The following is a 144179-nucleotide window of genomic DNA, read 5'->3' as shown; positions in this document are numbered from 1 at the left end:
ACATCCCAGTGAGCACACAGACCCTGGAAAAGCTTGGCAGAGACAGAAGAAAGGTCATTCTGGAGGGGATGTGGTTCTGCCAGTGCCTCAGGTCACCTTTAGGGATTTCTGTCCTTGAACCTTTTGCATGCTCATGACCCTTCCTAGCATCTCCTGGCTGGGCTGAGCTTGAGTGCATGGTTTACAAATCTCCTCTTGTGGGAAATAGAGCCATCTGAAAGCCCTCCCATTCTGAGCCTAGAATGTGAAAACCTCTCCTCACATCATCCAGAGCCCACAGAATACCACACAGGGCCAGCCTCTCTGTCAAGCTCCATAGCACCTTTAGTTCTGTTGTTCATTCAGGGGATCCCTTGCCTCCATATTAAAAGGGAATTTTTTCTTCCTGACACCACTTTCATCTCATAGACTCAGAGCTCTTACTTATAATGTTGATAAACAATTTTATCAACTTTTGCTACATGTATTTCAAAACAATACAGTGGATTGTATTCAAGGTAAGTCAATTAGTTCCATTAAGTTCTGAGACTGGGTAGCACAGAGACCCACACATAGTGTTAGTATAGACAAGACCGAGAAACAACTCACAGCAAAAATTACTTCTTTTCCATTTACCCCAGAAAGCTCCATTAGGTGAATCTAGAATTAAAACAGAGTAGAAAACCAGTGGTGGTTTTGTACCATATCTTTTCACTAAAGAGGACAAGGGCATTCTATACTCAAAGCTCCTAGACTCTAGCTTCAATTATTTTCATCAATAAAATACTTGGCAAGTACTCTTCAAAAATGAAAAAAATCCAAAAAATAATTAAACAACAAAATCTCAATGACTCCTGGAATAAAGTCATTGGGGTACAGTCCAAGTTCAGTGCAATAAAGGGAAATATTTGCCAATTTCAGAAGGTTTTAGTGATATGAGCCACTTGCCAAAAGAGCTTCCACCAGTCTACAGGCCTTGTGATCACTCTGTCAAAATTGAAGTTCCCCCTACCCTCAAATTTATCTCTTGTCCCAGTACATAACACCTCACTCTCAGCCTTCTTCCCACTCCAGAATGTTCTGAGTGGGTTTTACCACCATCACTTTGATCTCTGCCTTTAGATGTTCCTTCAGGCTGTCTGGTGGATAGGTTGGGGTTTGTCTGTTTGGGGAAAGTTGATTCTCTTTGGTGAAGTCATCATGATGGTCTCATTGGTGACTATTGTGAAATCATGATGGAGCTCCCTTGGTAGGAAGAGAAAATGGACTCAGCTCTTGTGAAGTACTGTGCCCATTGTAGTGGTTTGGTTTTATTTGGTTTTGTTTTTGTTTGCTTGGTTGATTTATTTTTCATTTTCCTCTTTTGTTACTTTTTTGCCTATTTGTTAGAGAGAGAGAGAGAGAGAGAGAGAGAGAGAGAGAGAGAGAGATGGAGAGAGAGACAGAGACAGAGACAGAAAGACAGGGAGAGATGGAGAGACAGAGAGAGATGGAGAGAGAGACAGAGACAGAGACAAAAGAGAAATTGGATGGTTGGAGAGGATCCAGGAGGAGATGGGGGAAGGGAAACCATGATCAGAATATATTGTATGATTTTCAGTAAGTCACTAAGTGCTTTGGTTTTTAACATAAAATAACAACAAAGAAACAAACTATCCTTCCTAGTTCTGCCCACACCCCCAGACTGTGCATCTTCATGCATTCTTGATGTGTCCTTTGGCAGAAGAAACTGGTGGTACAGGGAAACATAAAACCACAACATCTCAGATTCATGCGTTCTTCCCTCATAATGTTAACACACCCCAATGATTTTAGATTATAAACACCTCATATGAAGGGAAAGCCTGATTTCCTACATTGCTGCAGGAATGCCCAAATGTCCACACAAAATTTGTAAATGTAGCTCTGACTGATTCTCAGTGTCACCTAGAACAAGTGCATTGTCTTTATTCATTGACTTTTCCCATCCAGTTACTTTGCTAATAATGAGATACTAAAATTCAACCTTCAATGCTTTCCAATCCTTGCTACATTCCACTCAAAATATGTAACCCCATTTATCTGCTTTGTGCGTCTAAAAGGATTTTAGGATTACCACTTCACATTTTGTCATAATTTAGTAGACATAATTGTTTAGTGTTCTTATTCCCCAAACCAATCATTTATGTTAATTAATAAAATCGCAATTAGTAGGAAATTCAGAATCCAAAGTTTGATGTGCACGTGGAAGTAATTCATGCAGTGTACGGCAACATCAAATAAATGTTAAACAAATAGCCAAATTTCTCATTATTGCCCCATGATTATACACAGTTGGGTGTGGGACCCCAGCTGTCTCTGACTCTGGTTGTTCTCCATATTTTCCCACCTGCCAGCAGCAGCCTTTGTCTAAGTCTCTTCAGTGTGGAGAAGCAGCTGAATACAGCAGTGTGAGAAGTCCTGGATTCCTAAGCTGTGGTTCAAGTTTTGTCGGCATCCTAGCAATCATGTTTCTGAATGAGGAAGGACCATGTTCCCTGGGGAATGGGTTCCTTAGCTCCACTTGACTCCCTTCTGTTCTGTGTGCTTTTTTCAGCCCATAGGTTGCCCAATCAGTGAATGACCTGAGAGTTCTGCTCCTTACTTCAGTGATCACAAAGACCATTCAGCTAGAAACAGCCAGGACAGAAGTAAGCCAGATGCCCTGTCCCTTTGCCCATTTAATTCTGAAGTGCCCCAGTGTCTCCATTGCTTTCATGAGCATCAGCAAGTTCTTGTAACTCAGTCCCAGAAACAGAGTGAGATATACAAAGGGAAGCCTCTTCAGGGTTACCTACCTGAGCCTGTGTGCTTTGACACCCAGTCACTTCCAGCTGAGTTCTCAGGATCCCTAACAGCTTAACTCTGGCTTCTCCCAGTCTGACCTTTCATGCCTTCTTGTGAACTTCTAACTGTCCCCAGCCCTTCCTTCTGTTCTCACTGCACAAGAAGTGGTGCTTACAGTCTGTGGACATGTGAGTGTGCCTGAACTTTCTATATCAGAAACTCCCTCCCCCTTCAAAAAAAAAAAAGAAACTCCCAGTAACTTCAGCAAAATCACTAATAGGACCAGTTTCAAGAGTCTGAGGATTGGGGTAATGAGTTGCAACACCCATCAGCTCCATGTAATGCCCAAGTTCATGTTCTTGAAATTTAGTTGTTTAGGAGTTGAGCAGAAAACAGTAACAAGCTGGGGGAATCCATTAAGATGAGAGAAAGGTTTTCTGAAAGACCTGTCTTCCTTCTAAGTATTTAATGAACTACCTTAATTACTAATGATATTACAAGTCATAGTAATATTGATGAATAAAACATTTCACAATGTACAGTAAAGGATGATAATAGTAATCATGACCTGTCATTTTTGATATATTACTTTATTATAGGCTTATACATTACTGAACACACTATTGTATTGTATAATTAATTGTAACAATTGGCCATTTTATAGTATTTTTGGTACCCTGTAATTCATACTTTTTTTTCAGTAACCCTTCAGCATTTGTGGGGAAAAGGCTGCACACAATATTTCAGCACTCATTAGTTAATTGTGTAGAGCCTTCCTCATCTTTTCTAACCTTATTCTAGATCACTAGACTTCTCTAACAGTGGATGGATGTGTCCAGAGAATTACTGGACACTTCTAGAAAAGTAATAGATGAGGAAAGGAACAAACAGAAAACTTTCAACACACCAGGAGTGACTTCGACCATCATGAACTCTAGATACAGTCATCAAGACAGGTGTCCCTGTGGCTTTCATGCCCTTGGGTGGACACTTTTTAGAAGGTGACTTTGACATAGAAGAGCCAGCTGCGGCAACCATACAGTCATATTCTGTAAACTTCTTTCCTTCTTTCCTTGGAGTCAACCAGAAGAAACCTAGGGAGACAGTGTGAGCCACTCTCACAACAGAGGGTTGTAATGTGGTGATTCCCTACAGGCTTCACAGCAGGGTGAAACAAATTAAACAACAACAATAACAACAACAGCAGCAGCAGCGGCAGCAGCAGCAACAACAACATCAACAACAACAACAACAATAACAAAACGATTCAGGAAGGGACAAGACTGAAACTCAGCTCAGCCCCATTTTGTTGTTTATGGTGCTAGACCAAGTTTTCTAGATTCTGGCCCTGATTGTATCCCTTTAGCCATATATAAGCACAGCACAGTTTCGGAGAAAAAGTATTCAAATAGCAAAGAACTCAGTCCCAAGTGCACAACAATTTAGTGTTACATTGAGATCCTTCATAAAGTACACCTGACTTTTTCACAAGAATGTGTACTGTTGACTCAGAGACACTACACTGCCCAATATTTAGGCTCTAGGGAGCTTGTTTTAGGAAAACACAATGCCTGGGGGTGTCAGCATTGGCCTGGCCCTAAGATAGCATAGATATCCCTTAGGTTGTGTTAAAGGACAAGTAACATCACTCATGAAGGTGGATTTTATGGTCTAAAAGCAGTGCTCAGGATTTTCGGTAAAACTCTGAGATAAGAAAAAAGAATTCTAGGAGACGTGAGCAGAGCCTGTCTCATCAAAGAGCAAAGGATCCCCAGGTTGTAAACCTACATCATTTCTGGCACTCCCTGAAGTACAGCTACTCATCTGATTACAGCGGAAATGTAAGCCTCCTGTTTAACTATCCTGGCTTCTCCAGTGCTCATCAGTGTGCACAAGGCCTTTGTTCCTTTACAGCTGTGAATTCTACAATTCCTCAATGAACTCTTCTGCTGAAGACACAGCTAAGATGTGGTATTTCATTGTCTGGAAGTTTCCTTTGTTCTCAAGGCAGAACAGCACAGAGAGAAAGGCCTGCTTGAGGTCTGAAGAAGACTGGCTTTTCTTAGAAGACCATCCTGAACTTCTGAAGCAGGAGCTATGGGAACAACTGCTGCCTTTAAGTGGGGTATATTCTACTAGCTGGGTTGCCTTGTGTGGCCTCAGTGGGTGAGGTAGCCTCACAGAGACTTAAAGTGCCAGGACGGGAGGGCATCCAAAGGGTCCCCACACACTCAGTGAAGAAGGGGAAGGAAGATAGAAGAAGAGTTGTGGGAAGGGGTGTCAATGAGCGTGCTGAGGGTACCTGGAAGAGAATGCGGGACAAGAGACACGAAGAAGGATACCAAGACAAGAGTCTGATCAAGGCGACAATTTTATTTTTCCCAAGGCTGAATTTATACAATAAATTCAGTAGCAGAGGGAGGGGGGAAGTGCGCAATTTTACACAGACCAAGGACACAGTATTCTTGTGGTCAGCTGATGTCAACTGGATGTTGGTTTTTCAGAAAGGTTACAGGTCATCACATTGGGCATCTTGACATCAGATGTATTTCTCAGCAAGGTCAGAACTTTATCATATCATTATTCATCCTGACCACCAGATTTGTATTAGTCTTCTGCAGCTGCCTGGGAGTTTTCCATGAACCCAGTCATACTTAGCTCTAATCATAATAACATCAATAATGGAGGGTTTCAAGGGTATCGCCCCAACAAAAGGGGGTGACCAGGAGAAGGGCAGTGAGCAGGATGTAAAGTGAATAAGTAAAAAAAAATCAGGTGTGTCTTCTTTTCTAGGATGCCTATTGTCACTGTTCCTTTCATATCATGCACTGTTCCCTGATCACTGTCCCGGAACCTGATGAATTAGTGCGGTGCAGCTGCTCTCCTGAGCTTTGACCATGGTGAAGTATAGCCTCTTCAGGGCAAGCACACCCACTTTCATCTGCAGGAAAATTTACTAATAGATTAGTTAAACCTGTCTACTAGACATCCCCTCACTGGTCTATTCTTCATTTCCATGCTCTGACGATTAGAAGTGAATATAAAGACATTTAGTACAGGGGACAATGCTTATTAGAGTATTGTGACAAAGTCCTACACACTAGACATAGGAGTGGTGTTTTTGCCGAGTTATCCCATACCTTCTCCACCCATCCATTCTCAGGCTCAATCTCTCCTCTTCTGTCAAACATAGGATATTTGAGCTTTATTTGGAAAGGTGAGTTCTGCAATTTGAGCAAAAAGCTACTCTCCCCAATCTGAATTTAGTTCTATCCTACCATTACATTCTTGGTGGTCTCCAGAGTCTGAGCCCTGCTCTTTAACCTTAAGATGAAAAACTATCACTAACCCACTGTGATCAGTCATCCAGGACCTTTGTTTTTTAAATATCACAACACCTTTGCAAATGCTCTGGTCCTCTGCCCACATCCTCTGGGAAATGCCTCTTCAGAGTTTGCATTCATTTAGATGCCATTTTCTCTTCTCTTTCCCAAGCCAACATGAGCGATTTCTATTGGTTAACTACTTTCTTTTTGTTTAATTTTTTTCCACTATAGGCATCTGCTGCTCTTTCTGACTAATTGTTAGGCTTTCTAATTTTGATCCTTACTTTCCCCTCCTAAGTATAGGCATGAAGAGTTACCTGCCTTAATTCTATCTCAAAATAATTCTCCTGGTGTCTTGACCTTCTTCATTTAATGATGATCGCTCTTATACCATGTCAGAACAGAAGTCAAAAACTAAGTTTTAACTTGTCTCTATTACTCTGAAACTAAGTTTCAGTATTTCATCTGTTTCTGCTACTCTTCTACCATCCAGACTTGCATATTACTGCTTCCCTCACCCACAAGGCTATTCATTTAGTTTTATTAAAGCCTCAACTTCTCAATTTATCAGTCAAACTACTGTTTATCTATCCCTTAAGGTATTGACAGTTTGAACCAAAAATTTCTTTGGTCTTTTGATGTACAATCTTGTGTAGCCCAGGCTGGCCTCTAACTCACTATGTAACAGCACTGGCCTTGTGCTGAGATTTTAGGCATACATGGCGATCTCTACCAATTTTTGGTAGTTATTTATCTACATGTAAATATGATGTATACATGATCATTCTTGTCATTCCCATCAACTACCTTCCAGCTCAAGTCTTCATCAGTTTATTCTTCATTCTTCACACGTGTCTTACCAAAGGATGTACACACACTCACAGTGTCCCTGATTTTACCTATCCATCTCACTACACTGAATGATTTAATAATGTTCTCTATTACCTATCACCCACCAATTGGCAAACACAACTGAGCAACAACTGTGCTAGTGAATGTACTCATGAATCAGATGATAGACGTCTTTTCATAAAGATTTATGTCTTTGAATAACCCATTATTGTTGAGGGTACAAAATATTTCTACATAGAAAATTTGTCATATATATGTGAGAAATACAGACAGACAAACACAAACACATGCAGAGAGAGAGAGAGAGAGAGAGAGAGAGAGAGAGAGAGAGAGAGAAGGAGGGAGGGAGGGAGGGAGAGAAAGAGAGAGAGAAAGAGAGAGAGAGAAAGAGAGAGAGAGAGAGAGAGAGAGAGAGAGAGAGGGAGAGAGAGAGGGAGAGAGGGAGAGAGAGAGAGAGAGACACACGATGGCTATATATCAGGTACAACTATAGCTATGGAGAATTCTAAAAGGAATCCAAACCACACCGTTTTTGTTTTATGTATTACTTTTTGTGTTTTTTACTAGTATTTTTGGCATTTTATATGGTTTTTGTATGATGTGTATGTGTACACAACTTGCTGTCCTCTGCCTGTGTCTGTGAGAAGAGGGCATTGGATCCCCTGGAACTTGAGTTCGGATTGCTGTGAGTTACAATGTGGTGCTGGGAACTGAAACGAAGGCCAGTCCAAGAGCAACAAGTACTCTGAACTTCTGAGTCAGCTCTCCAGCCCCATTTGTTATGTTTTTAATGTTTCTTTTTTTTTCTTGGCAACACATAATTCACTCAGCTGGAATTTATTATTCATATTATTTATGTGGAATATTGCTAAGTGTCTTATGATTTATTATCAACAACTTAGAAAAAATGCAGACAAGCCTGGAAGAGAAATAGCGGTGCCACTCAGATCGTTGTTTACACTTTAACTATTATTCAATATTAAGCTCTCACCTGTTCATTCTTTTTTTTCCCCATCTTTATTAAATGGGTATTTCTTATTTATACTTCAAATGTTATTCCCTTTCCTGGTTTCCTGTCCATCAGCCCCCTAACCCCTCTCCCCATCCCCTTCTATATGGGTGTTCTCCTCCCCATCCTCCCCCCCCATTACCACTCCCCACAACAATCTCCTGCACTGTAGGTCTAACCTTGGCACGACCAAAGGCTTCCCCTTCCACTGGTGCTCTTACTAGGCTGTTCATTGCTACCTATGAGGTTGGAGTCCAGGGTCAGTCCATGTATAGTCTTTGGGTAGTGGCTTAGTCCCTGGAAGCTCTGGTTGGTTGGCATTGTTGTTCATATGGGGTCTCGATCCACTTCAGCTCTTTCAGTGCTTTCTCTGATTCCTTCAACGGGGGTCCCATTCTCAGTTCAGTGGTTTGCTGCTGGGATTCTTGATATAGCTATATTAAAGCTAACTTAAGGTAATAACTTAAATCTACAGAAATAGCTGGAGGCTTATGGTTTTGGTAGGTTGTTGGCTTCTGAACAAGTCAATACCTGCAGATGTACACTGGATGCTTGGGATTATGCAAATAATTTAAACCATGCTATGGCAAATTGACACAGGTTCTAGTCTTATTCTATAATGAATAATCTATATTGACACATACTTAGAATCAATTTATCTAAGAATTTACTGATGATTATTTCTCTTTGGGAAAATTACCCTGATGGCAGAGTCTTTGCATTTTGCTTTTTTTTTCTCCCCCCCCCCTAATCTTTATTCAATTGGGTATTTCTTATTTACATTTCAAATGTTATTCCCTTTCCCGGTTTCCAGGCCAACATCTCCCTAACCCCTCCATCACCCCTTATTTATAAGTGTTCCCCTCCCCATCCTTCCCCCTTTACCGCCCTCCCCCAACAATCCTGTTCACTGGGGGTACAGCCTTGACAGGGCCAAGGGCTTCCCCTTCCACTGGTGCTCTTACTAGGCTATTCATGGCTACCTATGAGGTTGGAGCCCAGGGTCAGTCTATGTATATAGTCTTTGGGTAGTGGCTTAGTCCCTGAAAGCTCTGGTTGATTGGGATTGTTGTTCATATGGGGTCTCAAGCCCATTCAAGCTTTCAGTACTTTCTCTGATTCCTTCAACGGGGGTCCAGTTCTCAGTTCAGTGGTTTAATGATAGCATTTGTCTATGTATTTGCAGTATTCTGGCTGTGTCTCTCAAGAGAGATCTACATCCGGTTCCTGTCGGCCTGCACTTCTTTGTTTCATCCATCTTATCTAGTTTGGTGGCTGTATATGTATGAGCCACATGTGGGGCAGGCTCTCAATGGGTGTTTCTTCGGCCTCTGTTCTAAACTTTGCCTCCCTATTCCCTCCCAACGGTATTCTTGTTCCCCTTTTAAAGAAGGAGTGAAGCATTTGCATTTTGGTCATCCTTCTTGAGTTTCATGTGTTCTGTGCATCTAGGATAATTCAAGCATTTGGGCTAATAGCCACTTATCAATGAGTGCATACCATGTGTATTTTTCTGTGATTGGGTTAGCTCACTCAGGATGATATTTTCCAGTTCCATCCATTTGCCTATGAATTTCATAAAGTCATTGTTTTTGATAGCTGAGTAATATTCCATTGTGTAGATGTACCACATTTTCTGTATCCATTCCTCTGTTGAAGGGCATCTGGGTTCTTTCCAGCTTCTGGCTATTATAAATAAGACTGCTATGAACATAGTGGAGCATGTGTCTTTGTTATATGTTGGAGCATCTTTTGGGTATGTGCCCAAGAGAGGTATAGCTGGATCCTCAGGCAGTTCAATGTCCAATTTTCTGAGGAACCTCCAGACTGATTTCCAGAATGGTTGTACCAGTCTGCAATCCTACCAACAATGGAGGAGTGTTCCTCTTTCTCCACATCCTCGCCAGCATCTGCTGTCCCCTGAGTTTTTGATCTTAGCCATTCTCACTGGTGTGAGGTGAAATTTCAGGGTTGTTTTGATTTCCATTTCCCTTATGACTAAAGATGTTGGACATTTCTTTAGGTGTTTCTCAGCCATTCGGCATTCCTCGGCTGTGAATTCTTTGTTTAGCTCTGAACCCCATTTTTAATAGGGTTATTTGTCTCCCTGCAGTCTTTGTATATTTTGGATATAAGCCCTCTATCTGTTCTAGGATTGGTAAAGATCTTTCCCCAATCTGTTGGTTGCTGTTTTGCCCTAACTAAAATGTCCTTTGCCTTACAGAGGCTTTGCAGTTTTGTGAGTTCCCATTTGTTGATTCTTGATCTTAGAGCATAAGCCATTGGTGTTTTGTTCAGGAAATTTTCTCCAGTGCCCATGTGTTCGATTGCCTCCCCACTTTTTCTTCTATTAGTTTAAGTGTATCTGGTTTGATGTGGAGGTCCTTGATCCACTTGGACTTAAGCTTTGTACAGGGTGATAAGCATGGATCAATCTGCATTCTTCTACATGCTGACCTCCAGTTGAACCAGCACCATTGGCTGAAAATTCGGTCTTTTTTCCATTCATTGGATGTTTTTGGCTCCTTTGTCAAAATCAAGTTACCATAGGTGTGCGGGTTCATTTCTGGGTCTTCAATTCTATTCCACTGGTCTATCTGTCTGTCTCTGTACCAATACCATGCAGTTTTATTACTATTGCTCTGTAATACTGCTTGAGTTCAGGGATAGTGATTCCCCCGGAAGTCCTTTCATTGTCGAGGATAGTTTTAGCTGTCCCAGGTTTTTTGTTATTCCAGATGAATTTGCAAATTGTTCTGTATAACTCTCTAAAGAATTATATTAGTATCCAAAATATACAAAGAACTCAAGAAGTTAGACCGCAGGGAAACAAATAACCCTATTAAAAAATGGGGTTCAGAGCTAAACAAAGAATTCACAGCTGAGGAATGCCGAATGGCTGAGAAACACCTAAAGAAATGTCCAACATCTTTAGTCATAAGGGAAATGGAAATCAAAACAACCCTGAGATTTCACCTCACACCAGTGAGAATGGCTAAGATCAAAAACTAGTCTATGGGGGGAGGGCGGCAATGGTGGGAGGGTTGGGAGGGGAACACCCATAAGGAAGGGGAGGGGGGAGGGGGATGTTTGCCCGGAAACCGGGAAAGGGAATAACACTCGAAATGTATATAAGAAATACTCAAGTTAATAAAAAAAAAAAAACTCAGGGGACAGCAGATGCTGGCGAGGATGTGGAGAAAGAGGAACACTCCTCCATTGTTGGTGGGATTGCATACTGGTACAACCATTCTGGAAATCAGTCTGGAGGATCCTCAGAAAATTGGACATTGAACTGCCTGAGGATCCAGCTATACCTCTCTTGGGCATATACCCAAAAGATGCCCCAACATATAAAAAAAGACACGTGCTCCACTATGTTCATTGCAGCCTTATTTATAATAGCCAGAAGCTGGAAAGAACCCAGATGCCCTTCAACAGAGGAATGGATACAGAAAATGTGGTACATCTACACAATGGAATATTACTCAGCTATCAAAAACGACTTTATGAAATTCGTAGGCAAATGGTTGGAACTGGAAAATATCATCCTGAGTGAGCTAACCCAATCACAGAAAGACATACATGGTATGTACTCATTGATAAGTGGCTATTAGCCCAAATGCTTGAATTACCCTAGATGCCTAGAACAAATGAAACTCAAGACGGATGATCAAAATGTGAATGCTTCACTCCTTCTTTAAAAGGGGAACAAGAATACCCTTGGCAGGGAACAGAGAGGCAAAGATTAAAACAGAGACTGAAGGAACACCCATTCAGAGCCTGCCCCACATGTGGCCCATACATATACAGCCACCCAATTAGACAAGATGGATGAAGCAAAGAAGTGCAGACTGACAGGAGCCGGATGTAGATCGCTCCTGAGAGACACAGCCAGAATACAGCAAATACAGAGGCGAATGCCAGCAGCAAACCACTGAACTGAGAATAGGACCCCCGTTGAAGGAATCAGAGAAAGAACTGGAAGAGCTTGAAGGGGCTCGAGACCCCATATGTACAACAATGCCAAGCAACCAGAGCTTCCAGGGACTAAGCCACTACCTAAAGACTATACATGGACTGACCCTGGACTCTGACCTCATAGGTAGCAATGAATATCCTAGTAAGAGCACCAGTGGAAGGGGAAGCCCTGGGTCCTGCTAAGACTGAACCCACAGTGAACTAGTCTATGGGGGGAGGGCGGCAATGGGGGGAGGGTTGGGAGGGGAACACCCATAAGGAAGGGGAGGGGGGAGGGGGATGTTTGCCCGGAAACCGGGAAAGGGAATAACACTCGAAATGTATATAAGAAATACTCAAGTTAATAAAAAAAAAAAGAAATACTCAAGTTAATAAAAAAAATGAATTGTATTAGTATTTTGATGGGGATTGCATTGAATCTGTAGATCGCTTTTGGTAAAATGGCCATTTTTACTATATTAATCCTGCCAATCCATGAGCATGGGAGATGTTTCCATCTTCTAAAATCTTCTTCAATTTCTTTCTTCAGAGGCTTGAAGTTCTTACCATACATATCTTTCACTTGCTTGGTTAAAGTCACATTCAGGTATTTTGTATTAATTGGGACTAATATGCAGGGTATTATTTCCCTAAATTCTTTGTTGGCTGGTTTCTCTTTTGAGTAGAGGAAGGCAACTGATTTATTTGAGTTAATTTTATACCAGGCCACTTTGCTGAATGCGTTTATCAGGTTTATTAGTTCTCTGGTGGAATTTTGAGGTCACTTAAATATACAATCATATCATCTGCAAATAGTGATATTTTGACTTCTTCCTTTCCAATCTGTATCCCTTCTATCTCCTTTCGATGTCTGATTGCTCTGGTTAGGATTTCAAGAACTATACTGAGTAAGTAGGGAGAGAGTGCACAGCCCTGTCTAGTCCCTGATGTTAGTGGGATTGCTTCAAGTTTCTCTCCATTTAGTTTAATGTTAGCTACTGGTTTGCTGTATACGGCTTTTTACTATCCTTATGTATGGGCCTTGAATTCCTGTTCTTTCCAGGACTTTTAATGCTTTTCACCAGAAAGGCAATGTAAACATTCAACTGGAACGCAATGTAAACTTCAAAGCCAACCTTTAGTTTTTTATTTTCACAAGTTAGGCCTCATATCTAAAACATTCAGAAATCTCTTGAAAGAATGGCACTACTCGGAACCAAGAGTTTAATCATGTGAGCCTATAAATGAGATTACAGCTTCAATACACAGTAATAAGTGATTTTTAGGTCATATGTAATACATACACATATGTGTATGTGTAATCTCTAAAATCTCCATATCAACACTATACATATCCTATGTATATAGAGATGCATTAAATTCATATAAATATACATATGAATATAGATGTATGAATTTGTGTGTGTACATTGAATAATCATGTATTCTGATTCAATCATTTCTCTTATAATTTTTCACTATATCAATTAAAATATACCATATGTTATTATATGATGAGCATGTACAGAGTGATTAAAATTGGTTGCTACCATTAGTACTTTAACACACCTGTTGTCTTACATACTTTATGTGTCTGTCATGAGCAAGCTAAACCTACTTATTTAACAAAAGGCTCAAATAAGATGTGAACCTCACTCTTCACTCTTTGGAGACCTCACTTCACTAACACAGGTTTTCTTTTCAATTTGCCTTCAAAACTTCTTTGCTAATGCATTGCCCCTTGTACATCCAATGAATGGAAGATGTTAAAGTATTGATCTAGTAATTGCTTGACTTATATATTTTCGGTATGTCTGATATCTGCAGCAGAATCCAGTGCAATGCAGTATTAACTTCCAGGGAAGTGATTGCATACACACACACACACCAACACACACACACACACACACACACACACACACACACATCAAAATTAGACTATTTCTCCTAGGTATACATTTTCTGGAACATTTTTTCCTTGGTGTTCTAGTAGTAGTAGTTGTTGAAGTGGCATGGAGGGTGCCATCCCTGTCACAGCAGGATTTGATTTGATGGTAGCACTACAAGAACCTGTGAAATGAATCAAAATGTTATTGAGTCACCCGGTATAGTCAGCACTTCCATTTCCTTACCCTATAGTGTCACTGTTACTAATGTCTACACTGTCTATTAAGTTAAATCAAACATCACACGGAGTGGTGTCTGGGCCACTTTTTGGATCATGAGGTGTTGCAAACCTGGGACACTCTTTCTGTGGCAACTGAGCTGCATCTTGGAGCATTAGTATTTTGTATGGAAGGGTTTCTTGAACCAGAGTGTCACAGAGAATGACAGTGGCATTCTTCCAAATTAGTCTGCTCCTGCTGACGCAGCACATACAACTTAACATGGTGACCTTGAATGAAGTTCTGCACAAATGTCAGGGTCCCAGAATGGCAGAAGCATCATGACACATGGAAATATATTCTGTCTTTCTCAATCAAGGGACATAAGGCAGCAGTAGAATGAAGAAGATGTACATACTTAAGATGTGCATATGCCTAACCCACTGCTTTTGTGGGTTAACACACAAGAGGGCAGCAGGGATAGAATTCCTTAGCTCTACGGAGCAGTGGCTGGGTTACACTAGCTTCTTATACGAACTCTGAAGCAGCTTATCCAACATACTGTGCTCAAGGTCTACTTCCTGGCCATTTATCTCCTTCTACTTATTGTTCTCCTCCTACATATTTGAATTTCTTCTTCTTTTGTGACCTTCTTCCTTGTCCTTGTTCAAGAGCATTTGCAGCCTTGTGTTAAGACAATGGCCATGTGTGCACATACTGAAAGTTTCTGAGAAACAACATCCCAACCAACTCTATGAACAGAGTTTAAACAGGAGAATAGGGGCTAGAAAGGGAGAATTAGAGTGGAGGGAATGGGGCTGGATTTGATTAAAGTACATTATACACAGGTAGGGCATTCTCAAATAACAGCAACAAAAGATTACCATGTGAAAGAAACCAGTACACAGAAAAGGACTCTAAGCTCTTCTTCACTTGGGTTTCATCTAAGGAAGACAGCATGCTTGGTAAGTTTGTGGGGTAGTGAGTCCACCAGACACACACACACAAAAGGCCGGGTATGCAACTCAAGAAGAAGGAAGGCCAAAATGTAGATGCTTCATTCCTTATTAGAATGGGGAACAAAATACTCACAGGAGGTAAAGGGTGGGAGGGATACGGGAGGAAGATAGAAAGGGGATGGGAAAAAAAGGGGGGGGGAGGATCAGGTATGAGAGGAGACAGGGATGATATAAAGGTCTTGAATTTGAACAGTGTTGTGTTGCAATGGGGGATGGGGAACACAGAGTAGCCACCAGCAAGTCCCAGATGCCAGGAAAGCAAGAGGCTCCCAGGGCCCTACTGGGATGAAATAACTGAAATGCCCCAAAAAAGGGGAGGGAGAACCTATAGATATTAGACAAGGCCCCTGGTTGGAAGATGTGGCCACCCATTATCCTTAAAATTTTAATCCAGAATTGCTCCTTTCTAAAGGAAACACAGGGACAAAGAATAGAGCAGAGACTGAAGGAAAGGCCATCCAGAGACTGCTCCACCTGGCGATCCATCCCATATGCAGCCATCAAATCCAGTCACTATTGCTGATACCAAGAAGTGCTTGCTGATAGTAGCCTGATATGAATGTCTCCTGAGAAGCTTGGCCAGAGCCCTACTGATACAGATGAGGATGCTTGCAGCTAACCATCTGACTGAGCATGGGGACCCCAATGGAGAAGTTAGAGAAAGAACTAAAGGAGCTGAAGGGGTTTGCAACCCCATAGGAAGAACAAACATATCAACCATCCAGATGCCCCAGAGCTACCAGGGAGTAAACCATCAACAAACGAGTACACATGGAAAAACCCATGGCTCCAGCATCATAGGTAGCAGAGGATGGCATTGTCTGCCATTAATAGGAGGAGAAGCCCTTGGCCCTGTGAAGGCTAGGTTCCCCAGTGTAGGGGAATGCTAAGGCTGTGATGTGGAAGTGGGTGACTGGGATGGAGAGTGTCCTCATAGAAGCAGGGAGAGGGGAATGGGATAGGAAGTAACCAGGAGAAAGGATAAAATTTGAAATCTATATACAGAAAATATCCAATAAAAAACCCTGCTTCATTCTGCCGCTGGATGCCCTTCAGGCCCTCTCTGCAGCTCACTAGTCCACTTCTGCACTTAGGAATGCTTTTGTTTTTTGATAAACTGTCTTTATTTCTAACATGTGTACCTGGTACAGTGTATGGAAGGGGTGACCTCTGAACTTGGAGAGGTGGCTTTGCACTCCTAAATATGTTTTCCCAAACTTTCTAGGCTTTTGCAGTCTTTCTGTCCATCTTCCCTCTGACTGGAGAAAAAGGTCTTTTCAGTTTGTCCCATTTTGTTTGGTGTGGTTTGGTTTCCCTCCCTCAAACCGTCCTAAAAGTGTCCTTGACCTTTCTTACTAGTCTGGCTTTAAACCCTGTTATTAATGAAATAAGGGAACCCAGAGAGAACCTCAGTTTTCCTGCTCATCCAGCCTCTTAAGATGTAGCAAGAGGACAAGGCTAAGCAGTTGATGGTCTTTATTGAATAGGGTAAGATACAACGGTGTGTCCTTGTAAGCTGGTAAATTTGTATGACTGATTACAGAACAATTGAGACCTGCTAAGGTCCTAATAAGAACTGCTACTCACCTCACTGGAGTTGCAACAGGAAGCCTTACATCCAAATGCAGAGACGGACACAGCAATGCAGAATTCTAGCAAATTGAGAACTAACATCAAAGCATCCAAAGCCTAAAAACAGATTCATTCCAAGGAATGTAAAGAATGAAGATTACAAGTTTGAAATATGCCCTCCTACCCATGACTACCATGCCAAAGAGGGAAAGCCCTGGCCAGGGGTTTGGAAATGAAGCTTTTGATACAGCCCAAAACTAAACAAGTTCTTGGTCTCCTGATTGTCATGAAGTTTCTCACTCATTTTTAACTATTAAAAATTACCAGAGACCCCTAACTCCAAGACCCCTAACTCTGTGCTAGACAATCCACATGAAGAAAATAATAATATTTTATATTTGAATAAAATAGTCTTTCAGGATATCCCCCCCCAAGGATAGGGTTAACCTGGTTACAGTGAGAACAGAGGTTGTTTATTAGATAATATAGGAAGAATATCCTGGCCTGTGCAGGCTGGCCAAGTTATTATGACATCTTTACTCATAGAAGTAAGATCTGAAGAATCCTAGTCTAGGGGACTGAGGATGCTTCAGTGTCTGCCTAGAAAATAGAAGGCAGAATGAGGAGTCAAAGAATATGGACAGAAGGCGGAAACACAAAAGCCAAGGATGTTGATTTTCCCTACTCACAGAAAGACAACAGCCCTGCCAACAGTTGATTTTATACAGTGAGACTCATTCTGAACTTCCGTCATCATGTAATAAGATATATTTGGATTATGCACTATTTTGGTAGTGATTGTCACAACTGTGGTAAATCACTGGAGAGTTGTGCACCATACTCCTTATGTACAAAGCATTTGGCTTTGTCTGGATCTTCCCCAAGCCTCAGGATCAAAATGGAAGACCAATGGTGGCACATTTGTTGTGAATTCTGCCTTGACCTGGTATCTAAAGTTGGCAGGTTTGAATATTTTCAGTGATCAGAGATGGTCCCCCTCCTGTGCATTACTCCATTGATCAGGAGCTTGGCACATGACAGATACTGATTCAGTGGCCATGAGAATATTTGCATTGGTTGTTTCCATCCTTGCTCGTGTGTCACCAGATCACTTAGTCTCTGTGTGCAGACCTTGTGACAGGCATGAGTAGAGAACAGCAAGATAGCAATCTTACATAACATATAGTTTAATTTGCATAAACAAGTACAGGGTAGGCCTAGTAGCTCACAACTATATTCCCAACTTTAAGAAGAGAGGGTGGTTTTAACCCAAGGGTAGCCTGGGCTACATAGTAACACTCCAATCTTCCTAAATATCAGTCACACATACTGAAAACAGCATCAAAGACAAAACAAAGCAAGGGTAGATTTTTCAATGTAAGTGGCAGGTGTATATGTGTTTATAATACACTACTTTAAACTGTAGGAACTGTTATTTTTCTTGATCATTTTGACTGATCATTGGCAATTCCTTGTGACTTGTTCTGGTCATTTGGGGTAGCATTCTCTCAATCTGTTCTTTTTTTTCTTTTCTTTTTTTTTTCGGAGCTGGGGACCGAACCCAGGGCCTTGCACTTGCTAAGCAAACGCTCTACCACTGAGCTAAATCCCCTACCCCAATCTGCTCTTTCTTACAACAAGCTTACTCCTTTAAACCTGTCTTGCAAATTTTATAAGCTATACAATCAATCTTTTTCTCACAAGAGGATTGACACCTCCCACCATTAGGAACTTGATTTTATTTTGGATCCTTCTGGGGCAGCAACTGAAGGTTGGACATGACATATGGGTCCCTATGGCGGAGAAGTAGCCACATTAGTGATTTTCTTTGTACTTATTTACAGACAGAAGAGAAATAATGACATGTCACCTGATCCTCAAAATATTGTCCTACATCCCTACTATTTCAATATCCCAAATTGATTTATTTTCACGTTCTTTTTTCTTTTTTCCCAAAAATTTATTTTTACTTTACATCCCAATCACAGCCCCCTCCTGCCTCTCTTCCCAGTCCATCCCTACAAATCTTTCTCTCCATTGCCATCCCTCTTCTCCTTAAAGATGGGGAGCACCGTGTTTCGATACCATCCCTAAAATTGATTTTATGATCAGAGTGTTTACTGTTGCTTTTGCAAGAGTCAGTGAGCCCTTGCCTCTACCATGACATCCTACCAGCAGAGTGAATGCTTACCCTGGCTATTGGATGATTATTAATGAAGGGACCATGTGTACTCAAAACCACACTGATGATACCCATTATACTTGCAGCTGCAGCCACCACAGAGCTGATAGTGTTGAGACTTAGACTGCTGATGACCTAGAAAGGAATGGGGCTCAATTATCAATTTTTTTTTGGTTCTTTTTTTTCCGGAGCTGGGGACCGAACCCAGGGCCTTGCGCTTCCTAGGTAAGCGCTCTACCACTGAGCTAAATCCCCAGCCCCGGGGCTCAATTATCAATGGCATTCTTTGTATAGCTCCATCAACATTTGAAATATATCATGACATTATTAATGCATTTCATCCTCTTCTTGCCAAAACTAGTCTCTGTGTCTTTCCTTATAGTAGCTTTACTTCTAATCCCTTGCCAAAATATAAAAGATAATAACTGTTCTTCCTAAGACTAAATGATGATTCTCAAGGACACAAGATGCTCTTCAAATTTGCTAGTAAAATTTTCAAAGTCTTTGACACGTTGTCTGGAGAGCCTGTCTGTCAGTTTCCACCACACTGTGCTGCAAATGCCTAACTGTCCTTGTGTAGATGCTGATGGCCATGTCCCTCTTGCATATTTCCTCCTATACTGCAGATGTAGCCCCACAATCCCCTATGCATGGTTCATTTAAATAAACTTTATTTTGAGAAGTAAAACGACTCAGCAAACTGGAACTGAGCTACGTGTTAGTGGTCAGAGTTGGTGAAAGATGCTAAGGAGACAGACAGGGTTTAGCCTGGGTTTCAAAGGTCACCTTGATCATGCTACACAAGTTGATGTCTACGTGTTGCAGGAAGTGAAATTCAAATGCAGTTTTTATAGAATGAAACAATGGTTGAACTCTTGGTTTTTGCCCTTATCAGCTTTATGATGGACATATTGTAAATGTCTCTTCAGGCCATTTATTATTTCATGATTACAAATGATTTCTCTGCCTATACATGCAGTATGCACATGCCTGATACCCACATAAGCCAGAAGGGTGCTTCAGATCCCATGGCATTGTTATGCATGTCTGTGATTCACCATGTGGGTGCTTGGAAAGAAATCAGTGTCCCCTGTAAGAATAACAAGTGCTCTTAACCTCTCACTATCTCTCTGGCCCTATAGTTTTTCTTAAATCTATTATTTTGGATACATCTGAAGAAGGCATTTTAACATGTCAATCAATGCTTCACTTATTAATGCCACCGCAAATATTTGGGTATCAGTATTATGTGCTGTATCTGAAGCTTCATGGCACATCTGTGTAAACCCCACCTGACATTTCTTCCCTGAATTCACTGTACTAGCACCAGGTTTCTCCCAGCAACTGCCCAACTGCCCTGATATGATATCTATCAAACATGATGCTACTTATTATGAACCAGTAGCTCAGCTACACTTTTGAAAGTCAGGTCCTTCTAAACTCATAGCCATGGCTTTAGGAAGATAGAGTCAACCCCTTTACATCTTAGCAGAATGCACAGTTGATGAAATTGCTCCCCTTTGATAGCCAAATAAACCAAAATACATACCAGGCTCTTTGTCGTTTTCACTCCTGCTGCAATTGACAGGGATCCGGAGATAATGAACTGGTCAGGAGGGGAAATATCCAGGTTAAAAATCTTTAAACATTTGTTATAAATTATAGCATTCTAACCCTTTCTTCTGAAGCAACTGGGTCTACTAAAGTGACCGACTGTCCAAAAAGTAGCAGCTTTCTATGTCACCCACTTTCCTCATACCCACAAGAGCAGAGAGGAAAAGTAAAATGAGATAATAGGAGAAACATCAAGGTTTTTTTTATTAGATTACTTCATTTGTTTATTTTGCATGTTTGAGGTAAGGTCTTGTTATGTAGTTCTGGTTGACTTAGAGCTTGCTACATAAACCAGGCCAGGCTTGTGCTTGGAGTGGCTATCCTGTTTATGCCTCCTGAGTGATGGGATCATACACAGAAGCCATCAAACGTGTCTCAAAATTATAGTAATATTTTCTCTATGCTTTGAGTAGGGAGGAATAAGCCATGGTCCCTCTTTGCTGTACTTGCCCCCGTAAAGATCTGTGACTGGAATGATCATTTCTCTAATTACACTGACAAAGCTGTCTGCAGTTTCTTACTCTGGAGATGGTTGTTTAATATTTAGGACATTTTGAGATTATATTTCACAGTCTTGAAAAGAAACTGAAGACTTCTAAAAATTTAAATTATTAGGTCCTTTCACATACTTCTTATTAAGGTTTTTAAAAACTTATTCAACTCTCATCAATACTTTCAAGAGAAACGAAGGTTAAAACACTCCAGTCTATATAACAAGATTTTACCAGCATGGCACCAAACTAAAGAAGTTAGCCCAACTAAAACAGAAAAGAAACTATCCTTGTTGAAATACATATTGGAAGCTCAAAATAAAATATGGTAAGAAATTAAATTATATATTAGATGATGAGTAGAGTAATGTAGCTCATTTGAGTCTGTCTATTTGGCCATTATTTTCAATTTAATCAAAATGACAGCTCTCAATTTGATTGAATTTACCTCTTTAGACTATTCAGCTAAATATGTGGATGTCTGGATTTGCTTTCCAAAGGTTAATTTAGGAGATTTAAGGATTGTCATTAGGACCACATTATTGCAACAAAAATCAAGGTATAAATGAGCTCTTTGTTCTTCTCTGCTCTCTTCCCCTCCGTCCCTGTCTCTTCTCTCCCCACACCCCCTTCTACCCACGTGCCCATGGCCGGCCTCCTTTACTTCTCCTCTTTTCTACTCTTCTTCTCTCATTAAACCTCTCCATGTGGAACCAAAAAAAAAGTTATAAATGAGAACTTAGGGGTTGGATGTTAGTCTATTGCTTCCCTTGCAGACCCGAAACCTTGAATTGGATCTTCCATCATGAGCTATGGGAGTTGGTTTCCAAGATGTTATTGAGTAGGCAATAAAATTGAATCAGAAAGCCACAGTGAGGAGATAAATGAGATTTTGAGTTCTTGTTCATGGACTGAATACATCTTGAGAAAATTAACCTTCCTTCTTCTCATTTTATTTTTCATTTATATAGTGAAATAAAGGCAAATTCTCAGAAGTTGTAGTGATTGGTAGAGGTGGAACATTACATACAAAAACATTTAGTTATGTGCCCAGATTATAGTGCAATGTAAGCTATTAGTGGTATTATTGGTGGTATTATCATCATCATCATTATCACCATTGGTATTGTTATTGATATATAAAGTATCATTAAACTTTGAAATATATGGCAGTCTGAGGCATTCTTCAAATCTTAAACACCTGTTGCAAAATAAGAAGGGAAAATTAAGGTACCAGGTCTACCAAATAACCAAATTTTCTCATTCTCCAGTTCATCAATAAATGGAAACCTTGTAACACTTGAATAAGACTCTAAAGTGTAAAATAACCAATAATCAAGGTTATGCATTTTGTTTTCTACTTGTCAGTTCATAACATATAGGTAAGCAAATACACAATTTTTATACTTAATTGACACTCTGAACTTTAAAAACCAAATTCTCTCAAGTTTTATTATAGAGGAGAGTTTTTTAACTTTCAAAATTCTTCAAATTTTTTATTAGTTATTTTATTAAAAATTGAAACTGAATGTATCTACAGTTATCCAATTTATTTATTTGAGATTTGATTTGCCAGATGCTTTTAATCACCTGCTCAGCTTTGTCCCCTCTTCTTTACCAACAACACCCTGGTTTCATTCATTCTTTCATGGGCTTCAGAATTTCGTGGTCCCTTGCTAGCTCGAGAAGCAAATTTCAATTTCCCCAGGTTAATGACAGAAAGCCAGTCATTCTTGGTTTAAGGATATAGTTGTAAAAATGTTATGAGCAGTAAAACAGGTAGGTTGGAAGTCATACTGCTCTTTCTAACAAACCCTAGGATTGATTAGCCATGATCTTCTGAGGAAATCAATTGTGTCAAAGTTTAAGTAACTCCTGAAGGAGTATTTGAGTACATGCTGTCCCAATATATCTTAAGTGACATATTAAATAAACGGTCTACCTATCTTTATGAATGAAATGGGAGATTGCAACAAGAACAAGGAAATACTGAATCAGGCTTAAATATGCTGTTCTCAAACTTGTAGACTACTTAAAAAATTGAGAGATCTCACCCAAAGTTAGTATAATCACAACAGGGTATTATTACTTCCAGATACATAAGACTATATTTTACTTACCATTATTGGTCCCCAAACTGGGCTCAGTAAGGCCACTGAAATGAGTGGTTCAGAAACTGTATTTGTCATCATTATTATTCCTAAGCTGAGGTTTATGAGAGCAATCATAATTTGTACCACCTAGAAACAGAAAATAAAAACATCATCACCACAAAAATGATGCCCATGCTGAGTACTATCAGCCACTAAGTTACCTCCACCAACTCCTTTCATAATTCACGGATAAATTTGAATCATTATTCTTTTGTCCATTGTCTTCATATATGGATGAGATGTACTAACTTATAAATCATCCCTTGGAATCGCTCTCTGTCTCACTCTGTCTCTGTCTCTCTGTCTCTTTCTCCCTCTCACACACACATGCACACACAGATTTCAGTAATTTCAATCTTAGTGAGAATTTGTCAAGTTCTTTCCAGAGATGTTTTGATGATTCCCATGATGCACCTCTACCTCTGTTGTTGTCCTTTGTCACATGCTCACATAGGAATTATGAATTAGGAAAAAATTATACCAGCAATAAACAATTTTGGAAAATGAATTTAGATGCACAATGAAGGAAATATGAAGAGCACACGTGATCATTTTTGGGAGTTTGGAATATGAGGAAGGAATGTGTACACGGTGATCCAAAATAAGGGAATTTGAGTATATCTGCCCCATAATAAAGACTCAGTGAAAATGAAAACAGCATGTGAAGATGTGTGAGAGGAAAGAAGAGCAGTCTGTGGTGGGAATGAATGGGACTATACGGAAAGATTGCAAAAGAAACACATAGTTAGCATTGTACATTTGTGTCTATGTAACAATAATACTTAAAGAAAAGGAAGGCACAAATTTGAAGGGGAGGAGACAGCTTGAGAGGGTTGGTGGAAGGAAATGAAAGAGGGAAAGTATGTAACAATGTTTTAATTATTTTTTAAGATGGAAAAGGACAGAGCTAATACAAGTTAGTCTTCTACACGTTTCACCCAGCAAGGTCAGAATTCAATCCAAAGGAAAAAATAAAACTAGATTAAAATTCATTAGAATTCAAAACAGGGAATGAATGGAAAAAAGCTTTCAAAACCTAAGGCTTGTTTTTTTAAACCAATTAAATCAATTACTTGTTAGCCAAGCTAACAGAAGACAAATGGTTAACACTTCCAGGAACCATTCAGGAGATAGGATACGTGTGAAACCCCAGGGAAGAGGCCATGATAACATAGAGAACGCAGAGAGTTCCTTAAGAATACCATGCACCAAACCTCAGAAAAGAAATAGCCACTTATGTCATGAGATAGAATAATTTGAGCTGTGCAGTGGTGGTGAAAGCCTTTAATCCCAGCACCCGGAAGGCAGAGGCAGGCAGAGTCTGTGAATACAAGGCAGCCTGGTCTACAGCCTGTGTTCCAGGACAACAAGAGTCACACAGAGAAGCAGTGTCCCAAAAGACTGAAACTGAAAGAAAACCAAACAAAGCCAACAAAAAAACCCAGTTAACAAACAAACATAAAAATCAAATGAACCTAAAAAGAGAAAAACTTGAAAAGATTTACTACTACTTGATATATGATGGTGTATTTTAAATTAATACTTAAAGACATTAATAAAATAGTAGAAGATAAAGCACTAAGCGCAGAGTTCTCATCACTGGGAGTGTATACACCTCTACATCCTCTTAACTTCACTGTAACTGTAAACCTGCTCTCAATTTAAAAATTCTCATTGATATTTTTAAATATGCACATCTATTTTAACATAAGACATATCTCATGAAGAATGACCATTTTATAAGAGAACAGTGAGATAGAAAAGATAAAGGTTTTTTGTCTAACAACAACTGCCCAGTGATTAGAAGTTTGGCCCAGTGAGTCCCTTCTTCATTTGGTGGCATTTTCTCTATTATCTTTAGGGACATCCAGGGAATGGAGGATTTCTTGTCATGTGAGCATCAGGCATTGCAATTGTACAGAGCACATGGGTTTGTCAGCCACAGGACCAGACCACACCTGTAGCTACATAGCTTTTTCTCTACACTGGATTAGATATGATCATGTTAAAAGATCCACAGCCTGGATCATACCTGCAGTTTCTGGGTTTTAAACATAATTGAACTGGAAGTCTGATGTGATCAAATAACATGTCAATTTTCAAATGATAAATTTGAAAATCAAATGCTATTAGCCCTGGGATGTGTCAACATTCCATGAAGCTACTGAGAGAGAGCATGGGGTGTCTGCTTTTTAAAAGTCATTTATATATTTACAGAATCATTCTCCCCTGCAATCCAAAGATGTCTTACCCCAAGAACTTTGGGTTCCCCCTTCAAGAATGTCTTTTTGTTCTCATCCCACATATGTGACTGTATAGCAGATTGCTCCAAGGGTTGAGCTCCTCCAGGAACCACTGCCATGGTGCTCTGAGCCAGTCCTTGCATGGTTTTCAGGCAGCAGACACAGTACTGAAATAAGAATGAAAATAAGGATGAACTTCTGGAAATGATTTAATGTCAGCTTTCCATTCAAGGGTAAATTCCAAACAAAGTCCTATGTAATAATAATAATAATAATAATAATAATAGTAATAATAATGATAATGATAATAATAATAATGATAATAATAATAATAAATAGCTCAGAAAAGATATAAAACTCTTATTTTCTTCAGGTAAGAGAAGCTCTTCCAATTCTATTTCCAATTTCATTTTGAATGCTCATGCTTCTTTTTTTTCCATCTTCTTTTTCTCCATCTTTATTAAATTGGGCATTTCTTATTTACATTTCAAATGTTATTCCCTATCCTGGTTTCCAGGCCAACATCTCCCTAACCCCTCCCCCTCCCCTTCTATACGGATGTTCCCCTCCACATCCTCCTCCCCATTACCGCCCTCCCCCCAACAATCACGTTCACTGGGGGTTCAGTCTTGGCAGGACCAAGGGCTTCCCCTTCCACTGGTGCTCTTACTAGGCTATTCATTGCTACCTATGAGGTTGGAGCCCAGGGTCAGTCCATGTATAGTCTTTGGGTAGTGGCTTAGTCCCTGGAAGCTCTGGTTGGTTGGCATTGTTGTTCATATGGGGTCTCAAGCCCCTTCAAGCTCTTTCAGGCCTTTCTCTGATTCCTTCAACGGGGGTCCTGTTCTCAGTTCCGAGGTTTGCTGCTGGCATTCGCCTCTGTATTTGCTGTATTCTGGCTGTGTCTCTCAGCAGAGATCTACATCTGGTTCCTGTCGGCCTGCACTTCTTTGCTTCATCCATCTTATCTAGTTTGGTGGCTGTATATGTATGGGCCACATGTGGGGCAGGCACTGAATGGGTGTTCCTTCAGCCTCTGTTCTAAATTATGCCCCCCTATTCCCTCTCCTATGAGTATTCTTGTTCCCCTTTTAAAGAAGGAGTGAAGCATTTGCAGTTTGGTCATCCTTCTAGAGTTTCATGTGTTCTGTGCATCTTGGTTAATTCGAGCATTTGGGCTAATATCCACTTATCAATGAGTGCATACCATGTGTGTTTTTCTGTGATTGGGTTACCTCACTCAGGATGATGTTTTCCAGTTCCATCCATTTGCCTATGAATTTCATAAAGTCATTGTTTTTGATAGCTGAGTAATATTCCATTATGTAGATGTACGATATTTTCTGTATCCATTCCTCTGTTGAAGGGCATCTGGGTTCTTTCCAGCTTCTGGCTATTATAAATAAGACTGCTATGAACATAGTGGAGCATGTGTCTTTGTTGTATGTTGGAGCATCTTTTGGGTATATGCACAAAAAAGGTATAGATGGGTTCTCAGGTAGTGCAGTGTCCAATTTTCTGAGGAACCTCCAGACTGATTTCCAGAATGGTTGTGCCAGTCTACAATCCCACCAACAATGGCGGAGTGTTCTTTCTCCACATCCTCGCCAGCATCTGCTGTCACTGGAGTTTTTGATCTTAGCCATTCTGACTGGTATGAGGTGTTTTGATTTGCATTTCCCTTATGACTAAAGATGTTGATCATTTTTTAAAGTGCTTCTCTGCCATTCGATATTCCTCAGCTGTGAATTCTTTGTTTAGCTCCTAACTCCATTTTAATAGTTTTTTTTATCTCCTTTCAGTCTAACTTTGTGAGTTCTTTGTACATTTTGGATATAAGCCCTCTATCTGTTGTAGGATTGGTAAAGATCTTTTCCCAATCTGTTGGTGGCTGTTTTGTCCTAACAACAGTGTCCTTTGCCTTACAGAAGCTTTGCAGTTTTATGAGATCCCATTTGTCGATTCTTGATCTTAGAGCATAAGCCATTGGTGTTTTGTTCAGGAAATTTTCTCCAGTGCCCATGTGTTGGAGATTCTTCCCTACTTTTTCTTCTATTAGTTTGAGTGTATCTGGTTTGATGCAAAGGTCCTTGATCCACTTGGACTTAAGCTTTGTATAGGGTGATAAACATGGATCGATCTGCATTCTTCTACATGTTGACCTCCAGTTGAACTGAAAATACTACATGTTGACCACCATTTGCTGAAAATACTATCTTTTTTCCATTGGATGGTTTTGGCTCCTTTGTCAGAAATCAAGTGTCCATAGGTGTGTGGGTTCATTTCTGGGTCTTCAATTCTATTCCACTGGTCTATCTGCTGGTCTCTGTACCAATGTCATACAGTTTTTTTTTTTTATCACTATTGCCTGTAATACTGCTTGAGTTCACGAATAGTGATTACCCTGGACGTCTTTTTATTGTTGAGGATAGTTTTAGCTATCCTGGGTTTTTTGTTTTTCCAGATGAATTTGCAAATTTTTCTGTCTAACTCTTTGAAGAATTGGATTGGTATTTTGATGGGGATTGCATTGAATCTGTAGATTGCTTTTGGTAAAATGGCCGTTTTTACTATATTAATCCTGCCAATCCATGAGCATGGGAGATCTTTCCATCTTCTGAGGTCTCTCTTTCTTCAGAGACTTGAAGTTCTTATTGTACAGATCTTTCACTTGCTTGGTTAAAGTCACACTGAGATACTTTATATTATTTAAGACTATTATGAAGGGTGTTGTTTCCTTAATTTCTTTCTCGGCTTGTTTCTCTTTTGTGTAGAGGAAGGCTACTGATTTATTTGAATTAATTTATACCCACCACTTTGCTGACGGTGTTTATCAGGTTTAGTAGTTCTCTGGTGGAACTTTTAGAGTCACTTAAATATACTATCATATCATCTGCAAATAGTGATATTTTGACTTCTTCCTTTCCAATCTGTATCCCCTTGATCTCCTTTTGTTATTTGATTGCTCTGGCTAGGACTTTGAGAACTATATTGAACAAGTAGGGAGAGAGTGGGCAGCCTTGTCTAGTCCCTGATTTTAGTTTCCTTCAAGTTTCTCTCCATTTACTTTAATGTTAGCTACTGGTTTGCTGTATATGGCTTTTACTATGTTTAGGTATGGGCCTTGAATTCCTATTCTTTCCAGGACTTTTACCATGAAGGGTTGTTGAATTTTGTCAAATGCTTTCTCAGCATCTAATGAAATGATCACGTGGTTTTTATCTTTTAGTTTGTTTATATAGTGGATTATGTTAATGTTTTTCCGTATATTAAACCATTCCTTGCATACCTGTGATGAAGCCTAATTGATCATGATGGATGATTGTTTTGATGTGTTCTTGGATTCAGTTTGCAAGAATTTTATTGAATATTTTTGCATCAATATTCAAAAGGGAAATTGGTCTGAAGTTCTCTTTCTTTGTTGGGTCTTTGTGTGGTTTAGGCATAAGAATAATTGTGGCTTCATAGAAGGAATTCGGTAATGCTCCATCTGTTTCAATTTCATGGAATAGTTTGGATAGTATTGGTATGAGGTCTTCTATGAAGGTCTGATAGAATTCTGCACTGAACCCATCTGGACCTGGGTTTCTTTTAGTTTGGAAACTTTTAAGGTCTGCTTCTATTTCTTTAGGAGTTATGGGGTTGTTTAAATGGTTTATCTGTTCCTGATTTAACTTTGGTACCTAGTATCTGTCTAGGAAATTGTCCATTTCCTTCAGACTTTCAAGTTTTGTGGAATATAGGCTTTTGTAGTAGGATCTGATGATTATTTGAATTTCCTCTGATTCTGTTGTTATGTCTCCCCTTTCATTTCTGATTTTGTTAATTTGGACACACTCTTTATGTCCTCTGGTTAGTCTGACTAAGGCTTTATCTATCTTGTTGATTTTCTCAAAGAACCAGCGTTTGGTTCTGTTGATTCTTTGTTTAGTCCTTTTTGTTTCTACTTGGTTTATTTCAGGAATTGTGTTTGATCAATTCCTGCCTTCTACTTCTCCTGGGTGTATTTGTTTCTTTTTGTTCTACAGCTTTTAGGTGTGCTGTCAAGCTGCTGATATATGCTCTCTCCTGTTTCTTTCTGCACGAACTCAGAGCTATGAGTTTTCTTCTTAGCACAGCTGTCATTGTGTCCCATAAGTTTGGGTATGTTGTACCTTCATTTTCATTAAATTCTAAGAAGTCCTTCATTTCTTTCTTTATTTCTTCCTTGACGAGGTTATCTTTGAGTAGTGCATTGGTCAACTTCCATGTATATGTGTGCATTCTTTCCTTATTGTTATTGAAGACCAGCTTTAGCCCGTGGTGTTCTGATAGGACACATGGGATTATTTCTATCTTTCTTTACCTGTTGAGGCCTGTTTTGTGACCGACTACATGGTCAATTTTGTTGAACGTACCATGAGGTGGTGAGAAGAAGGTACATCGTTTTGTTTTAGAATGGAATGTTCTATAAATATCTGTTTAGTCCATTCAGTTCATAACTTCTCTTAGTCTGTCTATGTCTCTGTTTAATTTCTGTTTCCATGATCTGTCCATTGATGAGAGTGGGGTGTTGAAATCTCCTACTATTATTGTGTGAGGTGCAATGTGTGCTTTGAGCTTTAGTAAGGTTTCTTTTATGTATGTAGGTGTCCTTGTATTTGGAGCATAGATATTTAGGATTGAGAATTCATCTTTGTGGATTTTTCCTTTGATGAATGTGAAGTGTCATCCTTATCTTTTTTGATGACTTTTGGTTGAAAATCAATATTATTCAATATTAATGGCTACTCCAGCTTGCTTCTTCAGACCATTTGCTTGGGAAGTTGTTTTCCATCTTTTTACTCTGAGGTAGTCTCTATCTTTGTCTCTGAGGTATGTTTCCTGTAGGCAGCAAAATGCTGGGTCCTCATTACATATCCAGTTTGTTAATCTGTGTCTCTTTATTGGGGAATTGAGTCCACTGATGTTGAGAGATATTAAGGAACAGTGATTTTTGCTTCCTGTTATCTTCATATTTGGAGGTGAGATTATGTTTGTGTGCTTCTCTTCTCTTTGTTTGTTGCCAAGACGATTAGTTTCTTGCTTTTTCTAGGGTGTCGCTTGCCTCCTTGTGTTGGGTTTTATCATTTATTATTCTTCCTAGGGCTGGATTTGTAGAAAGATACTGTGTAAATTTGGTTTTGTCATGGAATATCTTGGTTTCTTCATCTATGTTAATTGAGAGTTTTGCTGCATACAGTAACCTGTGCTGGCATTTGTGTTCTCTTAGGGTCTGTATGACATCTGTCCAGGACCTTCTGGCTTTCATAGCCTCTGGTGAGAAGTCTGGTGTAATTCTGATAGGTCTGCCTTTATATGTTACTTGACCTTTTTCCCTTACTGCTTTTAATATTCTTTCCTTGTTTTGTGCATTTGGTGTTTTGACTATGATATGTCGGGAGGAGTTTCTTTTCTGGTCCAATTGGGGTTCTATAGGCTTCTTGTATGTTTATGGGCAACTCTTTCTTTCGTTGAAGATATTTACTGGTTCTTCGAGTTGTGAGACTTCATTCTCTTCTATACCTATTATCCTTAGGTTTCATCTTCTTATTGTATGAGATTTCCTATATGTTTTGGGCTAGTAGCTTTTTTCATTTTACATTATCTTTGACAGTTGTGTTGATGATTTCTACAGAAGCTTCTGCTCCTGAGATTCTCTCTTCTATCTCTTGTATTCTGTTGGTGATGCTCTCATCTCTGACTCCTTATCTCTTCCCTAGGTTTCTGTCTCCAGGGTTGTCTCCCTTTGTGCTTTCTTTATTGTTTCTATTTCCATTTTTAACTTCTGGATGATTTTGTTCATTTCCTTCTCCAGTTTTGTTGTTTTTTCCAGTAGTTCTTTAACGGATTTTTTGTTTCCTCTTTAAGGGCTTGTAGTTGTTTATTTGTGTTTTCCTGTATTTCCTTAAGGGAGTTATTTATGACCTTCGTAAAGTCCTCCACCATCATGATAAAATGTGATTTTAAATCTAGATCTTGCTTTTCTGGTGTGTTTGAATATTCATTGTTTGCTTTGGTGGGAGAATTGGGCTCTGATGATGGCATGTAGTCTTGGTTTCTGTTGCTTAGGTTCCTGTGCTTACCTCGCGTCATCAGGTTGTCTCTGGTGTTACCTTGTTTTGCTATTTCTGACAGTGGTTTTACTGTCCTATAGGCCTGTATGTCAGGTGTGCTGTAGACCTCTTTTCCTATTTTCTTTCATCCAATTATGGGAACAGAGTGTTCTGCTCTCAGGCGTGTAATCGTTCCTGTCCACTGGTTTTCAGCTGTCCCTGTGGGCAGGAACCAGGAGGGCCTGACCTTACCTCTCCTAGGTCCCTGAGCACAGGAGACCCATATGGAGCTAGACGTTTTCCTCTAGAGTCAGAAATGTGGGCAGAGAATAGTCTCCTCTGCTTTCCTAGGCATGTCTGCCCCTCTGAAGGTCTAGCTCTTCCTCCCATGGGATTTGTTTGCAAGGAGCTCTTTGACCAGGTCCGTTCAGATCTGGGCAGTCTGGACAGCAGGGCTCTTGCAGCTTGACTGCTCCTATCTTCCTTGGCCCAGAGGCACTATACAGTTTCCTCTTGGGCCAGGGATGTGGGCAAAAGTGGGCAGATGTGGCGGTCTCTCCTGCCCTGCAGTCTCAGAACTGCCCACACTTCTGGGTGATCAGCTTTCTCTCCCACGGGGTTTGAGAGCAGGGAGTTGTGGGCCAGGATCAGTGAGGTTCAGGCAGCAGCAGCTCGTGCTTTTTCTTTATTTACTCACAAATACTTTGGACTTCACTTTTCAAATTCTTAGTTGGAGCATTTGTGCATGTTGACTTCATCTTCAGGAGGTGCACTCCACTTCACCATCTGGTCCCATAACAAAGAAACCCATCACACCTGTGCATTCTCCTCACCAGAGTCTCTGGGTTCCAGAAGATACAACTCCCCTCTGTCTGTGAACTACTCAACCAACCTGCAGAGCAAGGGAGAACTTAAGCAATTCTTGGTGAGAATTATGGTTTCTTTAATAACCCAGGTAGTGATGTTATCTGAATTGGTTTTTGCTTTAATCCCAGGTGTGAGATATGGCCCTGCTCAGATTGGCCACAGCTGCTAACTAGGAAGGTCTAGTGCTGTAGGAGGGGCGTGATTTTTGGCAACTGCAAATGTTTGGAATTCTGGGGACTCATGAGAGAGTATAAATGTGAGAATCCGGAACCGTGAGCAAGCTGGTGGTGGCTTCTCTTCCCACCACCACCACACCCCACCACGTCCCTGCTACTGCCAGCTCCTGCTGTTGCCTTTGCTGTTTTTTTGTTATTGCTGGATTGCTGGGTTGGTGATTAGAGGTATTCTGGTGAAGGATATTGGATTTGCTCTAAGGAAATTCATGTCTCTAATCAGCAAGAGATAGTCTAAAGAGATGTAGAATCCCTTTCCCAGTCTTTCTTTCCTCTCTATCTTGTGAGGTTGCAATGCATTGGGGAGGAATTGGGGCAGAGAAGGATGGTAGACTTAAGAACCCAATAAAGTAGAAAAAAAATGCCTACACTTCCATTTCATGTTGCAGAAGGCAAAGGTGTTCTTAAGGGAACCCAGGGTGAAGGTCTAGTCCACTCAAATGCACAGCTTTCCTTTTGTGAAAAAGAACCTCTGCCACGACTCTCAGAAATACCTTCAGAGCTCTGGGCTGTGCTGACATCCTCACTTGCCTATTCATTCCCCTCTTGGGTCACACTTACTAAAGAGGAAACATAAATATGGGAATTTAAAGGGTGTGACTCTTTCTGATCAAACTGAAATAAGAAACAAACAAACAAAAAACCAAACAAGCTTAAATCTCAGCATTTTGTGGTAATTGATAGTGATAAGAAAAAAAAATGACACTTGAACAGAGAAAAGCCTGGGCCTAAGATCCAATAATCTGAGGGATGGGGAGACAGTTCAGTATTTATGAGTATTGGTCGGTCTTCCAGAGGACCCAGGTTCAATTCCTCCCTCCTACATGGTAGCTCATACCCACCTATAACTATAATTCTAGGGTATAAACACTTTCTCTAGTCTCTTTGAGCACCAGGCATGCATGTGGCATACAGATATACATGCACACAAAACACCTATGCACATAAAAGTTCGAATAATCTGGAGTTTTCTCCTAGCTTTCATTAAGATGGGAATTCTTGGTTATTAACATTCATTGGAGCATTTTGACTTCATCTGTGAAGGGTGCACTGGGCACAGTTGCTACCAATCTTCTTTCTGATCTGCACACTGCTAAGCGTCTTCTCGGTGTCTTCCAATGATGAACATCTGTATCAGAGGCTTCCGCTCAAGCGCAGACTAATATTAGGCTGGGTGCTGAGCCTTCATCGTCTGTATTTCCACCAAACTCTGCATGGAGCAGTTGTTGGCTTAACTCATGGATTATCAAAATAATAGATATGTGACAGATAAATATTATGGAAGGTTATTGAAAGTATGTGAAATGATCAGTCAATAATTTAAATATTACTTTCTCGTTTTTGATACCCTGAGTATAGAAAAATTAAAACAACTTTATAGAGTGCTCAATTGAGGCCTTTTGATGCCATTATCTTTTCTTTTACTTAATGTAAAGAAAATATAATTATTTATTTCACTTTTGAGAATATTATACTAGGATACTGTATTTACATCACTTCCATCCCACCCTTTCTTTTCTCCAACTTTTCCCATGATCTCCTACTTTCTTTCATATTCATGACCACTTTCCCTTTAATTGTTAAATGATTAAATATGCATATTGCTAAATATGCATATTATTTTATACACACACATAATTTTGGGTCCATTTAATGTTGCTTGTATGTAAATGTGTCTAGGAGTGAGTACATAGGACTAGATAACCCATCAGGGGGCTCCTTGCTGGAGAAGCTAGGAATTGTCTATAGTTTTCATCAAAGTGTAAACACACAAGATATTCTCAAGGGTACAACAGTAGCACTTATTATCTTGAGGGTAGCCAAGAGATGTCTAAATCGCCTTAAAGACACAATAAGTGATAATCCATGCCTGGTACTGTAAACTTAGCCACTTACCTGTGACTGCTGAGGTCATAGACCCTGGAGGAGAAACTGTTGCTGCCACTTTAACAAGCCTTTATCTTTTTCCCTGTCCTTATTCTGTGCACCAAAAACTGCCTCCCAAGGTACAGTTAAATGTGCACTCAACCCCAGGTCAAAAAACTAGCTGATCTCATTTTTCTCATTTTCACCTAGATGTCCTATATTTGTCCAGTAAAGTAAAAGCCATCATGCTGAAGCCTAAGAAGTCAAATAACTTACCTACTTCCACAATGCCTGTCTTTTGTGTCTGAAGAGGCTCAAGCTCTGGGAAGGCCCCCAGACTCTTTGTTCAGAGCTCTGTGATATGAATCTCTCAAAACACATAACCACTTCCTACTTTTTCTATAAAAAACATTAACTGACTTTCGATTTCTCCACCAAGGCATGTTTATTTATTATAAAACATATTCAAAAGAATATTAACAGAGTTTCAGAGATTTGTAAAACTCCATCCAAGGAATATAACAAAATACTATGATATTTTAAAATGTTGTATGACCAATTTTGTTTATTAAGTATTTATAAAAAGCAAAACTTAAAGCCAGAGTAGACATACAAAAATTTAAAAATGTACAAGATTAAAGATTTAACATATTCAGACTATATGTCATTTAGATGGCCTTTCCCAACCTGTTAACAAAAATCACACACTGTAGTTACATGTGTGTCTCCAGAGACGTGTTTTTCTAGAGAACTGTGTGTAGAGATTTTGAATGTATTGTGTGCACAGGAAACTCTACTGTCAGAGGCTTGTCCTGAACTCAGCACTGCTACACAGCAACAATGAATACAGCGCTTTTCTGGGTCTAAGAAGCATCCAGTTTCATAGAAAAAGCTTGTTCTCTAAGACAAAGTTAACCATGTCATTTCTTGTATAATCACATTAGTCTAATGAACCTAAGATTCCTCATATAAAATCAAAACCATCTTCACATTACTTTGATAAAATATTTGGTGTTGGGTGATTATAAAGAAGGCGAATTTATTTAACCCATTATCCTGTAGCACAACAAAAACATGACCACAGAAATTAACAGCTCTAGGTATGATTTTCTAGCTAAGTCATGTGTCATGTTATACTGGGAATAAGAGAGGTTACTGTTGCAGGAGGAAATAGAAGGGTGATCAAGGCCCAAGGTTTTCATGATGTCACAATTTATCCTCATATGAAGTAACCAGGGTCACGTAACACTGTATGAATCCCTTCTAAGAGCAAGGCTTCCACTGACCTAACCACCTGCCTAGAGTCATGGTTCTTAACCTTCCTAACGCAGCAAAACTTTAATAGGGTTTCTCATGTTGTGGTGACACCATAACTATAGCATTACTTTTTGTGCTACTTTATAAATATAATTTTGCTATTGTTATAAATCATAATGAAAATAAATTTGTTTTCACATAGTCTTAGGTGACTCCTGTGAGGCCATTCAACCCCTAAAGGGAAACAAAATAATCACAGGAGATAGAGGGAGGGAAAGACCAAGGAGGGAGAGAGTAGGAGGAATAAAAGAAGGGGCAGAATCAAGTATTGGAAGGAACAGGACAGAAGTACAGAGGGTCAGGAAATCAAGTAAAAATATATAGTTGTTGGGATGAGGAACTGGAGGCAGCCACTAGAAGGTCTCAGGAGTCAGGGAATTGAGAGACTCACAGGACTTTAGAAGATGGCTTTGGCTGAAATAAGCAACAAAAGGCGCTAGACCTGTAGAGACCACCTTGAGTAGATAGGCACGGCCCACGGTTGAGGGATTGGGTCACTCACCCACCTCAACATTTTTGACCCAGAAATGTTCCTGTTCAAAGGAAAGACTGGGATAAAAATTGGAACAGAGACTGAAAAAAATGTCATCCAGAGACTGCCCCACCTAGGAGTCCATCCCATCTGTAGACACCAAACCCAGACACTAGTGCTGATGCCAAGAAGCACTTGCTGACAGGAGCCTGGTACGGCTCTTCCCTGAGAGGTTCTATCAGCACCTGACCAATACAGATGCAGTTATAGCCAACCATCAGACTGAACCTGGGGGCCCCAATAGAAGAGCTAGGCAAAGGACTGAAGGAGCTGAAGGGGATTGCAACCCCATAGGAAGAACAATATCAGCTAACTGGACCAGCCAGAACTCCCAGAGACTAAACCACCAACCAAAGAGTATACATGGAAGGATTCATCGCTCCAGATACATATGTAGCAGAGGATGGCCTTATCTGACATCAATGGAAGGGGAGTCCCTTGGTCCTGTGGAGGTTTGATGCCCTAGCATAGGGGGATGCTAGAGTGGGGAGACGGAAGTGGGTGAGTGGGTGGAGGAACACCCTCATACAGGCAAAAGGGAGGGGGGAGAGGGAGGATGGAATGAAGGGGTTGTGGAGGGGTAACCAGGAAAAGGGATATCATTTGAAATGTAAATGAATAAAATGATTAATAAAAAATGAATAAATGGCAAAGCAGATTGTTTTTGAAACTGACAGTACACACAAAAACAGTTTTGAGTAGCATTCTGAATGAATTGTAGTCAATAAACTTCTTGTCTGTTTAAAAAATAAAAGAAACTTCACTGGATTCTTGGCCTGCTGGCAAATGCTTTGCTTCCAGATCCACTGCTCAACAGCCAGTACCATCCTGGGGCCAGATAAAGTCACTCAGCACCCGTGCTGAGGATTTAGGTAAGGCTCAGCCACTGCCACATTCACCAGAGAATGTGTCTCTTGCTATGGTATCTTTGATCACAGTTGAGGTACTGTTAGGTTTTATTCCTGGTTGTGATGCAGCACCTTATCGTGAGTGTTTGCCTGACCCTCCTATGTTTCATCTTGCTACTTGGGGTTTTGCTCCTGCTAAAGTTACAACTGATGCTGTGGAGCTGTTGGGGGAGGGGAGAAAGTAACGAATACGTCTTATATAAGGAACATGGCAATATTGCATTTGAAGGTACTTCTGGTTCATTGCTTATTTGTTTTTGTACTGATTCTGCGTCCCCAGTTACTGGCTGTTTTTCACTTACCCAGCATACTTTGGTTGTTGATTCTCCTGCTGAATTAAGTTATCATCCTAATAAGGACTGTTTATTTCTTAGAAGCCTTTGGGATCTAAAACTTATGCTTGCTGCTTTTAAGAATAACAAATATGAGATTACACCTTTACCTTTGCCCCCTATGCTTTCCAATTGTCCTGATCCTTCAACAATGGATAATGGTGGGCCACATCTTTCCCCTGAAAGGAATTTTCCTAAATGATGTTCTTATGGCTTTGCCAACCATTCTATAAGTTACCATCCCTTAAATGCTTCTTTTACTATTTCTGGTTGGTCATTTAATGAGCCCAATTTTGATTGTAAGGAATATATTAAAGTGAGCAAAGTTTTCTTTATGACCGTCAGACTCTGTCTTCTGAAACTTTTAATGCTCGGTATACTTCTGATAGATCCACTCCAATTTGTGTTCCTGTATCATTCCATAAACATCATTTACACATGGACTTATTTCACCCTTTTGCTGCTACTCGTAATGTTTCATTATATTGTCCTGTGTTTCATTTTGTTTATTTTTTTTAAATTAAATCTGTTTTTGCTCGTGTAGGAACCCTTTTGCTATTCTTTGTAGAGGCCCTCGAGAATGGCTTTTTACTGTTCATGATAGACACGGTTCCTTTAGAGTTTCTTGTTTTGGGTGTGTAATTACTAATTGCATTACTACTACTTCTGCACATGATGTTTATGCTGTAGTTAGACAACCACCTTATGTCCTTTTACCTGCTAATATTACTACTTCATGGTACAATGATCCTGGACTACAAGCACAGGATCAGATTTCCTCTGCTCTCTCATGCCCTAAGCATTTTGTTGGTGCCCTAATTTTAGGAATTACACGTCTTATTATAGCCAGTTTTACATTATCTTTTTGGTTCAAAATAGTCATACTGCACTCATGTTGATCAGCTGTCTAAAAATGTCTCTATGGCACTTACACCACAGGAACAGGTTGATGGGGCCTTCAGGATCGTATCAATGCTTTGGAAGAAGTTCTTCTTTTTATAGGAAATCAGTTGAATAACATTAAGGTTAGATTTAGTGTACAATGCCACTCTGTCTTTAGATGGATTTGTGTGAGCCCTCTCCCATATTATGATGCAGATCAAGTTCAGGCGCATCTACAAGGTATTTGGAGAAATTCTGCTTTATCTATGGATATGGCTTTCATTTACTGGAAGATTTCTGATATAGGTCATACTCCTGTTCTTTCCTCCTTGGAAAAGGTCACAAAGTTTATTTTTTTTTACCATTTTTAATTGTATATTTTATTTATTTATATTTCAAAGGTTATCCCCTTTCCCAGATTCCCCTTCACAAACCCCTATTCTATCCACCTTCCCCCTGCTTCCTGTGAGGGTGCTCCCACACTCACCCTCCCACTCACTAACTCTTTTCTGCTGACTGTTCGTTCCTATATGGGACGTACCAATTCTTGGTCATTTTTTAAATAAATCTGGGTATTAATATTTTTATAATTTTGCCTTTTGTTTTCTTATTCCCAGTCATCATTGAACATCTAGTCAGAGGTTTGCAGACCTTGAGAGTTGAATTCCATGCTTCACAACTTAAAAGAAAAGAGGGAGATGGCAATGCCAAGCTTCCTAAGGACACTGTTTGACAAAGTTCCAGTGCTTGGACAATCTGGACTGACCCTCCACCACCCTTGATGGGTATTCGCTGCACACCTTTTGCTACACTTATGCTTCTTACTGTGAAGGCCTCTCTCCAAAAGCTAGAGCTGGGATAACAAAAGGCTAGTGTAAACAACAATGAAATTAATGAAAGTCTCCCTGGGAAAAAGTTATGCAGAAAATTGAGTCTTTCCTAAGAACTTATGACTTAAATAAATATTCAGATCACTAATGAGTGTGGTTAGTAAGCATGAGCAAGAGGATTTGAGGAGAGTTATTAAAGAAGAAAAACTTAGCAAAATTAAAGAAACTGATAAGCTGTAATTGAATTGGTAGATTTTAGAAACAGGGAACTTGTATGTATAGGAAGAGATTTTGATCATGCAAGTTTATGACAAGCACTGGCACCTTCCTGAAGGGGAGGCAAAAGTAAGGATTTTTAGGAACACTGATGTTCTTTTGTTCTTTACAGAATTGTAATAAAGTTAGGAATTGTACTGAAACAAGGGTTCAAGACACAGACACAGAGGAAAGCATCCAGGCTCAGTGAACTGCCTGCCTTCTGAACAGACTTGTCAGAGCAGAACTTTACTGACAGACTTCCCTTGCTTAAACAAAGGGGCCAAATAGTATTTTAAGAATCAAAGAAAAAGGACTGTGGCCTTTCTTTCTTATATAAAAGAAATATAGAGGACAGAAAGGAAGAATCAAATAAGGGTTAAAATATTGAACTTCTATAGAAAGTCAGGTTTGATATAATAGGTAGTGGGAAATAACTCTTGATTTATTAATCTTATGCCAAACTGAAACAAAATTAAATTCTAATAGAATCATCCTGTCTAGCAACTCTTTAATGGCAAGCCTTTATGACACTAATCTTAAAGAAGATATTGAATTTAAAGAAAATTGATTTTATCATAATGTTAATTATTAGTTCCTAAAAATTGCTGTTTTCTCACCTTGTTTCTTTTTCAATATTCTTTTATAATCCAGGAAGACTTTAGAAGAAAATGTTTACTTTGAAAAACTGTGTAATCAGTGTGCAAAACTCTGGGGAAATAATTTTATGTATAAATGAAGCTCGAATGAGACAAAAGTTATCAGAGTAGGAAAAGGCATAAAAAGATGTCCTTCCTCTCTGTGCTGTCTTTCCTGAAGGGAATGCTATCCCCTCTCTGATCCTTCCTTCTCTCACCACTCTTGCACCCACCTTTCTCCAGACCCTTCACTTAGCCTAGGTCGGTCCCTGGCATCAACCTCTAAAAATATATCTACTAACCAGACAATGGAAAGTATCTCTTGTCAGATGATTTTTCCCTGGAGAAGCTTTGCTTGTGTGTTTTCACAGGACACTGATCCTCCTTTGTAGATGCCAGACAAGTTGATTGTGCCAGGACTTCCCCACCCCTGGCTCGGAAGCAGAAACTTTGCTTCTGACATTTTCTCCCCACCCACCTTGGCCATCATAAGTGATTGGATTGTACTGTGAGGATTCAAAGTAGAAATGACTGGTTTTTTTTTTATACAAAAGTTTAGACTTGTGATACTTTAAGGAATTTTATGATTACTTTTTAAGATAAATAATACAATAGGTGATTCTTTCTTTGAAGTTGCACATTGTAACCTGCCAGTAAGAGAAACTGGCTGAGAAAATTACCTTGTCTACTTATACTCAGTTAACTTATAACAAGTTACTTAGATACAAATGTATGTGGGTTCTCCACCTGATTTGTTTTTCACCTGTAATATGTAGAACATTTGATCAAGTGAGGGTATTGGGAAACATTGTCTTTTGTTGTTGTTGTTGATTTTTTGTACATATATTCACTGTAATATTTACTTAAAGAAAAACAGAATGTAACCATATTGTAACTTATGTAGGTCTTGAAAGGTTTTGCTGGAATATATAAGCTTTGGTAGAAAAATGGACCTTTGCTCCACACAGCCAATGTGTGTAAGTATAAGTATACATATATGTATAAATATGAAGCTTGTTGTAGCTTTGATCCATCCACCAAATGTATGCATGTATGTAGGTAATGGATGAAGCTGTTGGGTCTTATTGAAGCTTGTATCAACTATTGTGTTGTGTGTGTGTGTGTGTGTGTGTGTGTGTGTGTGTGTGTGTATGAGATTCTTACTTACATTTTACTTGCTGTTCCCAGAAAGTTTCTCTGGACTCAGAGTCTTTCTCACAGGCCCCAGGGAGTCTTCCACCAGCCCCAGAAAATCAAGCTTTTTTCACTCAGAAATAAGTCTACTAAATGACCAGGTAAACACACACACACACACACACACACACACACACACACACACGTACACGCACACACACACACACACACACACACACACACACACACGCACAAAGGAAAACGGCAGGTCATTTTCCTGATCAAATAGACCCCAAAATGCTCAATAGAATACTTACAAAAAGAAAATAAACATTTACACGGACATGGAATGTCTCAGTTTTCAAAAGGAATTCATACAATGAATCATGCAAATGAACTTAGATCAATAAATTATATGATGATATCAAGGCCTTTGAGAACGTCCAATAGCCCTTCATGATAAAATGCCTAGAGAATGTAGGCCTCGAGGGAACACAAGACACTCATAACCAACATCATTGTAAGTGAAGAAAAGCTTGACCAATCCCACTGAAGTCAGGAAAGAGGCAGGATTCTATTATTTATACTCACTTTCCACACTGCATTCTCAATACTAGTTGGATCAATAAGGGAAGAGATGGGAATTGATATGAATACAAATAGGTAAAGAAGACAACAAACTATTCCCACAGTGAGATGACAGGATACTATAGAGATCCCAAAAATTGTACTAGAAGACTTCTCAAAATGAAAATCAAATTCAGGAACATGGCAAGATATGGAATCAACTTGCACAAATCACAGAACTTTTCTCTGCAGCAAACACATATAGAAGGAGATCATTGACACACTCCCATTCACAATATCCTCAAAAAATAAAATAAAATATTTAGGAATAAACCTAACCAAGGAAGAGAAAGATCTCTGTGATGAAAATGTTAATGTTCTGAAGAAAGATTAATGTATTCCTGGACTGGAAGAATTAATGTTGTGAAAATGATCAATTAACCCAAATCCATTTACAGACTCAAAGCAATCAGAATCGAAATCTCCACACCATTCTTCACAGAAATGGACAAACAATCCTAAACCTATATGGAACTATGAAAGACCACAGATAGGCAAGAGAATCCTGAACAAAAGAACAATGCTGAAAGATTACCATTTTACATCTTAAGATATATTACAGAGGCATGAAAATAAAAACTGAATGGCACTGGAACAAAAACAGTTGTGTACACCAAAGGAATAAAAGCAAAGACTCAAATATGAGCATGCAACTTCAGTCAATTAATACTTGACAAAGATGACAAAAACAAACTGGAGAAAAAAAGGCATCTTTAATAAATGGTGCTGGGAAAACTGTCTACATGCAGAAGAATGAAAATAGAATCCTACGACTTTACACAAAAAATCAACTCCAGTTGGATCAGAGATCTAAACTTGAAATGGAAAAACAAACAAACAAACATAGTCATTAACCTAGATGTTATAGACATAAGAAAGGACCTTCTGAATAGCTCTCCGTATTTTCAAGATTTAAGACCAACAACTGAGAAACAGAGCTTCATAAAGCTAGAGGGATTCTGCGTAGCTAAGGAAACAGTCAAGCAGGTGACTAGGAAGCCCATAGAATGGGCAAGAACATTGCCACCTATACACTTGAGTGGGGATTTAGCTTTTTGGCCTGCAGGGGACCAGAGGTTGGGCTTGAGCTGTTAGGCAGCAGAAGCAGAGATCTTAGGCAGGCACTGCTGTCTGAAAGGCAGCTCTGTTAACTGTGTAGTAGCCCTCCCTGTGGTGTTGGGGGAGGGGCAGAGAGTAGAGTCTAGTCCCCTCTGAGTTAAGTCCAAAATGTGGTTTGTAGAGTGTATCTAAGAGTCAAAGCAGGGAGGCTGAACCTGGCCAAGGACATGTGGAGAGAGGAAAGGAGAGAGAAGAAAGGAGGGAGGAGAGGGAGAGGGAGAGGGAGAGGGACAGGGACAGGGACAGGGACAGGGAGAAAGGGAGAGGGAGAAGAGGGAGAGAGGGAGAGAGGGAGAGAGGGAGAGAGGGAGAGAGGGAGAGAGGGAGAGAGGGAGAGAGGGAGAGAGGGAGAGAGGGAGAGAGGGAGAGAGGGAGAGAGGGAGAGAGGGAGAGAGGGAGAGAGGGAGAGAGGGAGAGAGGGAGAGAGGGAGAGAGGGAGAGAGAGAGGGAGAGGGAGATCCCTTTTGAACTACTCAGGGTTTACTTACTCCTTGAGTAATGTGGGTCTCTCTGTGTGGGTCACCAGCTGGAGTTACCCTTCAGCTGGGGTTGCCCACTATGGCAGCACTAGTTGTAAGGTTCTCGGGTCCCACTTCTGCTCCACCACAGGGCAGGGCCACTCAGGGAGGCAGGATGCAGGAGTTGATTGCCTTAACTTACCACGCTGTCCACTGTGCAGTCTGGTGTTGGGCCTTAGGGAAGTCCCAGGACACTGCTCCCGGAGTGGGAAAGCTGTCAGAGGCACTCAACAGCCTGAATAGGCTAGGACTTCCTTGGTCCTGTGATGAGGCTGGGACTTTGGGGTTCCCAGGCTTTTGGTCACCCAGGCACAGCTGAAAGTTGCACAAGAGCTGAGAAAAGAATGTGAGCCCCAGGACTAGATCTGGCCTGGGCGGGGTGTGGGCTGGGGAGGAAACAGGGGTTGAGCTCAGGCTGATCCTTGGCTTGACTGCTGGTTGGGCTTGGTGGAAGTCCTGGCTGAGTGTGCAGAGAGGCCTTCTAAGGGAAACTAGACAACAGCTCTATAGGTGAAGACCTTCTCCACAGTTCTCCAAGGCGGTCCTGATGAAAAGAAGCAGTCCATGGTTTTAAGGCATTTATTGTCATGGCAGAAAGTGGATGTGTAAAACCATACTTCACTGCTCAGGGTTGGCCTGAGAAGTTTCTCACTATGTATAAGTCTCCCACTGTCTAAGAACTAATAAACAACTGAGCTTGAGACATATTTATAAAGTTCTCAGAAAAGAAAAACATGGCTAAGCAATAACTCAAAAATGTTCCTAGCAATTGTTCCTAGGACTAACAATTGTTCATTGTTCCCAGCAATTAGGGAAATGCAAATCAAAACTACGTTTTCAGTTTACATAGCTCATTTGTTTTGGCTTTTCTTTCTTTCTTGTTTGTTTTTGTTTTTTAGTTCTTTTTCATATGAAGTTGAGAATTGCTCTTTCAAGGTCAATGAAAATCTGTGTTGACATTTTGATGGGGATTGCATTAAATGTGTAGATTGCTTTTGGTAAGTTGGTCATTTTCACTATGTTCATCCTCCTATCCATGAGCATGGGAGATCTTTCCATCTTCTGATATCTTCTTCAATTTCTTCTTTCAGGGACTTGAAGTTCTTGTCATGTAGACCTTTCACTTCCTTGGTTAGAGTTACACCAAAATATGTTATATTATTCATGGCTATTGAATCTGATGATTTTTTGAATTTCCTTAGATTCTGTTGTTATGTCTCAGTTTTCAGTTCTGATTTTGTTGTTCTGGATACTGTCTCTCAGCCCTCTGGTTAGTCTGGCTAAGGCTTTATCTGTCTTCTTGATTTTCTCAATGAACCAGCTCCTGGTTTTGTTGAGTTTTTGTATAGTTCTTTTGGTTTCTACTTGGCTGATTTCAGCTATGAGTTTTATTATTTCCTACCATCTACTCCTCTTAGGCGAATTTGCTTCTTTTCATTTTAGAGCTTTCAGGTATGTTGTCATGCTATTTGTGTATGCTCTCTTCAATTTCTTTTTGGGGCCACACAGAGCTATGAGTTTTCCTCTTAGCACTGCTTTCATTGTGTCCTATAAGTTTGGGTATGTTGGGCCTTCAATTTCATTAAATTCTAAAATGTCTTAATTTCTTTTATTATTTCTTCCTTGACCAAGTTATCATTGAGTAGAGAGTTGTCCAACTTCCATGTATATGTGGACTTTCTGTCATTATTGTTGTCAATGAAGACCAGCCTTCGTCAGTGGTGTTCTGACAGGAAGCATGGGATTATTTCTATCATCTTGTATATGTTAAACTCTGTTTTGTGACTGATTTTAGGGTCAGTTTTGGAGAATGTACCATGAGATGCTGATAAGAAAGTATATTCTTTTGTTTTAGGCTGAAATGTTCTATAGATGTATGTTAAATCAATGTGGTTCATAACTTCAGTTAGTTTCTTTGTGTCTCCATTGAGTTTCTGTTTCCTTGATCTGTCCATTGATGAGAGTGTTGTGCTGAAGCCTCCCACTATTATTGTGTATGGTGCAATGTATGCTTTGAGCTTTAGCAAAGTTTCATTTAGGAATGTGGATATCCTTGCATTTGGAGCATAGATGTTCATAATCGAGAGTTTATCTTGGTAGATTTTTTTCCTTTGATGAGTATGAAGTGTTCTTTATCTTTTTTGATAACTTTTCGTTGAAAGTCGGTTTTATTTGATGTTAGATCAGTAGTGGGAAACTTCACAATTGGGAGCACTTGCAAAAATCATCTATCACAACTCTCATGTTGGAGGATCCCGGGTTGCAGGACAGTCACTTTTCCAAAGACACGAAACCTCTTCACCAAATTTGTGCTGGCTGTCAGTGGATATAAATAAGAGATATGGTTTTGGGGGTTCATAGGTATATGAGGACTAAGAGACAAGTGTTGTAATACAATATGATAAATATAATAACAGTGAATTCCTAGTTCCAAAGTAGAGAATAAAGCAAGTGGCCAAGGGGAGCCGGGAGGAACTGATGTCACATCCCCTCATCTACTTAATAAATACACATTGGATACACGAGCTTGTGCCTAAGCACCATTCTAGACCAGCAACCAAAGCAGAGCTACTGCTTTTAGGGGGCTCCTATTTAAGTGTTCTCTGGAGGAATATGAAAAGCGAGCATGCATGTAACAAAGGACATGGAGCTGAGCAATAAGGGAGAAGACGATGAATAGAATAGAAAGACAGAACATGACTGGGGTGGGTTTGTGTGCTACTTCAAATAGGATACAGTGATAATAAAATAACAAGGCACAGGGGCTGGAAACATAACTCATATACCTATGAGCCCCCCAAGACTAGATCTCTTATTTATGTCCACTGACACCCAGCACAAGTTTGGTGAAGAGATTACGTGTCTTTTGAAAAGTGACTGTCTTGCAATCCCGGTTCCTCCAACATGAGAGTTGTGATGATTTTTGCAAGTAAATGTTGGAACCTCCTGGACTCCCTCAGTGTTTGCCCCCTGCTGAGTCTTGCTGACACCTGTGGAAACTTTAATTTTTAAGAAAAGAACATCTTGACCTTTGCTGTTTGGCCAATGGGTGGTAACACCCTTGGGTCAGTTCCTGTTTTTGGTTTTTTTTTTTTAAATATCATATTATCCCTTTATTTTTTTCATCTTTATTAACTTGGGTATTTCTTATTTACATTTCGATTGTTATTCCCTTTCCCGGTTTCCGGGCCAACATCCCCCAACCGCCCCCCTTCCCCTTCTATATGGCTGTTCCCCTCCCCATCCTCCCCCCATTACCGCCCTCCCCCCAACAATCACTTTCACTGGGGGTTCAGTCTTAGCAGGACCCAGGGCTTCCCCTTCCACTGGTGCTCTTACTAGGCTATTCATTGCTACCTATGAGGTTGGAGCCCAGGGTCAGTCCAAGTATACTGTTTGGGTAGTGACTTAGTCCCTGGAAGCTTTGGTTGCTTGGCATTGTTGTACATATGGGGTCTCGAGCCCCTTCAAGCTCTTCCAGTCCTTTCTCTGATTCCTTCAACGGGGCTCCAGTTCTCAGTTCAGTGGTTTAATGATGGCATTCGCCTCTGTATTTGCTGTATTCTGGCTGTGTCTCTCGGGAGAGATCTACATCCGGCTCCTGTCAGCCTGATTTATCCTGAGAATGTAAACTTATTTTTCCATTGTGCTTCTGGGGTTTTTCCACCTGGTGGACTTGGTGAATATGTACTGTGAACCTCAGTAAAGCTTTGGCATTCTCACAGCAAAGAAAAAAAAAGAATGGCTACTCTAGCTTGTTTTTTTGGGACGATTTGCTTGGAAAAAATTTTTTCCAGTCTTTTACTCTGAGGTAGTGTCTATCTGTGTCATTGAGGTATGTTTCCTGTATGTAGCAAAATGTTGGGTCCTGTTTACGTATCGAGTTTTTAGTCTATGTCTTTTTATTGTGGAATTGAGCCCATTGATGTTATGAGATATTAAGGAATAGGGATTGTTTCTTGTTATTTTTGTTGTTAGAGAAGGAATTATGTTTGTGTGTCTCTCTTCTTTAGGGTTTGTTGCAAGATTACTTTCTTGCTTTTTCTAGGGTGTAGTTTCCTTCCTTGTGCTGGGGTTTTCCATCTGTTATCCCTTGAAGGAGTGGAATTTTGGAAAGATATTATGTAAATTTGGTTTTGTCATGTAATATCTTGGTTTCTCTGTCTATGGTAATTGTGAGTTTTGCTGAATGTAGTAGTCTGGGCTGGCATTTATAGTTCTCTTAGGGTCTGTATGACATTTGTCTAGTCTCTTCTGGCTTTCATAGTCTCTGGTGAGAAGTCTGGTGTAATTCTGAAAGGTCTGCCTTTATGTGTTACTTGACCTTTTTCCCTTACTGCTTTTAATATTCTTTTGTGTTTTTTTGCATTTGGTGTTTTGACTATTATGTGGTGGGAGGAATTTCTTTTCTGGTCCAATCTGTTTGTAGTTCTGTAGGCTTCTTGTGTGTTCATGGGCATCTCTTTCCTTAGGTTATGGAAGTTTTCTTTTGTAATTTTGTTCAAGATACCTAGTTATGTTGGGAATCTTTGTTCTCTTCTATACTTATTATTCTTATGTTTGGTCTTCTTACTATGTCCTGGATTTTCTAAATATTTTGGGTTAGGAGTTTTTTGCTTTTTTGTATTTTCTTTGACTGTTGTGTCAATGCTTTCAATGGAATCTTCTGCCCCTGAAATTCTCTCTTCAATCTCTTGTATTCTGTTGGTAATGCTTGTGTCTAGTCTATGGCTCCTGATCTCTTCCCTTGGTTTTCTGTCTGCAGGGTTGTCTCCCTTTGTTATTTCTTTGTTGTTTCTATTTTTAGATCCTGGATGTTTTTGTTCAATTCCTTCAGCTATTTGGTTGTGTTTTCCTTTAATTTTTTAGGGGGTTTTTGGTTTTCCTATTTAAGGGCTTCTACTTGTTTACCTGTGTTGTCTGATATTTCTTTAAGGGAGTTATTTATGTCCTTCTTAATGTCCTCTATCATCATTATGAGATGTGATTTTAAATTTAAATCTTGGTTTTTCCAGTGTGCTGGAATATTCAGTATTTGCTGTGGCGAGAGAACTGGGTTCTGGTGATGCCAAGTAGTCTTGGTATCTGTTGATCAGGTTCCTGTGCTTGCCTCTTGATATCTGGTTATCTCTGATATTAGTTGGTCTTGCTGTCTCTTACTGGAGCTTGTCTCCCCTGTGGGCCTGTGAGCCTGTGAACTTGTGATCTTTGGAGTGAGAGTGCTTCTGCCAGTCCAGTTCACTGTTGGCAGGTTTTGGGTTTGAGAGCTGTGGGACAGCCCCAGCTCTGGGTGCTCATGGAGATCTGAAAGACCCCATCCTAGGCTGCTCTGCAGCTCCAAAGCTTTGTGTACTCCCAGTAGTTCTTCCCTCCTACTGTCAATGGGGAGATAGTAGGGTGTCACCTGTTGGCTGAGGGTTTAGGAGGGAAAGTGCTCTTGGTAGACCAGCTCTCTCCAGGCAGGTCTTATGTTTGAGGGCTGGGGAACAGTTCTGGCTCTGGGCACAGATGGAGACCAGAAGGAAGAAATAGTTCTTTCAAGGGAATCCCGTCTGTGTTGTCAGGATATCAGCAGTTCAGTTCACATGAATCTGCAGGGGTAGCCCCATCCACTCACAAAGCCCAGTCATGAATTAGCAACAGCTGTTCAATCAGGAAGAGACTATGAGGCTTTGCCAATTGTCCCAAGGAAGCAGCAAGAAGTCCCCAGAACAAAATCAGAAGTTCTTTGGTGGCATTTCTCTCTATGAAGTCACAACGAATGTTTACTAGCAACAGGTACCAATAGTACAAAGTGTTATCCACTGTCGGTGTGGTTCTATTTACACCTTTTCCAAACATCATGTGTTCTCTCAGATGTCTCCTCTCACAAAATATCACATGCCCCTTTTCCAGTCTGCTTTCAGAAAAACACCATGTATGTGTCTGTTCTCAGCAAAACATCCTCTCATTGGTCTGCCCGAGCAAAAACATCAGATCACAATACAGTTTCTAGAAAAATATCACATGATACAACTGAATCCTCAAGGAAACCAGAAACTTCTACTTTAGGGAGCAAATGTGGTGAAACACAGAATTAAATATTTGTGGTCCAGTCATTAAACAGTACCTCTCTGTCATAATACTTTTGAAATTGCAGACAGAGATATGTTTATTGTACCAAGCAACTTTTCCTGATATGCACCTATCGATTCCTGATACCAACTTTCCAAGAACCATTTTTAAGCCTCTATTGATCAGAGATAGCTTCCTCATTTTTCTAAGTTTCTATTGACTTGTCTGGTCAACTTCCCTATTTTCTGTTGCTCTATAGAGGCAAAAAAAGGAGAGGAGGATTTTGCCCCTCAAAATAGTATTAAAAAACATAGAATAATCCACAGGCTTTTCAGCCTGCATGATCCTGAATAGCACATGCAAGGAATACACAGACAAAATACTACTGAGTATAAACTTCCAAAGGAGTGAGGAGGACTTCTAACCAGGCCAACTGGGTGATTGACTTTTGCCATCCCAGCAGCAAAAGAAGCTACTGATCATTGTGAAGGTGTTTCCCCAGCTCTTGGGATAAATAGACATGAGGTTGTAGCATCAGACTGTAAGAAGGGCAATTCTTGGCTCATCCACGATGCCAGGGGAATTGAGTTTTCTACATCCTGTCCTGACCTAAATACCCTTATTATGTGACTGGCTGTGTCTTAATGAGAAGGATTTCTGCAATCAAAATGAAGGCACTGGTTGGCAAAGAGTTGCATCTATAAATTGGTGTAGAAATATGTGGGAGGATGAATGACTTAAGACACTGAACTCTCAGATTATGATGGACCTATTCTCCCTGAGGAATTGCTTTTTCATTCTTTGTGGCAGATACATTTCCAGCCTGACTGGACTCACCACTGTGCTCTCTACCTCTGTGTTAAAGAATCAACAATCGTTGTGTGCAGAAATAGCAGTAAGCTTTCCTGAAGGAGACCCAAGCAAGACAGTCAATGTTGATTGTCCACAGGTTCACACTCATAACACAACTTTGTTTCTAGATATATAAGCAGGCTGTGTTTCCTCAGTTGCTATGTGGAATTGGAACACAGACACTGAGGAGCTGGCAAAAATCTGCATATTGATTCCCTAATCTGTGGTGTGAGACATGTCGTGATTAGAACAGTCAGTAGAAACCATTCCATGTGCCTCTACTTGGGAAAATAACGAATCAAAATCAGTAATCATTCTCTTGGAATAGTTCTGGAGGGAGTGCCACCATCAAGAATATGAAAGATTCAGGGTAATGGTTTCTAACAACCCTCTGTAACTTTTATGTTTGGCCTACGCAGAAGACAGACAGATGTTAGGACATGGCAATTATAAGTCTAATTAGGTGGTGGTCACCTAATTGTTGCTGCTGTACCATATGTGATTTCCTTTTTTTCCTTAATTTGTAAACAAATTAAGTTGTCTCCTGTTACTGCATCCAACAACTGCTTTTTCCCTCTATATCTGTCCTCTATATCTGTTCATAAGAACCGCCAATACCAATTTACTTTCAGATGGCAAAACCAGTGGTTTTGCCAGTCGCAGAAGGATATGAATTATCCCAGAGCCCATTTCTCTTTGTGTCTCCTATTTTCTGAGGCATGGGCATTTCTGATGTATCAATACTAGATGCAAGTCTATGTTCAGCTTTGCATTAATCCTGCTGCAATATTTGTCATCTCCAATAAAATTTTAATAACTGAGGTGTAGGAGACTTCTTGTGACTGTGACCCTCACATATACATACATTTTGTATGTACATATTTGTCACTCTTGACCTGGTGAATCTTTCTTAGAGACCTTGATACAATCTCAAATGGAGGCCATGAACCCACACACATCCACATTCACACTGACAGACACAGACACACACACACACATACACACAAACACACACATACACACACATTCACACACATGCACATGCACACAGGCATGCATACACATGCACATAAAATGTAGTCACCCACTTTAGTTAATGACATTCTCTCCTTGGACAATAAAAAATATTCAGAAAATTTCCCAGAGAAATTTAAAGAAGAGAAGCTATTGTTTTATTGTTTTCCTCCTAAGGAGGGATTTCAGAGGCCTTTTTGGGAGATTTTTATTATTTTATTCATTTGAGTACCTAAGTTAAAGTCACAGAGTTCTGAAAGAAAGCCACAGATATTCAGTTTGTAGTTCATAGCCACATAGATATCCAGATATTTAATAATGTGTAAACTGTACAAATACATAAATCAGAACACAAGCATGAGCAATATCATATAGAATGATATTTAATTTTCCAGAAAAAGCATAGAACAAGACTTGAAGAAAAATGCTTAACTTTTTGTTTACATAAAAATTAAGAACTTGACTTAAACATGAGAGTATTTATAAATAAGAATAGTTAGTGAAACCTAACACTAACTTAAGAAATTACTGAAAGCGCTATAAAAATTACTAATTAAAAAAACTATAGACTGTGATTCTCAAAGCCTACTGATGGCACAGATGTACTGTCATAGCCAGAGTGAAGTTGGCTAAGAGGAGGCAAAAGCGAGGTACCATGTGGTCTGTCTTTGCCCAGGTTCTGGCTGACACCCTCAAAAGAGATGCACCCACGTAATAGATACATGTAAAATGCACTAGCAGTCAGGTTTTCTATCACTTTAACTTTATCTTATCTAGTATTTCTGTGTCAGAACACCAAACTCTACAATAAGATTGGAATGTCCTATCATTCTCTCTTTTTAACATTCATTTGCAAATGATTGGTATAGTTCTTTTTTTTTTTTTTTTAATATTGAAATGAGTTGACTGGTGAAGCCCTACCGGCTTGAGTTTCACTTGCTGGTGAGGTTTGTGACTAATGCTCCCATTCCTTCACTTGTTAAATAACATTCATATTTTAAATTCTTTTACGGTAATAATTTTTGTGTGGCTTTTCACAATTTATATTTTTCTACTATTTTTCTCATTTCTTTTAATTGCATAAAATGTTTGGTTCACTATATGACTTTAAGTGCTTGTAGTTTCTGTAGAGTTGGTAATGAGGTCTCTTTGTTTCATAAGAGGTTTGGGAATTTTGATGCCAACAGTCATAACTTATCTAAAGTGAGCATGTAGTGAGGAAAGCATCAACTGTGACTTCTTGATGTTCTTTCCTTCCCCAGAAGGAGAGTGACATGATTGATAGTAGGTAAGTGTTGGGGACATGACTCAAAGAAAGACTATCCTCTTCTACAAATGGATTTAGGCATAAGAAGGAGGAATAGACCTTAATGCTTTATAGAATATAATCCTAATTATATTGTCATTTCCTACTTTCCATATTTTATTATTAATTATTTTAAAATATGTTTCATGGGTATTTTGCCTGGATATATGTCTGTGTGTATTCTATATGTGTGTCTACTGCCTACCAAGGTCAGAAAAAGGATTCAGAATAACTTGGAACTGAAGTTACTCAGGTTTGTGAGCTGCCATGTGGATGCTGGTAATAAAGCTCATGTCCTCACAGGCCGAATCAGTGATCTTATCCTCTGAGACATCTCTCTAGCCTCCTATAAGAAGTGAAGAAATGACTCTTATTTGCTCTGGTAATCCTAGAAATAAATATGTTATCTGATACCTCCAAACACATTGCTAAGCTTTGAATGTTTATTCAGATTTAGTTTAATACACACATGCGCGCGCGCGCACACACACACACACACACACACACACACACACACACACATACACATATACACAGGGACTCAGATACATTCCAACTTGTTTTTACTGTACTTTTTTTAGTTGATTGAGAACAAAAGAATATCAAACAAATGTATTTGTGTATCACAGGCAACTTGACCTGTGCATAAAAGCAAGACAACAACCCGACCTTTACAAAGAGAACAAAACATCACAAAAAGACTTTATTTTTCAGCAACAACATTTCCACTTCTTGAGACTTCATTGCAGGTCACTTGTTTATATGAACTTTGATATGATCAAAGACTCATTCTGTCACAAGGATTCTGAATTCAAGGACTGTCAATGGTTAACTGTTGCTGTTAATTGCAGGGGACAAGAAAATATCTCATGTTTGTTCCACCACTGTCTCGTGGAACACTCTGTTAGTTTTCTGAGAAATATCTGGGACTCTGGCCACTGTTGGCAGTTCTGAACTTTGGCTGAACCCAAGATCATGAAATCAAATAGGGTGACACTGACACATCCCTTCAACTCACACTGGTATTCACTGTATAAACAGCCTACATTTTAAGTAATAAGCATGCTACCTTGTGATGGTTGGATTTTCTTGAAGACATGCCCTCTGATGTATAGTTCCCACTTGTTTTGGGAGTTTTGTTTTGTTTTGTCTTTTTTAACAAACCAATTGCTCCTCATATTCAGGGTTACAAAGTGTCTTTGATTCTCTGTTGGATTCATTATTTGGGTTATAAGACAGGAAAATCACATTCTAGAATAAAGAAAACATGTGGTTTCAGGCTACAAATGAATTATATTTATCTATTTAGCATACATATATGTGTGCATATATGAACATAAATAGATACACAGACATATGCATGGACACGATAGAATTTCATCCACTGTTTTAGATGCTACACAGTGAGAACGGCAGACCTCAGTGATGCACATGTTTGATGTATATCATCTCCTTTGCATTCCACACTCTAATTAAGGTCAGGGCAAAACTTTTTGGTTCAGTTACTGAAGCCAGACAACCTGAGGACTGGCTGAGAATGCTTGCATGCAGTTACCAATCATTCTTTCCTTAGTATCTTTAGTGCAAGAAAAACATGTAAGAGCAGACGAAAGGGAAAGAGATCCCAAGATGCTGCCTGAATACACTCCAGTGTGCAATTGGTCTTTATCAGGTCAAGACTGGTGAAGAGACTAGTCAGTATAGGAAAAAGTATTCCTAGTTAGAGGGGAGGCAACCAGGCTCCAGCATCCCGAACACAGGCAAATTCATCGCAGAGCCAGGGAAGACATTTAACTTCAGCTCCTTTGTTTAAAACAGGGAAGAGAAGAGCCAGGTGACTTGTTAGGCTTGTCTGTTTCCATATAGATAGTCCTCATCAGCTATAGTGTTAACTTCTACCCCACCATCTACTGTCCCAGCTCCCTGTCCAAATCACCTGATGTGCATGTCATGGTGGCTGATGTCATTGTATCTGCCATTCACGACAACATAGATCAACAAGTCAAAAGCTCCTGCTTTGTCTCTCCTCTGCTGCTCAGTGTGGGGCTGGGCACACTGCAGTTTCTCTAGCTTCTGGGCTCAGTTATTACATTTGGTAGTACTTTCTCTGCAGAGACTTGTGAGTGCTAGGGAGGTTCTGACCATGCAAGCTCTTCCTAACAGTTAGCACTGACAGAACCTTCTTGGTTCTTTGTTCTATCTTCTTAGAATGTCTTTCTTTTTTGAGATGGTAAAAAGGTAGGAAAGCAGTCCAGTTTCTACCATCTTTGACTCACATATCAACTCAAAAAAGGGTCTAAGTAAAGAAAACATATCCTATGACCTCTCTCCCAAGGTGTTCTTCATGAAGACCAATTGATAGAAAGAATGATGAATATGTGGACTTTCTGTTATTTTTGTTGTTATTGAAGACCAATCTTAGTCTGTGGTGATCTCATATGGTGCATGGGATTATTTCAGTCTTCTTGTTATTGTTGAGGCCTGTCTTGTGACTGATTATATGGTCAATTTTGGAGAAGGTACCATGAGATGCTAAGGAAAAGATATATTCTTTTTTTTTTAGGATGAAATGTTCTATAAATATCTGCTAAGTCTATTTTGTTCATAACTTCTGTTAGTTTCTCTATGTCTCTGTTTAATTTCTGTTTCCATGATCTGTCCATTGATGAGAGTGGGTTGTGGAAATCTACTATTATTGTGTGAGGTACAATATGTGATTTGAGCTTTAGTTAGCTTTCTTTTATGAATGTAGGTCCCCTTGCATTTGGAACATAGATATTTAGGATTTAAAGTTCATCTCAGTGGATTTTTCCTTTGATGAATATGAAATGTCCTTCTGTGTCTTTTTTGATAACTTTTGGCTGAAGGTCGATTATATTCGATATTAGAATGGCTACTCCAGCTTTTTTCTTCATACCATTTTCATGGAAAGTTGTTTTCCAGACTGTTAATCTCAGGTAGTGTCTGTCTTTGTCTCTGAGATGTGTTTCCTGTATGCAGCAAAATGTTGGGTCCTCTTTACATATCCAGCCTGTTAGTTTATGTCTTTTTACTAGGGAATTGAGTCTGTTGATGTTGAGAGATATTAAGGAATAATGATTGTTGCTTCCTGTTATTTGTGTTGTTAGAGGTGGAATTATGTTTGTGTGTCACTCTTCTTTTGGTGACATTACAAGATTACTTTCTTGCTTTTTCTAGGGTGTAGTTTCCCTCCTTGTGTTGGAGTTTTCCATCTATTTTCCTTTGTAGGCCTGGATTTGTCGAAAGATACTGTGTAAATATGGATTTGTCATGGAATATCTTGGTTTCTCCATATGTTAATTGAGAGTTTTACTTTATATAGTATCCTGGGCTGGGATTTGTGTTCTGTTATGGTCTGGATGACATCTGCCCAGGAGCTTCTGGCTTTCATAGTCTCTGTTGAGAAGTCTGGTGTGATTCTGATAGGTCTGCCTTTATATGTTACTTGACCTTTTCTCCCTTACTGCTTTTAATATTCTTTCTTTGTTTTGTGCATTTGGTATTTTGACTATTATGTGACAGGAGGCATTTCTTTTCTGGCCCAATTAATTTGGAGTTCTGTAGGCTTCTTGTATGTTCATGGGCATCTCTTTCTTTAAGTTAGGGAAATTTTCTTGTATAAATTTGTTGAAGATATTTCTGGCCCCTTAAGTTGCGTGTCTTCACTCTATTCTATACCTATTATCTTTAGATTTGATCTTTTCATTGTGTCCTGAATTCCCTTGATGTTTTGTGCTAGAAGATTTTGCATTTTACATTATCTTTGATGCTTGTGTCCATGTTTTCTATGATATCTTCTGCCCCTCTTCAAGCTCTTGTATTCTGTTGGTGATGCTTGCATCTATGACTCCTGATCTCTTCCCTAGATTTTCTATCTCCATGGTTGTCTCCCTTTGTGCTTTCTTTATTGTTTCTATTTCCATTTTTAAATCCTGCATGGTTTTGTCTATTTCCTTTACCTGTTTGGTTGGTTTTTCCTGTAATTCTTTAAGGGATTCTTTATGGGATTTTAAGGGATTTTTGTGTTTCCTCCCTAAGGGCTTCTATTTTTTCACTGTGTTGTCCTGTATTTCTTTGAGTTATTTATGTCCTTCTTAAAGTCCTCTATCATCATCATCATAAAATGTGATTTTTAAATACAAATCTTGCTTTTCTGGTGTGTTTGGATGTCCAGTGTTTACTTTGGTGGGAGACCTGGGCTCTGGTGATGCCAAGTAGTCTTGGATTCTGTTGCTTAGGTTCCTGTCCTTGCCTCTTGCCATCAGGTTGACTATGGCGTTAGTTTGTCTTGCTGTCTCTGAAAGTGGCTTGGCCCTCTTCTAGGCTGGTGTGTCAGCACTCCTGTAGACCTGTTTTCTTTCAGTCAGATCTGGAAACAGGGAGCTCTGCTCTCAGGTGTGTAGATGCTTCTAGATGTAGGCAGAAACCTGAAGTGTCCCATCCCTGACTGCTCCTAGGTCCCTGCGCCCAGTGGTCACAGATGGCACTAGGCCATTTCCTCTTGGGTCAGGAATGTGGGCAGAAAGTATTTGTCTCCTCTGAATTCTCAGGAGTGTCTGCTTTCTTCTGTCCAGGACTAGATTTTTACTGGAAAAAGTTAAATTAGAAAAGCTGAATTCTTGGCTAAAAAATAACTTCTGAGACTTTCAGAGTTCCAACATTTTGCTTTTCAGTTAAAATTGTATAATCAATTCAGGGGAAAACTTTTTCTTTTTAGAGATGTAGATAAAAGACTTTTCTTATGTGAACATTTTCTCTAGGTATTCTTATGAATTTTGAGTAGTGAGATTGCATTGTATACCCACAACAAATATAACTCTTCAAAAATAAGGACATTATTTTCAGTACTGGACAGTAAAAAAAGCTTTTGTGTTGTTAAGACTTTTCATTACCATGAAAAAATGTCTCACATAAACAACTCAACCAAAAAGTATGTTTGGCTCAGTTTCAGAGTCCCAGCTGAGTGTTGCGGGACCGGGGTGGCAGAGCAGAGCAGCTCACAATGTACTGGTCAGGAAGGCTAGTGAGAGGACATTTGTTCTAAGCACAGTTCAATTTCTCCCTTTTACATCGTCTAGGTCTTTATCTTAGAGAATGGAGCCATCACATTTTGGAGCTAGAACACCCCAAGCTAGATGCTTTATTAGTCTCTCAGGTGCTCCTCTATCTAGTCAAGTTGATGATCAAGATTCACCATCATTGCCTGCTGCCTATGCATTGGCATTGTAAGAAAGCAGGGTTTTATACATGGGATTCCTTGGTACTGGTCTCAGGCATCAGGTACACTATGGTTTTGGTAACAATGATAGAAAGATTGTGCTCCATACAGGGATGTGGAGACCTCAGAATCAGATCACAAAGTGAACAAGCAATCACTTTAGAGCTTAGCTTGTAACTTTCAGCATGAAAGCCTGGTTCTATATACCCAAAAGATACCCCAACATATACCAAAGACACATGCTCCACTATGTTCATAACAGCATTATTTATAATAGCCAGAGGCTGGAAAGAGCCCAGATGCCCTTCAACAGAAGAATGGATACAGAAAATGTGGTACATCTACACAATGGAATATTACTCAGCTATCAAAAACAATGACTTTATGAAATTCATAGGCAAATGGATGGAACTGGAAAATATCATCCTGAGTGAGGTAACACAATCGCAGAAAAACATACATGGTATGCACTCATTGATAAGTGGCTATTAGCCCAAATGATTGAGTTACCCTAGATGCACAGAACACATGAAACTCAAGAAGGATGACCAAAATGCGAATGCTTCACTCCTTCTTTAAAAGGGGAACAAGAATACCCTTGGCAGGGAATAGGGAGACAAAGTTTAGAACAGGGCTAAAGGAACACCCATTCAGAGCCTGCCCCACATGTGGCCCATACATATATAGCCACCAAACTAGATAAGATGGATGAAGCAAAAAAGTGCAGGCCAACAGGAACCGGATGTAGATCTCTCCTGAGAGACACAGCCAGAATACAGCAAATACATAGGTGAATGCCAGCAGCAAACCACTGAACTGAGAACGGGACCCCCGTTGAAGGAATCAGAGAAAGGACTGGAAGAGCTTTAAGGGGCTTGAGACCCCATATGAACAACAATGCCAACCAGAGCTTCCAGGGACTAAGCCACTACCCAAAGACTATACATGGACTGACCCTGGGCTCCAACCACGTAGGTAGCAATGAATAGCCTAGTAAGAGCACCAGTGGAAGGGGAAGCCCTAGGTCCTGCCAAGACTGAACCCCCAGTGAAGGTGATTGTTGTGGGGAGGGTGGTAATGGGGGGAGGATGGGGAGGGGAAGCCCATATAGAAGGGGAGTGGGAGGGGCTATGGGGATGTTGGCCCAGAAACCGGGAAGGGGAATAACAACCGAAATGTAAATAAGAAATACTCAAGTTTATAAAAATAAAAAAAAATAGAAAGAAAGAAAGAAAGAAAGAAAGGAAAGAAAGAAAGAAAGAAAGAAAGAAAGAACGGAAGGAAGGAAGGAAGGAAGAAAGAAAGGAAAGAAAGAAAGAAAGAAAGAAAGAAAGAAAGAAAGAAAGAAAGAAAGAAAGAAAGAAAGAAAGAAAGCAAGCAAGCAACCTGGCCCTAAGCAATCCTCTCTCGATTTCCTGGCCATCTGTTCTGTATTATGTCACTTGTACTCACCAAAGTTTGTGTTGACTTTGTTTCCATGGTGATGGACAGAATTCCAGAGACAATAAACTGCTCAGAGAAGAACACATTTTCATGTCAATGTCTATGTACAAAGTAACTAAGTATATGGTGTTTATGACAAACTCTCATGGACCAAATAACCAATGATATACAAACATCTCTTTGTCCATGAACTATTCAAAAACCCAAGAAAAGATTAGATAATAGCAGGAATCTATACCATTAAAATTCATAAAAACTTTAGCAGATAGCAAAAGGATGTTCTGTTAAATAAGAAAAAAAATGTGTGTTTAGATGATTTTAGACTCTGAGGCATTGATCTACAAATAGAGAGAATGGAAAATAAGGATGGGGTGGGTGTTTGTTTCTCCTTTCATCAATAAATTATGGCAGTGTAACTTGCACATAAAAACCATGCAAACTTCCTTCAGTAAATCTCACTTGAACATATTGAGGTAATTTTTTTTCTTTTTCTCCCCACAGAAGTTTTTTTTTTAGGTTTTTCATCTTAAAGATAATGGAATCTTAATTTATTTATGTTTTTATTGGATATTCTTAAATTTACATTACAATTGTTATTTCCTTTCTTGGTTTTTCATCCATTAGGCCCTCTGATGACAGACAGAAGAACAAGATCTACCACCGACCTCTTTTTCACAGTAGACAGAAATGCAGCTAGGTGACAACTCCCTTCTCTGTCCTCCCCATCTTCATCCCCACAGAAGTCTACTTACAAACAAAGCTCCTACAAATGGGTATCCAGATTTTAACAGGACAGAGAACACTGAGGTAAAATGTGGGATGGAGGGAACAGATGCCAAAATGATTCCCAGAGCCAACACCATCACAGCACACATGATCTGGATTGCCTGTTGCAAGAAGGAAGAAGGAAGAAGGAAGATTAAACCAGCATGGGCAAGAAGGACCTCTCCACTTTTCCCATGGTGCCCATGCTTTGCCACCTTCTACAACATCCCAATGAACACACAGACACTGTACAAGGTCTGCAGTGAGAGAAGAAATGTCATTCTGGAGGGGATTTGGTTCTGCCAGAGCCTCAGGTCACCTTTAGGGATTTCTGTCCTTGAACCCATAGCATGCTCATGACCCTTCCTGGTATGTTCTGGCTGAGCTGAGCTTGAGTGCATGGATAACAAGTGCCCTGTTCTCTCCTGTGGCAAAAGGAAGCATCTGAAAGCCCTCTTACTCTGAGTAGTAGAATGTAAAAACCTCTCAACAAATCATCCAGAGCCCACTGCATATACATAGGGCCAGCCTCTTTCAAGCTCCATAGCACTTTCAGTCCTGTTGCTCATTCTGGGGATCCACTGCCTCTATATTAAAAGGGAAATTTTGTCTTCCTGACACTGTTTTCACCTCACAGACTCACAGCTTTTGTAATGTTGATAAAGCAATTTTATAAACTTTTTGCTACCTGTACTTCTAAGTAATCCAGTGGATTGTATGTACGCCCAAGGCAAGGTGATCAGTTCCTTTAGGTTCTGAGACTGGGTAGCACAGAGACCCATGCATAGAGTGTTAGTACAGACAAGAATGAAAAATAACTCACGGCAAAAATATTTCTTATCCCTTAATCAAAAAAAAGCTTAATTAGTGAGTATGGAATGAGCAGAGTAGAAAACCAATTTTTTTGAACCATCTCTTTTCTTTTCTTTTTTATCCCATCTCTTTTCACTAAGGAGCCGAAGGGTATCCTACACTCAGAGAGCTCCTAGAATGTAGCTACACATATTTTATCAATAAAATACTTAGTAAGTACTCTTCAAATAGAAAAAAAACAAAGAAGAATTAAACAATCAAATCTCTATGACTCATGGGATAAAGTCATTGGACTGCAGTCCAAGTTCATTGCAATAAAGGGAAATATTTGCCAATTTTAGGAGGTTTTAGTGATGTAAGCAGCTTGCTAAGGGGCGTTCACCAGTGTTCAGGCCATTCTGTGGTTACTCTATCAAAACTGAGTGAATCCCACCACCCCCAAATTTATATATAGTCCTAATACATAATGCTTCACCTCTGCCCTCCTCCCACCCCAGCATGTTCTAAGTGGGATTTACTGCCATCACTTTGATCTCTGCCTTTAGATGTTTTTTTCAGGTTGGCATGCCTCTGGTGGGTTTGACTAGGGGAATTTAATTCTATTTGGTGAAATCACCAGGATGGTCTCATTGGTCACTACTGTGAATTCATGATGGAGTTCCCTTGGGTGGAAGAGAAAATGGACTCAGCTCTTATGAAGTACTGTGCCCATTGTAGTGGTTTGGTTTTGTCTGGTTTTGGTTCTGTTTGCTAGGTTTATTTCTTTTTATTCTCTTCTTTTGTTGCTTTTTGCCTATTTGTTAGAGAGAGACAGAGACAGAGAGGCAGAGAGGCAAAGAGACAGAGTCAGAGAGACCCACATAGAGAGAGACAGAGAGAGAGAGAGAGAGAGAGAGAGAGAGGAGACAGAGTCAGAGAGACCCACAGAGAGAGACAGAGAGAGAGACAGAGAGACAGAGAGAAAGAGGGAGAGATGGAGAGACAGAGAGACAGAGAGAGAGAGAGACAGAAGTGAAGTTGGATGGTTGGAGAGGATCTAGAACGAGATGAGGAAAGGGAAACCATGATCAGAATATATTGTATGATTTTCAGTAAGTCATTAAGTGCTTTGAATATAAAATGACAAAAAACAAAACAAAACAAACTGACAAATACAGAGGCAAATGCTTGCAGCCAATCATTGGAATGAGAATAGGGACCCCAATTGAAGAGTTAAAGAAGGGACTAAGAAAGCTGAGGGGTTTGAAACCCCATCGGAAGAACAACAATACCAACCAACCAGACACTCCAGAGCTACCAGGGACTAAATCAATAACCAAAAGTACACATGGAGCGACCCATGACTCTAGCAGTATATGTAGCAGAGGATGTCCTCATCGGGCATCAATGGGAGAAGAGGTCCTTGGTCCAGTGAAGGCTAGATGCTGGAGTGTAGGATAATGCCAGGGTGGAGAGGCAAGAGGGAGTGGGCAGGTGGGTAGGGGAGAACTCTCATGGAAGCAGGGGTTTGGGGTATGAGATGGGGTGTTTTCAGCGGGGAAACTGGGAAAGGGAATAACACTTGAAATGTAAATAAAGAAAATATGCCAAGACTGACCCCCCAATGAACGTGATTGTTGGGGGGAGGGCAGTAATGGGGGGAGGATGGGAACACCCACATAGAAGGGGAGTGGGAGGAATAGGGGAATGTTGGCCCGGAAACCAGGAAAGGGAATAACAATCAAAATGTAAATAAGAAATACACAATTTAATAAAGATGGAGAAAAAAAGTCAATAAGTCTTTGAATATAAAATAACAAAAAACAAAACAAACTATGCTTCCTGGTTCTGCTCTCACTGCCCAGACTGTACATCTTTGTGCACCCTTGATGTGTCTTTTGACAGAAGAAACTAGTGTTACAGGGAAATGTAAAACCATCACCTTTAGGATTGCTGAGTTCTTTCCCCATAATGTTAAATACACCCCAAAGACCTTAGATTATAAACAACTCCTAGGAAGGGAAAGCCTGAATCCTACAGGTTCTTATGTCCATGCCCAAACATTCAGACAACATTTGTAAATGTAGTTCTAACTCTTTCCCAATTTCACCCAGAACAAGGGCATTGTCCTTATTCAATGACTTTCACCATACTTTGCTAGCCAGGAGGTATTAAAAGTCAACCTTCAGTGCTTTCCAATCCAAGCTAAATACCACTCAAAATATGTAACCCTATTTATCTGTTTTGTGTGTCTTATAGTGCCAATTTTAGAATTACCACTTGATCACAATTAGTAAGAAATTCAGAATCAAATTTTGATGTACATGGGGAAGTAATTCATGTTTTGTACAGCAATATCAAATAAATGTTAAACGAATAGCCAAAGTTCTCATTATTGCCCCATGATTATACACAGTTGGGTGTGGGATCCCAGCTGTCTCTGACTCTGGTTGTTCTCCCTATTTTCCCACCTGCCAGCAGCAGTCTACATCTAAGTCTCTTCAGTGTGGAGAAGCAGCTGAGTATGGTGGAATGAGAAGTTCTGGATTCCTAAGCTGTGGTTCAAGTTTCGTCAGGATCCAAGCAATCATGTTCCTGAATGAGGAAGGACCATGTTCCCTGGGAAATGAGTTCCTGAGCTCAGCTTGGCTCCCTTCTGTTCTGTGTGCTATTCTCAGGCTTTATGCTGCACAATCAGTGAATGACTTGAGAGCTCCGCTCCTCATGTCAGTGATCACTAAGACCATGCAGCTAGAAACAGCCAGGACAGAGGTAAGCCAGATGCCCTGTCCCTTTGCCCATTTAGTTCTGAGGTGCCCCAGTGTCTCCATTGCTTTCATGAACCTCAGCAAGTTCTTGTAACTCAGTCCCAGAAACAGAGTGTGATATGCAGAGGGAAACCTCTTCAGGGTTACCTACCTGAGCCGGTGTGCCTTGTCACCCAGTCACTTCCAGCTGAGCTCCCAGGAACCCTAAGAGCCTTAACTCTGGCTTCTCTCAGTCTGATCTTTGTTTCCTACTTGTGAACTGTCCCCAGCCCTTTCTTCTGTGCTCACTGCACAGGAAGTGGTGCTTACCATCTGTGGACATGTGATTATGCCTGCACTTTCTATATCAGAAACTCCCAGTAACTTCAGAAAAATCACTAATGGGACCATTTTTGAGAGTGTGAGGGCTGGGGTAATGAGTTCCAACACCCACCAGCTCCATGTGATGCCCAAGTTCACGTTCTTGAACTTCAGTTGTTTAGGAGTTAAGCAGAGAACAGCAACAACCTGGGAAACCCCATTAAGAGGAGAGAAAGTTTTTCTGAATGACCTGCCTTCGTTCTAAGTAATATTTAATGAACTGCCTTGATTACCAATGATATTACAAGTCATAGTAATATTGATGAATAAAACACTTCCCAATGTAAAATATGATAATAGTAATCATGACCTTCTCCCGTTTTTGATATATTACTTTATTATAGGCTTATGCTTTACTGACCACACTGTACTGTATAATTAATTGTAACAATTTGCCATTTTATAGTATTGTTGCTACTTTGTAGTTCATTTTTTTTTCAGTAACTCTTAAGTATCTCGGGGGGAAACTACGCACAATATTTCAGCACTCAATGGTTAATTGCTACTCCCTTGAGTTTTCCACAACACTTCTAACCTTCTTCTAGTCTACTGGACTTCTCTAACAGTGGATGTGTCCAGGGAATTACTGAACACTTCTGGAAAAGTAATAGATCAGGCGAGGAACAAGCAGAGATGTTTCAACACACCAGGAATGACTTCCACCATCCTATACTTGGGATACAGTCATGAAGACAGGAGTCCCTTTGGCTTTCATTGCCGTGGGTGGGCACTGTTCAGTCACTGAATTTGACATAATTAAAGTTACAAGTGCCACATGTGTGGCAGTCTCTGGATGGCATTTCCTTCAGTCTCTGCTCTAAACTTTGCCTCCACATCCCTGCCTATGAGTATTTTTGTTACCCCTTTTAAGGAGTGGAAGCATCACATTCTGGTCATCATTCTTCTTGAGCTTCACATGGTCTATGGATTGCTTCTTGGGTAATTCCAGCTTTTTGGCTAATATCAGTGAATTAGAGGAAGGACTGAAAGAGTTGAAGGGGCTTGCAACCCCATAAGAACAACAATGCCAACCAACCAGAGCTTACAGGGACTAACCCACTACCCAAAGACTACACATGGACTGACCTAGGCTTGTTGGGCACCAGTGGATGGGGAAGCCCTTGGTCCTGCCTAGGTTGGACCCCCAGTGCAGGGAAATGTCAGGGTGGGTGGTAAAGGGGGGCAAATGGGGGGAACTCCCCTATGGGGGGTGGGGATAGGGGGTTTATGGGCAGGAAACTGAGAAAGGGAATAACATTTGAAATGTAAATAAAGAAATATAGCCAATAAGAAAATTAAAAAAAAGAAAAAAGAGAAAAAAAGGTACAGGGGAACCAGAGACAGCTACCACAAATGTATAGCCACACTCTGTAAACTTCCTTCCTTCTTTCCTTGGAGTTAGCCAGAAGGAACCTAGGGAGTCTGTGTGAGCCACTCTCACAACAGAGGGTTGTAGTGTGGTGATTCCCTACAGGCTTCACAGCAGGGTGAAACAAATTAAACAACAACAACAACAACAACAACAACAACAACAACAACAACAACAAAAAGGATTCAGGAAGAGACAAGACTAAAACTCAGCTCTGCATCATTTTGTTGTAACTGGTGCTGGACCAAGTTTTCTAGACTCTGGCCCTGATTGTATCCCTTTAGCCATATTTAAGCACAGCATAATTTTGGGAAAAAGGTAGTCAGATAACAATGAACTCAGTCTCAAGGACACAGCAATTTGATGGTACACTGAGATCCTTTACAAAGTACCCCTGGCTTTTTTCACAAGAATGGGTACTGTTGACTCAGAGACACTGCCCAATATTTAGGCTCTAGGGAGCTTAACTGAGGTAAACATAATGCTATGGGTGTCAGCATTGGCCTGGACCTAAGATAGCATAGACATCCCTTAGGTTGTGTTAAAGTACAAGTAACATCACTCATGAAGGTGTGTTTTATGGTCTAAAAGCAGTGCTCAAGATTTATGGTAAGAGTCTGATATATATATATGATGTGAGCAGAGCCTGTCTCATCAAAGAGCAAAGGATTTCCAGGTTGTAAACCTACATCATTCTTGGCACTCCCTGAAAAACAGCTACTCTCATCCCATTACAGTGAAGATGTAAGCCCGCTGTTTTACTATCCTGGCTTCTCCAGTGCTCATCAGTGTGCACAAGGTCCTTGGTCCTTTACAGCTGTGAATTCTACAGTTCTTACATGAACTCTTCTGCTGAAGACACAAGCTAAGATGTGGTGTTTTATTATCTGAAAGTTGCCTTTGTTCTCAAGGTCAGAACAGCACAGAGAGAACAGCCTGTAGAAAGGTTCTGGAGAAGACTGGCTTCTCTTAGAAGACCATCCCGAACTTCTGAAGCAGGGGCTATTGGAAGAATTGTTGCCTGTAAGTGGGGTATGTTCTTCTAGCTGGGTTGCCTGTGGCCTCAGTGTATGAGAAGCCTAACAGAGACTTAAAGTGCCAGGGTAGGAGAATATCCAAAGGGTCCCCACCCACTCACAGAAGAAGGGCAGGGAGATGGAGGAAGGGTTGTGGGAAGGGGGGTGACCAGGAGGAGGGCAGTGAACAGCATGTAAAGTGAGTAAGTAAAATATCTGGTGTCTTCTCCTTTTCCAGGATGCCTATTGTCACTGTTCCTTTACTATCAGGCACTGTCCCCCATCCCTGTCCCAGAACCTGATGAGTTAGTGAGGTCCATCTGTTCACCTGAGCTTTGACCATGGTGAAGTATAACCTCTTGAGGGCAAATACGCCCACATTCATCTGCAGAAGAATTTACTAATAAATTAGTTAAATCTGTCTACCCTCACCAATCTGTTCTTCATTTTTATACTCTCATGATTTGAAGTGGATGTAAAGACATTTAATAGGGTACACGAGACAATGCATGTAAGACTACTATGACAAAATCCTACACACTAGATATAGGAGTGGTATTTTGCCAAGTTTCCCCATACCTTCCCTGACCATCCATCCCCAGGATTAATTTTTGCTCTTCTCCCAAATCTGGGGTTTTTGAGCTTTATTTGGAAAGGTGAATTCTGCAATCTGAGCAAAAGGCTGCTCTCCCTAGTCTGAGTTTAGTTCCATACTGCCATTACATTCTCGGTGGTCTCTAGAGTCTGAGCCCAGCTCCTTAACCAGATCATAAAAGACTAACAATAATACAGTATGTTTAGTAATCTAGGACCTTCTATTTTCTATTTTTAATTTTTATTTTTTCTTATTTTCTTAGGTATTTTTTAATCAAGAATTGATAAATGGGACCTCATGAAACTGGAAAACTTCTTCAAGGAAAGTACAAAGTAAGACAAGTCAGCAACCTACAGAGTGGGAAGAAATCTTCACTAACTCCACATCCGATACAGGACAAATATCCAAAATACATACAGAACTCAAGAAGCTAACCACCAAAAAATTCAAACAACCCAATCAAAAATGGGGTATAGAGCTAAACTGAGAATTCACAACAGCGGAATGTCAAATGGCTGAGAGGCACCTAAAGAAATGTTCAAAGTCCTCAGTGATCAGAGAAATGTGAATCAAAACAACCCTGAGATTCCACCTCATACCAGTCAGAATGGCTAAGATCAAAAACTCAGGTGACAGCAGATGCTGGTGAGGATGTGGAGAAAGAGAAACATTCCTCCATTGCTGGTGGGATTGCAGACTGGTACAACCACTCTGGAAATCATTTTGGAGGTTCCTCAGAAAACTGGAAATAGGCCTCCCCAAAATACCACTCTTGGGAATATACCCAAAAGATGCCCCATTGTGCCACAGGTGCACGTGTTCCACTATATTTACAGTGGCCTTATTTGTGATAGCCAGAAACTGGAAACAACCCAGACGTTCCACGATGGAAGAATGGATACACAAAATGCGATTCATTTACACAATGGAACACTACTCAGCTATTAAGAATGAGGACATCCTGAGTTTTGCAGGCAAATGGATAGAACTAGGACCTTCTATTTTAATCTTTCAACACCTTTGCAAATGTTCTGGTCTTCTGATCACATACCCTGTTAAATGCCTCTTTAGAGTTTGCATTCATTTAGACACCATTTTCTCTTCTCTTTCCCAAACCAACATGTACAATTTCTATTGGTTAATTATTTTCTTTTTGTTTAATTTTTTTCCACTATAGGCATCTGCTGCTCTTTCTGACTAATTGTTAGGCTTTCTACTTTTGATCCTTACTTTCCCCTCCTAAGTATAGGCATGAAGAGTTACCTGCCTTAATTCAATCTCAAAATAATTGTCCTGGTGTCTTGACCTTCTTCATTTCATGATGATCACTCTTATACCATGTCAGAACAGAAGTCAAAAACTAAGTTTTAACTTGTCTCTATTACTCTGAAACTAAGTTTCAGTATTTCATCTGTTTCTGCTACTCTTCTACCATCCAGACTTGCATATTACTGCTTCCCTCACCCAACTATTCATTTAGTTTTATTAAAGATTTGAGTGCTCAATTTATCAGTCACATTGCTGTTTGTTTGGCTATCCTTTAAGGTGTTGACAGTTTGAACCAACTCCTTCTTTGGTACTTTGATGTACAATGTTGTATAGCCTAGGCTATGTATGTTACAAAGGCTGGCCTTGTGCTGAGATTCTAGGCATACATGGCAATCTCTAGCAATTGTTGGTAGTTACTTATCTACATGTGTTATACACGATCATTCTTGTCATTCCCATCAATTACCTTCGAGCTCAAGTCTTCATCAGTTTATTCTTCATTCTTCACACGTGTCTTACCAAAGGATGTACACACACACAGTGTCCCTGATTTTACCTATCCATCTCACTACACTGAATGATTTAATAAAATAATGTTCTCTATTACCTACTACTCACCAATTGGTAAACACAACTGAGTAACAACTGTGCTAGTGAATGTACTCATGAATCAGATGATAGACTTATGTGTGTGTGTGTGTACACACACACACACACACACACACACACACACACACACACACATATATATATATATATATATATATATATATATATATATATATGAGAGATATAGGCAGACAAACACACACAAAGTGAGGGGGAGTTAGATATGATGGCTATGTACATGTACAAACTACAGCTATTGAGGATTCTAAAAGCAATCCAAATATTACAGAATTATGTAAGCTTGGTTCAATTCCTGGTACAATTCCTCCCATTCCTTTTCTTTTAGGTTTTTTGTGAATGGTTGTACAAATGCAATAAAAGCTCACTTATATATCTGTAGGTTTATGCATCCCATGTCAGCTCTGCCACAGGGCAAGGCAGCTCAGGGAGGCAGGATTCAGGAAGTTTGACAGAGCTTACTTACCCCATGCTGTCACAGGGCAGGTGGCAGGCTATAGGGAAGCATGAGACACCTCTCTAGGGGTGTGGACACAGCTTCAGCCTGCCCCAGGTTGGATGGGGGGTTCTCAGGCCTGCAAGGAGGCCAGGACCATCGGATGCTCAGGCTTCTGGGCATCCAGGTGCTTCTGGAAGCTGCAGAAGAGCTGACAATGGAGTGAGGCCTGCTGGCTGGATCTAGCCTGGGGCTGAGAGAGAAAAGAGTGGGAGCTCCAGCTGGTCCCATGGGGATAGCCCTTTGCTTGGTGGTGGAGGGCTGCATGCTTGGTTTGGTGGCTCACAAGGAAGCCTTCTACAGGAGATTAAGTTGTAACTCTGTAGGTTCCCCACAACAGATCCAAATGGAAAAAGCATCCCACGGTTTTAAGGCATTCACTGTCATGGTGGAGAGTGGATGAGTAAAACTCTACCCCCATTCTCAAGCGGGGCCTTGAGATTAAATACCCAAGAAGTGTCTGGAAAGGAAATGTTATTGGCTAAACTTCCAGGCCTTTAGGTACCTTATTATAACAAAGATCTGTCTTGAGCCTTCATGATCTGTGGTCAAGTCCTCTATCTGTGGAGGGGCTTGGAGCATTGATAGCCACAATCTATGGAGGGCTGTGGCTAGTGACAGGGGCCTGGTTTCCTGGGAGTTAGGAGGAATGCCTACCTTCCCTTAGGGTCACCAGAGTTTCTATCCTTAGTTCAACCAGGAACCAGTCACTGTCCCACATATTTCCATGACTTTCCAGAAGGATGAGTGTAAGATTGTGACACAAAACAAGAAGTTTTAACAAATACTTTAACACACCTGTTGTCCTACATACTTTATGTGTCTGTTCAAGATCATGAGCAGCTAAATCTACTTATTTAGCAAAAGCCCCAATTAAGATGTGAACTCCAACTCTACTCTTCATTCTTTGGAAACCTCACTTTACTAACATTGCTTTTTAAAAATCAATTTGCATTAAAAACTTCTTTGCCAATTCAATGTCCCTTTTATTTCCAATGAATGGAAAATGATAAAGTGTTGTTGATCTAGTAATTGCTTGACTTCCATATTTTAGCATGTCTGATATTCCCAGCAGAAGCCAGTGCAATGATGTATTCATTTCCCAGGGAAACACACACACACACACACACACACACACACACACACACACAGACACACACAGACACACACAGACACACACACACTCAAAAATTAGACTCTTTCTCCAGGGTGGTTCTTATATAGATTTTCTGGAACAGTTTTTCCTTGCTGTTCTGGTGGTAACAACGGTTGAAGTGTCATGAGGGCATGAGGGGTGCTGTCACTGTCACAGCAGGATTTGATGGTAGCACGACAAGAACTTGTGAAATGAATGAAAATGTCATTCAGTCACCCAGTATAGTCACAGCTTCCATTTCCTTACCTAATAGCATCATGTTTATTAAAGTCTACACTGTCACTACAGAGTTGAATCACACATCAAACTGGTGGTTTCTGGGCCACTTCTTGGCTCATCAGGCATTGGCAGCCCCTATGACACACATTCTGTGGCAGAGATTGAACAGAATAGCTGGTGTCTGCAGCTGCATCTTAGAACATTAGTCTTCTGTGTGAATGGCTTACTTGAACCAAAGTGTCACAAAGAATGACAGGGGCACTCTTCCAAACTAGTTCGCTCTTGCTGACAGCAACATATCCAGACCTTGACATTCTACACACATGAGAGTGGCCCAGAATGGTAGGAGCATTATGATTCATGAAAATGTATTCCGACCCTCACAATCAAGTGTCATGGGGAAGCAGTAGAAGGAAGAAGATGCACAGACTTATGCAAAACACGTGCTAGGTCACTGCTTTTGTGGGTTAACCCACAAGAAGGCAGCAAGAACAGAATGCCTCAGGTCCAGGAAGGAGTTTCTAGGCTACACGGGCTTCTTATACAATCTTTGAAGTCATTTATTTGGCACACCGTATTCATGGACTGCGTCTTGGCTATTTTTCTTTTCCTTCTTATTTTTCTCCTCCTACATATATGACTTTCTTCTCCTTATGTGACCTTCTTCCTCCTCCTTGTTCAAGAGCATTTGCAGGGTTGGGTTAAGACAATGGCCATGTGTGCACAAACTGAGAATTTCTGAGAAAGCACATCCCAATCAACTCTATGAACACAGTTTAAACAGGAGAGTAGGAACTTGAAAGGGAGAATTAGAGTGGAGGGAATGGGTCTGGATTTGATTAAAGTACATTATACTCAGGTAGGGCATTCTCAAACAACAGCAACAAAAGATTACCATGTGAAAGAAATCAGTACACAGAAGAGGACTCTAAGCTCTTCTTCACCTGGGCTTCATCTAAGGAAGGCAGCATGCTGGCTGAGGTTGTGGGGCAGTGAGTCCATCAGACACAAACAGAAAGGCTGGGTCTATAATGGTCCTATAAAAGCTGCTTCATTCTGTGGCTGGATGCCCTTCAGACTCTTTTCACAGCTCACCAGTCCACTTCAATTCTTAGGACTGCTTTTCTTTTCTTGATAAACTGTCTTTATTTCTATCATGTGTACCTGGTACAGTGCATTGCTTTATAATACAAGGATCTAGAAGTGAGTGAATTCTGAACTTAGAGTGGTGACTTGGCACTCCTAAATATGTTTTTCCAGACTTCTGGGTTTTTGCAGTCTTTCCCTTCATGTTTCCTCTCTCTGGAGAGTAAAGGAATTTTAAGCTTATCTGCCTGATTTTGTTTTGTTTGGTTTGTTTTCCATCCCTCAAACTGTCCTAAAAGTGTTCTTGCCCCTCCTTCCTAGTATGGCTTTAAACTCTGTTATTAATGAAACTAGGAAACCCAAGAGAACCTCAGTTTTCCCACTCACACAGTCTCTTAAGATGTAACAATGGGACAAGGCTAAGCTGTTGACGGTCTTCTCTGAATAAGGTAAGATACAAAGATGTGTCCTTGTAAGCTGGTAAATTTGTGTGACTGATTACAAACCAATAGAGATCTACTAAGGTTTGAACAAGGATTGCTACTCACCTCATTGTTATGGTTTATATGATTCTGATTTAATTTTGGTACCTGGTATCTGTCTAGAAAATTGTCCATTTCATTCAGATTTTCCAGTTTTGTTGAATATAGGCCTCTGTAGTAGGATCTGATGATTTTTTGAATTTCCTCAGATTCTGTTGTTATGTCTCCCTATTCATTCCTGATTTTGTTAATTTGGATACTCTCTCTGTGCCTTCTGGTTAGTCTGGCTAAAGGTTTATCTATCTTGTTGATTTTCTCAAAGAACCAGCTCCTGGTTTTGTTGATTCTTTGTATAGTTCTATTTGTTTCTACTTGGTTGATTTTGACCTTGTGTTTGATTATTTCCTGCCTCCTACTCCTCTTGGGTGTATTTGCTTCTTTTTGTTCTAGAGCTTTTAGGTGTGCTGTCAAGCTGCTGACATATGGTCTCTCCTGTTTCTTTTCACAGGCACTCAGAGCTATGAGTTTTCCTCTTAGCACAGCTTTCATAGTATCCAATAAGTTTGCATATTTTGTGCCTTCAATTTTATTAGATTTTAATTTCTTTCTTTATCTCTTTTTCTTCAAGTTATCATTGAGCAGAGAATTGTTCAACTTCTAAGTGTATGTGGCCTTTCTGTTGTTATTGCTGTTATTGAAGACCAGCCTTAGTCCGTGGTGATCTGATAGGATGCATGGGATTATTTCAATCTTCTTGCATCTGTTGAGGTCTGTTTTGTGACCGATTATATGGTCAGTTTTGGAGAACGTACCGTGAGGTGCTGAGAAGAAGGTATATTCTTTTGTTTTAGGATGGATAAAATGTCCTATAGATATCTGTCAAATCCTTTTGGTTCATAACTTCTGTTGGTTTCACTGTGTCTCTTTCAGTTTCTGTTTCCATGCTCTGTGCATTGATGAGAGTGGGGTGTTGAAATCTTCCACTCTTATTGTGTGTGGTGCAATGTGTGCTTTGAGCTTTAGTAAGGTTTCTTTTATGAATGTAGGTGTCCTTGCATTTAGAGCATAGATGTTCAGGATTTAGAACTCAACATGGTGGGTTTTCCTTTGATGACTATGAAGTGCCCTTCCTTATCCTTTTTGGTAACTTTGAAAAGTTGAAAGTCAATCTTATTTGACATTAGAATGGCTACTCCAGCTTGTTTCTTGAAACCATTTGCTTGGGAAGTTGTTTTCCAGCCTTTCACTCTGAGGTGGTGTCTGCTTTGTCACTGAGTTGCATTTTCTGTAAGCAGCAGAATGTCGTTGGGTCCTAGTTATGTATCCAGTTTGTTAGTCTATGTCTTTTTATTGGCGAATTGAGTCCATTGATGTTAAGAGATATTAAGGATATTAGCGATTGCTGTTTCCCATTATTTTTATTGTTATAGGTAGAATTTTGTTGCAAGAAGATTACTTTCTTGCCTTTTCTAGGATGTAGTTTCCTGTCCGGGGCCACCCGGCCTGCTTATGCCTTTCTTTGCCTGAGCTACGTGTTTTCTACTTCACGGGCCCTTGTTTCCAAGTAGCATACGTGGGGGTTATCACCAGTCAAGAATACTGGAGACTTCCTGGTAGCTTGCTTCTACACAAGAATGAGTTTCATTCTATTCTTAGAAACTTCAGAAAATTGAAACTTATTGAGGGCAAGACGTTTTTGGGAAATCAAAACTTATGCCATTGGTTTCTGATGTGGCATGTGTTTATCGTTACCCTGATTACCAGTTTGTATTGTGTGATTTTTCTGCTTATAAGCAAGTGCTTTTTGCTTGATTAAATGAGACTTGATCAGAATACTGTCTTGTTTCCATTTCTCTCACCTCTTGTCCCATCCATCCCACTCCCCTCTCCAGGGTCTCCGCTGATGTTCCTGCTGGTTTGGACACAGGACGCCCAAAGTGGGGCCTGGATAGAGGAGGCTCCATGAGGAAGAAGGTTCAGGTGGCCAGCATTGTATATAGAAATTCCTTCAAATGCTGTGGGAGCCTGCTGTGGCTGAAACGAAAGTGAGTGATAGAGTCTGATTATGGGACAAACATTAAGCCAAAATGAGGTCTATGTGAAACAATTAAAAGAGGCATTGCCAATATGAGGTCCATGTGAGACAATTAAAAGAGACATTAAAGTACAAGGAGTAAAGGTAAAAACCAATGATTTGTTTAATTTTTTTATTTTGTTAAGGATCTTTGCCCTTGGTTTCCTCAAGAGGGCATTATTGATGTTTAAGGATAGAATAGAGTAGGAGGTGCTTTTAAAGGTTTTATAAAACTTTTGGGCCTGAAAAGGTTCCAGTAACTGCTTTTTCAAGCAAGGGTTGAAAGCAAAAATAGCTTATCTCGAGGAACAAATATAGTTAGAGGAACTTCGTCAGTCTTTGATTAGCAAACTACAAAAATTAAAAACAGGGGATGCGTCTGTGGCAGATACAAGCTCAAAAGCAAAAACAACTCACCCTCCACAGCAGCCAGAACAAAAGGCACCAAAAGGCAAGGCGCTTGTTAATCTTAACAATGAAAATGAAAACAGAGATGTTTTAGACACCTTCCCAGTAACGAAAAGTGTAGATGCACAGGGACAGTCTGGGAGACATCACCAAGGATTTGACTTTAAAACTGTCCAAGAATTAAAAACTGGTGTGACCCAATATGGTGCTCCTGTTCCTTATACTCTAACCATTTTAGAATATGTGGCTGAAAACTGGCTTCACTCCTGGACACTGAAATACACTAGTCAGTGCCATTCTGACTGGAGGCGATTATCTTCTATGGAAGTCAGAATTTTTTGAAAACTGTAGAGAAACTGTCAAAGGAATGCTCAGGCAGGTAATGGATGGACCTTTGACAGGCTGACTGAATCAGGCAATTATGATACTAATGGTGCTCAGATGCAATATGATCCTGGGCTATTTGCTCAAATTCCAGCAACAGTCACTAGGGCCTGGAGAAACTCCCTGTTTTTTGTTTGTTTTGTTTTTTTTTTTTATCTTTGTTAACTTGAGTATTTCTTGTTTACATTTCGATTGTTATTCCCCTTCCCGGTTTCCAGGCCAACATGCCCCCTAATCCTCCCCTTCTATATTGTTGTTCCCCTCCCCATCCTCCCCCCATTACCACCCTCCCCACAACAATCACCTTCACTGGGGGTTCAGACTTGGCAGGACCAAGGGCTTCCCCTTCCACTAGTGCCCTTACTAGGCTATTCATTGCTACCTATGAGGTTGGAGCCCAGGGTCAGTCCATGTATAGTCTTTGGGTAGTGGCTTAGTCCCTGGAAGCTCTGGTTGCTTGGCATTGTTGTACATATGGGGTCTCGAACCCCTTCAAGCTCTTCCAGTTCTTTCTCTGATTCCTTCAACAGGGGTCCAGTTCTCAGTTCAGTGGTTTGCTGCTGGCATTCGCCTCTGTGTTTGCTGTATTCTGGCTGTGTCTCTCAGGAGCGATCTACATCCGGCTCCTGTCGGCCTGCACTTCTTTGCTTCATCCATCTTATCTAGTTTGGTGGCTGTATATGTATGGGCCACATGTGGGGCAGGCTCTGAATGGGCGTTCCTTCTGCCTCTGTTCTAAACTTTGTCTCCCTATTCCCTCCCAAGGGTATTCTTGTTCCCCTTTTAAAGAAGGAGTGAAGCATTCACATTTTGATCATCCTTCTTGAGTTTCATGTGTTCTGTGCACCTAGGGTAATTCAATCATTTGGGCTAATAGCCACTTATCAATGAGTGCATACCATGTGTGTTTCTCTGTGATTGTGTTACCTCACTCAGGATGATATTTTCCAGTTCCATCCATCTGCCTATGAATTTCATAAAGTAATTGTTTTTGATAGCTGAGTAATATTCCATTGTGTAGATGTACCACATTTTCTGTATCCATTCCTCTGGTGAAGGGCATCTGGGCTCTTTCCAGCCTCTGGCTATTATAAATAAGGCTGCTATGAACATAGTGGAGCATGTGTCTTTGTTACATGTTGGGGCATCTTTTGGGTATATGCCCAAGAGAGGTATAGCTGGGTCCTCAGGTAGTTAGTTCAATGTCCAATTTTCTGAGGAACCTCCAGACTCATTTCCAGAATGGTTGTACCAGTCTGCAATCCCACCAACAATGGAGGAATGTTCCTCTTTCTCCACATCCTCGCCAGCATTTGCTGTCACCTGAGTTTTTGATCTTAGCCATTCTCACTGGTGTGAGGTGAAATCTCAGTGTTGTTTTGATTTACATTTCCCTTATGACTAAAGATGTTGAACAGAAACTCCCTGTTAAAGAGGATCCAAGAGTGTCATTTACTGGGGCGAAACAGGAATTAGATGAGCCTTTTGTGAGTAAGTACACAGGCTCATGACTACTGCAGGTTGCATTTTTAGAAGTACAGAGACAGATGTTGATTATATAAAACAATTAGCCTTTGAAAATGCCATTACAGTCTGTCAGGCAGCTATCAGATCCTACAGAAAGAAGGTTGATTTGACAGGTTACATCTGCCTCTATTCAGACATTGGACCCTCATATCAACAGGGTCTTTCTTGCTATGGCTGCAGCCTTTAGTGGACAGACTGTTAAAGAATTCGTCGCCAATAGAAAAAAAATAAATGGGGGTGTTTTAAATGTAGTAAGGCAGGACATTATGCTAAGGATTGCCACAGAGATCCAATTAGGAAACAATCTGATTTCCCTGCTCCTGGCCTCTGCCCAAAATGCCAATGAGGAAAACATTGGACAAATTTCTACAGATCAAAGAGAGATGCTGAAGGGAACCCAAACATCATCAGGGAAACAGGGGCAGGGGCCAGCTCCAGGCCCCAAAACAAGCTTGTGGGGCAGTCAGCTTTGTTCCAGCCAACTCCAACAATCCATTTCAAAACTTAGTAGAGTATGAGGCAATGAAGTGGCAGATGGGGCCATTAAGTTAATAGCCACTGCTTTCCCCAGCCTACCTGAAAATCTTCAATGGGCACAGACTATTCATTCGTTACATCATTTAAATGCTCACACATTAAGATTGATGTTCAATATTACCAGAGAGCAAGCCAGACAGATAGTCAAGCAATGTCCTTCCTGTGTGATTTACCTCCATACTCCACACTTGGGAGTCAATCCCAAAGGCTTGGTACCAAATATGATCTGGCAAATGGATGTCACTCACTACTCAAAATTTGGTAATTTACAATATATTCATGTTTGTATGGATACCTATAGTGGGTTCATTGTTGCTACCCTACAAACTGATGAAGCCACCAAACATGTCATTGCCCACCTCCTACATTGCTTTTCTGTCTTGGGGATTCCCAAACAAATTAAAACTGATAATGGTCTAAGATATATATCAAAGACTTTTCAAAAATCTTGTACACCATTACACATCTCACATGTTACAAGGATTCCTTATAACTCTCAAGGATAAGCCATGGTAGAAGAGCACATCTGTCTGTAGAGGGAAGATTGCATAAAGCTTTTAAAAAAGAACAGATGCCAGGGTTATAAGTTATTTCCTTGGGCTTTGTCTTGTGAACAAGAACTTAGGGGTTCAAGGACTTTCACTAAGTAAATATTTAGAACATAGAGCTATGTAAGTTCTTGGTCTTTGTTATTTATGGGAAATTCTTAATTATTCCTTAAGACTTAGAAAACGTGTTTACAGTCTTAGGAGATAGCTGAATCAATCAGAGCTTGTTGTGCCAAAGACAACTGTGCCATGTGGAAGGCCCAAGAGTGTGCCTTTGAGATCCTGGGCTGGAGGGAGTACAAGAATGCAGTGGCGAGCTCACAGGCGCTCACAGAGCAAAATGAGTGAGCTTTAAGTTTCTTTTCAAAAAATAACATGGAAAGAAATATAGGAGGACCTGTGCATGCTCAAGCACAAGTGAGAAACTCACCACTAACTGCATGCACACTCCACACATAAACACATTAAGAATAGATTTTAACAGATCTTCACAAAGTTTTCTACTAATAAGACATATTTGGATAAGTTCTTGGTTTTCTCTACTTTCCGATATATGTACAAACTTTTCATTATACTCTTGAAAGACTATGCCATTTATCATTTGTGTTTATATTACCAACTATAAATAAAGGACTGGCATAAGGTATAGAGCCAGTGCTCAATGAATCAATAAGTTAATTCATTAGTGATAGAAATGATTTGAACTGACATTAGTTGTGATATTTTGTTATAAGTTGTGTGTTCAGGAACTCTAGCTTCTCATATAGTCCCAGGTGGTCCTGCATGATTTTATGTTTTGGGGGTGTGGTCAAGAGTGATACTTGGTACAAATTAGTGTTATTAATTACAGAATACAATTTAATCTTTTCATCTAAAGGTGCAAATCCAATTGTGAGTTTGGTAATAACTATATTAATAGAGTTCCCTGGAATCATCAATAAAAGAACAATATTAAAGTGTGTATTTTAATAACATTCAGGATTTTACTTGTTATAATAAAGTAATAAAGTGATTTATTATTTTATAGTGTATAATTAAATTAGCTGTACTTATTTTTTATTTTGGATCATATTTTATCTGATGTCATTTTCTCTACAAAAAATTTTGCTGCCCAATAAAACTAGTAACAATCTGGTAGTATTTGGAAGTCTGTTTTATTGCAGAAATTGCAATAACCCAACAGTATATAAAAGAAGCATGTAGTCCAACTTAGATTTTGGTTATTTTGTTGATATCAGAGTGACTTCCTGAGATTCACAAGTCATTAGCTGGTAGTTAGGAGCTATTGTTGTTGGTCAGAAACTGTGCTAAGTGCTATGTGTTTAGCTCTCACAAATTTGCGAGATATATATGTTCCTCTCCCCAAGGAAAAACTCATGGAATTGGTGGAAAGGGCCCACTTATCAGAAATGTCATATAATTGGAAAAGGAGGGAATCAAATGTAAGTGAAACACTGTAAGGAGAGGTGCCATACCCTGCATCTGGATAAGAATATATGGTACCTGGTGTTGAGTTCACATTCTGCTCATCACCATCTTTGAACTGTGAGTTGTTGGTGTCAGAAAAGAGCAATTTTAAAATCAGTGTTTAAAAGCCATATGTTTCAATATTTGTTCATTGCAACAATGTCAATGATTTCATGTTATGTCTATACAAAAATGTCATCTTAATCCTTATTTAAAATTAAACAGTGTTTTGCATTTCTCACCTTCTGGGCTCAGCCAAATATTCATTTCTGCTTCTTTTCTATAAAGATACACCTTAAGATTCTTGTGAGCAGGATGCTAATAAGAAATTAATTTGTGTACCTGGAGAATAACACGTTCTCATTGAAAAATGTTCTGCTAAATAGCTGTAGGGAAATGAATTGACAACTGGCTTAAGTATTGTTTCTTTCTTTTATCTTAATGTGATATTTGAGAATTATCTGTTACATTAACCTACTGGGGAAATAAATCTTTCAGTGTGTCACTTTCAAAAAAAATAAAAATAAAAAGGGAGAATGGTACCCTACAAAGGGTACCCCCAGAAATATAGTAAACCATGCCCTTCTTATTTTAATTTTTTAAAAAATTGGATGCTGATAAAAAGTCAGCCGCAAATCGCTTTTGGCACCCTAATTCACAAAAACAGTTCGCTATGGTCAAATGGAAAGATCCTTTAATTATACATGGCGTGCACATGACCCAGTGCTTATCTGGGGGAGAGGGTCAGTCTGCATTCTTTCTCAAGAAAATGATACAGCCAGATGGCTGCCAGAGTGATTCATAAAACAAACTGATAATGTTAATAAATCCAGGGAATAACCTCTTTCCTGAGAATGCATATTTTTTTTTCTTTTCAGGAAAAAGATTGAATTCAACTTGCTGAAGATGTTCCTATGGAAGGTACTTTTGAGCCAATGGAAAATCACTTGTGATGCTTCAACACTGGGTAAAAGGGATGTAATTCCCCCATTTGCCTGGCATTTTTTTTCTGACTGAAAATTGTACAAACCATGCTAAAACTCTGAGTTATGGTCATCTCCTGGCCACAGCTGATTGTCCACCTATGGGATGCCAATCTGCTATAATGTTAAATTTTATAGACTTTTAAGGCATGACCTGGAAAAGTTGCTCCTGTCTTGTGCTTTTTGTTTGATCAACAACATCCCTACTACATAGACCGATGTATTGAGGAGAACGTAGGATGTCCCTATCATTCATGCAGAATCCATGATGTTAGGAACTTAAATAATGAGATTATTATTCAAGGTCCCTATCAGGGCCACAATTTTTATCACATACCCCCAGGCTATACTTGGGATATTTGGGATCATGGGATTCTCGCTGGACTACACCAGTCTAGGTAGCCATGTACATGAATAGAGATATAACCTGGCCTAGCAGCTATGTCTATATTTGTCATTCTCTTGTTCAAATACAAACCACCATCCATGCAGAAATCCAAGAACAAGAAAAAGTTAAATACACAACTCACCTTCCCTTTTTCCTGGCTCTCTCTTCTCAGAGAAGGCCACATGATTGCCAACATTACAGGTCTTGGCAATGTTTCTGCCTGTTTCCTTTGTGCCGCGCTAGCACGTCCTCCTTTAACAGCAGTCCCATATCCCACCTCGTTTAATGGCTCTAGTAATATTGATAAAGGATTTTCGCCCATCTCTGATCTATCACTGTTTTTGGCTCCTGATCGGGAACAATTTAGCTTTTGCTATTCTAATGCTAGCACTACCTTGTGTAATTTGACTATTGTCCCAAATACAGATCTTTTTGCCCCTGAGGGGTTCTCTCTCTGGTGTAATGGTACCTTTCCAAAAATCTTTCAGCTCCTGTAAATAAGGAGCTGCTGTGCCTTCCCTTTGCCTTACTGCCTCCGTTAACCCTTTGCACCCCAGCTGAATATCTAGGTTGGGCTGGTCTGCCATCCTTAAGGATGAAATGGGCTGTTTTCTTACACCTGGTGGCTGGTATCTCCCTTGCTAAATCCATTGTGGCTGCTGGCTTGGCAGGAGGAACTTTAGGACATTCCCTTCTCCCCACTGCAAAACTTTCTCAACAGTTTCATTTGGCAATAGAGGCCTCAGCAGAGTCTCTGGCTTCCCTGCAAAGGCAGATGAATTCCCTTGCTCAGGTCACCTTACAGAACCAGTGAGCCTTAGATCTCCTGACCATGGAAAAGGGTGGAACATGCCTGTTCCTGGGAGAAGAATGCTGTTTCTATGTCAACGAATCTGGCTTGGTGGAAACCCAAGTTAATAAATTACACAAGCTCAGTATTGAACTACAGAGACAGAAATTTTCCTCTACCGCCTGTGATTGGTGGAGATCATCTACGTTTTCTCTTTTGATGCCCTTTGTGGGACCCCTGATTAGTATTTTGCTCTTGGTTACACTGGGACCCATGATTTTCAACAAGCTCATGGCTTTTATTAATCAATAAATTGAGGCCATTCAGGTCCATTATCATCGCCTTGAGATGAATGATTTAGGTGGGTCTTCTGCTCCCAACCACCTCCCCTGTGAGCTGAACTGGACAGTCAATGAGGGGTAAGAGAGCAGCATTCTCTGGTATTTGAAGCCTAAGACAGGAGAGCCACCATAAGCTGCTGTCTTATCCAATGACGGGCCTAGAGAAATAAGAAGGTCGTGCTCCAATCTAAGAGAGACACAGTTCCCTAGGGGCTCTCTCATGGCTTGAAATAATAAAAAAGGGGGACCTGTCCGGGGCCACCCAGCCTGCTTATACCTTTCTTTGCCTGAGCTAAGTGTTTTCCACTTCATGGGCCCTTGTTTCCAAGTAGCATACGTGGGGGTTACCACCAGTCAAAAATACTGGAGACTTCCTGGTAGCTTGCTTTTACACAAGAATGAGTTTCATTCTATTCTTAGTTAGAAACTTCAGAAAATTGAAACTTAGTGTAGGTAAGAAGTTTTTGGGAAATCAAAACTTATGCCATTGGTTTCTGATGTGACAACGTTTATCGTTACCCTGATTACCAGTTTGTGTTGTATGATTTTTCTGCTTATAAACAAGTGCTTTTTGCTTGATTAAATGAGACATAATCAGAATATTGTCTTGTCTCCACTTCTCGCGCCTCTTGTCCCATCCCTCCCACTCCCCTCTCCAAGGTCTCTGTTGATGTTCGGGCAGGCTGGGACAGTTTCCCTTCTTTGTTGGAGTTTTTCATCTATAATCCTTTGAAGGGGTGGATTTGAGAAAAGATGTTGTCTAAATTTGATTTTGCCATGGAATATCTTGGTTTCTCCATCTAATGTTAATTGAGAGTTTTGTTGGGTATAGTAGCCTGGGCTGGCATTTGTGTTCTCTTAGGGTCCTAATGACATCTGTCCAGGATCTTGTAGCTTTCATGGTCTTTGTTGAAAAGTCTGGTGTAATTCTGAAAAGTCTGCCTTTATATGCTAATTGACCTTTTTCCCTTACTGTTTTTATTATTATTTGTTTTGTGTATTGGGTGTTTTGACTATTATGTAATGGGAGGAATTTCTCTCTGGTCCAATCTATTTGGAGTTCCTTAGGCTTCTTGTATGTTCATGGGCATCTCTTTCTTTAGGTTAGGGAAGTTTTCTTCTATGATTTTGTTGAAGATATTTACTGGCCCTTTATGTTGGGAGTCTTCACTCTCTTGTATACTTATTATTCTTAGGTTTGGTCTTCTCATTGTGTCCTGGATTTCCTGGATGCTTTGGCTTAGAAGCTTTTTGCATTTTGCATTTTTTTGGCAAATAAAACCATTTACTTGCTAGCCAAGCTAACAGAAGACAAGTGGTTAATAATTTTAGGAGTCATTCAGGGGATAGGATATATGCACACTTCAGAGACAGGGCTAAACAACTCAATAGCGTACAGGAAACAGAGAGTTCCTTAAGAACACCATGCCCAAAACCTCAGACAAAGAAAGCCACTCATGTCACAAAAAAAGAATAATTTTAGCTGGATATGAGTGATGCAGGCATTTATTCCCACCACACAGGAGGCAGAGGTGGTCAGATTCTGTGAACACAAGGCCAGCCTGGTCTACAGCCTGTGTTCCATGACAACAAGAATCACATAGAAAAAGTCTCAAAAGACTACCAACCAACAAAAAAAAACCCAAAACAAAAACAAACAAATGAACCTCCATATAGAATAATTTCATAGTACTTTATATTATGATGTTGTATTTTAAATTAATACTTAAAGACATTAATAAAATAGTAGAAGACAAAGCATTAAGCTCAGAGTTCTCATCACTGGGAGTGTATATACCTCTCCCTCCTCTTAACTTTACTGTAACTGTAAACCTGCTCACAATGTAAACATTTCAGCTGAGCTTCTCCAGGAATCACTGCCAGGGTGGTCTGTTCAAGTCCTTGCATGGTTTCCAGGGCAGCAGACACAGTACTGAAATAAGAATGAACTTTCAGATGAACTTCTGGAAATGATTTAATGCAGCATTTCCACATAAGGTTAATCTTCAAACAAAATCCTCCTATGTTGTAATAATAATAATAATAATAATAATAATAATAATAATAAAGCAGATAAAATATAAAACAGTTTTTTCTCTTGGTAAGAGACACTTTTCCAATTCTATTTCCAATTTTATTTTGAATGCTCGTGCTTTTTCTTTGTATACTCGCAAATACTTTGGACTTCACTTTTTAAATTAGTATTTGGAGCATTTGTGCATGTTGACGTTATCTTCAGGAGGTGCACCCCTCTTCACCATCTGGTCTCACAACAAAGAAACCCATCACATGTGTGCAGTCTCCTCACAGAGTCTCTAGCTTCCAACAGATACAACTCCCCCCTGCCTGTGAACTCCTCAACCAACCTGCAGTGCAGAGGAGAGCTTCAGAAGTTTCTGTTACCATGGGCACTGGAAAAAAATTTCCTGAACAAAACACCAGTTGGCTTATGCTTTAAGATCAAGAATCGACAAATGGGATCTCATAAAACTGCAAAGCTTCTGTAAGGCAAAGGACATTGTGATTAGGACAAAACGGCAACCAACAAATTGGGAAAAGATCTTTACCAATCCTAAAACAGATAGAGGGCTTATATCCAAAATATACAAAGAACTCAAGAAGTTAGACCGCAGGGAGACAAACAACCCTATTAAAAAATGGGGTTCAGAACTAAACAAAGAATTCACAGCTGAGGAATGCCGAATGGCTGAGAAACGCCTAAAGAAATGTTCAACATCTTTAGTCATAAGGGAAATGCTAATCAAAACAACCCTGAGATTTCACCTCACACCAGTGAGAATGGCTAAGATCAAAAATTCAGGTGACAACAAATGCTGGCGAGGATGTGGAGAAAGAGGAACACTCCTCCATTGTTGGTGGGATTGCAGACTGGTACAACCATTCTGGAAATCAGTCTGGAGGTTCCTCAGAAAATTGGACATTGAACTGCCTGAGGATCCAGCTATACCTCTCTTAGGCATATACCCAAAAGATGCCCCAACATATAAAAAAGACACGTGCTCCACTATGTTCATAGCAGCCTTATTTATAATAGCCAGAAGCTAGAAAGAATCCAGATGCCCTTCAACAGAGGGATGGATACAGAAAATGTGGTACATCTACACAATGGAATATTACTCAGCTATCAAAAACAACGACTTTATGAAATTCTTAGGCAAATGGTTGGAACTGGAAAATATCATCCTGAGTGAGGTAACCCAATCACAGAAAAACACACATGGTATGCACTCATTGATAACTGGCTATTAGCCCAAATGCTTGAATTACCCTAGATGCCTAGAACAAATGAAACTCAAGATGGATGATCAAAATGTGAATGCTTCACTCCTTCTTTAAAAGGGGAATAAGAATACCCTTGGCAGGGAATAGAGAGGCAAAGATTAAAACAGAGATAGAAGGAACACCCATTCAGAGCCTGCCCCACATGTGGCCCATACATATACAGTCACCCAATTAGACAAGATGGATGAAGCAAAGAAGTGCAGGCAGACAGGAACCGGATGTAGATCTCTCCTGAGAGACACAGCCAGAATACAGCAAATACAGAGGCGAATGCCAGCAGCAAACCACTGAACTGAGAATAGGACCCCCTTTGAAGGAATCAGAGAAAGAACTGGAAGAGCTCGAAGGGGCTCAAGACCCCATATGTACAACAATGCCAAGCAACCAGAGCTTCTAGGGACTAAGCCACTACCTAAAGACTATACATGGACTGACCCTGGACTCTGACCTCATAGGCAGCAATGAATATCCTAGTAAGATCACCAGTGGAAGGGGAAGCCCTTGGTCCTGCTAAGACTGAACCCCCAGTGAACATGATTGTTGGGGGGAGGGCGGCAATGGGGGGGAGGATGGGGAGGGGAGCACCCATAAAGAGGGGGGAGTTAGGGGGATGTTGGCCCAGAAACCGGGAAAGGGAATAACACTAGAAATGTAAATAAGAAATACTTAAGTTAATAAAAAAAAGTAATAAAAAATTAGGGGCAGTGAATAAAATAATTTTTCTTATAAAAAAAAAAGAAGTTTCTGTTCCTTCCCTCTGGTGAGAATTATGGTTTCTTTAATAACTCAGGTACTTATGTTTTGTGAGTATGTTTTTGTTTTAATCCCAGCTGTGGAATATGGGGCTGCTTCAGGTTGTCAACAGCTGCCTACTAGGCTGGTCTGGTGCTGTAGGAGGGGCATGATTTTTGCCAGTTGTAAATGTTTGAAATTCTGGGGATACATGACAGGGTAGAAATGTGATAGGCTAGAGCCCTGAGCAAACTGGTGGTGGCTGCTGTTCCCCACAACACAACCACACTTATCATGACCTGCTGCTGATCCCTGCTACTGCTAGTTCCTGCTGTTGCCTTTGCTGCTTTTGTTATTGCTGGATTACTGGTTAGGGATATTCTCATGAAGGAGACTGGATTTGCTCTAAGGAAATTCGTGTCTCTAATTAGCAGGAAACAGTCTAAAGAGATATAGACTGCCTTTCCCAGTCTAACCTTCTTTCTCTGCTCTCTAGTCTTGGGGGTTGCAAGGGATTATTGTGAATTGAGGCAGAGAAGGGTGGTAGACATAGGAAGGCAATAAAGTAGAAAAATATGCCTATGCTTTCGTTTCATGTTGCAGAAGGCAAAGGTGTTCTTAAGGGAACCCAGGGTGAAGGTCTAGTCCACTCAAATGCACAGCTTTCCTTTTGTGAAAAAGAACCTCTGCCACGCCTCTCAGAAATACCTTCAGAGCTCTGGGCTGTGCTGACATCCTCGCTTGCCTGTTCATTCCCCTCTTGGGTCACACTTACTAAAGAGGAAACATAAATATGGGAATCTAAAGGCTGTGCACCTTTTTGATCAAACTGAAAATAGAGAGAAACAAAAACAAACAAGCCTAAATCTCAACACTCTTGGTCATTGAGGAAGACAAATAATGACCCCTGAGCAGAGAAAAGCCTGGGCCTAAAATCCAATAATCTGACGGATGGGGAGAGGGCTCAGTGTTTCAGAGTATTATTCGCTCTTCCAGAGGACCCAGGTTCAATTCCCAGCTCCTTTACGGCAGCTCATACTCATCTACAACAATAACTCTAGGGTATAATACTCTCTCTGGTCTCTTTGAGCACCACACACGCATGTGGCAAAAAGACATACATGCAGACAACACACCTATACACATAAAAAAGTTCGAATAATCTGAAGTTTTCTCCCAGCTTTCATTAAGATGGGTACTTCTGATTGCTAACATTCGTTGGAGCACTTTGACTTCATCTGTGAAGGGTGCACTGGGCACAGTTGCTACCAATCTTCTTTCTGATCTGCACACTGCTAAGAGTTTTCTCAGTGTCTTCCATTGATGAACATCTGTATCAGAGGCTTCAGTTCTTGGCCCGAGTGTCTCATAATAGGAGCCAACGAGGCTTTGACCCTAGTTCAGGTCACAGTTCATCCCGAGAGCAGACTAATCATGTTAGGCTGGGTGCCCAGCCTCCGTCTTTGAATGTCCACCAAGTTCTTCATGGAGCAGATATTCTCTTAACTCATGGATTATCAAAATAATAGGTAGGTGACAGATATTAATATTATGGAAGGTAATTTTTAAATTTATTTTACTTTATTGATTTCATGATTTTTTTAGCTCATGCATGATTTTTTCTTTTTTTCTTTTATTGTATATTTTCTTTATTTATATTTCAAATGTTATCCCCTTTCCTGGTTTTCCTTCTGGCAACCCCCTATCCCATCCCTCTTCCCCCTGCTTCTATGATGGTGCTCCTCAACCCACCCACCCACTCCCTCCTTCCTTCCTACTGGGGCATTCCCCTAATGCCACATTCTTTAGGAGTTGAAAAAAAGTGGTTTAACTTTTTTGCCACATTAAAATGTTTTAATATCGAAGTGTACATTTTTCCAATTCCATGTCTTATGTTACTCTGAAAAGATGGTTGATCAGGGTATATTTTTTTAAATCTAAGTAACATAATTCTCTTGCAATTATGAATATATACATATCTTGCCATTTGTAAGCATTGCAACTGTTTTTTTTTCTTTTTTTCGGAGCTGGGGACTGAACCCAGGGCCTTGCGCTTGCTAGGCAAGCGCTCTACCACTGAGCTAAATCCCCAACCCCCGCAACTGTTTTAATTAGAAGTTTTGCTACCTTTATATTCATATGAGCACATACACTGTTATTGTACACATGTGCTAGTGGATAAATATCAATGATCAGGAATTTCACACTAATATTTGTAACTGAAAACTCTATATTTACAATACATGAAATGATCAGTCAATAACTTAAATATATCTGTCAGGCTTTTGATATCCTGTGACTAGAGAAAAGAATGGAAATTAAAAACAAACCTTTATACCGTGCTCAATTGAGGCCTTCTTGAAGCTTTCATTTTTTCTTTTACTGCATTTTAAAAATATGATTATTTATTTTATTTTTGAAAATACACTGGAATACTGTATTCCTATTTCTATCCCATCCTATCCTCCAACTTTTCCCATGATCCCCTACTTCCTTTATATTCATAACCTATTTCCCATTTTTTTTATTATTTTGCTTTCATTGGTTATATTTCCCTTTATTACTGTAAAATATGCATATGATTTCACATACTCACACACACACAATATTGGGTCCATTTAATAGTGTTTGTATGTATACGTGTGTAGGGTTGACCACTTAGGAGAGATAACCCACCAGAGAGCTCCTTGCTGGAGAAGACTGTTCCTCCCTCTCTCTGGAGCCAGTAATTGCCTTCGGATTTTCATCTAATGATGACCATGTGAGATGTTCTCAAGGGTACAACAGAGGCACTTTTTATTTTGAGAGTAGCCACGAGATGTCTAAATGGCCTTAAAGATGAAATAGGAGAAAAAAATCCTTGCCTGCTACTGTAAACCTAGCTACCTACCTGTGAATGGCGAGGTCATAGACCCTGGAGGAGAAAGTGCTGCTGCCCCTTTAACAAGTGTTTATCTCTCCCCTGTCCTTAGTCCATACACCAAAAACTGCCTCTCAAGGTACAGTTAAATGTGCACTCAACCTCAGGTAGAAAACCTAGAGTATGTAGTGATAGGTGATGTCATTTTTCTCATTTTCCACCTAGATGTCCCATATTCATCCAGTAAATTAAACGTCATCATGCTGAAGCCTAGGAAGCCAAAAACCTCCCTACTTCCACACTGCCTGTCTTCTGTGTCTGAGGATGCTATGACTCTGAAAATGCACCCTGGTGTCTTTGTTCAGACATAGTGGCCACCCCACACTCAGCACTTTGCTTGGCTTAAATTTGTACAATTCTTCTAGCACCTTTCTAAATCATAAAAGTTGCGACATGAATCTCTGAAAACATATAACCACTTCCTACTTTTTCTATAAAAACCGTTAACTGACTTTTGATTCCTCAACCAAGGCATGTATATTTATTGTGAAATATACTCAAAAGGAGTGGTTCCTGTTAACAGAGTTTTTATCCCCTCAGAAAATAATATTGCTTATTGTGATGAAAGTCTTAAAACTTCCTTTTTGTTTACCAAAACTACCAAAACTACCAAAGGAAAAAAATTACTATGAGATATAAAAATGTTGTATGATGCATCCCTTGGTTTATTAAGTATTAACAAAAAGTAAAACTAAAGCTAAACAAAATATAACAAACATATGACATTAATGATTTAACATACTCAGACCAATATCATTTAGATGGCCTTTCAAATTTCTGAAAAAATTTACAGACTGTAGTAACATGTGTTTTTTCTAGAGACATATTGTTCTAGAGAACTGTGTATAGAGATTTTGAATGTATTGTTTGCACAGGATACTCTACTCTCAGAAACATCATGAATTCATAATAGCTACACAGCAAAAATGAATGCAGTGATTTTCTGGGTCTAAGAAGCATCCAGTTTCATAGAAAAAGCTTTTGTTCTCTAAGACAAACTTAACCACGGTCATTTCTGCATAATCTCATTAGTCTAATGGACCTAAGATTCCCCACATAAAATCAAGCCACCCTCAAAATACTTTGGTAAAATATTTGATGTTTGGTGACTATAAAGAAGGTGGACTTATTGAACCCATTATTGGGAGGCACAACAGAAATTGACAGCTCTGGTCAGGGTTATCCGGCTAAGTCACACCATAGCACAGGTAGTACTGGAAATGAGAGAGGTTACTGTTCCATGGAGAAATAGAATGAGTGAGCGGGGCCCAAGATTTTCATGATATCACTATTTATCTGCCTATGAACTATCCAGGGTCACATAACACTACATGAATCCCTTCTAAGAGCAAGGCTTCCACTCACCTAATCACCTGTCTAGAGTCATGGTTCTCAACCTTCTTAACACAGCAAAACTTCCTCATGTTGTAGTGACCCCGAAGCATAAAATTGCTTATTTTGAAACTTCATAATTATAATTTTGCTATTGTTATAAATCATAATGAAAATAAATTTGTTTTCAGATAGACTTGGGCGACTCCTGTGAGGCCATTCAACCCTTGGAGGAGTCTGGCCCCACAAGTTGAGAACTGCTGTCTTAGGGGTACTGTTACTTCAGCATTTTAGATAAGGGATCCTTCATAGTTTGAGTTCCAGCAACACACACAAGCAGCCACAGCAGTGCTGGCTTCCAATGTACAGATTCCCAGAGCTTCTGCAGAGCCAGAGAACTAGGTCCTCCTTCTAGAACCAATCAAGGTATTCTCACCTGGAATGCAGACTCTGTTCTTTCTCCATCATGATGCAGACTGTACACATAGCATGAGACTCTGGAGGATGCCAGAGGACCCGGTGTCGGGGTGAAGAGCATTGATATAATTCTGACTTTGGTTAAAACATCAAATACCAGTATGCCTATCGAAGTTGAGATAGGATCCATGGAGAGGTAGATGCAATTATAGTTTAGGCTCTTGAGCTAAGAGGGTGTAGAGTAAACTTGAGCCCTAGTTGTTGAAACACCAGTCAGCAATGACAATGGATGTTGATATCGTTGGACCAGAAGCATGGAATTGTTCAGATATTTTCACAATGTGTATATGTGTATGCATATATGTTCAGTTGTTTGGAGCTTCACTCTATCCACAAAATGTATGTATGTATGTATGTATGTATGTATGTATGTATGTATGTATGTATGTATGTAATGTGTGGAGTTGGTGGAGGTAGTTGAAACTTTCTTCATCTGCCAAGTGCCCTGAGCATTCTGTTTCATCTCCCCTCAAAGACCCTCTTTCAGTTTCAGCTTCCCGTCAACACTGCTTGTGAGATCCTTTAGAGCTGCTCAGTGTTTCTCACACCCATGAATGCATTCCCTATGGGAGTTAATCCCGGCAGATGGTGCCCCTGTGATCTATAACTATTCTCATGTTATTTGTGCTTTTGTTAGATCTAGAGAAGCTTTCAAAAATAAGGTATGACATGTGTTTTACAATTTTTAGGATTTCCAACGGTTTAAGAAAACACTCGAAATGCTTCTGTTTATACTTATAAGGGTTTTCAAAAATGGTGTTTGACTTTCAGTATCTCACACTCCATGGCATTCCCTATAATCACCAAGGACAGGCCATTGTAGAGTGAGTACATCAAACTTTAAATACTCAAATATTTAAATTACAACATAATGATTATAAATAATCATCTCCTCATCATATTTTTCCTTTACATTTATTGGATATTTTCTTTATTTATGTTTCATATATTATTCCCTTTCCAGGTTTCCCCTCCAGAAACCCTCTATCCCACCCTCTCTCCCCCTGCTTCTATGATGGAGCTACCCCATTCTCTCATCTAATCCCTCCCACCTCCCCACTCACACATTCTCCTACCCTGGATCATCCAGCCTCCACAGGACCAAAGGTCTCTCAACGCATTGATGTCACACAAGGCCATCCCCTGCTACATATGTGTTGGGAGTTATGGGTCCCTCCATGTATACTGTTTGGTTTGTGGTTTAGCTTATGGGAGCTCTCGGGTGTCTGGTTGGTTGATATTGTTCTTCCTATGGGTTTGCAAATTCCTTCAGTTCCTTCTGTCCTACCATGATTTATATGTTATTAATCATAAAATATTACAGAACAAAATATGACATTTCTTAAAAAAAACTTGTTGTAAATAAAATTTATTCCTCAACATGGTGATGCCAAGTATCCTGAATGCAATGTTTGACAAAGTTCCAGTGCCTGGACAATCTAGACTGACCCTCCACCACCCTTGATGGATATTTGCTGCAAGCCTTTTACTATACTTAGGCTTCTTACTGTTAAAGGCCTCTCTCTAAAAGCTAGACCTGGGATAACAAAAGGCTTGTGTAAACAAAAGGCTAGGTTTCATCTTGCTACTGGGATTTTGCTCCTATTAAACTTATAACTGATGTTGTGAAGCTACTACTGGGGGGAGAAAGTAACGAAAAATTCTTTTATATGGAACATTACAATACTACATTTGAAGGTATTTCTGGTTCATTCCCTATTTGTTTTTAATACTGATTCTGCTTCTTTAGAAAAACTGGCAGGTTTTTTTTTTTTTATTAACTTGAGTATTTCTTATATACATTTCGAGTGTTATTCTCTTTCCCGGTTTCCGGGCAAACATCCCCCTCCCCCTCCCCTTTTTTATGGGTGTTCCCCTCCCCACCCTCCCCCCATTGCTGCCCTCCCCCCAACAGTCTAGTTCACTGGGGGTTCAGTCTTAGCAGGACCCAGGGCTTCCCCATCCACTGGTGCTCTTACTAGGATATTCATTGCTACCTATGAGGTCAGAGTCCAGGTTCAGTCCATGTATAGTCTTTAGGTAGTGGCTTAGTCCCTGGAAGCTCTGGTTGCTTGGCATTGTTGTACATATGGGGTCTCGAGCCCCTTCAAGCTCTTCCAGTTCTTTCTCTGATTCCTTCAACGGGGGTCCTATTCTCAGTTCAGTGGTTTGCTGCTGGCATTCGGCTCTGTATTTGCTGTATTCTGGCTGTGTCTCTCAGGAGAGATCTATATCCGGCTCCTGTCGGTCTGCACTTCTTTGCTTCATCCATCTTGTCTATATGGGTGGCTGTATATGTATGGGCCACATGTGGGGCAGGCTCTGAATTGGTGTTCCTTCAGTCTCTGTTTTAATCTTTGCCTCTCTCTTCCCTGCCAAGGGTATTCTTGTTCCCCTTTTAAAGAAGGAGTGAAGCATTCACATTTTGATCATCTGTCTTGAGTTTCATTTGTTCTAGGCATCTAGGGTAATTCAAGCATTTGGGCTAATAGCCACTTATCAATGAGTGCACACCATGTATGTCTTTCTGTGATTGGGTTAGCTCACTCAGGATGATATTTTCCAGTTCCAACCATTTGCCTACAAATTTCATAAAGTCATTGTTTTTGATAGCTGAGTAATATTCCATTGTGTAGATGTACCACATTTTCTGTATCCATTCTTCTGTTGAAGGGCATCTGGGTTCTTTCCAGCTTCTGGCTATTATAAATAAGGCTGCGATGAACATAGTGGAGCACGTACCTTTTTTATATGTTGGGGCATCTTTTGGGTATAAGCCCAAGAGAGGTATAGCTGGATCCTCAGGCAGTTCAATGTCCAATTTTCTGAGGAACCTCCAGACTGATTTCCAGAATGGTTGTACCAGTCTGCAACCCCACCAACAATGGAGGAGTGTTCCTCTTTCTCCGCATCCTCACCAGCATTGGCTGTCACCTGAGTTTTTGATCTTAGCCATTCTCACTGGAGTGAGGTGAAATCTCAGGGTTGTTTTGATTTGCATTTCCCTTATGACTAAAGATGTTGAACATTTCTTTAGGTGTTTCTCAGCCATTCGGCATTCCTCAGCTGTGAATTCTTTGTTTAGCTCTGAACCCCATTTTTAATAAGTTTATTTGTCTCCCTGCAGTCTAACTTCTTGAGTTCTTTGTATATTTTGGATATAAGGCCTCTATCTGTTGTAGGATTGGTAAAGATCTTTTCCCAATCTGTTGGTTGCCGTTTTGTCCTAACCACAGTGTCCTTTGCCTTACAGAAGCTTTGCAGTTTTATGAGATCCCATTTGTCGATTCTTGATCTGAGAGCATAAGCCATTGGTGTTTTGTTCAGGAAATTTTTTCCAGAGCCCATGTGTTCCAGATGCTTCCCTAGTTTTTCTTCTATTAGTTTGAGTGTGTCTGGTTTGATGTGGAGGTCCTTGATCCACTTGGACTTAAGCTTTGTACAGGATGATAAGCATGGATCGATCTGCATTCTTCTACATGTTGCCCTCCTGTTGAACCAGCACCATTTGCTGAAAATGCTATCTTTTTTCCATTGGATGGTTTTGGCTCCTTTGTCAAAAATCAAGTGACCATAGGTGTGTGGGTTCATTTCTGGGTCTTCAATTCTATTCCATTGGTCTATCTGTCTTTCTCTGTACCAATACCATGCAGTTTTTATCACTATTGCTCTGTAATACTGCTTGAGTTCAGGGATAGTGATTCCCCATGAAGTCCTTTTATTGTTGAGGATAGTTTTAGCTATCTTGGGTTTTTTGTTATTCCAGATGAATTTGCAAATTGTTCTGTCTAACTCTTTGAAGAATTGGATTGGTATTTTGATGGGGATTGCATTGAATCTGTAGATCGCTTTTGGTAAAATGGCCATTTTTACTATATTAATCCTGCTAATCCATGAGCATGGGAGATCTTTCCATCTTCTGAGGTCTTCTTCAATTTCTTTCTTCAGTGTCTTGAAGTTCTTATTGTACAAATCTTTCACTTGCTTGGTTAAATTCACACTGAGGCACTTTATATTATTTGGATCTATTATGAAGGGTGTCGTTTCCCTAATTTCTTTCTCGGCTAGTTTCTCTTTTGTGTAGAGGAAGGCTACTGATTTATTTGAGTTAATTTTATACGCAGCCACTTTGCTGAAGTTGTTCATCAGCTTTAGTAGTTCTCTGGTGGAAGTTTTGGGATCACTTAAATATACTATCATGTCATCTGCAAATAGTGATATTTTGACCTCTTCTTTTCCGATCTGTATCCCCTTGATCTCCTTTTGTTGTCTGATTGCTCTGGCTAGAACTTCAAGAACTATATTGAATAAGTAGGGAGAGAGTGAGCAGCCTTGTCTAGTCCCTGATTTTAGTGGGATTGCTTCAAGTTTCTCTCCATTTAGTTTAATGTTAGCAACTGGTTTGCTGTATATGGCTTTTACTATGTTTAGGTATGGGCCTTGAATTCCTATTCTTTCCAACTTTTATCATGAAGGGGTGTTGAATTTTGTCAAATGCTTTCTCAGCATCTAATGAAATGATCATGTGGTTTTGTTCTTTCAGTTTGTTTATATAATGAATCACGTTGATGGTTTTCCGTATACTGAACCATCCCTGCATGCCTGGGATGAAGCCTACTTGATCATGGTGGATGATTGTTTTGATGTGCTCTTGGATTCGGTTTGCCAGAATTTTATTGAGTATTTTTGCATCGATATTCATAAGGGAAATTGGTCTGAAGTGCTCTTTCTTTGTTGGGTCTTTGTGTGGTTTAGTTATAAGAGTAATTGTGGCTTCATAGAAGGAATTCGGTAGTGCTCCAACTGTTTCAATTTTGTGGAATAGTTTGGATAATATTGGTATGAGGTCTTCTATGATGGTCTGATAGAATTCTGCACTAAACCCGTCTGGACTTGGGCTCTTTTTGGTTGGGAGACCTTTAATGACTGCTTCTATTTCCTTAGGAGTTATGGGGTTGTTTAACTGGTTTATCTGTTCCTGATTTAACTTCGGTACCTGGTATCTGTCTAGGAAATTGTCCATTTCCTGAAGATTTTCAAGTTTTGTTGAATATAGGCTTTTATAGTAAGATCTGATGATTTTTTTGAATTTCCTCTGAATCTGTAGTTATGTCTCCCTTTTCATTTCTGATTTTGTTAATTTGGACACACTCTCTGTGTCCTCTCGTTAGTCTGGCTAAGGGCTTATCTATCTTGTTGATTTTCTCAAAGAACCAACTTTTGGTTCTGTTGATTCTTTCTATGGTCCTTTTTGTTTCTACTTGGTTGATTTCAGCTCTGTGTTTGATTATTTCCTGCCTTCTAGTCCTCCTGGTTGTATTTGCTTCTTTTTGTTCTAGAGCTTTTAGGTGTGCTGTCAAGCTGCTGACATATGCTCTTTCCTGTTTCTTTCTGCAGGCACTCAGCGCAATGAGTTTTCTTCTTAGCACAGCTTTCATTGTGTCCCATAAGTTTGGGTATGTTGTACCTTCATTTTCATTAAATTCTAAAAAGTTTTTAATTTCTTTCTTTCTTTTTTCCTTGACCAGGTTATCATTGAGTAGATCATTGTTCAATTTTCATGTATATGTAGGCATTATTCCCTTATTGTTATTGAAGACCAGTTTTAAGCCGTGGTGGTCCGATAGCATGCATGGAATTATTTCTATCTTTCAGTACCTGTTGAAGCCCGTTTTTTGACCAATTATATGGTCAATTTTGGAGAAAGTACCATGAGGAGCTGAGAAGAAGGTATATCCTTTTGCTTTAGGATAGAATGTTCTATAAATATCCGTTAAGTCCATTTGGCTCATGACTTCTCTTAGTCTGTCTACATCTCTGTTTAATTTCTGTTTCCATGATCTGTCCATTGATGAGAGTGGGGTGTTGAAATCTCCTACTACTATTGTGTGAGGTGCAATGTGTGTTTTGAGCTTTAGTAAGGTTTCTTTTACGTATGTAGGTGCCCTTGTATTTGGGACATAGATATTTAGGATTGAGAGTTCATCTTGGTGGATTTTTCCTTTCATGAATATGAAGTGTCCTTCCTTATCTTTTTTGGTGACTTTTAGTTGAAAATTGATTTTATTTGATATTAGAATAGCTACTCCAGCTTGCTTCTTCCGACCATTTGCTTGGAAAGTTGTTTTCCAGCCTTTCACTCTGAGGTAGTGTCTGTCTTTGTCTCTGAGGTGTGTTTCCTATAGGCAGCAGAATGCAGGGTCCTCGTTGCGTATCCAGTTTGGTAATCTATGTCTTTTTATTGGGGAGTTGAGTTCATTGATGTTGAGAGATATTAAGGAGTAATGATTATTGCTTCCTGTTATATTCATATTTGGATGTGAGGTTATGTTTGTGTGCTTTTCTTCTCTGTGTTTTGTTGCCAAGACGATTAGTTTCTTGCTTCTTCTAGGGTATAGCTTGCCTCCTTATGTTGGGCTTTACCATTTATTATCCTTTGTAGTGCTGGATTTGTAGAAAGATATTGTGTAAATTTGGTTTTGTCATGGAATATCTTGGTTTCTCCATCTATGTTAATTGAGAGTTTTGCAGGATACAGTAACCTGGGCTGGCATTTGTGTTCTCTTAGGGTCTGTATGACATCAGTCCAGGATCTTCTGGCCTTCATAGTTTCTGGAGAAAAGTGTGGTGTGATTCTGATAGGTCTGCCATTATATGTTACTTGACCTTTTTCCCTTACTGCTTTTAATATTCTTTCTTTATTTTGTGCGTTTGGTGTTTTGACTATTATGTGACGGGAGGTGTTTCTTTTCTGGTCCAATCTATTTGGAGTTCTGTAGGCTTCTTGTATGCCTATGGGTATCTCTTTTTTTAGGTTAGGGAAGTTTTATTCTATGATTTTTTGAAGATATTTACTGGTCCTTTGAGCTGGGAGTCTTCACTCTCTTCTATACCTATTATCCTTAGGTTTGATATTTTCATTGTGTCCTGGATTTCCTGTATGTTTTGGACCAGTAGCTTTTTCCGCTTTACATTATCTTTGACAGTTGAGTCAATGATTTCTATGGAATCTTCTGCTCCTGAGATTTTCTCTTCCATCTCTTGTATTCTGTTGGTGAAGCTTGTATCTACAGCTCCTTGTCTCTTCTTTTGGTTTTCTATATCCAGGGTTGTTTCCATGTGTTCTTTCTTGATTGCTTCTATTTCCATTTTTAATTCCTTCAGCTGTTTGATTGTATTTTCCTGGAATTCTTTCAGGGATTTTTGTGACTCCTCTCTATGGGCTTCTACTTGTTTATTTATGATTTCCTGGAATTCTTTCAGGGATTTTTGTGACTCCTCTCTATGGGCTTCTACTTGTTTATTTATGATTTCCTGGAATTCTTTCAGGGATTTTTGCGATTCCTCTCTGTAGGGTTCTACTTGTTCTCTAAGGGAATTCTTCACGTCTTTCTTGAAGTCCTCCAGCATCATGATCAAATATGATTTTGAAACTAGATCTTGCTTTTCTGGTGTGTTTGGATATTCCATGTTTGTTTTGGTGGGAGAATTGGGCTCCGATGGTGCCATGTAGTCTTGGTTTCTGTTGCTTGGGTTCCTGCGCTTGCCTCTTGCCATCAGATTATCTCTAGTGTTGCTTTTTTCTGCCATTTCTGACAGTGGCTAGACTGTCCTATAAGCCTGTGTGTCAGGAGTGTTGTAGACCTGTTTTCCTGTTTTCTTTCAGCCTGGTATGGGGACAGAGTGTTCTGCTTTCGGGCGTGTAGTTTTTCCTCTCTACAGGTCTTCAGCTGTTCCTGTGGGCCTGTGTCTTGAGTTCACCAGGCAGGTCACTTGCAGCAGAAAAGTTGGTCTTACCTGTGGTCCCAAGGCTCAAGTTTGCCCTCGGGGTGCTGCCCACGAGCTCTCTGGGGCGGCAGCAACCAGGAAGATCTGTGGAGCCGTTTCCGGGAGCTTCAGTGCACCAGGGTTCCAGATGGCGTTTGGTGTTTTCCTCTGGAATCAGTAATGTGTGCAGCGTGCAGTCTCTTCTGGTTTCCCAGGCGTGTCTGCCTCTCTGAAGGTTTAGCTCTCCCTCCCACGGGATTTGGGTGCAGAGAACTGTTTATCCGATCTGTTCCTTCAGGTTCCGGCGGTGTCTCAGGCGCAGGAGTCCTGCCATTCCTGCCCCCCCCCACGGGAATCCAGAGGCGTTATACAGTTTCCTCTTGGGCCAGGGATGTGGGCATGGGTGGGCAGTGTTGGTGGTCTCTTCCGCTCTGCAGTCTCAGGAGTGCCCACCTGACCAGGCGGTGAGGTCTCTCTCCCACAGGGTCAGGGAGCAGAGAGCTGCTGCGGGCCGGGATCCGCGGGTGTGGGACTCCTGGTAAACACAGGGAGTGCCCTGTCCTAGAGGAATTCTGCCTCTGTGTGTCCCGAGTTCACCAGGCAGGTCACTTGCAGCAGTGTCAGTTTTTCACTTACCCAGCATACTTCAGTTGCTGACCCTCCTGCTGCATTAAGTTATCATACTAATAAGGAATGTTTATCTCTTAGAAGTCTTTGGGATCTAAAACTTAAGCTTGCTGCTTTTAAGAATAACAAATATGAGATTACACCTTTAACTTTGCCCTCTAAGCTTTCCAATTGTCCTGATCCTTCAACAATGGATAATACTTGGGCACATCTTTCCCTTGAAAGAAATTTTCCTAATTGTTTTTCTTGTTTTGCCAACCACTCCATGAGTTACCATCTCTTTAATACTTCTTTTACTAATTCTGATTGGTCAGTTAATGGGCCCAATTTTGATTATAAGAAATAAGCTGGCTTGTGCCTAGAGTTTACCCTTGCCACAGCTCTCTGTACCCAGAACCTGAGGAGACAGAGCTGGATTCTTAGAAGCGTGGACAATCCTGAGAGTAGAAGTGAGACCAACACTTCTGCTCACATTCCTGGCCCAAGAGGAATCTGCCTGGAGCCCTCTGGACACAGGAACCTTGGAGCAGTCTGGGACAGGATCCTTCTGGTTTCCATCTGTCCCCAGAACTGACCTTGTACCCAGATCTCTCTACCCAGATTCCTCTGGGTGACAGCCAGTCTCCAGGAATGATGACTACGAGGTTATAGGAGGGTCAAGCCACTGTCAGAGACAGCAAGACCAGCTAACACCAGAGATAATCAGATGGCGAGAGGCAAGGGCAAGAACGTAATCAACAGAAACCAAGGCCACTTGGGATAATCAGAACCCAGGTTCCCCACCACAGCAAGCCCTGCATACACACTGAAAAAGAAAGATTTAAAATCTCAGCTCATGATGAGATTAGAGGACTTTAAGAAGGACATAAATAACTCCCTTAAAGAAATACAGGACAATACATGTTAAAAAGTAGAAGCACATAAAGAGTAAACACAAAAATCCCTTAGAGACTTACAGGAAAACACAACCAAACAGGTGAAGGAATTGACCAAAACCGTCCAGGATCCAAAAACAGAAATAGAAAAAATAAAGAAATCTCAAAGGGAGACAACCCTGGAGGAATGAACATCCCTGACCTCAAACTATATTACAGAGCCATAGTGATAAAAACTGTATGGTATTGATACAAAGATAGGCAAGTAGATTAATGGAATAGAATGGAAGACCCAGAAATAATTCAAAATACTTGTGGTCACTTGATCTTTGACAATGGAGCTAAAACCATGCAGTGGAAAAAAGATAGCAGTTTCAACAAATGTTGCTGTTTCAACTGAAGGTCAGCATGTACAAGAATTCACGTTGATCCACTCTTATCAACCTGTACAAAGCAAGAGAATCAAGGACCTCCACATAAAACCTGGTACACTCAAACTAATAGAAGATTAAGTGGGGAAGAGCCTTGAACACATGGGTACTGGAGAAAATTTGCTGAACAGAACATCAATGGTTCATTCTAAGTTCAAGAATGAACAAATGGGACCTCATAAGTTTATAAAATTTTTCTAAGGCAAGGGACACTGTCATTTGGGAAAAGAAATTTACCAATTCTATATCTGATAGAGAACTAATATCAAATATATATAAGGTACTCAAGAAGTTAGACTCTAGAGCATCAAATAACTCAATCAACAGAACCAAAAGCTGGTTCTTTGAGAAAATCAACAAGATAAATAAGCCCTTGCCCATACTAACCGGAGGACAAAGAGAGTGTGTCCAAATTAACTAAATCAGAAATGAAAAGGGAGACATAACAACAGAATCAGAGGAAATTCAAAAAAATCATCAACCCTACTACAAAAGCCTATATTCAACTAAACTTGAAAATCTGGAGGAAATAGATAATTTCCTAGACAGATACCAGGTATCTAAGTTAAATAAGGAACAGATAAACCATTTAAACAACCCCATAACTCCTAAATAAATAGAAGCAGTCATTAAAAGTCTCCCAACCAAAAAAAAGCCCAGGTCCAGATGGGTTCAGTGCAGAATTCTATCAGACCTTCATAGAAGACCTCATACCAATACTATCCAAACTATTGCACAAAATTGAAACAGATGGAGCACTACCGAATTCCTTCTGTGAAGCCACAATTACTCTTATACCTAAATCACACAAAGACCCAACAAAGAAAGAGAACTTCAGACCAATTTCCTTTATGAATATCAACATAAAGATACTCAATAAAATTTTTGCAAACTGAATCCAAGAGCACATCAAAACAATCATCCATCATGATCAAATAGGCTTCATTCCAGGGAGGCAGGGATGGTTTAATATATGGAAAACCATCAACGTAATCCACTATATAAACAAACTGAAAGATAAAAACCACATGATCATTTCATTAGATGTTGAGAAAGCACTTAACAAAATTCAACACCCCTTCATGATAAAAGTCCTGGAAATAACAGGAATTCAAGGCCCATACCTAAACATGGTAAAAGCCATATATGGCAACCCAGTAGCTAAGATTAAATGAAATGGAAAGAAACGTGAAGCAATCATACTAAAAACAGGGACTGGACAAGGCTGCCCACTCTCTCCATACTTATTAAATGTAGTTCTTATCTTTACCAATCCTACAACAGATAGAGGCCTTATATCCAAAATATACAAAGAACTCATGAAGTTAGACTGTAGGGAGACAAATAACCCTATTAAAAATGGGGTTCAGAGCTAAACAAAGAATTCACAGCTGAGGAATGCCGAATGGCTGAGATGCACCTAAAGAAATGTTCAAAGGGCTGGGTATTTAGCTCAGTGGTAGAGCGCTTACCTAGGAAGCTCAAGACCCTGGGTTCAGTCCCCAGCTCTGAAAAAAAAAAGAACCAAAAAAAAAAAAAAAAAGAAATGTTCAACATCTTTAGTCATAAGGGAAATGCAAATCAAAACAACCCTGAGATTCCACCTCAGATCATTCGGAATGGCTAAGATCAAAAACACCGGCAACAGCAGGTGCTGGAGAGGATGTGGAGAAAGAGGAACACTCCTCCATTGTTGGTGGGATTGCAGACTGGTACAACCATTCTGGAAATCAGTCTGGAGGTTCCTCAGAAAATTGGACATTGAACTACCTGAAGACCCAGCTATACCTTTCTTGGGCATATACTCAGAAGATGCCCCAACATATAACAAAGACACAATGCTCCACTATGTTCATCCTTATTTATAATAGCCAGAAGCTGGAAAGAAACCAGATGCCCTTCAACAGAAGAATGGATGCAGAAAATGTGGTACATTTTCTCCGCTATCAAAAACAATGACTTTATGAAATTCGTAGGCAAATGGATGGTACTGGAAAATATCATCCTGAGTGAGGTAACCCAATCACAGAAAAACACACATGGTATTCACTCATTTATTAGTAGATATTAGCCCAAATGCTCGAATTATCCTAAATGCACAGAACACATGAAACTCAAGAAGGATGACCAAAATGCAGATGCTTACTCCTTCTTTAAAAAGGGTGCAAGAATACCCTTAGGAGGGCATAGGGAGGCAAAGTTTAGAACAGAGACTGAAGGAACACTCATTCAGAGCCAGCCCCATATGTGGCCCATACATATACAACCACCAAACTAGATAAGATAAATGAAGCAAAGAAGTGCAGGGTGACAGGAACAGGATGTAGATCTCTCCTGAGAGTCACACCCAGAATATGGCAATTACATAGGCGAATGCCAGCAGCAAACCTCGGAACTGAGAACAGGACCCCCGTTCAAGGATTCAGAGAAAGGACTGAAAGAGATGAAGGGGCTTCAGACCACATATGAACAACAATGCCAACCTACCAGAGCTTCCAGGGACTAAGCCACTACCCAAAGACTATACATGGACCGACCCTGGGCTCCAACCTCATAGGTAACAATGAATAGCCTAGTAAGAGCCCCAGTGTAAGGGAAAGCCCTTGGTCCTGCCAAGACTTAACCCCCAGTGAACGTGATTGTTGGGGGTAGGACAGTAAGGGGGGGAGGATGGGGAGTGGAACACCCATAGAGAAAGGGAGGGGGAGGGGTTAGGAGAATGTTGACTTGGAAACCAGGAAAGGGAATAACAATTGAAATGTAAATGAGAAATACCCAATTTAATAAAGATGGAGGAAAAAAATAGGTTACAGTGCTATACAAAGAACTCTCAGCTGAGGAATATCAAATGACTGAGTAGTACCTAAAGAAATGTTCAACATCCTTAGTCATCAAGGAAATGCTATATCAAAACAACCCTGAGAATTCACCTCACACCAGTCAGAATGGCTATGATCAAAAACTCAGGTGACAACAGATGCTGGCAAGGTTGTGGAGAAAGAGGAAAACTCCTCCATTGTTGGTGGGACTGCAAAGTGGCACAACCACAACTTTTAAGTTTCCTCAGAAAATTGGACATAGTACTACCTGAGGACCCAGCTATACTACTCCAGGGCATATACCCAAAAGATGCCCCAACATATAGAAAGGATGCATGCTCCACTATGTTCATTTCAATTTATTTATAATAGCCAGAGGGTTAAAAGAACCCAGGTGCCCCTCACCGGAGGAATGGATCCTGAAAATATGGTACATTTATACAATGGAGTACTATTCAGCTATTAAAAGCAATGACTTCATGAAACTCACAGGCAAATGGATGGAACTAGAAAATACCATTCTGAGTGAGGTAACCCAATCACAAAAATCACACATGGTATATGCACTCACTGATAAGTGCATATTAGCTCAAAACCTCAAATTACCCAAGATACAATCCACAGATCACATGAAGCTCAAGAAGAAGAATGACCAAAGTCCAGATGTTTCATTCCTTCTTATAAGTGGGGACAAAAATGATCATAGGAGATACAGAGACAAAGTTTTCAGCAGAGAGTGAAGGAAAGATCATCCAGAGACTGTCCCACCTAGGGATCCAGCCAATATACATGTAGCTACCAAACCCAGATAATACTGCATATGTCAAAAAGTACATGCTGACAGCAGCTTGATATAGCTGTCTGCTAAAAGGCTCTGTCAGAGCATGTTAAATACAGAGGTAGATGATAGCATCCAACCATTGAACTAAGAATGGGGTCTCCATTCAAGGAGTTAGAGAAAGGAATGAAGGAGCTGAAGAGGTTTTCAACCACATAAGAACAACCCTATCAACTAAACAGAGCTTCCAGGGACTAAACAACCATCCAAAGAGTACACACGGACAGAACCATGGCTCCAGCTGCATATGTAGCAGAGGTTGGCCTTGTTAGTCACCAAAGGGAGAGACACCCTTGGTCTTGGACCCTCCAGTGTATGGGAATGTCAGGGAGGAGAGGAGTGAAGGGGTAGGTGGTTGGGTGTGGGAACACCTTCATAAAATAAGGGGGAGGGGAATGGTATAGGGGGTTTGTGGACCGGAAACCAGGAAAAGGGATAACATTTAATATGCAAATAAAAAATATGAATAAAAAAAGAAAGAAACTCCCAGATATTGAGTTCATAGGCACATAGATATCCAGGCATTTAATCATATGTAAACTGTCCAAATACATAAATCAGAACACAATCATGAACAATATCATATAGAATGATATTTAATTTTCCAGTCTAAGCATAGAACAAAACTTCAAGGAAAATGCTTAAATTTTATTTACATAAAAATTAGTAGCTTGGCTTAAACACGAGAGTATTAATGAGAATAGCTAGTCAAACCCAACATTAACATAAGAAATTATTGAAAGTGCTATAAAAATTACTAACTAAAAAATATAGACTGTGAGCTCCTAGACTACTGATGCCACAGATGTACTGCCAGTGCCAGAATGAAGTTTGCTCTGAGAGGCAGAAAAGAAGTCCCATATGATATGTATTTGCCCACATTATGATTGACACTCTGAGAAAAGATTCACCAAGGGACTAGATAACTATAAAATGCACTAGAATTGAATTTTTCCATAGCTCTAATCATCTCATGTTTCTCTATAGGACACTAAACTTGTAAGATTGGAGTGTCCTATCCTCTTCCCTTTTTAACATTTATTTGCAAATGATTGATCTTCTTTCCTTTAAATATGGAAATGAGTTGACTCATGAAGCGCTCTGTACCTGAATCTCATTTGCTGGGGAGGTTTGTGACTATTGTTTCTATTCCTTTGCTTCTTATATAACCACCATATTTTAAATTCTTTTACGGTAAGTATTTTTGGGTGGCTTTTTACAATTTATAACTTTCCACTATTCTCATTTCTTTTAATTGTATAAACTGTTTAGTTCACTATGTGACATTAAATGTTTGTAGTTTCTGTAGAGTTGGTGATGATGTCTCCTTGTTTAATAAGAGGTTTGAAAATTTTGAGACAACGGTGATAACTGATCTAGCATGGAGATATAGTGATAAAACATCAACTATGAGTTCTTCCCCGAATTAAGACGAGTTACATGATTGACAGTAGGTTAGGGCTGTGGACATGTCTCACAGAAAGGCTCACTTCTTCTACAAATGAGTTTGTTAGAAGTAGAAGGAGGAGGAAGAGGAGGAGGAGGAGGAAGAGGACAAAGAGGAGGATGAGGAAGAGGAAGAGGAGGAAGAAGAGGAGGAGGAGAAGGAGAAGAAGGAGAAGGAGAAGAAGGAGGAGGAGGAGGAAAGAAAGAAAGAAAGAAAGAAAGAAAGAAAGAAAGAAAGAAAGAAAGAAAGAAAGAAAGAAAGGAAGGAAGGAAGGAAGGAAGAGAGAGAAAGAAGGAAAGAAAGAAAGAAAGAAAGGAAGGAAGAAAGAAAGGAAGAAAGAAAGAAACAAAGGGAAAGAAGTAGAGCATGAACAAGAAAAAGAAAGAGTAACATACTTTATTATGGACTCAAAGAGTCCTTAGTGTCTTATAGGATATGATCCTAATTTTATTGTCATTCCATACAATCCATATTTTACTATTAATTTTTTTAAATAAATTTTATGTCTATCTGTATTTTACATGGATATATGTCTGTGTGTGTTCTACATGTGTGTCAACTGCCCACCAAGGCCAGAAAAAGATGTCAGATCATGTGGAAATGAAGTTACACATATTTGTGAGCTGCCATGTGGATGCTGGTAATAAAACCCATGTCCTCACATAACCAATCAGTGCTCTTAAACTCTAAGATATCTCTTTAGCTTCCTGTAAGAAGTGAGGAAATGTCTCTTATTAGCTATGGTGATGGTACAGGTACCTCCAAAATACATTGCAAACCTTTGAATGTTCATTTACTTTTAGTTTAATACACACACACACACACACACACACACACACACACACACACCCCACATAAACACAGTGACACAGATTTATTTCTACTTGTCTTTCCCATGCTTTTTTTGGTTGAGAGAGAACAAAAGAGCAACAAACACATGTATTTATGTATCACAGGGGACTTGATCTGTACATAAAAGCAAAACAACAACACAACCCTTACGAAAAGAACGGATAATCACAAAAACACTTTATTTTGAAGCAACAGCATATATACTTCTTGGGAATTCATTGCAGGTCACTTGTCTCTATGCACTAGTGAATAAAATTGATATGATGAAAGACCCATGCCATAACAGGGATTCTGAAAACAAGGACTGTTAATGGGTAACTGTTGATATTAATTGCAGGGTACAAGAAAGTGTTGCCCCTTTGCTCCATCACAATCTCCTGAAACATTCTGTTATCTTAATGAGAAATATCTGGGACTCTGGCCACTGTTTGCAGGTCTGAGCTGTGGATGAAGCCAAGGTCATGAAAATCAATAGGATGACATTAACACATCCATTCAACTCATACTGGTATTCATTGTATAAACAGTCTACATTTTTAGTAACAAGCATTGCTACCTTGTGATGATTGTATTTTCTGCATTATCAAGAAGACATACCCTCTGCTGTTTAGTTCCCACTTGTTTTGGGGAATTTTGTTCTGTTTTGTTTTTCTTAACAAACCATTTGTTCCTCATATGCAGAGTTACAGAGTGCCTTTGATTCCACATTGGATTCATCATTTGAGTTATGAGACAGGAAAATCACATTCTAGAAAAAAGAAAATATGTGGTTTCAGATTTAAAATCAATATATACTATACATTTATGCATATGTGTGTGTTGTGTGTGTGTGCTTGTGTGTGTGTGTGTGTGTGTGTGTGTGTGTGCATATAGGAAGGTAGATAGATATGTAGACACATGTATATACATAATAGATTTTCATTCAGTGTTGTAGATGTTCCCAGATGAGAATAGGACACCTGGGTGATGCACATGTTTGATGTACATCATCTCCTCTGCATTCCACACTCTGATTAAGGATTTTTGTCAGAGCAAAGCTTTTTGGCTCAGTTACTGAAGCTGTAAACCCCGAGAGGTACCTGAGAAGGGCAGCATGAAGTTACCAAATATTATATCTTTAGTGTCTTTAATACAAGAAAAAAAAAGTAATATCAGAAGGAACGAAAACAGATCTAAGATGCAGACTGAATACATTTCAGTGTGAATTTTTCTTTATGAGGTCAAGACTGTTAAAGAGACTAGCTGCTATAGAAGAAAGTATTCCTAGTTAGAGGGGAGGCAGCCATGCTCTAACATCCTAAACACAGGCAAATTCATCTTGATGTCAGGAGATAAATTTAACTTTGTAGAACCTTAGTTCCTTTGTTTGCAAAAGGGAAGGGATGAACCAGGTGGTTTGTCTGTTTCCATATAGATAATCCTCATCAGCTATACAGTTAACTTCTACTCCATCATCTACTGTCCCACCTCCCTGTCAAAAATCACCTGATAGTCATGTCATTTTGACGGAAGTCAGTCTACCTGACATTCATGACAGCATAGATCAACATGTCCCAGAGGAACACCAGGGAAGATTCAGGAGGACTATGGAATACTCACCCCAGGGAAGTCAGAGCGACTCTGTTTCCACCAAAGCAGAGCACTGAGGACTGCCAGGCCAAGCTCCAACATACTCGTGATCAGCATCAGTGAAAAGACCCCCTAAACACAGGAGAAGAGAGGTAGATGTGACTGACTCAGCTGAAGTCCTCATACCTGGGTGGGAGGTGACTGTACAGATGAAACCATCTCTATCATCAGAGATCTGAAAGAATCTTCCCAAACCTACAAATGGGCTAAAAGTGATGCCTGGTCCCTTCATTCCTTGGAGGACATGGCTGAAGAGGAAACCACTCAACAAAGTCATTTTCTACCACTTCTCATCCCTCTTGGACAAGGATCCTGAGTACACTGTTCATTGAATGAGGGAGCAGAGAGGAGTAGTGACCCCAGCAGAGAGTCAACAGCTCCTGCTCTTGGCTCTCTTCTGCTGCTTAGTATGAGGCTGGGCAAGTCTCTGCTTCTCCAGCTTCTATGGGCGCACTTATCACCTGTTGTCCTACTTCCTCTGAGAGACTCGTGAGGGTGAGTGAGGTTCTCACTATGCAAGCTCTTTCCAAAAGGTAGTATTGATAGAACCTTCTTTCTTGGGACGTGATTCATTTTGTGATGGCAAAAAATTAGAAAAGCAATCCAGTTTCTACTGTCTGTGGCATCACAAATCAACTAAAAAAAAAGATCTAAGTGAAAAACATGTATCCCATGACCTTTGTCCTGAGGTGTCCTTTGTGAATACCACTTGATAGGAAGGATGATGAATGTGGCATTGTAAGCTCTTCGTTTATCTGCACACATACAAGCAGGGTGTGAAACTACATACAGTGTGAAACTAACCTAGGATGCCATCATTCTTTGTAATCTGTGCAAATTTCTCCCCAATGCATCAGGGTTTTAAAATTAGGCTTAGTTATTTTAGATGATAATTTAATCACATTATTATGCATCTAATTTACACACACCTTTTCTTCTTGTGGTTTCTTAATTAAGAAGAAATACTGGACCCAGATTCACAAAGAATCAGAAAGCCTATGGTTGACCAGACCAGACTATCCGGACATCTTGGAGCTCTGGTTTTTCTTAGTTTACTTGTCATAAGACAAAGAAAATTATGTAGGATTGTCACTGTTATCTTAAGAAATGTTCTCTCCATGTGATAGGGTCCAAATGTATGTTCGTGGATGTTTGAATTGAAGACCTGTTTTTCCTGTTAGTCAAATTGTATTACTTTCTTCCAGAAGATGGCAGTCCCTCACATCACTGCTGGTTGCTCTTCTCTATTTGTCTGTATTTCTTTTCTCATTTAACCATCTCATCTCTTTGTGAATGATGAAAGCAGCAGTGAGCTCGCCCCCACAGACTCACTTCTGTCTACTGTGAGGACATAAAGGAGCAGACACCTGACATCTCCATTCTACTCCTATCCTTCCCACAATCCTTTTCTCAGTGCTTAGTTGAGTACTGCTCAGCTAACTTTACTTTACTACGCATGTGCCTGGTTTTCTTGTTGGCATGTCTAGATCACTTGAGTCTTTTGTGTATGAAGTTTATTGTGCTAAAAACAGTACTTTCCAATGTATATATCAGTCCTCTGTAAAATTTGTTAACCCAGAATCATTTCGGTGTTAAAAATAATTTGAGTTAAAAGCTTTAACATTGTTTACCTTTGTTTTTGTTTCAGCCTCGACCCTTCCCTAAGATCTCAAACCAGACAGAGTGAAAGATTTTTCAAAAGACAATCAAAAGATCACTATTTCTCCATAACTAAAAATAAAAAATATTCAGCGAAGCCTTTAGAAATACTTACCATCAGGATAGACTTGGCAACAAAGCACTCATTCCTGTCTGAGTCATAGGAATTGTGGTAGTAATGATATTCAGTTGGTCTAGGGTCCTTGCTCAGCTTGCACTGCTCTGAGGCAGGATGCAAACCAGCCAGGCTGACAGAGATGATAATGATGCCCATGAAAGCAAATGAAACACTCAGGATGTTCAGAGTCAGGCTGCCATCTACCTGGAAGAAGCAGCAGGTTTTACTTATATCTCTTCCAAAATAGTGTACCATTTCTCTTTATTTGACATCATTAGCAGCTGAAAGATCAATAATTTTTGTCTTCATCCTTCCTAATACAGAACTACAACCACAAGAAGGAGGAGAGTCCCTGGTTTTCCATGCATATTTATTCTATGCCCCATTTCCCAGATGATATTTTCTAGATCACTTTATCAAACCACCATCACCACATTTAATAGGCCCTATGAATGTCTAGGACACACAAGCCCCAAACTTAAATGGCAATGAGATGGCTAAATAGGAATTCAATGGTGAAAAATAAAATATTTCTCTGGCAAAATCTCCACCCATGACTTTTGATGGAATACCATAATGCAAAACAGGAAAATTCTCAAGAGAGTGTGGAAAGAACAAAGAGGTTCAGGCATTGACCATCTTCCTGTCCTTCAACGTTCTCATTGCTGTGGCTTGAAATTGACATTGCCTGAGCCTCATTTATTAAGGACCTGATCCTCAGTTCGATAACTCCTATCAGAACTTTTAGGAAATGCCTCTTTATCAAAGGAATGTCTGCAAAGAAAAGCCCATAAAGGGGTAGATCAGAACACAAGACCTTCATCCTACTCCCTTGCTTTTTCTCACTTGCTGCTAGGTGTCACATCTTTGCTGTTTTAGGATGACACAGTCATGGGCAGTCTACAAGCTTAGAACAATTAGCCTCACTAAAACTATATACTACTAAACCTCCGAAATATAAGCAAAAATAAACCATTCCTTCTAGCAAGTTTAGTTATCTCAAGTGCTGAACTTGAAAACACTTAATACTGGAAAATATATTCCGAATCACACATTCTTTCTATACTCCACCCAGGGAGGCATCAGTCACATGGAAAAGGCAAATAAGGCCTTATTTCTTACATACTACCTCTCTCAGAAGCTCATAGAGAAAAAGGAGAGTGTGGGGACTTTGTTCTCAGTGTTCAGTAGACTTTGGATTCTGGAAAGTCTAATGATTAACTGTAATTAGGGCTGTAGACAGAAATCTAGAGACGTGACTAAGGATATTGTTGTTTTTGGAAATTGTGTGAAGCAGAAAAAAAAAAACAAAACAGAATGGGACTAGATGTTGGTAAATTGAGGCTACAGTGCCAGAGGTCCTTGGAGTCTCACTGAGCTGCATTACTCAGTTCCAACGCTCACTTTGGATCTCTTCTCAATAACACTTATGGTGTCAGTGAAACAAATAAACTTTTCTTGAGAGTGACTTTCTTTTTTTAAATGTACACAAAATGAAAATGAGCTAAAATCAGTCTGAAAGCTACGGTTACATGTGGGTGTTCTAGGGCATACCCAAATGTATGGTACTTAAGTGTAATTTAATCTCAGGTCACTTATGTTTTAGAGAGATTGTATAAGTTGCTCAGAGCTTGGTGCTTTTAGGTACTTTTTAAACAAATTTCGACAAACTAAACTTTGGCCAATAGTTGCAATCAGGATACTGATAGTATATATGTGCTTGGAATATACTAGGTTCATCATTCTACTCACTGTATGAAAAGAACATTCTCCAGCATTGGTTAAGCCCCTTACTTGCCTTATTCTATTTACACACTACATAAATTTTCAGTTGCTTTTAGTCACCATATTTTTTACCACAGAAACAAAAAATTAATTAACATTCTGTACATTTGGGAGACTGGTTTCGTCAGCTCTTCCTATTTGTCAATCCCTCAGCTATTCTCTCTAATGACTTCCTGAATCAACTCTTGAGGAACAACACATGATGACTGAAGACTAGGTGAGTCTTTCTGTCATTCAGAAGTTTCTTCCTCTAATCCAGCTTTCCTCTGCCCAGGAATAGTTCTTCACTAGAAGAAGTTAAAGTAGGAAAAGTTGAATTCTTAGCTAAAACAAATAGCTATGGAGAAGTTCAGAATGCCATCAGTTTGCTTCTCAGTTCAAATTGTATAATCAATTCACGCAAAAACCTTCCCCTTATAAAGATATAGAGAGAAGACATGAACATTTTCTCTACAGTTTCTTATGAATTTTTAGAGGTGAGATTGCATCATAACTCACAACAAATATAACTCTTTAAAAAAAAAGAGCATTAGCTCTTTATAAGGGCATTAGCTTTAATACTGAACAGTATAATTTGTGTTGTTAGACTTTTCATTGTCATAACAAAATGCTTCACATAAACCACTCAAGAGAAAAATTATGTTCGGCTCAGTTTCAGATGCTCAGCTGACTTGAGGGACTTGGGTGGCAGAGCAGAACGACTCAAATATGGTGGTCAGCGAGCCTAGTGAGAGGACACCTGTGCTAACCACACTTCAATTTCTCCCATTTATTCCATCTTGGTCTCTACATTAGGGAATGTAGCAATCACAGTTTGGAACTGGAACACCCCCAGACGTATGCTTTACTAATCCTTGAGGCACTTTTCAACCCAGTCGATTACATGAAGATTTACCATCATTGCCTGCTGCCTACACAATGGCATCATAAGAGAGCAGGATTTTTACATTAGATTTCTTGGCACTGGTCTCAGACATCAGGGACGCTATAATTGTGGCCACCATGATAGAAAGAGTATGTTCCATATAGGGATACGGAGAACTCAGATCAGCTCACAAATTGAAGAAGTAATCATTGTATTGCTTAGCTTGTAACTTTCAACATGAAAGGCCCAGCCCTGAGTTATCTCTCTGGGATTTGTGCTCATCAGTTCTTGGATATGGTTCCTGTACTCACCAAAGATTTTGTTGACTTTGTCTCCGTGATGATGGACAGAATTCCAGAAACAATAAACTGCAAAGACAAGAAGAAAACATTATCACATCAGTTTCTATGTTCTAAGTGTCTACGCTGTTATTCTATAGTGTTTATGATAACTCTCATGGAACAAATGACCAAGGACACACAAACGTAGACTCACAGAGTGTCTGTTTTTCCTTGCATTATTCAAAGTTCCAGAAAGGTAGATAAGTGCAGAAATCTCTCCCATTAAAATTTATAAAACCTTTAAGAGATAGCAAAAGGATGTTTTGTTATATAGAAAGGAAAATTGGATTTAGATGAATTCAGTGTCTGAGGCATTGATCTACAAGGAGAGAAAATGGAAAATAATGAAGGGCAGGGGGTGTTGTCCCTACTTTTATCAATACAGTTATCACACTTTGATTTGCACATGCAAACTTCCTTAAGTAAATTTTACTTGAATGTGTTGAATTGTTAATGTGCAATTTTCAGCATGCTAGTATTTTAGAGAGGAATTTGGGAGCTGCATCCTCTAAGATGTTGACCTGTACTTTGTACTTCTTGTCATGCTCCTGGATGCCATTTCAGGTTTTTGTTTTTGTTTTTGTCCCCCACCCACCCACCCCCGGAGCTGGGGACCGAACCACTGAGCTAAATCCCCAACCACTGAGCTAAATCCCCAACCCTGGATGCCATTTCAATACTATCTTTGCATCAAAATAATTCTGGCATCCAAAAATGAGTTTAGAAAGTTACCTGTTTCAGAATTTGGTAATAGTTTGAGAGTGATCTGCACCGGTTTCATTTTGTTTTTTTTTTTTTTAAGGAAATATGGGATGATATTAACAAACAGAGGCCAACGGAAACAGGACTTTCAGGGACTCGTTCAAGAAACAAGATAAATGAGAACAAAAGAAACCATAAGGTTGCATTTCCAGAACCCTTTAGCTGCAATTTTCTTTTGGTTGTAATTTTTTAAATCATGATTTTATCATGACAGACTTTTTCTATTATCCAATAAATTAAATGAAATCAAGCAACAAACAGTTTAGGGATTTTTTTCTAAGTAGAAAATTTGTGATTTCTATTCTCCAAAGTCAAGCAGTGTGTCCATAAAAATAAATGCTGGGTCTTTATCTATGCAATGCTAGGGACTGAACTCAGGGTCTGTGAAGTTTATGCATGTGTTTTCCTGTGAGCTATGCCCACAGTTTCAGAGTCCTAATAAACTAAGTGTACTGAGTGTCTCTTCTAATGCAAGGCATACTTAGTGAACAGAGCACAATGTGGTGAGGAGAAAAAAATAAAGTAACAGCATTGACCTAGACATCACCACATCAGCCACATGATCAGGGTTATGTGAACAGTAAAATGTTGTAAATAATATACACCCTTCATAATATCTACTATATTGCAAATCAATGATGTCATTGTTACCTACACTGACATCACTCTCTGCTCAATTAAAGGTTAACAGAATATCAGACAAACTGAAACTTAGAAACATTTACAAAAATAACATTGAATCAGTCAAAGTCACCAAGAACAGGGGAAGTCAGAGAAGGTCCAAATTAGGATGTCTAGTGGAGACTCTGGAGACAGAATGTTGGAATGCAGTGTCTTTGATCAGAAATGGGGCCAAAGAACATTTATGGAAAACTGGTGAAATCAGACAAAGTATTGGTTTGAGAAGAGAAATCACAAATTATTAACACAGAGAAAGAAAGATTAAGCTGTGGATGAATCAAAGTAAAAGATGCAAGAAGGGGAAAAAACTGTAGCAAGCAGTTTGTAAGCCCCAGTAAGAGGATTCCTCATTTGTGAGTGAGACTTGTCAATGTGAATCTAGAGCAAAGCTGTTCCCTGACAAAAGGGCCTTCACTAGCTTTGACCCCAGACATGAGCAGTCTCAGAGCATTATCCAGTCTATCACCCTGAATGCCTCCAACAAAGCCAGATCAAAAGAATGAAAGTGTTCCTCTCTGCAGTGTGGTCCACTGGATGTCCTTGCATAATATAGAAAGCTCTAGATCATTTGGTCTTACTTCCTAGACTTTTCCCCAAAGAGGACTCTAAAGTCATCATTGCTCAAAAGATGCCATCAAAGGGTGATATTGACAAGAAATGGTTATTTGGATTAGATTGAAATATCTTCAGGATGAAATTCCTGCTGCCCTTGTACACTAAGACCTTCTCTGAAGACAGACAGAAGAACAAGGTCTACTACTGACCTCTTTTTCAGTAGGCAGAAATGCAGCTAGGTGACAACTCCCTTCTCTCTCCTCCCCATCTTAATCCCCACAGAAGTCTACTTACAAACAAAGCTCCTACAAATGGGTATCCAGATTTTAACAGGACAGAAAACACTGAGGTAAAATGTGGCACAGAGGGAACTGATGCCAGAATGATTCCCAGACCCAACACCATCACAGCACACATGATCTGGATTGCCTGTTGAAAGAAGGAAGAAGGAAGAAGGATGATTAAACCAGCACGGGCAAGAAGGACCTCTCCACTTTTCCCATGGTGCCCATGCTTTGCCACCTTCTACAACATCCCAGTGAGCACTGTACAAGGTCTGCAAGTGATAGAGGAAAGGTCATTCAAGAAGGGATTTTGTTCTGCCAGAGCCTCTGGTCACCTTTAGGGATTTGTGTCCTTGAACCCATTGCATGCTCATGACCCTTCCTGGTATGTCCTGGCTGAGCTGAGCTTGAGTGCATGGATAACAGATCTCCTGTTCTCTCCTGTGGCAAAAGGAAGCATCTGAAAGCCCTCCCACTCTGAGCACTAGAATGTGAACCTCTCATCACATCATCCACAGAACACCACATAGGGCCAGCCTCTCTGTCAATTTCCATAGCACCTTCAGTCCTGTTGTTCATTCTGGGCATCCCTTGCCTCCGTATGAAAAGGGAAATATTTGTGTTCTGATATTGCTTTCACCTCACAGACTCAAAGCTCTTAGACTGTTGATTAAGCAATCTTATCAACTTTTTGCTACATGTACTTCAAAGGAATCCAGTGTATTGTATGTATGCCTAAGGCAAGGTCATCAGTTCCATTAAGTTCTGAGACTGGGTAGCACAGAGACCCATGCATCGAGTGTTAGTACAGACAAGACTGAGAAACAACTCACAGCAAAAATATTTCTTCTCCCTTTACCCAAAAAAGTTCCATTAGTGAGTCTGGAATGGACATAGAGTAAAAAACCCATTGTCTTTGTACCACCTTTTTTCACTAAGGAGCAAAAGGGTGTTCTACACTCAGAGACTTCCTAGAATGTAGGTACAAATATTTTCATCAATAAAATACTTAGCAAGTATTCTTCAAAAATGTAAAAAAGAATTAAACAACAAAATCTCAATGACTCATGAAATAAGGTCATTGGGATGCAGTCCAAATTCATTAGAATAAAAGGAAATATTTGCCAACTTCAGAAGATTTTAGTGATGCAAGCAGTTTGCCAAGTGGCATCCACCATTGTACCGGCCATTCTGTGATCATTCTGTCAAAAATGAAGTTTCCTACCCTCCAAATTTATCTCTAGTCCCAATGCAAAATGCCTCACCCTGTGCACTCCTCCCACCCCAGGATGTGCTGAGTGGGACTTACCGCCATTGCTTTGATCTCTGCCTTTAGAAGTTTTTTCAGGCTGTCCTGCCAATGGTAGGTAGACTGGGATTCGTCTGTTTGGGGAAAGTTGATACTCTTTGGTGAAATCACTGTGATGGTCTCACTGGTCACTTCTTGTGGAATCATGATGGAGATCTCTTGGCTAGAAGAGAACATGGACTCAGCTTATGAAGTACTGTGCCTATTGTAGCAGTGTGGCTTTGTTTATTTTAGGTTCTTTTTGCTTGGTTGGTTTACATTTTATTCTCTTTTTTGCCTATTTGTATGTGTATATGTGTATGGGTGTGTATGTCTGTGTGTGTATGTGTGTGTGTGTGTGTGTGTGAGAGAGAGAGAGAGAGAGAGAGAGAGAGAGAGAGAGGAAAAGAGAAGAGAAGAGAAGAGAAGAGAAGAGAAGAGAAGAGAAGAGGGGAGGGGGGAGAGGAGAAGAGAAGGGAAGGGAGAGGAGGGGAGTGGGAAGGAAAGAGAGGGAGAGAGGGAGGGAGGGAGCAAGACAGAGAGAGGGAGAGAGAGAGGGAGAGGCAGAGAGAGAGAGAGAGAGAGAGAGAGAGAGAGAGAGAGAGGTGGAGTTGGATAGATGGAGAGGATCTAGGAGGAGAAAGGGGAAGGAAAACCATGATGAGAATATGTATCATATGAATTTTCAGTAAGTCATTAAGTAATTTGGCTTTGAACATAAGATAACAACAAAGAAAACAAATTCTCTTTCCAGGTTCTACCCATACCTCCCAGACTGTGCACCTTTGTGAATCCTTGATATGTTTTTTGGCAGAAGAAACTGTTGTGTACAAGGAAATGTAAAACCACCACATCTCAGATTCATGCCTTCTTCCCTCATGTTAAACACACCCCAATGATTTTAGATTATATGCACCTCATAGGAAGGGAAAGCCTGATTTTGTACATTCCTTCAGGTTCTTGTGTCTATGCCCAAATGTTCACACAAAATTTGTAAATGTAGCTCTGACTCTTTCTCAATTTCACCTAGAAAAAGTACATTGCCTTTATTCAATGACTTTCAACATCTGGTTACTTTCCTACCCATGAGTTACTAAAAGTCAGCTTCAATGCATTCTAATACATTGCTACATACCACTCAAAATATGTAACCTCATTTACCTGTTTTGTGTTTCTAATAGTGCTAATTATTTTAGGATTACCACTTCACATTTTATCATATTTTAGTAGGTAAAATCTTCTACTGATTTTATTCTTCAAAACAATCCTATGTTAATTAGTAATCACAATCAGTAACAAATTCAGAATACAAAGTTTGATGTACATGTGGAAGTAATTCATGCTTTGTACAGCAACATCAAATAAGTATTAAATTAATAGCCAAAGTTCTCATTATTGCCCCATTGATTACACACAGTTGGGGGTGGGATCCCAGCTGTCGCTGACTCTGGTTGTTCTCCATATTTTCCCACCTGCCAGCAGAAGCCTATGTCTAAGTCTCTTCAGTGTGGAGAAGCAGCTGAGTATGCTGGAATGAGAAGTCCTGGATTCCTAAGCTGTGGTTCAAGTTTTGTCAGCATCCTAGCAATCATGTTCCTGAATGAGGAAGGACCATGTTCCCTGGGGAATGGGTTCCTGAGCTCAGCTTGGCTCCCTTCTGTTCGGTGTGATATTCTCAGTCTTTATGCTGCACAATCAGTGAATGACCTGAGAGCTCTGCTCCTCATGTCAGTGATCACTAAGATCATGCAGCTAGAAACAGCCAGGACAGAGGTAAGTCAGATGTCCTGTCCCTTTGCCCATTTAGTTCTGAGGTGCCCCAGTGTCTCCATTGCTTTCATGAGCATCAGCACGTTCTTGTAACCCAGTCCCAGAAACAGAGTGAAATATAGAGGGAAGCCTCTTCAGGGTTGCCTACCTGAGCCTGTGTGCCTTGTCACCCAGTCACTTCCAGGTGAGCTCCCAGGAATCCTAAGAGCCTTAACTCTGGCTTCTCTCAGTCTGATCTTTCGTGACTTCTTGTGAACTTCTAACTATCCCCAGCCCTTTCTTCTGTGCTCACTGCACAGGAAGTTGTGTTTACAGTCTGTGGACATGTGATTGTGCCTGAACTTCCTATATCAGAAACTCCCAGTAACTGCAGAAAAATCACTAATGGAACATGTTTTGATAGAGTGAAGAGTGAGGTAGAGTTCCAACCTCCACACCTCCATGTAATGTCCAAGTTCAAGTTCTTGAACGTGAGTTATTTATGAATTAAACAGAGAACAGCAACACCCTGGGGACACCCATGAAAATGAGAGATAGTTTCTCTGAAAGATCTGTCTTCCTTCTAATTAGTAAAGAACTGTCTTATTTACTAATGATGATTACAACTTGATGAATAAAACATTTCACAATATCTAGTAAAGTATGATAATGGTAATCATGACCTTGGGTTTTGATATATTACTTTATTATAGGCTAATACATTACTGAACTCACTGAAATATATAATTAATTGTAACAATTGACCATTTTATAGTATATTTGCACTTTGTTATTCACACTTTTTTCCAGTAACTCTTTAGCCTTTGGGGGAAAAAACCTGCAAACAAAATGTCAGCACCCATTGATTAATTGTTACTCACTATGAAGCCTTCCTTACCTCTTTTAACCTTCTTCTAGACTATTGGACTCCTCTAACAGTGGATGTGTCCAGGGAATTACTGGACACTTCGAGAAAAGTAATGGATCAGGAAAGGAACAAGCGGAGAAGTTTCAACATATCAATTGTTGTCACTCAGTCATGCAGTCATTGTTGATTCCAGCAATACTGCACTCCAGATTCAATCATGAAGACAAGTGTCCCTGCGGCTTTCAGGCCTTTGGGTGGGCACTGTTCAGAAGCTGACATTGACATAGTTAATTTCACAGGGGAACCAAAGTCAGCTGCAGCGACCGGATAGCCACACTCTGTAAACTTCCTTCTTTCTTTCTCTGGAGTCAGCCAAAAGTAACCCAGGGAGCCAGCGTGAGCCACACTCACATCAGAGGGTTGTAGTGTGGTGATTCCCTGCAGGCTTCACATCAGGCAAAAAAAGTTAAACAACAGCAACTGAACAACAACAACACAATTCAGGAAGAGAGAAGACTGAAGCTCAGCTCAGCCCATTTTGTTGTAACTGGTGTTGGACCAAGGCTTCTAGAGTCTGGCCCCGATTGTTTTAATTTAACCACATTGAAGCACAGCCCAATTTTGGAAAAAAGGTAGTCAGATAGCAATGAACTCAGTCCCATGTTCACAACAATTTAATGTTACACTGAGATCTGTTACAAAGTACACGTGACTTCTTTCACAAGAATGCCTACTGTTGACTCAGAGATTCTGCACAAGACTTAGGCTCTAGGGATTTTTACTGAGGTAAACATAATGCCTGTGGGTGTCAGCATAGGCCTGGCTCTAAGATAGCACAGACATCACTTAAGCTGTGGTAAAGCACAAGTAACATCACTCATGAGGGTGGATTTTATGTTAGAAAAGCGGTGCTCAAGATCTAAGGGTAAGAGTCTCAGATAAGTGACATATTTTGGGAGACAAAGGCAGAACCTGCCTCATCAAAGAATAAAGACTCACCAGATTCTAAACATGTATCATTCCTGGCACTCCCTGAAGGCCAGCTACTCATTCCACTACAGTGAAGATGTAAGCCCCCTGTCTAACTATCCTGGCTTCTCCATTGCTCATCAGTGTGCACAAGGCCTTTCTGTCCTTTACAGTTGTGAATTCTACAGTTCCTGCATGAACTCTTCTGTTGAAGACACAAGCTAAGATGTGGTGTTTTATTATCTGGAAGTTGCCTTTTTCCTCAAGTCCAAAACAGCACAGACAGAAAGGCCAGCTTCAATTCTGGAGAATGCCGAGAGACTGGCTTCTCTAAGAAATCTGTCTCAAACAGGAGCAGGGGCTATGCTAAAAGCTGTTGCCTCTACCTGGGATATGTTCTTTTAGTTGGATTGCCTTGTTTGTCCTCCATGAATAATGAGGAAGCCTCACAGAGACTTAAAGTGTCAGGGTGAAAGGATACGCAAAGCAGCCTCACCCACTCAGAGGGAAGGGAAATGGATGAAGGGTTGTGGAAGAGGGTTGCCCAGGAGGAAGGCATTGAGCAAAATGTAAAATGAATAAGTAAAAAAATCTGGTGTTTCTTCTCCTGTTTCAGGATGCATATTGTCACTGTTGCTTTCACGTCATGCCCTGTGCCCTCATCACTGTCCCAGAACCTAGTGAATTAGTGAGGTGCAGCTGTTCTCTTGAGCTTTGACCATGGTGAAGTGTAGCCTCTTGAGGACAAGCACGCCCACATTTGTCTGCAAGAGAATTTGCTAATAAACTAGTTAAATCTGTCTACCTGACATCCCCTCACCAGTCTATTCTTCATTTCCAGGCTCTCACAATTTGAGTGTATGTAAAGACATTGAATAGGGTACAGGAGACAATGCATGTAAGACTATTGTCACAAAGTCCTACAGAGTGGACATAAGAGTGGTGTTTTTGCCAAGTGACCCCACACTTCCACGCCCCATACATTCTCAGGATCAATCTTTCCTCATCTCCTAAACTAGGATTTTTGAGTTTTATTTGGAAAGGGGACTCATGCAGTCTGAGCAAAAAGCTTATCTCCCCAGTCTGAGTTTAGTTTTGTCCTGACCTGATTCTCAGTGGTCTCGAGAGTCTGAACCTAGATCCTTAACATGAAGATAGAAGACTAATTAACAATAGCACACTGTTACTAGTCAGTTATGACATTCTATTTTAATCTCTCAACACCTTTTCAAGTGTTTTGGTCCTCTGCCTACTCTCTGGGAAATGTCTCTTCCTAGTTTGCATTGATTTAGACCTGCCATTTTCTCTTCTCTTTCCCAAGCCAACATGTACAATCTCTATCGGTTAATTATTTTCTCCTTGTTTAACTTTTCTCCATGATCAGCATCTGCTGCCTAATGTAATATGCTTTTCTGATTAACTCTAAGACTTTCTGGTTTTGATCCTTACTTTCCCCTTCTAAGTATGGGCATGTGGAGTTTAACTGCCTTAATTCTACCTCAAGATAATTCTTATGGTGTCTTGACCGTCTTCATTTCATAGTGATCACTCTTATAGCCATCTCAGGACAAAAGTAAAAACTAAGTTTTAACTCATCTCTACTACTCTTCCATCATCCAGACTTCTACATTACTGCATCCATCCCCAACAGTGTTATTCATTCACTTTTATTAAAGACTCAAGCAATCAACACATCAATCTGCTGTTTATTTAACTATCCTTTAGGGTGTTAAAAGTTTGAACCAATTTCTTCTTTGGTCCTTTGATGTAGTATGTGGTGTAGGCCAGGCTGGCCTCTAACTCACTATGTAACAGAGGCTGGCCTTGTGCTGAGATTCTAGGCATACATGGCGATCTCTACCAATTGTTGGTAGTGTCTACATGTGTTATACACAATCATTTCTTGTCATTCCCATTGACTACCTTCCAGCTCAAGTCTTCATCAGTTTATTCTTCATTCTTCATACGTGTCTTGCCAAAGGATGTACACACACACACTGATTTTACCTATCCACCTCACTACACTGAATGATTTAATAATGTTCTCTATTACCTACTACCCACCAATTGGCAAACACCACTGAGCAACAATTGTAGTAGAGATTATACTCATGAATCAGATGATATACGTCTTTTCATAGATTTCTTTGAAAAACCCATTATTATTGAGGGTACAAATATTTCTGCATAGAATATTATGTGTCATACACACACACACACACACACACACACACACACACACACACACCACACACACACACATCAAAATTAGACTCTTTCTCCAGCGTGGTTCTTATACAGATTTTCTGTAACATTTTTCCATTGGTATCCTTATAGTATCAATGTTTGAAGTGTCATGTGGGGTGCCGTTACTGTCACAGCAGGATTTGATGGTAGCACTACAAGAACCTGTGAAATGAATGCACATACACATATGTACACATACACATACATATATACATATATATGAGTGAGAGAGGCAGACAGAAATATACATAATGAGAAAGAGAGAGAGGAAGAGAGAGAGAAAGAGTTTAATATGTGAGTATGATGGCTATATATCACATACAAGTATAGTTACTGATGATTCTAAAAAGAACTAAGAGCCAAATATAGTCATATTATGTAAGTTCCATTAAATTCTTGGTATACCTCCACCTTTTTATTTTGTTTTAGTTTTTTTTGTGTGTGTGGTTGTATACAGACAATAGAATATCACATGTATTTCCATGACTTTCTAGAAAGAATGAGTAAGATTGTGACACAAAACAAGAAAACAGGAGTAGATTCTGGAACTACTCAGAAACAATTTTTGAGATATATTTTCTCTGGCTTGTGTGTGAAATTTCCCATTTAAACCAGCCCACTGTTTATCTTCTAGAACAAAGCATCCACATTGATCCCTATGCTTTGTAGAACCACAGTCACCCCTCTAGGGAGATAGAGGGGCTCCAACAGGATATAAACGCTGTTATCTCATATCATATTTTGGTATTAACATGAGACAGAAAAGTCTTCTAGCCTGCCTTGCTATGGGCTAAGCATCTTGTCATCTAGGGATAAGATCAGAATTGTGTTTTCTTCAAGTGTACTTTCAGAGTAAGAGTGCAGACAGGAAAAAAAATTGAATGAATTCTTTACAGCTTTAGGAAATGCAACCTTGTAGCTGTAGTAAAAATGCTTCCCTTTCCTCTACTTACTTTTTCTGTATTCTATTCTCTTGTTAAGGAAAGAAGAAAAATCCCAAATGCTTCAAATGGAGAAGGAAAATGCAGTGTTTCACAATAACATTAGTCTTGCTCATAATGTCTGTGGTTTATTGGGCAAGAGGAAAGATGCAGCTGTGGTTACAGCCTGGCCACTGCTGTGTGCTGTGACCAGATTCAGAGAACAAAGGGTTGAGAGCCTAGCATAAGCACTTTCATTACCTGACTGGGACATCCCATCCATAGCTGATACTCACGTCCTGTCATGAGAACAAGGAAGCAACAGAACAAAGAACAAAGAAAGAGCTGCATGGAAGGAAACCAAGAACTGAGTGAATTATTGCAGTCTTTGTGAGTGTGACCCAGTACCAACAGGAAGCACTTCTGTGGGCTTGTCTGATCCTATCTATGGGTGGGTATTTGAGTAACCCCAATGAGCAAAAATGTTTGTTTCATGTTGTATGGTTTTTGTTTTATTTGAAACAGCTTCAGATCAATCATTTTCTTATTGGTACTGGTCTTGAACCAATTGCATTTTTGTCTTATGTATTATTTTTTAAGTTTTTTACATGTATTTTTGGCATTTTGTGTGTTTTTGTACTATGTGTGTATGTGCCCAACTTGTTGGCCTGTGCCTGTCAGAAGAGGGCATTGGATCCCCTGGAATCTGAGTTAGGAATGTGAGTTACAATGTGGGCACTGAGAGCTAAAACCAGGTCCTGTCCAAGAGCAACAAGTACTCTGAACTTCTGAGCCATCTCTCCAATCCCATTTGCTATGTTTTTAATGTTTTATTTATGAGAACTGTCTTGATGCAGCTATAGTAAAAGTTAATTTAAGGTAATAACTTAAATCTAAGGAAATAGCAGGATGATATTGGTAAGTTTTCGGTTCCTGGAACAAATCAATACCTGCAGCTGTACCCTGGATGCTTGGGATTATGCAAATAATTTAAACCATGCTATGCCAAATTAATGCAAGCTCTAGATTTATTCTATAATGAATAATTAACATCGACACATACTTATAATTAATTTATCTAAGAATCTACTGACAATGATTTCTCTTTGGGTAATTTAGGCTGATAGCAGTCTTTGGATATTGCTTTTAACCAGAAAGGTAATGTGAACATTCAACTGCAAGGCAGTGTAACCTTCAAAGCCAACCTTTAGTGACTTAGTTTCACAAGTTAGGCCTCTTATCTGAAAGATTCAGTAATCTCTCAAAAGAGCATGACTCTCCTTGGAACCGAGCGTCCAGAGACATGAACCTGTAGATGAGATTACAGCTTCAAACCACAGTGATAAGTGATTTTTAAGTCATATGCAATATATACACATATAGGTATGTGTATTCTCTATAATTTCCATATCCATACTATACATATACTCTGTACATACAGAGAGATGCACTAAATTTATATATATACATATATATATATGTATACACACACGGGTATAGATGTATGAATATGTGTGTGTATTCAATAATCAGATATTTTAATTTCAGCCACTTTTATTGTAATTTTCTCTATATCAATGAAGTATACACTACTGTTATTATATGATGAGCACAGAGTGATTAAAATTGGTTGCTACCATTAGTGCTTTAACACACCTGTTGTCCTACATACTTTGTGTGTCTGTTCATGATCATGAGCAGCTAAATCTACTTATTTAGCAAAAGCCCCAATTAAGATGTGAACTCCCACATGAAACTCAAGAAGCATGACCAAAATGCGAACTCTTCACTCCTTTAAAGGGGAACAAGAATACCCTTGGCAGGGAATAGGGAGGCAAAGATTAAAACAGAGTCAGAAGGAACATCCATTCAGAGCCTGCCCCACCTGTGGCCCATACATATACAGCCACCCAATTAGATAAGATGGATGAAGCCAAGAAGTGCAGGCCGACAGGAACCGGATGTAGATCGCTCCTGAGAGACACAGCCAGAATACAGTAAATACAGAGGCGAATGCCAGCAGCAAACCACTGAACTGAGAATAGAACCCCCACTGAAGGAATCAGAGAAAGGACTGAAAGAGCTTGAAGGGGCTCGAGACCCCATATGAACAACAATGCCAAGCAACCAGAGCTTCCAGGGACTAAGCCACTACCCAAAGACTATACATGGACTAACCCTGGACTCTGACCTCATAGGTAGCAATGAATAGCCTAGTAAGAGCACCAGTGGAAGGGGAAGCCCTGGGTCCTGCTAAGACTGAACCCCCAGTGAACGTGATTGTTGGGGGGAGGGCGGTAATGGGGGGAGGGTGGTGAGGGGAACACCCATATAGAATGGGAAGGGGAGTGGTTGGGGGATGTTTCCTGGAAACGGGGAAAGGGAATAACAATTGAAATGTAAATAAGAAATACCCAATTTAATAAAGATGGAGAAAAAAAAGATGTGAACTCCACTCTTCATTCTTTCCAGACCTCACTTCTGTAACACAAGTTTTCTTTTCAATTTGCATTGAAAACTTCTTTGCTAATGCATTGCCCCTTGTAATTCCAATGAATGGAGGATGTTAAAGTTTTATTGATCTAGTAATTGCTTGATTTACATATTTTCAGTATGTCTAATATCCTCCCCCCCCCAAAATCCAGTGAAATGAAGTGTTAATTTCCCAGGGAAATGCTTGCACACACACACACACACACACACACACACACACACACACACACACACACATCAAAATTAGACTCTTTCTCCAGGGTGGTTCTTATACAGATTTTCTGGAACATTTTTCCATTGGTATCCTTATGGTAACAATGTTTGAAGTGTCATGGGGGGTGCCGTCACTGTCACAGCAGGATTTGATGGTACCACTACAAGAACCTGTAAAATGAATCAAAGAGTCATTGAGTCACCCAGTATAGTCACAGCTTCCATTTCCTTACTCCATAGTGTCACTTTTACTAGTGTCTATACTGTCACTACAGAGTTGAACACATCAAACTGAGTGGTTTCTGGGCCACTCTTGGATCATCCAGTATTGCAGAACTAGGACAGTCATCCTATGGCAGAGACTGAGCAGCGTAGCTGGTGTCCGCAGCTTCATCTTAGAGCATCAGTCTTCTGTGTCAATGGTTCACTTGAAGCAAAGTGTCACAAAGAGCGACAGTGGCATTCTTCCAAATGAGTCTGATCCTGCCGACATAGCACATCCACCTTAACATGGTGGCCTTGAATGAAGTTCTGTACACATGTCAGGGACCCAGAATGGCAGAAGCATCATGACACATGGGAATATATTCTGTCCTTCACAATCAAGGGACAAGGGCAGCAGTGGAATGAAGAAGATGTAAATACTTAAGATGTTCATGTGCCTAGGTCACTGCTTTTGTGGGTTGATACACAAGGGGACAGCAGGGACAGCTCTAGGGAGCAGTTGCTGGGTTATACTAGCTTCCTATATGAGCTCTGAAGTAGCTTATCTGGCATACTGTATTCATGGTCTACTTCCTGGGTATTTATCTCCTCTTACTTATTTTCTTCCTCTTGCATATGAGGCTTTCTTCTCCTTGTGTGACCTTCTTCCTACTCCTTGTTCAAGATCACCTGCAGCTCTACTTGGGTTAAGACAATGGCCATGTGTGCACAAACGGAAAGTTTCTGAGAAATCACATCCTAATCAACCCTATGAACACAGTTTGAACACGAGAATGGGGACTAGAAAAGAAGAATTAGAGTGGAGGGAGTGGGGCTGGATTTGATTAGAGCTCATTATATGTAGGTAGGCCATTCCTAAACAACAGCTACAGAAGATTACAAGGTAAAAGAAACCAGTACACAGAGGAAAACTCTAAAGTCTTCTTCGCTTGGATTTCATCTAAGGAATCAGCATCCAGGTTGAGGTTGTGGGACAGTGAGTCCCCCAGATACAAACAAAAAGTTCTGAGTCTATAATGGTCCTATAAAAACTGCTTCATTCTGTGGCTGGATGCCCTTCAGGCTCTCTCTGCAGCTCACTAGTCCACTTCCATTCTTAGGACTGCTTTTGTTTTATTGATAAACTGTCTCCATTTCTTACATGATCCCCTGGTAAAGTCCTTTGCTCTGGAACACAAGAATCTAAAATTTACTGACTTCTGAACTCAGAGCTGTGACTTGGCCCTCCTAAATATGTTTTCAGACTTTCTGGGCTTTTGCATTCTTTCTCTCCATCTTCCCTCTGCCTAGAGGATAAAGGGATTTTTAGCTTTTCTATTCTGTTTTGTAGTGTTTGTTTTAATTTACCTACCTCAAACTGTCCTAAGAGTGTCCTTGAGCTTCCTTCTGAGTCTGGCTTTAAAGTCTGTTACTAATGCAACTAAGAAACCCAAAGGGAACCTCAGTTTTTCTGCTCACAGAGCCTCTTAAGACTGAGCAGGGGACATGACAAAGCTGTTGAAGGCCTTGATTGAGGAAAGTAAGAGACAAAGAAGGTGTGTCCTTGTAAGGTGCTAGATTTGTGTGGCTGATTACAGAGCAATAGAGACCTACTAAGAACTGATACTCACCTCACTGGAGTTACAACAGGAAGCATTACATCCAAATGCAGAGATGGACACAGCAATGCAGAATTCTAGTATATTTAAAATTAACATCAAAACATCCAAAGCCTAAAAAAAGATTCACATAAAGGAATGTAAAGGATGGAGATTACATGTTTGAAATATGCCCTCCTACCTCTGACTACTATGCCGAAAGGAGGAAGGGCCTATCCAGGTGTTTGGAAATGCAGCTTTTGACATAGCCCAAAACAAAGACAAATTATTGGTCTCCTGAATGTCACTTATTTTCTTACTTTCTTTTTTACTAATAACAATTATCAGAGACCCCCTAAGTCTAGCCTGATGTGCTCCATGCTATATACATGGAGAAAATAATGTCATTTCATCCTTGAAGATAATAGTCTTTCAGGTATTTTTTTTTATCCAAACCTCAGGATGGTGTTAGCATGGTTTACAGTGAGAATATAGGTTGTTTATTAGATAATATAAGGCAGAATATCTTTTCTTCCCCATCTTTATTAAATTAGGTATTTCTTATTTACATTTCAATTGTTATTACCTTTCCCGGTTTCCAGGCCAACATCCCCCTAACCCCTCCCCCTCCCCTTCTATATGGGTGTTCCCCTCCCCATCCTCCCCCCATTACCGCCCTCCCTCCAACAATCACATTCACTGGGGGTTCAGTCTTAGCAGGACCCAGGGCTTCCCCTTCCACTGGTGCTCTTACTAGGATATTCATTGCTACCTATGAGGTCAGAGTCCAGGGTCAGTCCATGTATAGTCTTTAGGTAGTGGCTTAGTCCCTGGAAGCTCTGGTTGCTTGGCATTGTTGTTCATAAGGGGTCTCGAGCCCCTTCAAGCTCTTCCAGTTCTTTCTCTGATTGAGAGGGTGGTTTTGAACCCAAGGGTAGCCTAGGCTACATAGCAACACTTCAATCTACCTAAATATCAATCACACATACTGAAAACAGCAACAAAGATAAAACAAAGGTAGATTTTCAACATAAGAGCAGATGTGTAATGTGTTTGTAATATACTACTTTAAGCTATAGGAATGGTTGTTTTTCTTGATCATTTTGCCCGATCATTGAAAATTCCATGTGGCAATTCCAGGTAGCAGGCACTCTTTCTGCGCATTCTTACAAAGAACTTACTCCTTGAAACCTGTTTTGCAAAAATTATAAGCTATTATACATTCTATCTTTTTTTCCCAAGTGGATCAGCACCTCCAACCATTAGGAACTTGGGTTTATTTTGGATCTCTCTGGTGCACCAACTGAAGATCAGACAGACAGCCACAGGTCCTTGTGGCTGAGAACTAGTCACATTAGTGATTTCCTTTGCACTTAGTTACAGATAGAAGAAAAATAATGAGGTTTCACTTGATCCCTAAATAAATATTGATCTACGTGCCTATCATTTCAACATCCTAAAACTTATTTTCTCTTCCGATTCTCTTTTCTTTTTTTCCCAATAATTTATGTTTTATTCACTTTACATCACAATCACAGCCACTTCTCTCCTCCTTTCCAATGTACAAATCTTTCCCGCAATTATCCCTCCCCTTCTTCTTAGAGGAAGTGACTTCCCCTTGGGCGCTCCCCTCAAATTGATTTTATTTATCAGAGTGTGGACTGTTGCTTTTGCAAGAGTCAGTGAGCCCTTGCCTGGACCTTGGCATCCTACCACTGGAGTGAATACTTACATTTACGATTGGATGCGCATAAAAACGGGAAGAATATGCACCCACAACGACACTGATGATACTAATAATGCTTACAGCTGCAGCCACCACAGAGATGATCGCGTTCAGACTTAGACTGCTGATGACCTAGAAAGGAATGGGGATCAGTTACCAACGGCGTACTTTGTATAGCTCCACCAATATTTGTTGTAAACCATTTCATCCTCTTTTTGCCGAAAAGTAAGCTTTGTGTCTTTTCTTATAGTAGCTTAACTTCAATCCCTTGCCAAAATAAAAACATAATAACTGTTATTCCTAAGACTAACTTCTCCAGATGATTTTCAAGGACACAAGATGCTCTTCAGATTTGCTCTTCCACATCTTTGACACGTTGTCTAGAGAGCCTGTCTGTCACTTTCCACCACACTGTGCTGCAAATGCCTAACCGCCCTTGTGTAGATGCTGATGGCCATGTCCCTCTTGCATATTTCCTCCTATGCTGCAGATGTAGCCCCACAATCCCCTACGCATGGTTCATTTAAATAGACTTTATTGTGAGAAGTAAAATGACTCAGCAAACTGGAACTGAGCTGCGTGTTAGTGGTCAGAGTTGGCGGGCTGAAATGGAAGCTTTGAAAGTCGACATTTCTTCCCCAAATTCACTGCACCAGGGCCAAGTGTCTCCCAGCAACTGCCTTGACATGATATCCATCAGACAACGATGCGACTGATTATGAACCAATTGCTCAGCTACACTTTTGAAAGTCAGGTCCTTCTAAACTCATAGCCATGGCTTTAGGAAGATAGAGTCAACCCCCTCACAGCTTAGCAGAATGCACAGTTGATGAAATTGCTCCCCTTTGATAGCCAAATAAACCAAAATACATACCAGGCTCTTTGTCGTTTTCACTCCTGCTGCAATTGACAGGGATCCGGAGATAATGAACTGGTCAGGAGGGGAAATATCCAGGTTAAAAATCTTTAAATACTTGTTATAAATTGTAGCATTCTCACCCTTACTTCTGAAGCAACTGGGTCCAGTAAAGTGACCGACTGTCCAAAAAGCAGCAGTTTTCTATGTCACCCACCTTCCCCATACCCATAATCTTGTTACGTAGTTCTGGTTGTCCTAGAGCTTGCTACATAAACCAGGACAGGCTTGTGCTTGGAGTGACTTTCCTATTTATACTTCCTGAGTGAAGAGATTATAAGCAGACGCCATTAAATGTGTGTGAAATTTTTAATAATGATTTCTGTATTCTTCCAGAGGAGTAAGCCACGGTCCCTCTTTGCTGTACTTTTTCCCATTAAAATCTGTGACTGGAATGATCATTTTTCTAACTACACTGACAAAGCTGTCTGAAGTCTCTTACTCTGAAGATATTTATTTAATATTAGGGTACTTTGAAATTAGATTCGATAGAGTTGAAAAGAAACAGAGGACTTTTTAAAAATTTAAATCAATAGGGTAATTTCACACACTTTTATTAAGGTTTTAAAAATAATTCAACTCTCATCTAATCAAAATTTTTAAGAGCAACAAAGACTAAAGCCTTTCAATCCTTATAACAAGATTTTGCCATCGTAACACTAAACTGAAGAAGTTTGGCAAACAAAAATGAAATTATCCATGTTGAAAATTCATATTGGAAGCTGTAAATAAAATAATGGTAGCAAATTAAATTATATATTAGATGATGACTAGAATAATGTAGCTCATTTGAGTCTGCCAATTTGGCCATTATTTTCAATTTAATCAAAAATGACACTGTCGATTTGATTGAAGTGACCTCTTTAGACTATTCAGCCTAATATATGGATGTCTGGATTTGCTTTCCAAATTTTAGTTTAGAAGATTAAAAGTTAACAGGGTGTCACGCGAACCACAGCATTGAAACTAAAGTCAAGATATTGATGAGAGGCTGCGGGGTTAGATGTTAGTCCTTTGCTCCCCATGCAGGCCTGAAGCCTTGAATTGGATCTTCCATCATGAACTATGGGAGTTGGCTTCCAAGATGGTATCGAGTAGGAAATAAAGATTGAAACAGATATACACAGTGAGGAGATAAATGAGATTCTGAGTTCTTGTTCATAGAGTGAATACATCTTGAGAAAATTAACCTTCCTTGGCCTCATTTTGTTTTTCATTTATATAGTGAAGATAAAGGCAAATTTCTCAGATGCTGTAGTGATTGGTTGAGGAGGAACATTACACACACACACACACACACACACACACACACACACACAGGTGTGTGTGTGTGTGTGTGTGTGATGTTTAAGTGCAATGTAAGCAATTACTGATATTATTGGTGGTATCATCAATTTCATTATTATTATCATTTTTATTATTATTATGGATATATGAAGTGTCATGCAACTTTGAAAAGTATGGGAGCCTGAGGCATTCTTCAAATATTAAACACCTGTCATAAAATAAGAAGGGAAAATTAAAGTACCAGGTCAACTAAATAAGTAAATTTTCTCATTCTCCAGTTCATCAATAAATAGAAACCTTGCAACACTTGAATAAGACTCTAAACTATAAAATAACTAGTAACTAAGGTTATGCATTTTATTTTCCACTTGTCAGTTCATACCATATAGGTCAGAAAATAGGTTTGATTTTTATATTTAATTGACACTCTCAACTCTAAAAAAGAATTCTCAAGCTTCTTTATAGAAGAGAGTTTTTTAACTTTCAAAATTCTTATTTAAATATGATTAGTAATTTTCTTAAAATGTGAAACTAAATTTATCTACAGTTCTCCTATTCTCCTAAGCATTTATTGAGATTTGATCCACCAGATGCTTTTAATCACCTGCCCAGCTTTGTCCCCTCTTCTTTACCAACAACACCCTGGTTTCATTCATTCTTTCATGATGTCAGAGTTTTGTGATCCTTTGCTAGCTAGAGAAGTAGATCTCAATTTCCCCAAGTCAATGACAACAAGCCAGTTATCCTTAGTTTGAGGCTATACTTGTAAAAGTTTTATGAGCAGTGAAACAGATAATGTCAACAAGTCATATTGCTCTTTCTAACCAACCCTAGAATTGACTAGCCATGAACTTCTGAGGAAACCATTTGTGTCAATGTTTAACCCTTCTGGGAGTACATGGCTACATGACATCACAATATATTTTAAATGACATATTAAATAAACAGTCCACCTATCTTATATGAATGGCACGTGGACATTGCAATGTGAACAAGGAAATACTGAATATGGTTTAAGTATGCTGTTCTCAAACTTACAGTCTACTTGAAAGAGTTGAAAGACACTCTCACCCAAAGTTAGTATAGTCACAATAGGGTGATATTACCTCCAGTTACAAAAGACTGTGTGTACTCACCATTATTGGTCCCCAAATTGGGGCCAGTAAGATCACTGAAAAGGGTCGTTCAACAAATGTAGGTATCATCATTATTATTCCTAAGCTGAGGTTTATGAGAGCAATCATAACTTGTACCACCTAGAAACAAAAATATAAAAACATCATCACCACAAAAATTATGCCCATGCTGAGTACTATCAAGCCACTAAGTTACCTCCACCAACTCCTTTCATAATTCATGGATAAATTTGAAATATTATTCTTTTGTCCATTGTCTTCATATATGGATGAGATGTACTAACTTATAAATCATCCCTTAGACACCCCCCCCCTCTCTCTCTCTCTCTCACACACACACACACACACACACACACACACACACACACACTTCAGTAATTTCAATCTTAGTGGGAATTTGTGAAGTTCTTTCCAGAGATGCTTTTATGATGCCCCTGATGCACCTCTACCTCTGTTGCTGTCCTTTGTCACATGCACACATAAGAAAGACTCATGAATGAGACAGAAATTATACCAGCAAGAAGGATTTTGAGGAAATAAAGCTAGATACAGAATGAGGAAAATATGAAGGGCATACATGATCTTTTTTGGGCTTGGACTTTGAGGAAGAAATGTGCATATGGTGACCCAACAATGGGGAAATCTGAGTATAATTTCTCCTGTAATAAAGACTCAATGAAAATAAAAACAACATATGAAGATGTGGTGGAGGAAATAAGAACGATCCGTACAGGGGAATAAATGAGTCTATATATAAAGACCGAAAAAGAAATAGTAATGTATTTATTATTCTATATCTGTGTATACGTAAAAATAATACTTAAAGAAGAAGAAGTCACACATCTGAAAGGGAGGAGACAGCTTGGGAGTGTTGTTGGGATAAAATGCAGGGGTGATGTGTGATCAGATTTTAATTATTTTTTTTAAAAAGAAAAAGGATAGATCTAAAATGAGTTAGTCTACTACACTTTGGTTTTTGGAGTCCTCACCCAAAAAGATCAGAATTTAATCCTAAGGAAAAATTAAAAATAGAATGAAAATCACTAGAATTCCAAACAGGGAATCAATGGAAACAAAGCTTAAAAATCAAAGGTTAATTTTTCTTTAAAGACAAATTAAACCAACTACTTGATAGCAAGCTAACTGAGAGGACAAGTGGTTAACACTTCCAGGGACCATTCATGGGATAGGATATGTGTGAAACCCAAGAGAAGAGGCCATCCGACTCAACAATGTAGAGGAAACAGAGAGTTCTTTAAGAATACCATGCACCAAACCTCAGAAAAAGACTTAGCCACAAGTGTCAGGAGACAGAGTAATTTGAGCTGGACAGGTGTGGTGCAGGCCTTTTAATCCCAGCACTTAGGAGGCAGAGGCAGGCAGACAGACCCTTTTGATATTTAAGGCCAACCTGGTCTACAGCCTGTGTTCCGGGACAACAAGGGCCACAAAGAGAAATAGTGTCTCAAAAGACTAAAAACAAAACAAAACAAAAACCACCCCCAACAAACAAAAACAAACAAATGAACATTAAAAAATAATTTGAAAAGATTAACTACTACTTGATATTATTATTTATTTTACATCAATATTAAAAATATCAATAAACTAATAGACCACAAAGCACTAAAATCAGAGTTCCCATCACTGGGAGTGTATATAACTCTATCTCCCCCTTAATTTTACTGTAAAGGTAAAACTGCTCTCTATTTAAAATATTTTATTGATATTTTTAACAGATGCATTTGAAAATCAAATGCTATTACCTCCAGGTTGTGCTGATGTACCATGAAGCTACTGAAAGAGAGCATGGGTGTCTGCTTTTTATTTAAATAATTTATATATTTATAAAATGACTCTCCCCTGAGATCCAAAGATGTCTTACCCCTAGGACTTTGGGTTCCCCCTTCAGGAATGTCTCTTTGTTCTCGTTCCACCTTTGTGATTTTATAACAGATGGCTCCAAGGGCTGAGTTCCTCCAGGAACCACTGTCATGGTTGTCTGCGCCAGTCCTTGCATGGTTTCCAGGGCAGAAGACACAGTACTGAAATAAGAATAAAATTTTGAATGAACTTCTGGAGATAATTCAATGCCAGGCTCATACTTAAGGGTAAATTGCAAAGGAAATCCTCTTATGTTATAATCAAGAATTGACAAATGGGACCTCATAAAATTGCAAAGCTTCTGTAAAGCAAAGGACATTGTCAATAGGACAAAATGACAACCAACAGATTGGGAAAGATCTTTACCAATCCTACATCCAATTGAAGACTAATATCCAATATATAAAGAACTCAACAAGTTAGACTCCAGAGAATCAAATAACCCTATTTAAAAATGGGGTACTGAGCTAAACAAAAAATTCAAAACTGAGGAATATCAAATGGCTGAGAAGCACCTAAAAAAATGTTCAACATCCTTAGTCATCAGGGAAATGCTATTCAAAACAACTGGGAGATTCTACCTCACACCAGTCAGAATGGCTAAGATCAAAAACTCAGGTGACAACAGATGCTGGTGAGGATGTGGAGAAAGAGGAACACTCCTCCACTGTTGGTGGGATGGCAAGCTGGTACACCCACTCTGGAAATCGGTCTGGAGGTTCCTCAGAAAATTGGACATAGTACTACGTGAAAACCCAGCTATACCACTCCTGAGCATATACCCAAATGATGCTCCAACATATAACAAGGACACATGCTCCACTATGTTCATAGCAGCCTTATTTATAATAGCCAGAAGCTGGAAAGCACCCAGATGTCCTTCAACAGAAGAATAGATACAGAAAGTTTGGTACATTAACACAATGGAGTACTACTCAGCTATTAAAAACAATGACCTCATGATATTCTTAGGCAAATGGATGAAACTAAATATCATCCTGAGTGAAGTAACCAATCACAAAAAAGCCACTCATGATATGTACTCACTGATAAGTGGGTATTAGCCCAAATCTCAGAATACCCAATTTACACACCACATGAAGCTCATAAAGAAAAACAAAAGTATAAATGCTTCAGTACTTCTTAGATGGGGGAATAAAATACTCACAGGAGGAAATTATGGAGACATAGTATGGAACAGAGACTGAAAAAAGGCCATCCAGAGACTGCCACAAATGGGGATCCATCTCACGTGCACTCACCAAACCCAGTCCCTACTACTGAGAATGCTACAAAGTGCATGCTGACAGGAGCATGATATAACTGTCTCCTGAGAGGCTCTACCAGAGCCTGACAAACACAGAGTCGGATGCTCACAGCCAACCATTGGACTGAGAACGGTGTCCCCAATGGAAGAGTTAGAGAAAGGACTGAGGTATCTGAAGAGGTTTGCAACCCCATAAGAAGCACAACAATATCAACCAACCGGACACCCCAGAGCTCCCAGGGACTAAACCATCAACCAGGGAGTACACATGGACAGACCCATGGCTCCAGCTGCATATATACCAGGGGATGGCCTTTTCAGGCATCAGTGGGAAGAGAGACCCTTGATCCTGTGAAGGCGCAATGCTCCAGTTCAGGAAAATGCCAGGGCGGGGTGGCAGGTGGGAGTGGGTAGGTGGGTGGATGGGGAAGGTGGGGGAGCACCTTCATAGAGGCAGGGGTTGGGGGGATGGGATAGGGGGTTTCTGTTGTGAAACTAGGAAAGATGATAACATTTCCTAGGGTATTCTACCCTCTCTGGTCTCTTTGAGCACCACACATGCATGTGGCAAAAAGACATACATGCAGACAAAACACCTATACACAAAAAAGTTTGAATAATCTGGAGTTTTCTCCTAGCTTTCATTAACATGGGAATTCCTGGTTCCTAACATTCTTTGGATCATTTTGACTTCATCTGTGAAGGGTGCATTGTGCACAGTTGCTACCAATCTTCTTTCTGATCTGCACACTGCTAAGTTTTCTCAGTGTCTTCCATTGATGAACATCTGTATCAGAGGCTTCAGCTCGTGGCCTTTGAGTCCTAGTTTAGGTTACAGTCATCCTAAGAGCAGACTAATCATAATATGCTGGGTACGCAGTCTCCAACTTTTGTATGTCCTCCAAATTCTGCATGGAGCAGATATTGTCTTAACTCATGGATTTTCAGAATGATATGTAGGTGACAGAGATTAATAACATAGGTTATTAAGAGTATGTGAAATGATTAAATAATCAGTCAATAATTTAAATATCACTTTCAGATTTTTGATACCTTGAGGATAGAGAAAAATTAGATATTAAAACAACTTCATACAGTGCTCAATCAAGGCCTTCTTTAAGACTTTATCTTTTCTTTTACTTTATTTTAAAAATATTCTTTACTTTATTTTTGAGAATACTATACTTGAATAGTGTATTTCATCATTTCCATCCCACACTATCCTCTCTTCAACTTTTCTTGTGATGTCTTTCTTTCAGATTCACATCCATTTCCCTCTAAGTATTATTATTAGATATGCATATGATTTAATGCATATACACAGGCACACAATGTTGTGTCCATTTAATGACGCTTGTATGTAAATGTGTTTAGGAATGAGCACTTAGGATTGAATAATCCATCAGGGAGCTCCTTGCTGGACAAGTCAGGAATTGCATATAGCTTTCATCGAAGGGTGAACAGGCAAGATATTCTTGAGGGTACAACAGTGGCACTTATTATCTTTTTTTTTTAACTTGAGTATTTCTTATTTACATTTCAAGTGTTATTCCCTTTCCCGGTTTCCGGGCCAACATCCCCCTAATCCCTCCCTCTCCCCTTCTTTATGGGTGTTCCCCTCCCCATCCTCCCCCCACTGCCACCCTCCCCCCAACAATCACGTTCAGTCTTAGCAGGACCCAGGGCTTCCCCTTACACTGGTGCTCTTACTAGGTTATTCATTGCTACCTATGAGGTCAGAGTCCAGGGTCAGTCCATGTATAGTCTTTGGGTAGTGGCTTAGTCCCTGGAAGCTCTGGTTGGTTGGCATTGTTGTTCATAAGGGGTCTCGAGCCCCTTCGAGCTCTTCCAGTTCTTTCTCTGATTCCTTCAACGGGGGTCCTATTCTCAGTTCAGTGGTTTGCTGCTGGCATTCGCCTCTGTATTTGTTGTATTCTTGCTGTGTCTCTCAGGAGAGATCTACATGCAGTTCCTGTCTGCCTGCACTTCTTTGCTTCATCCATCTAGTCTATATGGGTGGCTGTATATTTATGGGCCACAAGTGGGGCAGGCTCTGAATGGGTGTTCCTTCTGTGTCTGTTTTAATCTTTGCCTCTCTATTCCCTGCCAAGGGTATTCTTGTTCCCCTTTTAAAGAAGGAGTGAAGCATTCACATTTTGATCATCCATCTTGAGTTTCATTTGTTCTAGGCATCTAGGGTAATTCAAGCATTTGGGCTAATAGCCACTTATCAATGAGTGCATACCATGTGTGTTTCTCTGTGATTGGGTTACCTCACTCAGGATGATATTTTCCAGTTCCAACCATTTGCCTACAAATTTCATAAAGTCGTTGTTTTTGATAGCTGAGTAATATTCCATTGTGTAGATGTACCATATTTTCTGTATCCATTCCTCTGTTGAAGGGCATCTGGGTTCTTTCCAGCTTCTGGCTATTATAAATAAGGCTGCAATGAACATAGTGGAGCACATGTCTTTTTTATATGTTGAGGCATCTTTTGGAAATATGCCCAAGAGAGGTATAGCTGGATCCTCAGGCAGTTCAATGTCCAATTTTCTGAGGAACCTCCAGAGTGATTTCCAGAATGGTTGTACCAATCTGCAATCCCACCAACAATGGAGGAGTGTTCCTCTTTCTCCACATCCTCACCAGCATTTGCTGTCCCCTGAGTTTTTGATCTTAGCCATTCTCACTGGTGTGAGGTGAAATCTCAGGGTTGTTTTGATTTGCATTTCCCTTATGACTAAAGATGTTGAACATTTCTTTAGGTGTTTCTCAGCCATTCGGCATTCCTCAGCTGTGAATTCTTTGTTTAGCTCTGAGGTACTTATTATCTTGAGGGTAGCCAAGAGATGTCCAAATGGCTTTAAAGACACAACAGGAGAAAATCCATGCTTTGTACCTAGCCACCTTCCTGTGACCCTGGAGGAAAAACAATTTCTGCCACTTTAACAAGCCTTTATCTTTTCCCTGTCCAAAACATACCTCCTAAGGTACAGTTAACTGTGCACAATCCTCAGTCAAAAACAGAGGAGTGTGTGCAGTGAAAGGTGATCTCATTTTTTACCTAGATGTCCTATATTCATCCAGTCAGTTAAAAGCCATCATGCTGAAGCCTAAGAAACCAAATTCCTGCCCCTACCTACTTCAACAATGCCTGCCCTCTGTGTCTGAGGAGGGCCAAGCTCTGGGGAACACTCCCATCCCCAAGAGTTTTTGTTCAGAGCTCCTGGCCACCCCACACTTGGCACCTCTCTTGCCTTAGATTTGCATAATTCTTCTAGCACCTTTTAAGTCAAAAAGGCTGTGATATGAATCTCTGAAAAAACACATAACCACTTCCTACTTTTTCTATACAAACCGTTAACTGATTTTTGATTCCTCAACCAAGGCAAGTATAATTATTGTGAAATATACTCAAAAGGAGTGGATCCCGTTAGCAGAGTTTTTATTCCCCTAGAAAATAACATTGCTTATTGCGATGATAAGTTTGGAGATTTCCTTTTGGTAAAACTCTGTCAAAGGAAATAAACAAAATACTATGATATTTAAAAATGTTGTATGACCAATTTTTGTTTATTAAGTATTAATAAAAAGCAAAACTTAAAACCAAATAAAGTCAACATATAAAAATATAACCCATTATATTTCAACTATTAAGCATAAAAAATAAAACTAAAAAACGAGACATACCAACATAACAAACATACAATACTAAAGATTTAACATACTCAGACCAATGTCATTTAGATGGCCTTTCCAATCTCTTTGAAAAAATTCACACACTGTAGTTACATGTGTTTTCCCAGAGACGTGTTTTTCTAGAGAACTGTGTATGAAGATTTTGAATGTATTGTGTGCACAGGAAACTCTACTGTCAGAGACTTGCCATGAATTCATAATTACTACACAGCAACAATGAATACAGTGCTTTTCTGGGTCTAAGAAGCATCCAGTTTCAAGGAAAAAGTTTATTCTCTAAGACAAACTTAAACACAGTCATTTCTGCATGATCTCATTAGTCTACTGAACCTAAGATTCCCCACATAAAATCAAACCACCTTAATATTACTTTGATAAAATATTTGATGTTTGGATATTATAAAGAAGGTGAATTTATTTAACCCATTATTAGGTGGTACAACAAAAAAACATGACCACAAAATTTGACAGCTCTGGTTAAGGTTATCCGGCTAAGTCACACCATAGCACAGGTAATACTGGAAATGAAGAGGTTACTGTTGCATGGAGAAATAGAACGAGTGATCAAGGCCCAAAGTGATCTTGATATTACAATCTATCCTCATATGAAGTAACCACGGTCACATAACACTACATGAATCCCTTCTAAGAGCAAGGCTTCCATGACCTAAGCACCTGCCTAGAGTCATGGTTCTCAACCTTCCTAATGCAGCAAAACTTTATAGAGGTCCTCATGCTGTGGTGAACGCCCCCAAACATAAAGTTTATTTCTTTCTTTTTCATAAATGCAATTTTGCTATTGTTGTAAGCCATGATGTAAATAACCGTATTTTCAAATCGTCTTAGGTGACTCCTGTGAGAAGGTCCTTCGATGCCTAAGGGGGTCTCCCCTGACAGGTTGAGAACTGTTGTCTTAGGAGTACTGTCACTTCAGCATTTTTATATTGGAATCGAAGCTTCCATCACATGATTCCTTGGGGATCAAACTTCATTTGCATTACTCAATAAACATTTCTTAGGTGAAGTTTACATTAATGAATCACAATATAGGTCATAGATAAGATGATGAAAAATTATTCATAATCTGTCCTCCCCTAGAAGCTTGATAAACTCAGAAATTAGGAACAAATTTAGGGAAATCCTAGGCGATTCAGTGAGCTAATAAGGAAGCTCGCCATCAGAATCTTGGGTCATCTGTTCTCTGCCTGGTAAATCAGAGCCTCCTGAGAGCTCAGAGGTCACCAGTGAAGACAAACATGGAATGGACAGGAGCTTAATGGAGATGGGAGCATCTGGAAGGAGAGCTGATGAGGTGAGCAAAAGACATCACAGTGGAGGGGAGTGAGATGATGGAGGGAAACCTGCACATCTAAGCAAGTAGTAATCTCATCCACAATTTGATTTGTGAAAGATATTCACAGACAGGGCTGTGGGTTGTGCACAATGCAGTGACTTTGGGTCTAGATAATCAGAAATGCAGAATCTGTGAAGCTTCTTCAGCCATGTTAGTGTTAGCAGTAAGTGAAGCTGTCATAGTGGTCCGCTGTAAGAAGCACTCATAGGAGTGGTAGCAACATTGATAACTTGGTACTCAATAGGGTTTTGTGATTCTATTCTTCTTAGTTTTCTCTATGCTGCTGAGACTAGATAAGGGGTCTTTCATGGTTTAAGATCCAACAACATACACAGGTAGTCACAGCAGTGGTGGCTTCCAAAGTACATATTCCCAGAGCATCTGCAGAATTAGAGAACCTGGTTCTTCATCTAGAATCAATCAGAGTATTCTCACCTGGCATGTACACTGCATTCTTTCTCCATTGTGATACAGACTGTACACATAGCATGAGACTCTGGAGGATGCCAGAGGACCCGGTGTCGGGGTGAAGAGCACTGATATAATTCTGACTTTGGTTAAGATATCAAACACCAGTATGCCTATCAAAGTTGAGGCAGGATCCATGGAGAGGTAGATGCAATTATAATTTAGGTTCTTGAGCTAAGAGGGTGTAGAGTAAATGAGTCCCAGTTGTTGAAACACCATCAGCAATGACCCTGAATCTTGATATCATTGGATGGAAAGAAAGCATGAAATTGTTCAGACATTTTCCCAATGTGTATATTTGTATGTATGTATGTATTATGTATGTATGTATGTATTATGTATGTATGTATGTGAAGATTTTTGGAGCTTTGCTCCATCCACCAATGTATGTATGTATGTATGCATGTATGCATGTATGTATATAATATGTGAAGTTGTTGGAACTTGTTGAAACTTTCTTCATCTACCAACTGCCACACGCATTCAGTTTCACTGTTCCCTCAAAGGGTCCCTTTCAGTTTCGACTTCTCAACAAAGCTTGTGAGAGCCTGTGTAACTGCTCACTGGGTCCCACGCCCATGCATGCTCTCTACATGGGAGTCAATCCCAGGAAATGTTGCCCCTGTGATCTATAATTATTCTTATGTTATTTGTGCTTCTTATAGGTCTGGAGAAGCTTTCAAAGATAAGGTATAACATTTGTTTTACAATCTTAGGAATGCCAATGGCTTTTAAAAAACAGACAAGGCTTTTGCTTACACATGTAAGACTTTAAAAATGGTATTTGGCTCTTAGGCATGTACCCAGAAGATACCACACCATGCCACAGGGTCGTGTGTTCCATTATGTTTATAGCAGCCTTATTTGTGATAGCCAGAAGCTAGAAACAACCCAAATGTTCCAAAATGGAAGAATGGATAAAGAAAACGTGGTTTCTTTACACAATGGAATACTATTCAGCTAGCAAGAATGAGGACACTGTGAGTTTTGCAGACAAATGAATGAAACTAGAAAATATAATCCAGTGTGAAGTAACTCAATCCCAAAAGGGCATGCATGGTATGTACTCACGAATAAGTGAATATTAACCCTGAAAGTACAGAATACCCAGAATACAGTCCACAGAACTCAAGAAATTTAACAAGCTGAAGGCCCTAAGTAAGGATGCCTCAATTCCACTTGGGAAAGGGAGAAGAAAGCATCATGGGAGGCAGATGGAGGGAGGGACCTGAGTGGGAAAGTGGATAAGGAAGTGAAAAGGAGAACATGGTCAGGTACTGGGGTGGTGGTGGGGAATCAGGAGTGAAACCCTGAGGGCCAGCAGAAATAATGGAATCAGGCAACCTCGGGAGGTATAATGTGTGTGAGTGGGGGGGGGGATGAGGGGGGTCTAGAATGTACTAGAGACCTAGCAGATGAGAAAACATCAGGACTCAAAGGTAATCTTAGATGAGATTACTAACATCAGGGAGAGGGAACTTGTAGAGTCCACCACCAGTAGAAAGACAGAACATCAAGTGGAGGAACGGGGTTGCCATCTCACAGTCAAAATCTCTAACACAGAATTGTCCCTATCTAAAAGAACTGCAGGGACAAAAATGAAGAAGAAACTGAGGGAAAGGAGATCCAGTGACTGGCCCAAGATGACATTCAGTTTAAGGCCTGACACTATTACTGATACTATGGTGTGTTTACAGACAGGAGCTAAGCATGGTGACCCACTGAAGCAGCTGAAAGAGTCAGATGCAGACACATCCAACCAATGGAAAGAAGCCAGGGACCCCTGTGAATTAGAGAAAGGCTGGGCTGGAAGAAGTAGGAGGAGGGTAACCCCATAGAAAGACCAGCAGTCTCAATTAATCTGGACCCCTGAGATCTCTCAGACACGGAGTTTCTAACCAGGCAGCATACAAAAGCTGAGATGAGACCCTGGACACATATACAGAAGAGGACTGCCTGTTCTGACCTCAGTGAGAGATGTTGGACCTAACACTTGATAGACTTGAGGCCCCAGGGAGTGGGGAGTTCTGGTGGGGTGGGGATGGGGTAGAGACATCCTCTTAGAGATGGAGGAGGAGAAATTGGATTAGGAACTTTTGGAGGGTGGACAGGGAGGCAGATAATGACTGGAATGTAAGAAAAGTAAATAATAATAATAAATGGTGTTTGGCTTTCAATATATCACACTTCATTGGCATTCCCTATAATCACCAAGGATAGGCCATTGTAGAGAGCATATCAAATTTTAAAGATTCAAATATTAAAATCACAAAATAAGAATTATAAATATTCATCTGCTGATCATATTTTAAGCCATGCTTTATATGTTATTAATCATAAAATATTACAAAACAAAAGTCTTTTCTTTAAAAAACTTGTTTTCAATAAAATTTACTCTTCAACCCCTAATAAAATAAAAAAGATGTACTAACCAGACAATGAAAAGGATCAGATGTCAGATGGTTTATTCCAAGAGAAGCGTTGCTTGTGTGTTTTCACAGGACAGCGATTCACCTTTGTAGATGCCAGACTGGTTGATTGTGACAGGACTTCCCCCCAATGACTCAGGAAGAAACGTTTGCTTCTGACATTTCCTTCCCACCCACCTCAGCCCTCACAAATGAGTGGATGTGTACTGTGAGGATTCAAAGTAGAAATTACTGTTTTTATATAAAAGTTGAGACTTGCTGTTCTTTTTTAGAAAATTATCTTTAATCTTTTTTTTTACAGTTCAGTTGTTGTCCCCCTCCCAGTCATCCCTCTGACAGTTCCTCATCCCATTCCTCCTCCCCTGCCTCCAAGAGGATGTCTCCACCCAACCGAACCCCACCTCGCCAGTTCTCCCCACTCCCTGGGACCTCAAGTCTCTCAAAGGTTAGATGCATCTTCTCTTACTGAGGCCAGATCAGGCAATCCTCTGCTATATATGTCAGGGTCCTCAGACTAACTAGTGTATGCTGCCTGGTTGGTGGCTCAGTTTCTGAGAGATCTCAG

The 144179-nt window shown here is 39.9% G+C and overlaps 3 protein-coding genes, 1 long non-coding RNA gene and 2 pseudogenes across 10 annotated transcripts in view; 1 reads left to right on the top strand and 5 right to left on the bottom strand.

Moving 5' to 3' along the window:
- Ms4a6bl2 (membrane-spanning 4-domains, subfamily A, member 6B-like 2) overlaps positions 1-1137 on the bottom strand; it is a 4837-nt gene extending 3700 nt beyond the window's left edge. Inside the window, exons 1-2 of one of the 2 annotated variants that reach the window (XR_015653017.1) lie at positions 1075-1137; positions 589-639 (exon numbers count right to left, since the gene is read on the bottom strand). This is a non-coding gene — a long non-coding RNA (membrane-spanning 4-domains, subfamily A, member 6B-like 2). Of the gene's footprint in view, positions 1-588; positions 640-991 lie in introns of both variants that reach the window. The other variant, XR_015653015.1, reaches the window with a different exon arrangement.
- Positions 1138-13050: 11913 nt separating this feature from the next.
- Positions 13051-43788, bottom strand: Ms4a4c-ps1 (membrane-spanning 4-domains, subfamily A, member 4C, pseudogene 1; annotated as a pseudogene). Its single transcript, XR_015653013.1, has 7 exons — positions 43413-43788; positions 25319-25477; positions 23035-23154; positions 20359-20415; positions 18819-18944; positions 16643-16744; positions 13051-14001 (listed from the first exon to the last, which is right to left on the bottom strand). The product of XR_015653013.1 is annotated as a membrane-spanning 4-domains, subfamily A, member 4C, pseudogene 1, transcript variant X2 (transcript).
- Positions 43789-60022: 16234 nt separating this feature from the next.
- Positions 60023-63927, bottom strand: LOC147997059 (membrane-spanning 4-domains subfamily A member 6C pseudogene; annotated as a pseudogene). Its single transcript, XR_015653011.1, has 2 exons — positions 63827-63927; positions 60023-60237 (listed from the first exon to the last, which is right to left on the bottom strand). The product of XR_015653011.1 is annotated as a membrane-spanning 4-domains subfamily A member 6C pseudogene (transcript).
- Positions 63928-72240: 8313 nt separating this feature from the next.
- LOC102551452 (uncharacterized) lies at positions 72241-125371 on the top strand. Of its 3 annotated transcripts, none has more exons than XM_087608802.1 (5): positions 72241-72317; positions 74243-74395; positions 80174-80216; positions 117667-117957; positions 122999-125371. In XM_087608802.1, the coding sequence occupies exons 2-5, from the start codon at positions 74313-74315 to the stop codon at positions 123056-123058; spliced, it is 477 nt and encodes a 158-aa protein (XP_087464928.1). In that variant the 5' UTR covers positions 72241-72317; positions 74243-74312; the 3' UTR covers positions 123059-125371. The 3 variants fall into 3 exon arrangements, 2 of the variants coding, with proteins under 2 accessions (XP_087464928.1, XP_087464926.1); XM_087608800.1 differs by having other exon boundaries at positions 117664-117957; XR_015653010.1 differs by lacking the exon at positions 117667-117957.
- Ms4a6bl1 (membrane-spanning 4-domains, subfamily A, member 6B-like 1) lies at positions 106378-118215 on the bottom strand. 2 transcript variants are annotated; one of them, NM_001006975.1, is given in 7 exon segments: positions 106378-106965; positions 107817-107918; positions 109621-109827; positions 112585-112641; positions 114907-115041; positions 116206-116368; positions 118103-118203. In NM_001006975.1, coding segments are annotated over 6 exon segments (744 nt in total). In that variant the 5' UTR covers positions 116353-116368; positions 118103-118203; the 3' UTR covers positions 106378-106869.
- A 321-nt stretch (positions 125372-125692) lies between the features above and the next one.
- On the bottom strand, positions 125693-143728 carry Ms4a4cl1 (membrane-spanning 4-domains, subfamily A, member 4C like 1). Its single transcript, XM_087608796.1, has 7 exons — positions 143618-143728; positions 134396-134555; positions 132511-132630; positions 130046-130102; positions 129178-129303; positions 127479-127580; positions 125693-125814 (listed from the first exon to the last, which is right to left on the bottom strand). The coding sequence occupies exons 2-7, from the start codon at positions 134528-134530 to the stop codon at positions 125737-125739; spliced, it is 618 nt and encodes a 205-aa protein (XP_087464922.1). The 5' UTR covers positions 134531-134555; positions 143618-143728; the 3' UTR covers positions 125693-125736.
- Positions 143729-144179: the final 451 nt, after the last annotated feature.

The sequence above is a fragment of the Rattus norvegicus genome, chromosome 1 (assembly GCF_021556685.1).
Source record: "Rattus norvegicus strain SHRSP/BbbUtx chromosome 1, alternate assembly SHRSP_T2T, whole genome shotgun sequence".
NCBI classification, from domain to species: domain Eukaryota; kingdom Metazoa; phylum Chordata; class Mammalia; order Rodentia; family Muridae; genus Rattus; species Rattus norvegicus.
Note: the sequence above shows the minus strand (reverse complement) of the source record. Positions and strands in the feature narration are given on the sequence as shown.

Coding starts and splice junctions, on each gene's coding strand:
- LOC102551452 (XM_087608800.1), top strand. CDS start 74,313: ATGAGGAAGAAGGTTCAGGTGGCCAGCATTGTATATAGAAATTCCTTC. Junction 74,396..80,173: donor CTGCTGTGGCTGAAACGAAA/GTGAGTGATAGA, acceptor TTTTCTTTTCAG/GAAAAAGATTGAATTCAACT. Junction 80,217..117,663: donor TGAAGATGTTCCTATGGAAG/GTACTTTTGAGC, acceptor CCCACCTGCCAG/CAGAAGCCTATGTCTAAGTC.
- Ms4a6bl1 (XM_087549158.1), bottom strand. CDS start 116,352: ATGATTCCACAAGAAGTGACCAGTGAGACCATCACAGTGATTTCACCA. Junction 109,828..112,584: donor CAAAGTCAACAAAATCTTTG/GTGAGTACAGGA, acceptor TGCTTCTTCCAG/GTAGATGGCAGCCTGACTCT. Junction 106,966..107,816: donor GTCGCTCTGACTTCCCTGGG/GTGAGTATTCCA, acceptor TCTTTTTTCTAG/AATGTGATTTTCCTGTCTCA.
- Ms4a4cl1 (XM_087608796.1), bottom strand. CDS start 134,530: ATGCAAGGACTGGCGCAGACAACCATGACAGTGGTTCCTGGAGGAACT. Junction 127,581..129,177: donor ATGCGCATCCAATCGTAAAT/GTAAGTATTCAC, acceptor ATCTTTTTTTAG/GCTTTGGATGTTTTGATGTT. Junction 125,815..127,478: donor CCTGTTGTAACTCCAGTGAG/GTGAGTATCAGT, acceptor TTCATTTTACAG/GTTCTTGTAGTGGTACCATC.